Genomic DNA, 144179 nt, shown 5'->3' with positions numbered 1-144179 from the left:
AAAGCGGGTAGTGTCCAACACACACTAGTATGGTCAAGCTCATCCGAAGTAGCAGTGTGGGGCTCACAATGAAGGAGAATGAAGGTTAGACAAAAACAGAACACAACCACCATGCCAAAAAAGGACAAGGTCAGACGTTGGTTAGGCAGTGTCTGTGGAGAGGAACTGAGTCAACATTGCAGGTCAATGACCTTGCGAGTGAATGGTCGTTGTTTCAACCCTTCGAGCCTGCACCATCATTCAATATGATCATGCAACCTCAGTACCATATTCCTGCATTCTCTCCATACCCCTTGATCCCTTTAGACAATAGTGTTACATCCAACTCCCCTTTGAATATACCCAATGAACTGGCCTCAACAACTTTCCATGAGCCATGGGGTAAATCAAGAGTTTCAGACTGAGCTAAACGAGTAGCTGAGAGAAGGATGTAATATCAGAGAGGAGATGTTTCCCTCTCTGTGCAAGGTACCAAAGCTCCTATGGTTCTGTCTGAAGGGAATTCAATCAACACTGACCATCTGATCATTCCAGCTGTTTGTGGAAACTTGTTCATAGTTGCTCTTCCAATTGTAACAGTGACTACACCAGTGGTTTCAACCCTTTCCATGCCCCCCCCCCCCAACTCACACACCACCTTAGGATGCCATAGGTGCTCTGTAGTTAGTAAGCCATTACTTAAGGTGTTATGTAAGTGAGAACCATTGCTTTCAGATATTGATGGGTTCAGGCAACATGCCATATAAATGAAAGCTCTATATCTCCATCTAATAGTTTATCAATGTAATTAATTGGATCCATGTAATTACCATCTATTGAATAAGACACGGTCGTTTGCAGATAGGCATAGATGCAATAACTACCTTCATCTGCCTGTTCACAAACAAGCACATCTCCCCGACTGGAATCTGAAGCTGGTGAGGCAAGGCATGACAATGGGCGCATTGGATCTGATTACAAAGAGTCCACATGTACCTGAGTAGTAAACAATGAGCAGACCAATGGCAATGCTGACCAGCAGAAGCAGAAGTACCAAGGCGTAGAAAACTTTATCTTGGGAAGTAGTCTGACAGCAGACACAGCTGCACTCACATCGATCTTGCGACCCACAGCGTGGATCAGACGGACTGGCTGAGACTGGCTCACCCTGCCCCCGTTCCAGTACATGGGAAGTCACCAGCCCATTCACAGAGGTCTCCCCTCCCGGAAAGCTGACCGAGGGCCTCGTTTGGTTTCGATCTGGAAAGTGAACGTTGCAGTATCAGTGATCACCAATAAAGGCAGGAAAAACTTCTGTAGAAAAATTGCCTATTAATTGAGTTGCTTTCCAATAAGAATTGTTTTAAAATGAGACTTTTGTAGGAATATTGAACATTACAGTACAGAACAAGCCCCTCAGCCCATAATGCTGTGCAAACCTATGTAAACCTATTCCACAACAACCTACCCCTTGTCAACCACACACCCATAACTATTTTTCTTACATCTATGTGCCCATACAAGTGTCTTTTAAATGTCTCTATTGCACCAGCCTCCACCACCACTCCTGACAATGCATTCCAGGCATGCACCACTGTTTGTAAAAAGCTTACCTCTGACATCTCGCCTAAACTTTCCCCCCATTCACTTTAAACAGATGTCATCTGGTACTTACTGTCATCACCCTGGGAAAAAGGAGCTGACTGTCTACCCTATGCTTCTCCTAATCTTGTATATTACGTTTCCTAATAATAAATGAAATCCCAACTTGTATTTATACAATTCTTTAACAGTGTGCATATATCAGAATCAAGTTTATTATCGTGAACACGTGTCATGAAATTTGTTCATCAAGAGGACGTTGAGCATTGGACATCAGAGGAAGGAAGTCATGGTCAGTGATGTCACTAGATGCAGGTAGGGGCAGACTTGGTATTTACCCCGCATCTCCTGTTTTCCACACATCTGCCCTGGTCTCTTCTGCCTCTCGACACAAGGACAAGATCCCCTTTGACCTCACCTACCACCCCCCAGCTTCCACATCCAACATATTATTCTCCATGATTTCTGCCACCAACAACGTGATCCCACCATCAGACACATCTTCCCCTCTCCACCTTCTAGTCGGGACTGCTCCCTCCAGAATTCCCTCGTCCACTCATCCCTTCCCACTAAAATACCCCCTTGCAACCTAACCCTATGACCACCGGAAATGCCACACTTGTGCCCACTCCTCATGTCTCACCACCATTCAGGACCCCAAAGAGTCCTCCCAAGTGAAGCCACGCTCAACTTGTGAATCTGCAGGGCTCATCTACTGCACACAGATGTACCCCCCCCCACCACCTCCCCGTGGTACATTCTACATCAGAGAGCAGAGAGACTGGACGCAGACTGGGAGATCATTTAATTCAAAGCCTTAACTACCTCCACTGCAAAAATGGCCGACCATTTTAATCCATGCTGACATGTCTGCCAATGGTCTCATGTCCCGTCAAACTGAGATGAGTCACAAACTGGAGGAACAACTCCTAATATTTCATCTGGGCAACTTTCTAACCGGCATCAACATTAATTTTTCCAATTTCCATTAGGCCCCTCTCCTGTCTATCTCTCTTTCTCTGCTCCAGCTTCCCTCTCCCTTCAGGGAGTTACCCCCTAACCCAATCACCCTCAGCTATTTTCTCTTCTGCCCACTCACCCATATCCACCCATGACCTCTAGCCTCCCTACCCTCTTATTCATACCTTGAAGAAGGTCTCAGGCCCAAAACTTTGGTGAGAACCCTTTGTTTTTGAGAGATCCTGCAGGGCCTGTTGAGTTTCTCCAGCACTTTTGTGCTTTGCAATAGTCCTATACGGCAGCTTCAAACCGGCACCCCACCATTTATAGATACACCCGGTGCTGTTCCCAGCACTCTCTTCTGCATTCCTATTGAACCAAGATCTGATCCTCTGGCTTGATAGCAAAGGTAGAGTGAGGAATATGCTGGGCTGTAGGATTATACAGATCAATATCTCTTCAGCTGTTGATGGTCTGCTGTGCCCCATGCATGTTCAGTTTGAACTGCTAGATCTGTTCTGAATCCATTCCATTTCCCACGCTTGTAGAGTCACACAAGATCGTTGGAGACTGAACTTTGACTCCATAAGAATACGTGGTCGCCTCCTCTGCCGCAGGTACATCAGCAGACTCAGTATCAGGACCGCGTCCTCGAGAGCTTGGTGTGTGATCGTTCCGCCAAGCTGTCCTTGGTGAAGGATTTGGAATTGCTCCATCAGAGTACACTCTGGGCCCATGTAATTTTTTTTGTGCTTCTGCCAAGTGCTGTGAAACATGGAGGATTGCTGAGGAAGGATGGTAGGTGGTAACAGGAGGACCTGATGTTTGACCTGATGTCATGAGACTTGGTGAGGTCTGAAATCAATGTTCAGGCCAACTCCTCCAACATAGTTAAGATTGTTCTGTGTGAGTGACAATGTATACCGAAGGATTTATAAGGCTGTTACTTGTCTTGACTGTGGGATGATTCTCCTAAGTTAGACACCAGTCCTCAGGTGTTTGGGCTCTCTGCCAAGTTCACAGGGCTGGAATTGTTTTTGTCATGCCTAAATTCAGAGCCCACATCAACATTGGGTGATCTGTCTTGCTTTATTCCTTCTCTATTTAAGTGCAGTAGTACTGGTAAAGCCATGTGACTTATTGGGCAGTTTTCAGAGGGCACTAAAGAATCAACCACACAGGGTGCATCTGGAGTCACAAGTCGTTGGACATCATCCCTAACATGGTTTGGTCGGTCAATTACTTTCCTGAAGGACACAGTAAACCAGGTGGTGTTTTATGACAATTTACTAGGACCAGGCCGGTAATTACTTTCCCCAAATTCTAGATGCTTAACTGAATTTAAATTCCACATTTGCTGCACTGAAACTTGAACTTGGGTTAATAGGAAATAATTTTTAAATTACTATTTTATCACTACTGTAAACTCCATGTTATCCAGAATTCCACCAACTGGCAGTCTCAAGCAACCGGTTTAAAAAAAGAGGAAAACAAATAAAATTTAAAATAACAGGGAAAAAATACTCAAGTTTAAAATGTTCTCTGAAGTAACACATGAACCTTTGGTGAAGACGGGAGAGAATATTCAGCCAGCGGAGCACCTTGGTCGGGCTTTGCTTGTAGCAGCTGTTTTGAATAAAGTTGTGTGAAGGAACAATGGTGTCGCCCAGGATGAAGGGCTGGTTGATGCCGCTCGCCGTTGTGGTGACTCTCTTAAAGTGTCTCCTGATCTCTGCTCAGTAAGAGTCACCCTGTCAGAGGTCAGGGGGTTTGGAGGGGGGGGGGGGGGGGCAGTGGTTAATTATCTATAATGTTATTGTTCATCTTTCGGGCGACTCTGTAGAGGGGTAGGAACCTGCAGATGCAGCAAAGGTTAAATATTTTTAAAGAATGTGACTGGAAATAAAATAAAATGCTTTAAGGCACACATGTCAAACTCTGGCCCGTGATATAATTATATTTGGCCCGCAAGATCATTTCAAAAATGTATTAGAGGTGGCCCGCCCTGCAGCGAGAGCCGATGCTGTTTTTTGGTCATGTCACCCCCACCATCCTCCCCCTTCATTGCACATCCTTCCCCATTGTAAAACGAGAAATTGTAACACAAGAAGTCTGTCGATGTCATCAGCCGGCAAGCCAGTTGGAAGGCTCCCCGCACAACCAGTCACTTCTCCCACCTGTCGAGCGGTGCGGCGGATGGGCGAGCGCCTGTGATTTCCTGTCGGCGCGACGGGCATGGCAGGCTGCGCACGGCCCCCGGGCAGCGCGAGCCCCGTGCGACTGGCACCGGTCAGCCCTTCCACAGCGCGAGCGCACTTCTTCCGGTCGCCACGGCCTTCAGCCCTTGCACCCGCGCGGACCCCAGGGACGGCTGGTTCGGCCCTGCACGTGAAAAGAGATGGTGGCTGTCCGCAAAGGCTGATCGGCAGTGCGCTGGGCCTGAGTGGGTGGGTAAGCAGGAGTGGCAGAGGGTGTAGGTGAGGAATAATGGGCAGGGGAAGTTATGGTGGTGCGAGGAGCAGTTAGAGGGAGGGATGAGTAGAAGGAGGTGTGGATAGGGAAGAGGTAAAAGGGGAGGGGCAGGGCGAGTAGGGGAGGGGTGATTAGAGGGTGAGAGACGGGTAGAGGGAGGAACAGGTTGAGGGGAGAGGCAGTAGAGGGGCGTGTATAGGATGGGGTGGGTAGAGACAGAGCGAGTGGAGTGAGGGGTGAGTAGAGGTTGGGTAAAGGACTGGTCAGGTAGAGGGATGGTGGGTCGAGGGTGAATTGAGGCCTAGAGCCTGAGGAGTGAGCAGGAAATGCTGAGTCCTGATGCAGGCCAAAATGGACACAGCCTGTGAATGCTGACTACATCTCCACAGGGACCAAATAGGTTTCCCTCAGGTCAAGCAAAGGGTGAACTTGAGCTCCCTACTCCTGACCTGTCACATTATCCTCCTAAAGTTATATCCTAAAGTTTAACATTACATATGTTGAAAGAAGAGAAAACATGCAGATGTTGTTGAAAATTTTCAATAAATATTTAGTTCGGCCCTCGACTTAGTCCAAGTTTTTAATTTTGGCCCTCCGTGAATTTGAGTTTGACACCCCTGCTTTAAGGTTTCAATATTCACGCAAATGAAGTTTGTCCAGCTAAGAACAAGGTAGCAGTTTTGCCCTTTTAAATTATTATTCTTAATGCAGATATATTAGGTATTGTAAGAGCAAGTCTCAAATAACTGGAAAATACTATCCACCATCTACCAATCCCTAGAGGTACTGGATACCACGGGTTTTACTGTATATTATTACTAGATGATATATTGATTAGACCATACTTGGAATACTATGCATAATTCTGCTTCCCCCCCCCCCTCCCCCCGCCCTTACAGGAAGGATACGGAGGGTTTAGAAAGGGTACAAAAGAATTTTATCTTGATGTTGCCGAGTATGGAGAACTTGGGCTGTTTTCTCTGAAACTCAAGAGGCTGAGGGGAGACCCAACAGAGAATTAGAAAATCATGATACAGTGAACAATCATAAATCTTTTCCTGAGGGCAAAAGCATCACAAACTAGATGACATGCTGTTACGGTGAGATGCGAGATGTAGATAACCTACACAGAGAAGGCTGGGAGTGTGGAAAGGGCTTCCAGGAGTGGTGATGGAAGCAGATACAACAGATATCTACATAGACAACTTAATATGGTGGATGAAGGGATGTCTATCAGGTGGAAGAGTTAGGACTAGAGATAGAATTAGGAGCAGAGTTTTAGTTTGATTTGGACATCATGTTCAGCACAGACACCCTTTATTTAGATATACTTCTCAATCTTCTCAGATCTTTCACCTCCAATCTATTCAGTGCCGGCCGTTGCTATACAGAAGGTGTTTCATTTACCATCTTCACCTAAAATAGTTACAAGTCCTTTCTGTTCCTCTCAATCTAAATCCATTCCCACTCTTTGCAACCACCTGTTCAGGTTACAACTCTACAATGGATCTTAATCGTTGACTTAAATCCTTTCTGCGTGACTTTAACAGGTCTGTAAGGCCACAGAATGTCAATGCAGCAGTTACCTAAGTAAGACTGAGTCACCTCTAGGTTGGAGCTGGTGCAGTGTAAATCACTGATGGATTCCACAGCTCGGAGTTCAATTTCGTGCAGGTCACCGTTGCTCTGCATCGAGGATCGAAACAAACTGGAAGGTGCCACTTTCAAACTCTGTGTTAAAACAGTAGCAAAACACCAGAGAGGAATTAGAATACTGTGAAAGCGGATTAAACAGCAGAACACCTTTCCAGGCTAATACCTTATATGAATGAGGACAATGAAGGGCGAGAGGCAGCCGTATGTAACCACAGATAAAGCAGCTCACTTAGTCACTTAGCCTGCGTTCTCAAACCCTACTTACTGCATTGTCTAAGGATGTGCTCATTCGCTGTCGATAGCAGCCACAGCCAGGCTCGTGGATAAATGGCAGAGAAGTGGCAATTTAAATATAATGTTGGAAAGTGTACAGTTGTGCAGTTTGGTAGAAGAAAAATAAACAGGCAGACTATATTTTAAATGGGGAGAAAATTGAAAATACCAAGATGCAAAGGGACCTGGGAGTTCTCGTGCAGGATAGCCTGAAGATAAACTTGCAGGTTGAGATGGTGGTGAAGAAGGCCAATGCAATGCTGGCATTCATTTCAAGAGCAGGGATGTGATGTTAAGGCTTTTATAAGGCACTGGTGAGACCACATTTGGAGTATTGTGAGCATTTTGGGCTCCCTCATTTCAAAAAGTGTGTGCTGATGTGGGAGAAGGTTCAAGACAGGTCTTGGCCCATATTCGTTGCAATTGAGGAGAATGAGGGGGGTAGCTCATTTAAACATTTTGAATGTTGAAAGGCATGGACAGAGTAGATATAGAAAGGTTGCTTCCCATGGTGGGAGAGTCTGGAACAAGATGGCACAGAGGCAGTTGTGGAGGTCAGGTCATTGGGTGTATTTAAGGCAGAGATTGATAGGTTCTTGATTAGCCAGGGGATCAAAGGTGATGGGGAGAAGGCCGGGCAGTGGGGCTGAGTGGGGAAAATGGATTGGCTCATGATTAAATGGCGGGACAGACTTGATGGGCTGAATAGCCTATTTCTGCTCCTATGTCTTCAAGTCTAAATCTCTCCCTTATGCCAAACAAAGTTAGCTGTTTCTTTTTCCCTATGTGAAGAGACTTAAGTTGCTTTCCAACACTGGAGGAGACTCCAGTCAAAGATTTATCATGAAGTGTGGGGTTAAGCACAAGCTTTTTCCACCTCTCCTCTCTCAGCCATCACTGCTATAGATTATACAGTGCCAAATACAAAACGGCGACCACCAAGGCCAGATCCTTCTTGCCGCTCTGGCACCTTAACATTTACCACTACACACCTGAGTGTCGTGCATGGTTTTGGTCTCCAAATCAGAGGAAGGACATTCCTGCTGTTGAGGGGTAAAGGTTCACCAGACTGATTTCTGGGATGGCAGGTCTGCAGGATGAAGAAAGGCTGATGGACTAAGATTACGCTCATTGGAGTTTAGAAGAGTGACAGGGGATTGCATAGAGTCGTACAAAATTCTGACACTACTAGACAGGTTAGAGCAGTGGTTCTCAACCTTTTTCTTTCCACTCACGTCCCACTTTAAGTAATCCCTGTGCCATCGGTTCTCTGTGATTAGCAAGGGATTGCTGAAGGTGGGATGTGGGTAGAAATAAAAAGTTTGAAAACCACTGTTTTAATCGTACCTCATTGACTCTTTATGGCCCATTTCCTTTGGAGTTATGAAACCGTGCACAATGACAATTTTTTATCAAGCAAGATATTTCACTAACAATTGGGTCTTGAGCAGTGATTCTCAATCTTCCCTTCCCACCCACATCCACCTTAAGCAATCCCTGATTAATCACAGAGCACTGATGGCACAGGGATTACTTAAAGTGGGACGTGAGTGGAAAGAAAAAGGTTGAGAACCACTGATTTAAATGCAAGATGAACGTTCCCAATATTGAAGAAGTCGAGAACAAAGGGTCACTCTCAAATGAAAAAAGAAATGAGATGAGGAGAAACTTCTTTGCGCAGAGAGTTATGAACTTGTGAAATTCCCTATCACAGAACATTGTTGAGGCCAGTTTGTTGAGTATATTCAAAAGAAAGTTGTGTCTGCCGCTGATGGAAAGAGGCATTGAGGGGTAAAGAACGAAAGCAGGAATAGGGTGCTGAAGTCGCATGATCAGCCATGCTTATATTGAACGGATCCAAGGACTGATCGTCCTACTCCTGCTCCGATGTTCTTTGGGTTTCTATTCTAGAATTCATACAGCCATGTAAAGAGCACAATTTGCAGACAATAATATTGCAATGAAAAGGGAAAAAATCAATCAATTATTACCAAGGGCAGGATTATAGCACTATTGTGGGAGCCAATGGCTGCAGGGAAGAGCCTCCCTTTTAAAACTTTCACCCTCTTTAGCCCTTCTGCCTGGTAGGAGGAAGAAGAGTGTGTGTCCAGGGTGTGATAGGTCCTTCATTAGGTTGGCTGCCTTTTCTAGGCAGCAGGAGATGTTGACGGGTTCTACATGGAAGATTTATGGAATATGATCAGTGTGAAATAACACCGAGCCAAAGCTCTGTGTCACACTAACACAAATTTAAAGTGCCTCCTTAAAGAGAGACTTGGACAGAAAGGATCAGGGAGGGAATTCTAGATGGTTGATGGCCCTGTCATCACTGAGAGAAGAAATTAAATTCAAAGATTTTGCGATGTCACAAAAGGAGTGCAGAGACTTTGTAGGTTTGTAGAACCAAAAGAAATTATAGAAATAAGGAGTGATGATTTAAAAAGAGGAATGGAAATTCTAAATGGAGGTGCTTTTGAAATTAACTGAAATAGTTGTGATATTACCACCACAAAGCAAGTATGAACTTTCATTAGCCATTCCTTAATGGCTTACTTTGATGTTATATCAGATTTTAATGGGCTGTCTGCACTCTCCCAGTTTTAAACACTGGAATAATAATCAAAAGAGCACTGGAAATGGTGCCAAATAGATAAGTGGCTAGATTGTATTCAACTGGCTCAGACCCCACACTCGCACCATACTCTGTTCCCTGCAGTCACACCAGCTTGCTGCAGCTCCACACACACAATGGTCTGTGAGCAGCGACAAGACCTCAGCTGGTGAATTCTGAGACCCCCACCTCTGGAGTGCACTGATGGCCTTCAAAGGCCTTGGTACTATAAATCTGATGATCAGAAACATTTAAACACTTTTTATTAATATTTAAATTGCATGGGTTTTTTTTTAAAGTACACATTTCTATGATAAATTATTTTGAAGTTATACAATGGCACAAAAGAGAGCTATTACCTCACATTTCTAGTTTCATCTTTCACAGATGTACCTGTGGAGTTTGTTTTTAATATCCATTTCCTCCAGGAAGTTGGTTGGTTTGGGGGGGTGGGGGGGTCCATGGGAAATTCAGAGGGGCTTTGATTGACAGGAAAGAGAATGGGTTACAGGGGTTTATCGAACTGTGAAGGGCAAGGATAAAGTGAGTATTCACAGTCTTTTTTTTTTCCCCAGGGTAGACAATTTTAGAACCAGAGGGCACAAGGTGAGATGGGAGAGATTTAAGAGAGGACCTTTTTCACCCAGACATGTTCCATTATCTGGAACAAGCTGCCAGAGGAAGGTATAGAAAGAATTACAAAGTTCAAAGACATTTCTGCAAATATAATGGATATGAAGGGTTGGAACTAGCCTCGAGTGCCAACTTGGTCAGCATGAACAAACTGGGCCAAAGGCCTGTTCTGTGCTGCATAGTTCTGACTGTATAAATGGAATTGCTCTGAGAACCCACATAGTGTCTTGGAAATATAGCATTGACCTAACACCACCACTTGATCTAAATCCTGGAATACTTAGCTTTGTACGAATCCCTTCTCCAGAAGGACTGCGGTCATTTAGGAAGATATCTCATCTTAAGGCCAATTAAGAATGGGTAGTAAATTTGGGCTCTGTTGGCGATGCCCAAAATCCCCCAAAATTGAATGAAATATTATTGTCAGTTTAAATGCCAAACATTGAAAACATTTGCTAAATTATTACTGAGCCAAAGAATACAACAGCAGAGAAGCAGGCCCTTTGGCCCATCTGCTCCATCGACCTGCACCATTGCCCTCCTATCCATGTATCTGTCCAACTTTCTCTGAAATATTGGAATTGAACCCACCTTCCCTGGCAGTTCGTTCCAAACTCGCCACCCTCTCTTCATGTGACAAAGCTCCCCATCACCCCGTAAACATTTCACCTTTAACCCATGTCTTCTAGTTCTTTCATCACCTAAATACTCTGGTCAATATTCTGCGTTGTAATTAATTCCCAATTCCCCTCCCCGATCTCTTCCAACCCAGGTTTGGGCACAATTACTGAGCGGTCTCATCTGCTTCTGGGTTGTACAAGCTGCTGAACAAGGGTGATTAGCATGTGAGAGGTAGCACTGGTAATGTTATGCCCAGACTCAAGGTAAAAAGAACCTGATTCCATGCTGCATATGACACTCTGGGAACATTACTGATGTTCACACCTCAGCACAAATTGGATCATTGTACCAACTTAGTGGCACCCAAGAGATTTCAGATTTATTGTCAGAGTACACACAACCCTGAGAAGCTTTTACCTGCAGCTGAGGTAGAATTACCACTTATTGGTTGTGCAAAGAAATGAGCACAACATACATATATAAACAAATAAAGAAATGTAAACAAACTGACTGTGCAATTCAGAGAGCGAGAGAGAAAAATAAATCAACAAAGTGCAGAAGTAAGAGTCCTGAACCTGGTGATGCGAACTGTGTAGCACCCATACCTCTTTCCTAATGGTAGCACCAAGAACATTGGCGCAACAGTTAGCACACCGCTAGCAACCAGGACCGTGGTTCGAATCCCACGCTGCCTGCAAGGAGTTTGTCCGTTCTCCCCATGTCTGAGTGGGTTTTTTCCCATGTCTGAGTGGGTTTTCCCCAGGGGCTCCAGTTTCCTCCCACCCTTCAAAATGTACCGGGGGGTTGTAGGTTAATTGGATAGCAAAGGCCTGTTACCATGCTGTATGTTTATATTTAACAGAATGTATGCTGGGTGATGCGGATCCTCGATGATCCCGCAATACCCTTAGTAGCAAAGCTACCACAGGATTCACCTACCCAAAGCAGATTTTCTGACAAAAAAAAATTTTCCATTGAGTACTAACGATTCTCAAACTTTGTTGAGAATGTGGAGTCCTTGATGCTCAGCACAGACTCTGGATTAAGAACCTACTTTCATGCTGCAGGTGACTCTATGGGAGAATCTCAGGCTGCCTATTAAGTAGATTTTTCACCTTGTTTTAGAACCATGGATCACTGCAACACAGAAATAGGCCCCTTGGCCATTCTACTCTTTGCTGAACTATTTTTCCGCCTAATCCCACCGACTTGCACACTGTATACATCTCTTCTGTCCATGTTACCCGTCCAAATTTGTCTTAAATGTCAAAATTGAGCCTGAATTTACCAATTCAGCTGGTAGCCCCAACACCAACAACCTTGTGCTCAACATCAGCAAAACCAAGGATATTACTGCAGACTTCAGGAGGAATTCGGGGGAACACGGCCCAGTCCTCATTGAGGGCTCAGTATTGGAGAGGGTCAAGAACTTCAAATTCCTGGGTGTCAACATCTCCGAAGATCTGTCTCGGAGCCTCCACGTCAATTCCATCACAAAGAAGGCTCGCCAGTGGCTGTACTTTGAGGTGTTTGAGGAGATTTGGTATCTCACTGAAAACTCTCTGGCTGGTTGCATCACTGTCTGGTATGGAGGCGCCAACTCTCAGGACTAAAATAAACTGCAGAGGGTTGTTTACTCGGCCTGCAACATCACAGGCACCAGACTTCAGTCCATCGAGGGCATCTACATGAGGTGGTGTGTTAAAAAAGCAGCTTCTATCCTCAAGGACCCCCACCACCCAGGCCATGCCCTCTTCACTCTGCTATCGGGGAAAAGGTAGAGGAACCTAAAGACAAGCACTCACCGGCACAAGGACAGCTTCTTCCCTGCTCCCATCAGATTCCTGAATGATCAATAAACCAAAGACACTGGCTTACTTTTCATGCACTGTTATTTTTTTTTATAGTAATGTCATAAGATGGTTATAATACGAACGTTTGCACTATGAAGCTGTCGCAAAACACCAAATTCAACACCTGTTCATGACAGTAAATTCTGAGAATCTATACATCTTTGGCAACATTGGCATTTATTGACCATCCCCAATCATTTAAAAATCAATCACATTGATGGGTCCGGAATATTACCTGGCCAGACATCTGACATCTGTCCTCCCCTGAAAGACATTAGTAAACCAGATAGGCTTGAATTAAAATCTGATAATTACTGCACATGTATTCGTTTCTCTGTGTGTTATATTCGGCACAGTTAAATCTGGTTACCAATAATGAAACAAGCCTTTTAATTTCATTTTAATTGTTGAATTTAAATAAACAATGGATTACAATTAAACCAGAACATCTACAGAAGCTGGGGATGTGTGCAACACACAGATGTGCTGGAAGAAGTTGTCTTTGAAGGGAGTTCTGCAAGTCTCTTCACTGCACCTCCCCCCCTCCCCCCCCCATACCACCCCCCCCCCCCCCCGTGTTATCCTCACTGCTCTCAAGTTCTACAAAGGGGGTCCAGGTCTGAAATGTTGTTTGCCCTTTACTTTTCATGGATGCTGCATGACCTGCTGAGTTTCTCCAGCTCACTGGTGCGTGGTGGGATTAAAACACATGTTTCAATCAATATTCTTCTGGTCATCCATCCCATTACAGAAACGATAATGGAGGTTTTGGAAAGAATACAGAAGGCTGTTTTAAAAACACACCCAAGTGCTGGAGGAACTCAGCCGGTCTTTTCAGTATCCATAGGAGACAAAGATACATTGCCAACGTTTCGGGGCTGGGCCCTTCTTCAAGGAATAAGCAGAATGAGCCAGAAGCAGGAAATCTCCGAATTCAGGCAGTGCTGGTTGGGAGAGGAATCCAGAGCAACAGAAGATGGCAATTGGATACGATAAGGGATGTGGTTAACCATTACGCCAACTGTGCCACTCTCAAGTTCATAAGATTCTGAAGGCCCAATTAGAGAAGACGGAATCTCTCTCCCTCCCCACCCCCCATCGCCGGGTAAGACTAGAGGACATGCATTTCAGGTGAAGGGGATAAAGTTTAATGTGTCAGGCAGGGTTTTCACTCAGAGAGTAGAGGGTGGCTGGAATGGATTGCCCAGGGTAGTGGTGAAAACAGATAGAATAGTAGCATTGAAGAGACTTCTAGATAGACACAGGAACATGAGGGAGAATAAGAAATAAGATGGATGTGGATCATGTGCAAACCACAGTTTTAGTTTAATTTGACACCATGATGGGTGTAAACATCATGGGCTGCAAGGTCTATTCCTATAGAATTCTGGTAGCTAGTCCATTCATAGTCTTGACACTATCCTGGATAAAGGTGACATTTTTCCTTGTGAACATAATGGTTTGCATTAAACATATTAGCCTTTGATTTCAGGTTCTTTAATTGACTGAATTTAAAAGCTTCGTGGGATTAGAATCAATGTCCCCAGACCTTAGGGTTACTCCTCCCTTATTTAATTTGCTGCAGTAAACTCTCACTGGGCGGAGATCAACTGCATTTGCTTGTACACGAGGGGCATGGCGGCAATGGGAAAGAGGCCAACCAAAGGAAGGTCTGTGTGTTGGCTGCAATGTTCAACTGCAGGATTTGAGACCGTACATTGCAGAATGATCCTAACATAAAAGTATCAACAAACGAGAAGTTAGGCTCCAGGCTGGGGTTCCAGGATTTGCAGTAGGAGGAGCTGATTGAATAACGTGGCTTTATTCTTTGAGAGAGAAGGCAATTGGGGTAACATCAGATAGCTCCTCAAGCTTATTAATAGGTTGAACAGAGTAGTTTGCCTGTTACTGGGTTTAGATTTTCCTTTTTTTTATATATATCAATTCAATGTAATCTGTTTGATTAAAAGATGGAGTACCTTGGATGAAATGGTATGATTTAAGGGCAATATATCTTTTTGACTTTTAACATATACCCGTCTGTATTTTTGGATGTGAAATTTTAATGTTAATAAAATTATTGAAAAAGAAAGAAAAAAGAACATTAGTTTGGATATAATGCATCAACATTGGAGACCAAACACAAAATATTTCCCACTAAATTCAACAGGAAAGTCAGAGAGTGGTAAGAATGAGAACAAGTGGTCACGATTGGTCTGGAAGAGAATGGTGGGGTGAGGTGAGGTGAAGGGCTGGGTATAGCAAATAAAATGGTAGAGTGATGAACAGAAGTCAGAAACCCAGCAAGGACTGTGCAAGATTTTTCTCTTTGAATCTATCCAATAGGAGTTTTCTCATGGTTTACCCAGGGAACACTCTCCTCATTTTTAAAGGTTAACGTGGATGGGCTTTTCCTCTAATTGTAACCAACATGACGGCAAGTGAGGAAATTGGAAATAAATGTGAAAACCAGATAAGGGAATAAACAGTCAAAAACTGCTCACACAATACATTTAAAGAGGCAAAATATTCCTGGCTCTTTCCAGAAACTTTGACAATGAGCCCAATGATAAAAATCCAGGTCAAAGAGTTTCTTTCATCAAATATTAAAGAACCATACAAGCATACTAAAAGATTGACCTACAGTACTTGTCCATCACCAGTACTTATTCACGGCGAGATTAACAACAGAGTTATTATCCTTGGCTTTGAAGTTTTTACAGGATGGATTACCCCACAGGACTTGCTACAACAGGAACAAATTACCAAATTTTGGAATTGCTTTATTCAATTTTCTCCTTTAACTTTTTCCTCCCTTCAGCCCATCCAGTCCGTGCTGAACTATTTATGTCACCTGGTTCGATTGACCTGCATACCCTTCCCAGCAGGGAAAAGTTCAGTCAGTTCAAATAGCAGGGCTGGACACAGGCAGAATGCAGAAATAATCTTTATTGAAAACACACGGAAGGGCACCCCATCGCCCCCCCCCCCACCGTACCTCGTCAAGTGGGCACGGCTCAAATGCTATCGACAACAGTACAGAACAGCCCCAGTCCCTATACAGTGCACACCTTACCAGCAACTCCTCCTGCACTGACCACAGCAGGATTTGTCTCAGGGCCGAAGAGCAAGAGCTACTGCGCGTGGTGGACTTTATAATACAGTAAGATGGAGGGTCCGGCCCAGGTAATCACTAGGTGATTAAAGGGCCCAGTGGTCAGGTGTTGCACTCGCGGGTGGGCAGGGTCCAACCTCGATTGCAGCTGATGCGACTTCTGACAAGGTTCCAGATGGAGAGGACACGTGACCCTCCACAATCCACACTGCACTAACTAAATTTTTCTTAAGTGTTAAAATTAAACCTACAGTTAACTTTCTACTATGAATTTGTATTTTGCGACATGCTAAATAAAGGGAAAAATCTAGAACAGGAACTATACTGGTCTGTAGCAACCATGATACCAAATTAAAGCAATTCCGTTTGCCCGTGTCTCCCTCTTTTCCCAACCTGTTTACAAGACTTTAAATGTTGCTTTATCTGCTTCCGCCACCTTCCCTGACAGCACATTTCAGGCACTTGTGTAAAAAAAAACTTGGTTTGTAAATCTCCTTAAACTACTGCACCCCCAAATCTTAAACCCCTGCTCTTGAGTACTGACATTTTCACCCTGGGAAAAGTGCCTGAATATCTACTGTACTTGGATATTAGAAGCACAAGCATGTGCTGCCCCAATTACACCCACTTCACTCACAACCCTGTACGTTTTGAAGAACGAGTGGAAACTGGAGCACCCAGGGAACACCCACACAGAAACAGGAAGAGCGTACAAACTCCTCACAGACAGCACAGGATTCGAATCCCAGTTGCTGGCGCTGTAACAGCGTTGCTCTAACTGCTATGCTAGCCATGCCTTTTACAATTTTATATTTGGCAGGTTACCCCTCAGCCTCCAATACTCCAGAGAAAATAAGTTGGTCCAACATCTCTTTAAAGCTTTCACACTCTAATTCAGGACATTAGGGTGGCATGGTTGGTGTAGCAGTCAGGACAAAACCTTTACAGTGCCAGCGATCGGGACCGGGGTTCAAATCACGTACTGTCAGTAAGGAGTTTATACGTTCTCCCCGTGCTTGCTTGGATTTTCCCCAGGGGCTCCAATTTCCTCCCACTGCTCAAAAATGTTCCAGGAATGGGTGTAAATTGGGCGGCACAGACCGAAATGGCCCATTACCATGCTGTATGTCTATAAATTTAAAATTTAAATTTCATATCATAGTGGTCTCAGCATTGCTCTTTGTGAAACATCACTGGCCACAGAATTCTATACCCCCACACTCTCCTCTACTATTACATTATGACCAAGCCAGTTTTGGATCCAATTTACCAACTCACTGTGCTTCCCAATTGGCTTAATCTTCTGGACCAGTCAGCCATTAAGGGCCTTGTAAAATGCTTTACTAAAGTAGACAACAACTAATGCCTCACCATAATCACTGACACTTTCTCAAAAAAAAACACAATTTGTGAGACAGGACCTTCCATACAAAATCCTGCTAACTAACCCTAACAGGTCCAAACCTAAGTAAAATCTGAAGATTCTTCTCCAATAATTTCCCAAACAATTATGCAAAGGTCACCAGCTATACTTCCCATGTGTATCCCCATTGTCCATCTTAAACAGAGGAACAATATAGGTTATTCTCCAGCCTTCTGCTACCTCCTTGCTTGTGGCTAAAAGTATTATTCAAAGTAGTTGATATTGACCACCTCGGGATTGATGGGATTATCCAAGGGGTCAAAAAATGCCAGTGGGTTAATAAGCACCAGGAAAGGGGAAGGGGGGAGGGGTCAACTGAACATTTGGGTCAAAAAAATTATAAAGGACAAGGTTCCAGCTTCTGCCAGGAGTCTGAGGTCTCTGCTCCGGCTGGGGCACCCCACCCTTCTGGGCCCCTAAATTTAAGCCACTGCTGATGGAAGCAGCATAAAGCATTTGCTACATCTATCCTCAACTGGCCTACTTTATACAGTGGTGATAAAATGAAAGATTTTCTAATTAAAAAAAAGTTAAGACATTTAGCACAATTAGCCTACACCCCTGGTACATTTCAAATGGTGGGTGGAAAGTGGAGCCTCTGGGGGAAAACCCACAGACACAGAGAGAACATACAAACTCCTTATAGACAATGCAGGATTCGAACAGTCCCCATTGCTGGCGCTGTAAAGCATTGCGCTAACCGCTATGTCATCCATGCCACTGTTACAAAACAGAATTTCACATGTCAAAGTTAATTAACAACCAAAATAGAATCCCATTAAACCTGATTCTTGGAGACACAAGAGATTCCAGATGTTGGAACCTAGAGCAAAAATAAAAACTGCTGGAAGAACTCAGTGGGTCCATCCACCCACCTGCTGACCCAACCACCTTTTTAAACACTGCATCTCTTTAACACTACCCAAATTCCCTCTGCTTTCTCAATCCTTGAGCAGGGTTTTGATCCGAAATGTTGATCTTTCAATTCCTTCCATAGATGCTCTCTGGCCCACTGCATTCTTCCAGCAGTTCGTTTTAAACATTTAGGATACTTGACAATCTATACTTTAAACAAGTGCAGCTGTGAAACAATATCTGTTTGATGTGAGGGCTGCATTATCAATATAAAATAAAGCAGGCTTATTGTTCCATAGTGAAAAACTTAAAACATAAAATTATAAATCACCAAAAATGTTTCATTTCCCCCTCCCCCCAGAGTTTTTAAGTTTGTTCAGCGTTCACCATTCTAATTTCACTTCAATTTCATGTAGCAGACCATTGGGATATTTTACAGAAAGAATAGTCTGTGTACATAAGCCTTTAGTCATTCACTGATTTAAGATTACAACGAAGAAACAGTGCACCAGGCAGGGAATTACTGACACCAACTTCTGAGCTTTCACAATAAACTGGTTATTTGTATACCTCAACAGTGCTGCCAATAGCATATGACAAAGTAACACCCCCATTATAACTAGGCCTTTATCCAGCAAATTCCATTTTTTAAACTCAAACTTACTTACCTTTAGATTAAAAATGCCAGTATTAAAATAAATATCATAATTCCTTTTGCATTCCCTTTTAACTCACGTACAGTGCGGTTCTGCAGCGACAATAGAATTGAAGAAACAGCCCATCGGATGAAACTTGTTCAAAATCTCGGTGCTCAAAGGATATTTTTATTCCTATGGCAATGCCCAGCTGTCAGCACTCAGATATTCTCTTGCTAAATAAATTCTTTTCTAAAATAGGAATGGTCCAAGGGCAGCTTTCGTTAAAAATAGTTCTTAGTTTATGTTCAAGGCAGCAAACAACAGTGCAGCTGTGAGGAGAGCAGGATCAGGTCACGGGGAACAGCTGCCACAGGTCTGCCGACATTCACCAAACAGCTGATCGGTGAACACATACTGGATGTATCAGGACTCAGAGTTAATAATGATATAAAGTGAAGACTGTAGCGGACCAAGCGGGTGCAGTGCGGCAATGCAAACTGTCGCCAGCGCGGTTCTGCAGGCGTGCGGAACCATAATGCAAACGTCTGCCTACTCACCAGGACCGCACGCAAGAGATGCCAAGTGCTGAGGAATGGTACGTTGAGCCGTTGAGTCTCCTGCCAGGAGTTACTAGTCTGGTGTGTGCTTTTGTATTATTTCAGTAGTTCTACCGTAGTAGCCGCTACAAGACCATAATTGTAGGTGAAATTACATCACAAGTGTCCAGGAAAAGCAAGGCTGTTGGGAGTATTTGGGGTTCTTTTATTGTCACGTACACAAAAAATACAAATTTTGTTTTTGTTTGCCCTGTAAAACACTTAGAATTGCCACTTGTCCAGCACTCCCTCAGAGATTTGGAGCATCAGTGGATCCTGCCACCTCATCAGGTATTGGCACCTCCTTCTGTTCCAACAGTACACCTGAGCACCAGGCCAGGTCGCCTTCCACAAAGTTGTGCCATCCAAAGGCTACTCCCCCTTCCCTTCCTCACATTCCAACCTATTTTTCCTAACACCCACGTGCCTATCAAAGATTTTTAAAAGTTCCCATTGTGTCAAGGCATTGCAGGCACTTACCACTCTGTGTAAAACAAACTTGCCCCTGACTTCTCCCCAGAACTTTCACTCCAACCAACTTCTAATAGATATCTTCTGGTATTGGCCATTGCTGCTCTTGTATACCTCCCTCCTTTGATCAATTGATTCGTATCTTATTCCCATCTTAGATAACCTGCTTTTGTTGTGCAGTGGCAAATGGAACTGAACAATAATTCTTTTGATCTTATAATAGAGGGAGCATCACTGAAAACGATGTTCCCTGTCAGAGCAAATGATGGTGGGAACATGGCCAATTAAAGTACACTGCAATAAAAATAGCATGTTTTATGTAACATTTACCCTGTTGAGTTTATGCCAAGGAGTCAGAATTGGAAGGAGAGAGATTGAGAAATCATGAGTAAGGTTTGTGGAGAAGGAGCAACTAATAAGGGCAGCACAGTTGACGTAGCAGTTAGTGCAACACTGTTTCAGTGCCAGCGACCGGGGCTCAAGTCTGCTGCTGTCTGGGAGGAGTTTGTACGTCCTCCCTGTGTCTGTGTGGGTTTCCTCCAACCCTCCTAAAAAAAAATAAACAGGGTTTGTAGGTACATGGATGTATTTGGATGGCACAGGCTTGTGGGCCAGAAGGGACTGTTAACCATGCTGCATTTCTAAATTTCTAAACCAAAATTATCTAAAGTTAAAGGAACTTGAGCAAAAAGGCTCAGGTGAGTGGGGAAAAAAAAGCCTCATTTACTCCATGCTGTCAATACATTTTGTACACCTCTTTTTCTGAACCATTTTTCCAATAACCCTTGAAAACCAAGGCCCCCTAACTTTCATTGTAACAGGAAACATACCATCTCTGTACCCTTAAAATTCACCTTTGAATGCCCTCCAGTTTCCTTCCCTTAAAATGACTTATCCCAGTCCACACCTTCCAAATCCAGACTCATCTCCTCAAAATTACCTTTGCTCCAATCAAAAATCTCAATCATGGGTCCAGACCAGGGTTACAGGAAAAAAATGAAACAAATTAGGACGTTATTCCCTGGAGAATGAGGGGAGATTTGATAGAGGGATACAAAATGATGACAGGGTAAATGTTTCAGGAAATAGAGCTGATACTATAGGGTTTTCCTGCTTGGTGATAGTTGGTTTTTGAGTTGGAATAGAAAGTTGTTTTCCCCAACTCTGAAAACTTTGATAGGTTGGCTGCTTGAAAATATTTTTGAAACGCGAACTGTCACATTCAAAAGATACAGCAGAAGTTCTAAAATCCAGCCTGCTCGGGGGATTGGGTCGGTCCGGAATCTCGGGAAGCTCTTTCGAAATTCAAATTTAAGGAGGAATAAAGAAGCGATGAACAGGCTTATTCATTATTAAATACAGCATGCTTCGTTTATCAAAATGAGCACTTTTAAAGAAAAACCCAACAAGTGTCGTCGCTTGTTGCTCCTGTACATCTGTGGCACTTACGTGAACAGAAGCCCGGTAAATTTTAAAAAGTTTTGAGTTTTCAAAAAAATTCAGTTTCTCGGGTCGTCCGGATTTCTGGCATTTTTAGACTTCTACTGTATTTTCCCTTCTAAAATAGTTTGCTTGGACCACATTTGTGACGTTTGCAGTTCACTTGACAGAAAATATTACATACATTTTGCCCAATGGTCAATGATCAGTTTACTTTGTCAAAGTAATTTATTTCTATTTAAGGACACCCAGTGATGGAAGTTTTGAATTATAGTTTGCCATTAATCAGAAATACCTTTTGGTTTAAATGGCTATTAAAAACATTTTTGCTAGACCGTTTGGCTTTTAAATTTTAAAGCTCCCAGGGAAAACCCACGCCGACACGGGGAGAATGTACAATCTCTTTACAGACAGCGCGGGATTCGAACCCAGGTCCCAGTCACGGATGGTGTAACCTCATTACTCTAACCATGCCATCCTTTAAATACAAAAAGACATTGGTTTGGTCAAATATTTTGCTTTATTGTAAACAGTTCACGACTTTAAAAGCAGTAAAATGAAAGCAGGATAAGGAGTTAAGAGCAAATACAAATGTGGGGTAGACAGCCAAGTGTCCTGAAAGTTAATGATCGACTCCTTTCAGAGTCAAAATCCTCCTCCTGATCACCACCAGGCTTACTTTCTATGCATCTGCCAAAGGGTGGCAGCCTCAAGTTCCTGGACATCCATTTATTCTGCGGCCATTACATGGAGGCAATGGTGAAGGGCATTCCTACTCATCTGCTTTCTAAGTTGCAGAGATTCAGTAACATTATCAAGAACTTTATGAAACTTCTGCAGGTGTGCTGTGGAAATGGTACGGACTGGTTGGATCATTTCATGGTTTGGAAACTCAAATGCCCAGGAACGCGGAAGGCTGCAGAAAATGGCAGAGATGGAGGTCCATCATGGGTGCTGACCTCCTACCCACTGTAGACATCTGCACGAGGAGCCAATGTCAAAGACCCCCGTTGCCCTGGCCATGCACACCTCACTGCTCCCTTCAGGCAGAAGGTACAATACCCTTAATTCACGCATCTCTTGGCTTGAGAATTTTTTTAAACCCCCCCCCCCCCCAACAGCTATCAGGGTCTTGAAAGACTCCAAAGATCTGCACTACTGACAACATTTTTTGCACTGATTACTTTCTCTCTTCATATATTTTTGCTCTTCATTGCAGTTAGTTATAAATTTTGTGTGTTGGCACAACTAAGCTGCAAGACCTTAACTGCATCTGTATTCTTATGTATGTGACATTTATTAATTCCAAACCTGTAGTGTGGAGGGTCACGTGACCTTTCCAGCAGGAATCTGATCTGAAGCCACATCTGTCAATCAAGCTCAAGACCACCCATGCTGAGCGCTGACCTTGTAATTGGCCTCTTCAAAAGTCCCCACATGTCGCCACTGACTGCTAATCACCTGGGCCGGCCCCACTGACCAGTAGGGGGATGTAAAGCTCAACATGTGGAGCAGCTGGGTCTCTTCTCCCTGAGGAATGAGCCCGTGCTCCACTTCAGGTCACGAGGCAGAGCCGACACCAGAGAATCGATATCAAGGCGTGTGCCAGTAACGGGTTGGGGCTTTTGTGGTGCACACTCATGAATGATTATTGTAGTGTGCTTCTTCATTAACCTTAATGCCATTCCTGCACCGAGTCGAGGGAGGTGGGTACTGCTGTGGTGTCTTCTTCTGCATTATATATATCTAGCAGTTTAGTTATTGCTTATTAGTTGCTTCTGAAGCAACTTTTGTATGTACTCTGTGTGAGTGTGTGTGATTCCCTGTGGCAAATTTCTCCATGGCAGATAGACTTTTGTTTCAACTGTTCTGTGACCTTGTAAATTGTGCTAATACTCAAAATAAATCTATTCTAGAATAGGAATCATGTCAAGATGAATAAAATGAAAAATCTTCCTCCTTAGGGTTTAATTTCCTCCAGATCTCTACTAGATTCATATCTTTCATTAATGTCATTAACTGTTTAGCCATTTTTGTTTTAACTATTGATTTTGGAGATTTATCTAACCATGGATCTAAACAATTAAAATCGCCCCCTACCAACATTTTATCATATGCTTGACTTGGGTTATCTACCATAAACTGCTCATCATCTATGTTAGAGGAGCATAAACATTCTTAAAGTCCAAGATTCAGAAATTTTTTTTTAGAATTAACAATCAAACGCCTACCAGCTGCTTCAAAACTGAATCCAATTTAAAAGATAGCTTCTTAGGAATTAAAATAACAACACCTCTTCCTTTAGAATTAAAAGAAGATGCTATAACTGGTCCAACTCAATCTCTCTTTAATTTCTGGTGTTCCTTTTCAGTCAAATGTGTCTCTCGTGAAAAAGCAGTTTCAACTTTCTCCTAATTGGGTTATTAAGCCCATTAACATTAAAAGGAGCAAAATTTGAATTAGCCATATACTTTTTAAAAATCATATATATCCCACTTAAGTGGCGAAGCACCTCCCCATGGCTCTATTAAAAACAAATTTAAGGATCTCAAAAAAAAAGAACCCCATAAAAGAAAAAAGAAAACCCTGAAAACATACCACAATAGTATAATCCTATCACCCCTGTCAATAGTACAGGAGTGACAAATGCCACAAAGTGGCCAATGACTTCAGAAGGTTCAGCAGTCGAACCAATTCCCCCCTGAACGGAACAGTCAAAAATAAAACAATCAATTCAAGAACGATATATTTCTTCCAAGTCTCGAATAACTTGATCATCATCAGTTCCGGTATCAATCAACTGTTGAGTTTCCATCTCTTGCTTCCCATTCTTCTTTCAAAACCAAACAAGCTGTTGAGGGAACCTTTCTCGACCTCACCCCTGCTTATTATCAGGTAAAGAATTAGCAAATGTAAGGGCTGCAGCCTCATCGTTAAAGAACTGAGTTTGAAAATCCCCATTAAAAAAACTAAGCACAGCAGGACAACAAAAAGCAAACTTACAACCTTTCTTCCACAGAACAGCTTTAGCTGAATTAAATTCTTCATGATGTTTAATTACAGCTCGACTCAAATCAGCATAGAAAATTGCTCTATTATTATTAACAAAGGGCCTGATTACTTCTTGCATTCTGTACAGCATGTCTTAGAATCAGTTCTCTATCCTGGTAGCACAGACATAGAATCAAAACAGAACGTGGAGCTTGACCAGGAAGTGGTCTGTGTCCAAACTCATTGCTTCCTGGACCCTTTTAACTTGTTCCTTACATAACAAAACCACGAATACTAAAACAACCAATTACTTTCACAATATTTAATAAGCTCATCCAGATACAGTGAACATATTACAAAGGCACATATACAAAATTCCTTCTATTTTTAAAAAAGCTTGACGTTTTTTTAAAAATTGGTTGCCAGTGAGTTTGCACAAACATGTGAATTGTCTTAGCAGAGCCCGCAAGCTGGTATAAACCCCATGCTCAGACTGCCATGAATTTTAAATGCTATCTACCCCTATCAATCTACTAGAAGGAAGGGAACCAGATCAGTTGTGATTTTATTTTCTGACATTTGGCTGTTGGCAAATCAGGTACAAGGCTCACATACACTGCAAACATGCCAAACCAATCCACCTACAGAGAAAATTAAAATATAAAAAAGCTTAAAACTGTCACCTCCACACATTAATTTGTTTGGGCCGATGCGGAGTTGTATTCCTCTCTCAATGAATGTCAATGAAAATAAATCCGTAAATGTCAGACTGATTAAAACCAACAACGTGAAATAAATGTTACATACCGGTTGAGGTAAAGAGGATTTTGTTTTATTTTTAAGCTGTGCATTTCCAAACTGGCAATAGGAGAAAAGAGGATTCCTAACTGATAGCCCCAAATGCAAAATGGAAAGCCAGTTATGATATATCAATCCCTCATCTTGAGCACATAACAAATATTCTTTGTAGAATTAACCAGAATTTTTTCAACTGGCTCTTGGGTCAATTGATTTTGAGAATCATTATCTTTGTAGATCAGGCACCTTGATAAAAATAAAGTTTAGGACAATGCACAAATGCCAACAGCATTATTGCTTGTGTAGCTTTTTTTTAAAAAAAAATGTCGATAGATCAAGGCATCAGCAAGCAGATGGGCTGGTTGAATGATTAAATTACTCAGAGGCCCTATTTCAAAAATGTGGGCACGTGTTCACACTCAGCACTATTCTCTCAGGCCTCACCTGCCCAAAGGAAGAATACCCACTGAACTCTGCCCAGGTAAAACATCTGACTGGCCAAAAGAGGAGAATCGTCTCATCATGGAACAATACAGGTGAAACACAATGACCTGGTCAGAAGCTGGGACAGAATCCGAATGACATTATAAAAGTGATGAAGATTTATAAACACAAAATTAAAGACAAATATCCTTTATAAAGCACCCATTGTTTTATCACTTGGCTAGAATCAGTTAAAAAAATCAAATCCCCTCTCTAATCCTTTAATATTTCAGTTACAAGTCAATTGTAGATCTATGACTTAAAATTGAAGTACCACACTCAAAAAAAATATTGCTTAAACATAAAATGAAGCAAAAAAACCCCCAGAAATTTAGCAAAGAAGACGTCAGAAGTCCCTTAAAGGCATAAGTGTCCTAGATGTAAAGTCTTTACGGTGCACAATTTAAATACAAAGGTCATGGCAAATAAAAGACCAAAAATAAGTTTGGAACAGATTTTAAATTTACAGAAAAACAATTTCATTCCTTAACCAAACACATCTAAGATTTTGATCATCAGATCTACTGTACATCAAACTTTTTGCAAGCCCAACATCTGTCTCAGCTGGATGACACTTTTCTTATCTTGTATTTAAAAAGTACAGACCTGCTGCTACAAAATGTAGGTAGAAAAAATAGAAAAGTCTACCTACTTTTATTTTTAGGATTTTTGTTTTTATGCAAAATTAAATTAGTTTGAAATATTTAATCAATTTCCCTATTAATACATTTTGAATGATATGAATAAAGTTACAAGTCACATTGCAAGGCAAAGGGTCAACTGGAGAAAAAATATACTTTTACCAGTGGCTGTATCAATCTACAGTAACAATTTTTGACAATCAATTCTACACATTATATGTTAACTTTTTACACAATTTAAAATGCTGATTCAGTGAAACAACAGTTAAATAAAAAACAAATACGGCAACAAGAGTTGAGCGTGCATTGCAGTGTTAAAAAGCCCCATGATTCCTTACACAATTCAGAAAACCCTGTTGAACGTATTTTATAATCACAGTGTCACAATAAGAGGTGCAACATGATGATGGCTTTGGTTTCTTAAAGTATATCAGCTCTTTTATCCCGGACTTTGTTTCTTGCCTTTGTCCTTGCTTTGAATACAGCAGAGTTGTATTGATGCTGTTCCAGGAAAGAAGAAAATCAGTTTTTTTTAAAATTTAACAAATATAAAAATATCTGATACCCATGATCTGGAAAGGTCATGTCATGCTTACAGCCTTTAACTATGCTCACCCGAATATAATAACAGGATAAGGTTACAATATACCCTGCAACTAATTGAACAGCAAATGCCTTTCAAAACCAGTGAGCCTTCCGAGGATCAATTTCATGCAAGAATGACAAATATTGCTCAGCTGGTCTGTACATCCTTTAAGACCATAGGAGCATATTCAGCCCATCGAGTCTGCCTGGTATTTAACCACCTGATCCATTTCCCCACTCAACTCAACCCCACCCTTCTGCCTGGCCTTCTCCCCATAACCTTTGATGACCTGGCTAACTAGAAGGGCCTAATGGCCTGTTTCCGTGCTGTAATTGTTATGTTATTATGTTATGTTATCAAGAACCTATCAACCAGTCCTGGCCTCCACAATCACCTGTGGCCACAAATTCACCACCCCCTGGGAGAAGAAATTTCTCTGCATCTGTTCTAAGCGGACATCCTTTAATTAGGGCAGCACGGTTGGCGTAGCGGTTAGCACAATGCCTTTTACAGTGCCAGTAATCGGGACTGGAGTTCAAATCCCTCGCTGTCTGTAAGGAGTTTGCATGTTCTCCCCGTGTCTGTGCGGGTTTTTTCTGGAGGCTCCAGTTTCCTCCCACCATTCAAAACGTACCATGGGTATAGGTTAATGGGGTGTAAATTGAGCAGAATGGGCTGAAATGGCTTGTTACTGTGTTGTATGTCAAAATTAAAATTAAAAAATTCTGGTTGGGCCCTCTTGTACCATGGGGAAACAACCTTTCTACATTCACTCTGTCTAGGCCTTACAGCATTTGAAATATTTTAATAAGATTTCCTAAATTCCAAAGAATACAGGCCAAGAGCTGTCGTATGTTCCTGATGATAACCTTTGATTCCCAGAATCTTGACCAACACTGCATTATCAAACAAACTACAGAATTGGAGCTCAAAATTTTAAACAAAAATTCCTGGAAATACTCTTTGACCTTTCACGTTGACTGCTACTTCTTCTTCTGGTACTCTTTGGTCTGCTAACCGCATCCACTTTTCTTATTTCAATGTACAAAGTGAACTAGATTCAACTAGTATGCAAATTTTTTTTTATAACATAAACACCAAGTCTAGACACTCTATATTTTGTTTGATCTTGGAAGGTAAATCAGTATGTTATCAACAAAAAGGACAAAATAAAAACAAGTATTTACAGATGAATTCACAATCATCTTCAAGTTCAGGGATGACCAATTTAATTTAAAAAAAAAGGCTTCAGAATATGCAAGAAGAGAAGGAAAGCAAAATAGACCATATCCAGGAAGTGCCCCACTTACACCCACACCTCCTCCTTCACCACCATTCAGGGCCCCAAACTGTCCTTCCAAGGGAAGCAACACTTCACTTGTGTATTTGCGGACGTCATCTATTGCATCCTGTGCTCCTGTTGTGGCCTTCTTCTACATCTGTTATGTGTGAGGAAATGTGGTTTCCCTGTCTGTCTGGAATGTGTGGTCACGTGTCCTCCCCCCCCGCCTCCCCCCCCACGTCTAGAACTTATTCAAAAGTCACATCACCTGTCAATCAAGTTGTGCCAATTAGAGCACACCTTGCCATTGGCTAATTCAAATCACTCAGTGTCACTAATGACTAGACTCCAACTAGGACTCTATTTAATACCAGGACGTGGCACATTTCAGTCTCAATACTTCAATGGTGACAGCCCCAGACACCATGCCATGACTGTGGCAACAAATTCCACAGATTTGGAAGGGTCGCAAGTAAGGTGTGCACTACACTGAAGCTGAGCCATAGTTTAAATTGCTATAGATTGATTCTTGCAATAGAGCCACACCTCCCGAAGATCAGGGGTCTGAGAGCATATGTACACCCCTGTGGGTACCGCTTGTACCAGAGCCAGGGGTCAAGGAAGGGTGGGTGCATCTCGGTTACAGTACTCATCATTTGTGTGAATTATAAATGGTGTACTGTGTAACATTTTCCCATGCTCTTCTACAAATTGTTGTGCATTAATAAAAGCTGCATGTGATTGCAGAACCTGGTGTCCAGACTAGTCTCTGTGAACCCACCGAATCTGATACTTTCTCAACACAACATCAGAAAGACTGGACGCACACTGGGAGATTGCTACACGAAGCACCTTTGCTCTGCCCACATCAGAATAGATTGTCCATGAAAAAGTCACAAAATTCATTGTTTTGCAGCAGTGTCCCATTGCAAACATTTATATAAACAATCTTACAAAAATTAAAATAGGGCACAAAAAGTCAAAGTCATTGATCATTCAGGAATCTGATGGTCTTATATGTGGAGGAACACGTGGCCTCCTTGTCTGGAACATTGTGGATTACAGAGGGTCATGTGGCTTCCCTGTCAGAGACTATTCAGAAATCGGATCACTTGCCAATCGAGGTTGGACTCCGGCCATCCATCAGTGCACACCTTACCATTGGCTCACTTAAATGACCATCATTGGCCAGACGCCCAGCTCAGAACATTATAAAACATCAATGCAGCCACATTTCTCTCTCTGCCTCTTGGTCCAAGTCCCAGACATCATTCCACATCAGGTCTCTCCTGTGGACATTGCTAGGAGTCACAGGTAAGGTGTGTACTACACGGAGTTGAACTGTGGTTCTCCAATATTTCAATGCCTGAAGGGAGCCACACCCTCGTTGGTACAGGGAATCGGGAGTGTATTTGAAAGCCCGGTGAAGTGTATACATGTGCAGGAGAGTGTGATAGGGTAAGCAGTCAGCAGTATCAGAGTTCCATGTGCCTGAGTGCCTGCTTGCTCCATTCTAGTTTTTGTCTTTTACTGTGCAGAAGATAGGTGGCCACTGGTAACGGAGTCCAACCTGGTTCCAGTGTGAATATCTATAGAGTTACTAGTAGTTGAGTAATTAAGATTGTTTGACATCTTCCCCTGTTCGTCTCCCTTGAGTTCGTCATTTAATAACGTTATCTTTGACTCTAACAATTGTGTCTAGACTCGTCTCTCTGTGAACCCACTGAACCTAATAATTTTCCAATTACAACAGATGGCAGCAGGGAAGAAACTGTCCCTGTGCCACCACTGAATGCTTGTCTTCAGGCTCCTGTACATTCTTCCTGATGGAAACAGAGTGAAGAGGACATGTCCTGTGTAATTGGGAGACCTTGTGGATAGAGGCAGTTTTCTTAAGATACCACCTCTTGTCGATGTCCTCTATGGAGTGGTCTTGTGCCCGCAATGTTGCAGGCCAAGTTAACAACTCTTAGGAGTTCTTTTTCTTATCCTCAACATCAGCACTCCCGAACCAGACAGTGATGCAACCAGTAGAATGCACTCCACTGTATATCCGTAGAAGTTTTCAGGAGTCTTCGGTAACGTACTGAATCTCCTCAAACACAAAGTAGAGCCACTGGTGAGCCTCCTTCATGATTGCATCGACATGGAGGTTCCAGGACAGATCCCAGAGGTGTTGACACCCAGGAATTTGAAGTTCCTGACCCTTTCCACTGCTGACCCTTCAATGAGGACTGATCTGTTTTCTCCTAATTTCCTCCTGGAGTCCACAATCATCTCCTTGGTTTTGCTAACACTGAGTGCTTGGTTGTTGGTGTGACACCACTCAAAGAGCAGATCCATCTCCCTCCTGTACGCTTCCTCATTGCCATTTGTGATTCCACTGACAACCATGGTATCATCGGCAAATTTGTACATTGTCACTACAGTCATGGATGTGTAGAGTAGAGCAGTGGGCTAAGCATGCATTCTTGAAGTGCACCTGTGTAGATAGTCAATGAGGAGGAGAAGTTGTTTCCAATTTATACTCAGTGGTCTTAATTTTAAATTTGGACATAGAAATGGAAGAAACAACACCTAATATTCCATCAGGGCACTCTCCAGTCAGATGGGATTAACATCAACTTCTCCAGTTTCTGCTAGACCACTCCCCATTCTCCCGGTCTTCCCTATTCCAGTCTCCTTTACTCCAGCTCTCCACTTCCTTCCCTCTCCATTCACATAGCCATTTCCCCTTCATCTGTTTGCTATTGTGCCCTCCCTCCCTTATCCAACTATTACTTCTTGCCCATGAGCCTGTGCTCTTCCCAACCATTTTTTTTTGGTTTATTCAGGCTTCTGCCCACATGTTGGTCATATCTTGAAGGGCTTAGGCCTGAACAGTATTTTTTTAAGGAACCACTAACAAAAGGTTGAAGAACAGAGAAAGCTATTTTAGAATTTGTCAGTCACAGAATTTGAAGCAAATGTCAAGTAACATCATTCAAATTTCCAACACAGAACTCAAGATCACATGTCTCTAGAATACATGAGCAGTAAAATGTGACTTTCACACCGCCCCCCCCCCCCACCCCATCTTTGTGCACAGATGAAGAGGGAGAAAGAGGAAAACAATTGTGAAAACACCATAAACATTTCAAGTAATTTACTTAAATATATAGCACATTTCACATCAATATTTACTTGGAATTCTGCTTACCTTTTCAAATCTTGAAATTTTATTAGCCTTGATTGTAGCAGCATCCATCACTAGAGGAGGGCCCAGTTCAAAGATATCTCGCAGTAATTCATTGTGCTGCAGAAACAACACAGGTTACTAAAGCTGAATTCTGAGCCAATACCAAAATCCATTTCAAAATGGCAACTTTATCTTGGCATATAGATCACACATGGTAGGAAAAAAGGTGGAATTTGGCAGTAATTGCAGATGCTGGAAAGAGTTGAACTGCATAGAAAAAGACCTGTTCGCCCACCATCATGCCAAGCTACACTTATTTCACTAGCCTGTGTTAACTCCATCTCTCTCCAAGCCTTCTTCATTCACATACCTAGCCAGATGTCTCTTAAATGTTGTTATCATTTCTGCCACCTCTGGCAGCTTTTTTCAGATATCAACTGTGTATGAAATATTTACCAAGTTCCCTTGAAACCAATGCCCTCTAGTTTTAGATGCACCTAACAGGCTATCTACCCCATGTCTCTAAATTTTATATACTATCTTGTGACCTTCTCCTCCACCCCCACCCACACCACCCCCCCCACCCCCACCCACACCACCCCCCCCCCCCCACCCACCCCTGCAGCATAACCAATCTCTCCTTGACACTCAAGCCCTCCAATCTGGGAGAGAGAAAAAAAAATCTAGAAAATCTTGTAAATACCAAAAGGCTAGGCAACACCAGAAAGAGCAAAACAAAGCTCACAATTCAGATTGATAAACTTTCATTAGAGCTAGGAAATTCAAAAATCTAAATATGCTTTAAATTGGAGAGAATGGGTGGGAAGATAGAGTGTATTAGATAACCCTTCTACATAGTGGTTGAAAGTTGGGTTCTATCTGCCTTTTGAGTGCTGTGTGAACATATTGAAGGCAGATTGGAGGGTCTAAACTTACCTGGCTTCAATCCACCAAGGTAGGTAGTATCAGAGTTGGAGTGCATTGATGCGGAACCAGTCTAAAACAGGCGGCATGTGTTGCTGGGCAGAAATGGCAAGGGAGATGACTTTCGGACGTTGGGTTCAGAAAAGGTTCAGTTATAGGTGCACAGTGAGTAGAGCAAGGGACAATTAGGCACATAGTGCGAATGTCGTTGGGTCTGGAGACAGGGCTTACAATCACACATAGCTTTTTATTAACACAATTTGGTGAACATCGTAGCTAAATGTTAATGGGAATAAACCACAATTTATCAAGAAGTGTGGGGAAACTTATAAATTGAGCACCTTTTATTCCCGTAACATTTTCCCATGCTCCTTTATAAATTGTGTGCATATTTTATTCCCATTAGCATTTCCCCACGTCCTTCTATAATTGTTGTATGTTGTGTGATTGCAAACCCTTGTGTCCAGACCCACCGAATCTGACTCTTTCCTCAACATATCACACTAGGTGTCGACTCTGGTGAGCTACATGTCCCGCCTCTTTTGCTTCAAGAAGCTGGCTTGCTGTGTAAAAGGATTCACCTACCCAGCTTTTCTTTTGTTTTTGTGACAGATCATGTATAAGGCAATAACATGGCTTTTCAGTGTAAAAAGGGCTTAAGACAGTGGAGACCAGGAGAAACTGAATGAAATGTGGGTGAAAGCTTGCTGCCAACAGGTCTGTCTGGAGATACAAATGTAAAGAAACTAAAACTATGAGAGACAAAACACCAAAGTAGTCAGGATCTGTGGAGAGAAAATAGGTTGGTGATCTTGAATCTGAACTAGCCAGTGATGACAAACTGAAAAGGCTGATAGAATTTAACTGTTCTCAAAGAATGTTATGCTCTTATTATCCAGCAAGAGAAGATACTGGCACTTAGGCTCACACTGGACATCACTAGAAGAGCAGAATATGCCAAAGACAAGAATGGGAGTAGGAAAGTAACAATTCAATTGGAAACTCAAGATCAGCCATGCAGATTGAAAGGAGGCATTCTGCAAAGTGCTCAGTCCAATGCAAGGCCAACCACATAATCAAAGGTGAATGTCTAATAGATTTGTATCACTTTCTCACCCTGAAGAGCATTTGGCTCCCTGCTGAGGGCGCGGGGTGGGGGGGGGGTGGGGGTGGGTAAAGTACTGGTGCTACATTTCATGTCGTTACATAGGAAGGAGTCACAGATTGAACTGATGAGTCATGAATTTACTGGTACATCTCCACAAACAAGACAGGAATATTCTCTGATCTCAAAAAGAAAATCATAATTGGGAGGTCTTTCACAATTTCACATTATTCTGTCCTTGGTACGACACACATCATTCCACACCCTGACAAAAGGGATTGTCCAACAGTTGCTTCTTATTCTTGGATTGATTGCGAAAGAGCAAGATAAAATGATAAATTGGTAGGAGAGATGTGGTCCAAAACACACGTCATGGATTTAGCCCGGTCTTTGCCAAGTTAGATGGTCTTGGCCAGTGCTTCACATCAACATCTTTAATATCTAAATGTCTTCAGGAATGTTGGCTGGCAGGATGTCAGAAGTAGAGTGCTTCCTCTTGCTGGAAACTGCACGTTCCAATAGATGCTGCCCAATGAAGAGTTGTTTCAAACAAATTACAGTAAAACTCTGATTATCCAAAATCAGATTCTCTGAAATCCTTTTATCCAAAAAATGTTTTAAATCTCAGATAAATGCGGATATCCGAAACAAATCAGAAATCCTCATTTATCCAAAAATTTTCAGAGCCAAAAATGACCTCATAGGTTGAAAAAAATTCACTCAACACAAAATTAGAACAATGATTGTCCTCATTTCCAGGCAACTCCCTTTCCTTTTCTTCTTTACCTTCCCCTATGGACTTTCCTCTCCAACTCTCCCTCTCAAACGGCATGTCACTGTCTCCAAGCAAGTGGTCGGAAGAATCCCTTGTCCTGGTGTCAAGGACAGCAGGCTCCCAGCAGCAGTGGGGAGGTGTCGGTGAACGGCAGCAGCTAGCATTTTTTTGGTAAGAATTAAACATTATTTTAATGCTTAAAAAGCCTTCCCTTGTTGTTTGTTGGTGTTTAAACATTGTTACAAGTGATTTGCTGTTGCTACTGGGCTATTTTTAAAAAAGGTCCAGTTCTCCAAAAAATGTTTATCTGACGTAGGCCCGGTCCTGACCATTTCGGATAATCAGACTTGTATTGTACTTTAACCAAATTATTTGCACTGATGTTTGATGTTTTTACCTGCAGGTGGTGTCTGACACCAGATCCAAGAATGTCTTTGAAGGCATCGTAGGCCCTTCTTCTGACCCAGCCATCAATATAAAGGCACTCAATCCCAAACTTAACTACTTCCTCTGGACATTCTTCATCCTGCAAAATTAGAGAAACTGATCATTTGTAAAGTAACTTTGCTTCATTATGAAGCTCAATTCATTTTGAAATAAACCTGCATTTGAGGATGTGGACATTGCTGGCAATGCATTGTTCATTATCAACTGCCCTTGAAATGACAATGAGCAGTTTCGACTTGACCACATTGAGGAATGTTACATGTTGGCCAGACTGGGTAAAAATGGTTAATTTCTTTTCTTAGACAATTTGATGGGGACTGCTTCAAGAATCCTGTATTATTTAGTGGTCAACATTACTACTGACAGGTGTTTTTTTTTAAATTCCATGATATTAATTATGAGGCCAAAGTTGTTTTTTATGCATCAGAGACCCAGGAAGGTCTATGCCCAAGATGGCAGCCCAAAGCATGAGGGTTGAAGGTTCCAGAGGAAGCAGTCTGGCAGAGGACCCAACAGTGGATCAGCACAGGGTCATGGCTGAGGACCTCACACCAGGTTGAGGACTCCTGAAGACTGGCTCACAAGAGCAAGTAATCAATAGAAACATCAATAGAGCAATACAATCCCTCAGCCCTCGATGTTGTGCCTGCCTATCATAACTCTCTATTTTTCTTTCATCCATGTACCTAAGAGTCTCTTAAATGTCCCTAATGTTTCAGCCTTCTCCACTATTCCTGGCAAGGCATTCCAGACACCCACAACTCTGTAAAAGACTTACCCCTGATACCTCCCCTAAGCTTTCCTTCCTTAACTTTGTACACATGTCCTCTGTTGTTTCTACTCCTGTCCTGGGAAACAGTTGCCGGCTGTCAGGTCTAGGCGAGCAGGGCACTAGATACGCACTAGGCAATGATATTTTGCCAACTGTATCATGGTTTTGGAAGCAGGGGCAGAGGGCAATTTGGATTCCTGGAGCTGGGTTCACCACTGGAAAGGGTGAAAGGCCATGCAGCCTAGGAGGCTGCAGTATCAGAGGAGGTGGCAGGATCCACAATGTCTTTTGTTCATTTCTCTTCTCGACATGGGCACTGGAGTGGTGGTACCTTTTCGTGTGCCTTTACAGGGTAAAGAAAAGTCAACACATTTTGTGTTCATGACAATAAAGGAACCTTGAAACTCTAATTCAATTCAAATTTCACGCATTGGCATCTGAACATGGGTCTTGGCATCATTTGATCATATCTCTAGATTACTGGACTGGTCATTTAACTGCTATGCCACCACCACACCAAATCAACATCCTTCAACCTCCCACATAAATACTGTGTTCATAAAGGTCAAAAATAAGTATCCTGTGGCAATTGACTCATTTACCAGCACACCAAACATTTCCCTCCATCTTTGTGACAGACATCAAGTCTATGTTGAATACTCTTCATTTGTCAGGAGGAATACTCCCCAACACTCGAACTTACCAACGTCAAAGGCAAAGTAGCCTGCATATGACGCGAGTGCACTCCACGGAACTATGGTTGGAGTGTGCTCCATCTACAAATAAACTTCAAATTACCCAACTCGACTGGTCTGACACGATCTCCAAAAATGGTGCCTCTACCAGCTTGGAAAAAGGTTGAAAGCACATCAGAAATTCAACACCTGCATATTTTCAAGGTTCTGATTTAAATATACAGCATTTCCTTTATTCTAACTGTAAAATCTTGGCCCAAAGGCATGGGAGAACTTTAACAAGATGGGACCGTGACATTTAAAGAAGAGAGTTTTTATTCATTTATTTAAAGGAAAATCAGAAATAGGTAATAAATGCTTTTGTAATTGATGTTTAAACACCAAAACAAATTGAGCACTAACTTCCTTCAGGGGACTTTAAAGTTGGATTATCCCCGAATGAAAAATCAGCACCTTGAAAAATTCCACTTTTTTTTATTTCAAGTTTTTTAATTTTTTTTATTTTTCACACTATAAACCACATTGATCAAGATACATACATTTTCCTTTTCAAATATATAGTGTCCTTTTCTCCCCCCCCACTCCCTCTTCCCATCCCACCCTCCCTACCTCCCCTCCCATTCATTTAAAGTTCAGAATCTAAGATACATTAAACCCGTCCAACAATGTTGTCACTCAATAAAAATAAACAAGAAATTCCACTGAGTCAATTCTTTTCATTCCCTTCTCCTTCTGTCATTTTAGGTGGTAGATGTCCTCCAGTAGGTTTTCTCTATTGTGTTTCATGTATGGCTCCCATATTTGTTCAAATATTGTAATATTATTTCTTAAATTATGTAATTTTTTCTAATGGAATACATTTATTCATTTCTATATACCATTGTTGTATTCTCAAGTTATCTTCTAATTTCCAGGCTGACAAAATACATTTTTTTGCTACAGCTAGGGCTATCCTAACAAATCCTTTTTTGTGCACCATCCAAATCGTCCAAATTCTTTGTTTTTTATGTTACTTAGGAGAAAGATCTCTGGGTTTTTTGGTATATTGGTTTTTGTAATTTTATTTAATATCTGGTTTAGATCTTCCCAAAATTTTTTCACTTTCTCACATGTCCAGATTGCATGAATTGTTGTTCCCATTTCCTTTTTACAGCAAAAACATCTGTCAGATACTGTTGGGTCCCATTTATTTAACTTTTGAGGTGTAATATATAGCCTGTGTATCCAGTTATATTGTATCATACGTAACCTCGTATTTATTGTATTTCTCATAGTTCCTGAGCATAACTTCTCCCATGTTTCCTTCTTTATCTTTATGTTTAGATCTTGTTCCCATTTTTGTTTAGTTTTACCATTTGTTTCCTCATTCTCCTTTTCTTGTAGTTTAATATACATGTTTGTTACAAATTTTTTGATTATCATTGTGTCTGTAATCACATATTCAAAATTACTTCCTTCTGGTAACCTCAGACTGCTTCCCAATTTGTCCTTCAAGTAGGATTTCAGTTGGTAGTATGCCAACACTGTATCATGAGTTACATTATATTTATCCATCATTTGTTCAAAGGATAATAATTTATTTCCTGAAAAGCAATTTTCTATTCTTTTGATCCTTTTTTCTCCCATTCTCTAAAGGAAAGGTTATCTATTGTAAAAGGGATTAGCTGATTTTGCGTCAGTATTAGTTTTGGTAGTTGGTAATTTGTTTTATTCCTTTCTACATGAATCTTCTTCCAAATATTGAGCAGATGATGTAATACTGGAGAATTCCTACTTTGTACCAATTTTTCATCCCATTTATATAATATGTTCGGGTATCTTCTCCCCTATTTTATCTAGTTCTAATCTAGTCCAATCTGGTTTTTCCCTTGTTTGATAAAAATCTGATAGGTATCTTAATTGTGTGGCTCTATAATAATTTTTAAAGTGTGGCAGTTGTAAGCCTCCTTGTTTATACCATTCTGTTAATTTATCTAGTGCTATCATCGGTATCCCCCCTTTCCATAAATATTTCCTTATTATTTTCTTTAACTCCTTGAAGAATTTCTCCGTCAAGTGTATTGGCAATGCCTGAAATAGGTATTGTATCCTTGGGAAAATGATCATTTTAATACAGTTTATCCTTCCTATTAGTGTTAGTGGTAAGTCTTTCCAATGCTCTAAGTCGTTCTGTAATTTTTTCATTAGTGGATTGTCATGATAATGAATATGTATGAGATGAACCGGAAGTCAAGTGGTATGAGAGAGATAAGAACACAAGCAGGAGAACAAAGGAAACTGGAGAATAAAAGCCACTGAGAAGTTTACATGAAAAAACTTGTGTTTAATGTTTTATTAACTTCACATTTCGGGCCACAAATGTTACATTGGTGACGAGGACGGGAAAACTTGAAGAAAATTAAAGACTAAACAAGATTACAGAGGATTACAGACAACTTCAAGGTGATAAGAATTTTCTCTGTGACTCAGTACTTTTGGGGCTGGAATATTTCCTCATGACTGGTGCAAACGGTGACTTTCTAACACATAGTGGAATTGCTCATTTTGACCCAACGGGTGATGCAAGCACTGTAAGTGTGAAGTGGAAGGCATGGCTGGAAGAATTTGAATCCTACGCCGACAGTTCTGGCCTATTTTTAGATACCGGTACAGTTGAACAAAAAGCACAGAGAAGGGCGTTACTTCTTTTCACTGCTGGACCTGCAGTTCGGGAAACATTTAAGACACTTTTGAATACTGGAAGAAAGGATGAGTACCAGAAAGCGGTAGATACATTAAATGCACACTATGTAGTAGTGACACCGAATGCTACATTTCAACGCCATTTGTTTCAGAGAACGAGACAAGAAGATGGCCAGACAATTGCTCAGTACGTGACGAGACTACGCCAGCTAGCGGTTGGATGCAATTACATGCCAGCTGATTTGGACAACCAATTATTGGATCAAGTCGTACAGCACTGCAGATCAGATAAACTCAGAAGATGTCGACTGGAAAGAGGGAGTGAGTTGGAACTCACTGATGCTTTAGCCATTGCTGCTGCATTAGAGGCTGTTGAAGGGCAATTTCATACCATGACCCTGAAAGACAACTCAAGCCAGCAAATTAAGAGGCTCTCACATCGCCATAACCAGCCAAGATATACGTCGACACAGGACGTGGAGTGTTATCGATGTGGAAACCGAGGTCACTTTGGAAAAGACCCATATTGCCCGGCCAAAGGCAAAGTTTGCAGAAAGTGTGGAGGTAAGGACCACTTTGCAAAGAAGTGCAAAAGCAAGTCCAATGCAGACCAGAAGAGGAAGAGTACAACTTCCAAAGGCAAAGCCTGGGGGAAAGGAAAGTATCCTGGAAAGAAAGATACCATTCGCCAGATAGACGGTGACGATGATGATACCCAGGAGGAACAGAGTTGTTACCAATTTACGTTGAATGAAGTACATCATGAGAAGGTCCCAGTGATCATTGGTGAAGTGACAGTTCAGGTCATTGTAGACTCAGGCAGTGACAGTAATGTGATTGATCGACATTTATGGGAAAAGTTGAAAAGGAAAAAGATCATCTGTACCTCAAAGAAGTGTTCCAAGAAACTGTATCCATACACAGCAACCAAGCCATTGCAGACCATTGGATGTTTTACTGCAACTGTTGAAGCTGGAGATAAGTACACCGAAGCAGAATTTATGGTCATAGAAGAGAGGGGAGAACCATTGCTGAGTAGAAGCACAGCGCAAGACCTGGCAATACTTCATATTGGAGCTTGTGTCAATTCAGTCATACGAGGATATGAAGCAAGAATTCCCCGCAGTCTTCCAAGGAGTAGGAAAGCTGAAAGGTCGACAATTGAAGCTAGCAGTAGATGAAACGGTCAAACCCAATGCACAACCAATGCGCCGAACTCCGTTTGGACTTGGTGGGAAAGTCGAAGCCAAAATTAAAGAATTGATCGAACCAGACATTATTGAACCGGTGGAACATTCGACACAATGGGTCAGTCCCGTAGTGATTGTGCCCAAACCAAAGGGTGACATAAGACCATGTGTTGACTTGAGAATGGCCAATGAAGCTATAATTAAAGAACGACACGCTATACCAACAGTGGAGGAAATACTTCAAGAACTAACTACCAGCAAGGTATTCTCAAAAATTGATCTGAAATGGGGCTATCATCAATTAGAGCTGGATCCAGGTTCCTGAGATGTAACAACATTTGTGACTCACTGTGGATTGTATCGTTACAAGAGACTATCATTTGGAATTAATGCAGCTTCGGAGATCTACCAGTATGAAATCCATCGAGTGATTCAAGGTATTCCTGGAGTTGCCAACATTTCTGACGACATCATAGTCCATGCACCAACGAAGGAAGAGCATGACAAACGGTTGAGGCGTGTACTATCGAGACTACAGGAGGCAGGCCTTACCGTGAATGGAAACAAGTGCCAGTTCGGTGTGTCAGAAATGGACTTCATGGGACACAGACTTACAAGGAAAGGACTAAACCCTGCAGAGGCCAAGGTGAAAGCTATTGCAGAGGCACGTGCACCTCAGAACGCAACAGAGGTGAGGAGTTTCCTGGGATTGGTCAATTTTTGTGCAAAGTTCATTCCTAATTTCGCTACAGTGGCAGAACCACTAAGGAAACTAACCAGGAAAGGTGTACCATTTCATTTTGGATCTGAGCAGAAGAAAGCGTTCACAGCACTGAAGCAAAGCCTGACAGATGCAAAAACTCTTGGATATTACGATCCGGCGGCATCAACCAAAGTCATAGCGGATGCCAGCCCAGTTGGTTTAGGAGCCGTGTTGGTCCAGATGCATGATGGAGGACCAAGAATCATTGCCTATGCCAGCAGATCGTTATCAGATGTGGAAAGAAGATACTCTCAGACAGAGAAAGAAGCACTCGGACTTGTATGGGCCTGTGAGAGGTTCCATGCATATTTATACGGCATTGAATTTGAACTCACAGATCATAAGCCATTAGAGGTGATCTATGCACCTAGATCCAAACCATGTGCCAGAATAGAGAGATGGGTACTCAGACTACAACCCTACAAATATAAAGTAATCCACATTGCAGGGAAAGCAAACATTGCAGATCCGCTGTCCAGATTGGTGAAGGATGGTGGTCCACAATCCAAGTCAGAATTGGGAACAGAAACAGAGAGCTTTGTACGCTTCGTAGCTATTCAGTCGACACCGAAAGCTGTGACTACGAAGGAGGTCGAGAGAGAATCCGAACGTGATCCAGAACTCATGGAAGTAAGAGAATGCATACAGAATGGACAATGGGACAAGTGTACTCACAAGGCTTACATTCCCATTAGAGACGAACTTTGTTGCATCGGACAGTGTGTATTGAGAGGTTGCAGATTGGAGATACCGCAAAGATTGAGACCGAAGATCGTATCCTTAGCGCATGAAGGACACCTAGGCATTGTTGGTACCAAGCAAAACCTCAGGACCAAGGTATGGTGGCCAGGTTGTGATAAAGATGCAGAGAAATTTGTTAAAACTTGTCACGGATGTCAAATCACAAGTAGGAGTAATCCGCCAGAACCGATCCGGAGTACGCAACTTCCGACAGGACCATGGATCGACATAGCTGTTGATTTTCTTGGACCTTTACCGACGGGTGAATCAATTATGGTAGTGATAGATTACTACAGCAGATACTATGAGTACGTGGTGTTGAAGTCCACAACCACTGAAAAAACAATACAAGCGTTAGCAGAGATATTCGCAAGATATGGATTACCTGTTACATTATACTCTGACAATGGTCCACAATTCATTTCAGAGACATTTGCGGAATACATGAGGACCACAGGTATCCATCATCATAAAGTAACTCCGAAATGGCCGCAAGCCAATGGAGAAGTAGAGAGACAAAATCAGTCCATTGAAAAACGATTGAGGATTGCACACGCTGAAGGACAAAATTGGCGAGAAGCATTGCTATCTTATGTGGCTGTCTATCGAGCAACGCCTCATGCAACCAATGGAAAAAGTCCTGCAGAAGCATTTTTTGGGAGAAAAATCCGCAGAAAAATGCCAGAAATAAAGGAAATCCGAGACGACCAGGAGGGACCACGATGCAGAAAAGAAAGGTGCAGCAAAGCTGTACACAGATTCAAAACGTGGAGCCAAGTACTCAGATATCATGCCAGGAGATAATGTTCTAGTGAGGCATGAAACTGGTGGTAAGCTTGACACACCTTATTACCATCAACCCTATACTGTCGTATCCAGAAGTGGCAATATGGTGACAGTCAAGTCTCCGACTGGAGTCCTGTATAAGAGAAATGTATCAGGTGTAAAAAGGTACCAGTCCAGAGATACATCGAGCGAAGGGGTTGAAAGGCCAATACGAGATGCTGAAACTGAGAGACCTGATGATGTTCCAGAGGCAGTTACCAGCACTCCTGATGAAGTGACTAGAGCGCCACAAACACCCGAAGCCGTGGCGAGCAGTATTTCCGACGCTGAGAGTGAACAACCGAGAAGCGACGACAGTATCGCAGGCAGGCCGAAACGAAACCGGAAAGCGCCCAAACGATACGAAGACTTTGTGCCATAATTTTAATAAGAACTCTGGGACAGTATTTAATCTTATATCATAAAGTGCATGTATGAATGCTGTAGGAAGTAAATTTTATGTAGTTGAGTTATAGTCTTACCATTAGTTACGATGTTTGTATGTTTCCAAGGGATATTGGTAAGTGAAGGTAAAGTTTATTTCTGATTAAAGGAGGGATGTCATGATAATGAATATGTCACGTGGTATGAGAGAGATAAGAACACAAGCAGGAGAACAAAGGAAACTGGAGAATAAAAGCCACTGAGAAGTTTACATGAAAAAACTTGTGTTTAATGTTTTATTAACTTCACATTTCGGGCCACAAATGTGACATGGATAATAATTGAGTTTATATAGATGGCTGAGGTTTTTATTTATTTGTATACCTAGGTATCACATTGCTTGCATTTGCCATCTGAATGGTGATTCTTTCTTAAATTTTGAGAAATCCGCATTATTCATTGGCATTGCTTCATTTTTATTTGCGTTAATCTTGTATCCCGACACTTCTCCATATTCCTTCAATTTCTTATGTAATTCTTTTATTGATATTTTTGGTTCTGTTAAGTATACTATAACGTCATCTGCAAATAAACTGATTTTATGTTCCTTGTCTTTTATTTTTATCCCTTTTATTTTATTTTCTGTTCTTATCAGTTCTGCTAGTGGTTCTATGGCTAACGCGAACAATAAGGGCGATAGTGGGCATCCCTGCCTTGTTGATCTGCTTAAGTTAAATTGTTTTGATATATATCCATTTACTGTCACTTTCACCAATGACCCCTTATATAATGCTTTAATCCAATTAATATATTTCTCTGGTAAACTGAATTTTTGTAGTACTTTGAATAAATAATTCCATTCTACTCTGTCAAAGGCCTTCTCTGCGTCTAAAGCAACTGCTTCTGTTGGAGCTTTATTTCCTTCTACTGCATGAATTAAGTTAATAAATTTACAAATATTGTCTGTTGTTCGTCTTTTTTTAATAAATCCAGTTTGGTCTAGATTTACTACTTTTGGTACATAGTCGGCTAATCTGTTTGCTAACAGTTTAGTTATTATCTTATAATCTGTGTTAAGTAAAGATATTGGTCTATATGACGCTGGTGCGAGTGGATCTTTCCCTGTCTTTGGTATAACTGTAATTATTGCTGTTTTGCATGAATCTGGTAAGCTTTGTGTTTTATCAATCTGGTTGATTACTTCCAGGAGGGGAGGAATTAATAAATCTTTGAATGTTTTATAGAATTCTATTGGGAATCCATCCTCTCCTGGTGTTTTATTATTCGGTTGTTTTTTTATTATCTCTTGTATTTCTACTATTTCAAATGGTTCTGTTAATTTATTTTGTTCCTCTATTTGTAATTTTGGTAGTTCAATTTTAGTTAAAAATTCATCTATTTTGTCTTCTTTCCCTTCGTTTTCAGTTTGGTATAATTGTTCGTAGAATTCTCTGAAGTTTTCATTAATCTCTGTTGGATTATACATGATTTGTTTGTCTTTTTTCCTTGATGCCAATACCATTCTCTTAGTTTGTTCTGTCTTAAGCTGCCATGCTAGAATTTTGTGCATTTTTTCCCCTAGTTCATAATATTTCTGTTTTGTCTTCATTATGTTCTTCTCCACCTTATATGTTTGTAGTGTTTCATATTTTATTTTTTTATCTGCCAATTCTCTTCTTTTAGTTGTGTCTTCCTTCATTGTTAATTCTTTTTCTATATTTGCTATTTCCCTTTCCAACTGCTCTGTTTCCTGATTGTAGTCCTTCTTCATCTTGGTTACATAACTTATTATTTGCCCTCTGATGAACGCTTTCATTGCGTCCCATAGTATAAACTTATCTTTCACTGATTCCTATTTATTTCAAAGTACATTTTAATTTGTCTTTCAATTAATTCTCTAAAATCCTGCCCTTTAAGTAGCATGGAGTTTAATCTCCATCTATACATTCTTGGAGGGATGTCCTCTAGCTCTATTGTCAATATCAGGGGTGAGTTGTCCGATAATATTCTAGCTTTATATTCTGTTTTTCTTACTCTATCTTGCATACAAGCTGATAACAGGAATAGGTCTATTCTTGAGTATGTTTTATGTCTACCCGAATAATATGAATATTCCTTTTCCTTTGGGTGTTGTTTCCTCCATATATCCAAAAGTTGCATTTCTTGCATCGATTTAATTATAAATTTGGTTACTTTGTTCTTTCTGTTAATTTTTTTCCCAGTTTTATCCATGTTTGAATCCAAATTAAGGTTGAAATCCCCTCCTATTAGTATGTTCCCTTGCGTGTCTGCTAACTTCAAAAAAATATCTTGCATAAATTTTTGATCTTCTTCATTAGGTGAATGTACATTGAGTAAATTCCAAAACTCCGAATATATCTGACATTTTATCATTACATCTCTCCCTGCTGGATCTATTATTTCCTCTTCTATTTTAATTGGTACATTTTTACTGATTAATATAGCTACTCCTCTAGCTTTTGAATTATATGACGCTGCTGTTACATCTCCTATCCAATCTAATTTCTTGTGCTCCATTTCAGTTAAATGTGTTTCTTGCATGAATGCTATATCAATTTTTTCTTTTTTCAGTAAATTTAGCAGTTTCTTCCTTTTGATTTGGTTATGTATTCCGTTAATATTTAAAGTCATATAGTTCAACATAGCCATTTCATACTTTGTTTATCTTTCCTTTCCATTTCCTCATCATCACCTTTCCTTCTTATCCATTTCAGCTTTCTTGTTTTGAACACTTTATAAGACAACATTTCTAAAACATCAAACATTTCCCTTATTCTCCTATCTAAAATTTTTTAACCCCACTATCCCCTCCCCTTCCTGAGTTGCCCTTTATCCCTTGTCGGGCAACCACATCTCCCCTCTCCATTTGGATTTGCGAATTCACTCGCAAGCGTCAACTGATTTCGCAGTGACCGTAACTCCTCCCCACCCAGCCCCCCCAGAAAAGATTTTAATTTTCATATATAACAAAGGTCACTCTCTTAATTCCCTCCTTACTTCCTCTCTTCCCTTTCTTTCCCTTATTAATTCTTATCTATACTCTATATATTTTCCTTTAAATACGGATACACTCATGTACACACATATATACATACATACACACACAACCATATATACACACATACATATAGTTCGTGGTCATTTTTGCTCTTGTTACATGTCTTCATCTCTCTGTCTATTTTGTAGTTGTTCTGCAAATTTTCGTGCTTCCTCCGGATCCAAGAATAGTCTGTTTTGCTGCCCTGGAATAACTATTTTAAGTATCGCTGGGTACTTTAGCGTAAATTTATATCCTTTTTTCCATAGGATCGCTTTTGCTGTATTAAACTCCTTTCTCTTCTTCAGGAGTTCAAAACTTATGTCTGGATAGAAAAAAATTTTTTGACCTTTGTATTCCAGTGGATTTTTGTCTTCTCTTATTTTCTTCATTGCTTTCTCCAATATATTTTCTCTTGTTGTATATCTTTGGAATTTTACTAAAATGGATCTTGGTTTTTGTTGTGGCTGTGGTTTAGGGGCTAATGTTCTATGTGCCCTTTCTATTTCCATTTCTTCCTGTAATTCTGGTCTTCCTTGGACCCTGTGGATCCAATCTTTTATAAATTCTCTCATATTCCTGCCTTCTTCATCTTCCTTAAGGCCCACTATCTTTATATTATTTCTTCTATTATAATTTTCCATTATATCTATCTTCTGAGCTAACAGCTCTTGTGTCTCTAACTTTATTAGATTCGTCTAATTTCTTTTTTAAGTCCTCTACTTCCATTTCTACGGCTGTTTCTCGTTCTTCCACCTTGTCCACTCTTTTTCCTATATCTGACATGACCATCTCTAATCTATTCATTTTTTCTTCTGTACTTTTAATTCTTCTTTTTATTTCACTAAATTCTTGTGATTGCTATTCTTTTACTGATTCCATATATTCTTTAAAATAAAATATATCCAGTCTTGCCCTTCCCTCCTACTTCCATTTCTCTATGTTCTTCTTCTTCTTCCTCTGGGTTGGTCATCTGTTGTTTTCCTTGATTTCTTTTTACTCTCTTTCTTGTTCTCATTGTTTTCTATGTTCTCTTCTTGTTGTTGTGTTGTAGCTGTAATTCTCAGCTGTGGAGATCGACTCCTCAGCTGGTCCCCCCTCCTGTCAGTGTTTTTTGTCTTGCGCATCGCGCATGCGCAACTCCTCGCACATGCGCGGTTGCGCACTTTTGCTTGGCTCCGCGAGCCATTTTTGTAGTCCCGAGCTCGGGACTTCGACTGACCTGAGGGAGCGGGCTTCTCTCTCCGCGGCGGGCCTCCTCAGACAGGTAAGGCCTTCACCTTCTTCCGATGTCTTTTCTTCTTCTCTTCTTCCCGTTGCTTTCGACTTTTCTTTCTTCGCTGCTATTTTCTTCCCACCTTTACTTTCACTTTATTTTAATTTTTGTGTTTGTGCCTTTGTGTTTTCTGTATTTTTTTTTAAACTTTTCCGGAGAGGGCTGGAGTTCCCCGACCGGCCACTACTCCATCACGTGACTCCTTATTTCAAGCTCTTCACGGAACATAGAACAGTGCAGCACAATACAGACCCTTTAGTCCACAATGTTGTGCTGAACTATACAAACCTACCCCACAATCAATCTAATCCTTCTCTCCCTCAGAGTTCATCCCCCCTCCCATTTTTCTTACATCCATATGCCAGCTCATCAGTTTTTCCCAAATTAATTGTTCTTATCACACTGGTAAATATTTCACATTTAAGAAATGAACAAGTCTGAGCTGGGCACTTCACATGACAATGTAACCAAAGAGTAAAAAAAAACTTTACTTTGAAGCAAATAGTAAACAGTAATAAAGTAATTTTTAAATTGGCAGCACTGCTGGACCTATTGTAAACGTTGCACTGCGGCTGGTGCGGACCTGGGAGAGTGGGGAGTACAACACTGCTCCACAGGGTCCAACTGCCCAGTACTAATGTTAAACGACTCCGCACAGGCTTTAAAAGGCCTGTTAAGGCAGCTGACAGCATTTTTCATCAAAATCCTGCTTCTGTGCACAAGATAGCGACCACAAGGGATTGCAGCTGACTGACATGGCAACATAATTAGAGAGAACACCGCCAACCGCCACCACACCACCCCTCCCCAAAAAAAACCTTGAGAACCATAGGAGACGACCCTACAGAACAGTGACCATGGCAGCAGACCAGCAGGGGATCAGCAGGCTGTGGGTTGCTGGCGGCTGGCCCATGGGAACCAGGTATCTGATCCCGGATTCAAGAGGGTGCTGAGGGCAAGAAGGGCTCCCAAAGGAACTCCGTCACCGAAGGCTTCCAGATCGTGTTAGAGGTTTGGACCTGGAGCTCGGGATGCCAGTGATTTGAACTGGAAGCTGTGCAGCTACAGAGGCTGCAGGTGACTCCATGGACACTCAGGGGCTCTCTTTTGCTTCTCTTACTGCAAGGGGTGCTAGGCAATACTAATGGTGACTTTGTCTACCTTAAGGCAGGTAAAAGAAAATGTGTAATATTTCATTTTCTATAATGACAAATGAATTTTGAAACTCTTGAAACACAGGAACATATCATAGCATCATAGATGTCACTCTACTACAAATCTATTAATAGATGGGAACATATGGTGAAGGTCACTATTTGCTCAGTCATGAGCATTTCCAATGGTAACTCCAATAAAACTACCTCGATGGAATGCAAGACATCTCGGAAAATGGAACGCTGCTTTCGCCGATCAACTTTGGCCCTGTATTTATTACAGTCAGTTGCCAAAGCCTTCAACTTTTCACAAAGCTGGCCAGTGTCTTCATAGAAATAGTCCTTACAAATAAAAAGGAAGATATAATCAGATAACAGAATTAATACAAAACTAAAAAGCAAACCACCAGTCCAATGTAAAGCAAGGCAAGCTTTGTGAAAAGTTTGTTCAATTTTGTAGGTTTTTTTTGTCTTTTTACAGTGTAATGGAACTCAGCACTCTTTGGATTCAAGGACAAACTCAACATTATTCATACATATCCTAACATTTATCCCAGAAGAAACAGGACCTCCATCCTACATCACCAGCTGGATTAACATTGTTGATGCAACAGATACTGCAATTAAAACTTTTTCCCCCCCTTCAGTTATCTGTATAAGACTATGATGTCAAGTGCACAAAGACCATGGAATCTTGCACTCAGCACTAGATCACACATTCTTAAGGCAAGAAATTATTTTTATTTCCATAAATACTGCAATATAATTTAAAATTTTGCACACATCTGGAAATACTATCCAGGCCCCACTTCAGCAGTTCCTGTTGACAGCAAATGCTCAATTACATGATTAAATGCACTGGTGTCACCAAGCATGAATCGATCTACTGTGGTAACAGTAAAAGACTGGTTGTATTTTTATTTACTTAAAGTTAAGGACAGGAAATAAACTAAAGAAAATGCAGTATATAAGCAGAATTATCCAACAATCAAAATCTTTAACACAAATACCACACTTCTATTCCGACAAGAAGTAGATTTGGTACCTAATGAGAAAGCAGTCAAAAACCAACAAACCTTGCAATATTTAACTAAAACACAAATGTCTGCAGACACACTGTGGTTGAAGGAAGAACACATTATTGGAGGTCAAAAAGTGTACTTCATTTTGAAAAGATACATAACTAAAGTGTTCGGCTTGAGCCCTTCATCAAGGTGTATGGTGGGAGCAGAGCACAGTCCAATAGGCAGGAGGCAATAAGTGGATAAAGGAGGGAGGGCACACCGGCAAACAAGGGGATCACTTTGTAAATGGACAGGGAAGGAAGGGGAAGGAGAGCTGGAGAAAAGTAGACAGACGAATGGAGGAGAGAGGAAGACTAGAGAGAAGGCTAGCAGAAACAGAAGTTGATGTCAATGCCAGCCAGTTGGAGGGCACCCAGATGAAAAATTAGGTGTTGCTCCTCCATTTTATGGATGGTCTTGATTTGACAGTACAAGGCCATGGACCGACACAGGAGTGGGACACAATTGAAAGGGTTGACCACTGAAAAATCCCGGTCACTGATGCAAATGGACCAAAGGCGCTCATCGAAGCCATCTCCAAGCCTGCGTCAAGTCTCTCCAATATAGAGAAGGCCACAGCACTGGATACAGTAGATGACTCCCATAGATACTCAAGTGTTATTTCACTTGGAAAGACTGTTTATGGCCCTGAGTGATGGTGAGGGAGGAGACGTGGGTGCACTTCCTGCGGCCGCAGTGGAAGGTGCCAAGGAAGCAATTAATAGACGATGGAGTCACAGAAAGCGTAGTCCCTACAGAAGACAGAGAGGAGAGGGGAGGGAGATGTGTCTGGTGTGCAAACATGTAGGTGGCAGAAATTATGGAGTGCAATATGTTGGATGTGGAGTCTGGTAGGATGATTCGTGAAGTTGTATTATCCCACATGTACATTAAACTTTTGATACAGAAAATCTAACAAGCTTGAGACATTTTTTTCTCAGAAGGGACAGAACACAAAAGGCTTACTTGATCACTCTTGCGTGCCAATTCAAACAGAAGTGCTATCACTTCTCCGGCTGCTATTCGCAAACTTACATTGTCACTACAAAGGAGACCAGGTAATTTGGACATGTGACTGGAAAATATGAATACATTAATAGCATGAAAAATCAGTAGTACAGTTAAAATAAGCTTCATTTCAATAAACATGATTTTCACTATGGAACGTAAGCAGCAGAAACTACAGTGGTCAATGACAGATATATTGGAAATATAATCGGCTGACTTTCCTTCCTTCCACTGCAGAAATTGCACGCGGCTGGCCTTCCTTCCTTCCACTGCAGAAATTGCTCGCGGCTGGCCTTCCTTCCTTCCACTGCAGAAATTGCTCGCGGCTGGCCTTCCTTCCTTACACTGCAGAAGTTGCTCGCGCTGGCCTTCCTTCCTTCCACTGCAGAAGTTGTGCGCGGCTGGCCTTCCTGCCTTCCTTCCTTCCACTCCAGAAGTTGAGCGAGGCTGGCATTCCTTCCTTCCACTGCAGAAATTGCGCGTGGCTGGCTTTCCTTCCTTCCTTCCACTGCAGAAATTGCTCGCGGCTGGCCTTCCTTCCTTCCACTGCAGAAATTGCACGCGACTTTCCTTCCTTCCACTGCAGAAATTGCTCGCGGCTGGCTTTCCTTCCTTCCACTGCAGAAATTGCTCGCGGCTGGCTTTCCATCCTTCCACTGCAGAAATTGCGCGCGGCTGGCTTTCCATCCTTCCACTGCAGAAATTGCGCGCGGCTGGCCTTCCTTCCTTCCACTGCAGAAATTGCGCGCGGCTGGCATTCCTTCCTTCCACTGCAGAAATTGCGCGCGGCTGGCTTTCCTTCCTTCCACTGCAGAAATTGCTCGCGGCTGCCTTTCCTTCCTTCCACTGCAGAAATTGCTCGCGGCTGGCTTTCCTTCCTTCCACTGCAGAAATTGCTCGCGGCTGGCTTTCCTTCCTTCCACTGCAGAAATTGCTCGCGGCTGGCTTTCCGTCCATCCACTGCAGAAATTGCTCGCGGCTGGCTTTCCTTCCTTCCACTGCAGAAATTGCTCGCGGCTGGCTTTCCTTCCTTCCACTGCAGAAATTGCACGCGACTTTCCTTCCTTCCACTGCAGAAATTGCTCGCGGCTGGCTTTCCTTCCTTCCACTGCAGAAATTGCACGCGACTTTCCTTCCTTCCACTGCAGAAATTGCACGCGACTTTCCTTCCTTCCACTGCAGAAATTGCACGCGACTTTCCTTCCTTCCACTGCAGAAATTGCACGCGGCTGGCTTTCATTCCTTCCACTGCAGAAATTGCACGCGACTTTCCTTCCTTCCACTGCAGAAATTGCACGCGACTTTCCTTCCTTCCACTGCAGAAATTGCACGCGACTTTCCTTCCTTCCACTGCAGAAATTGCACGCGACTTTCCTTCCTTCCACTGCAGAAATTGCTCGCGTCTGGCTTTCCTTCCTTCCACTGCAGAAATTGCACGCGGCTGGCTTTCCTTCCTTCCACTACAGAAATTGCTCGCTACTTTCCTTCTTTCCACTGCAGAAATTGCACGCGACTTTCCTTCTTTCCACTGCAGAAATTGCACGCGACTTTCCTTCCTTCCATGCAGAAATTGCTCGCGGCTGGCTTTCCTTCCTTCCACTGCAGAAATTGCACGCGACTTTCCTTCCTTCCACTGCAGAAATTGCACGCGACTTTCCTTCCTTCCACTGCTGAAATTGCACGCGACTTTCCTTCCTTCCACTGCAGAAATTGCACGCGACTTTCCTTCCTTCCACTGCAGAAATTGCACGCGACTTTCCTTCCTTCCACTGCAGAAATTGCACGCGACTTTCCTTCCTTCCACTGCAGAAATTGCACGCGGCTGGCTTTCCTTCCTTCCACTGCAGAAATTGCACGCGGCTGGCTTTCCTTCCTTCCACTGCAGAAATTGCACGCGGCTGGCTTTCCTTCCTTCCACTGCAGAAATTGCACGCGACTTTCCTTCCTTCCACTGCAGAAATTGCACGCGGCTGGCTTTCCTTCCTTCCACTGCAGAAATTGCACGCGTCTTTCCTTCCTTCCACTGCAGAAATTGCACGCGTCTTTCCTTCCTTCCACTGCAGAAATTGCACGCGACTTTCCTTCCTTCCACTGCAGAAATTGCACGCGACTTTCCTTCCTTCCACGGCAGAAATTGCACGCGGCTGGCTTTCATTCCTTCCACGGCAGAAATTGCACGCGACTTTCCTTCCTTCCACTGCAGAAATTGCACGTGACTTTCCTTCCTTCCACTGCAGAAATTGCACGTGACTTTCCTTCCTTCCACTGCAGAAATTGCACGCGACTTTCCTTCCTTCCACTGCAGAAATTGCACGCGGCTGGCTTTCCTTCCTTGCACTGCAGAAATTGCACGCGTCTTTCCTTCCTTCCACTGCAGAAATTGCACGCGTCTTTCCTTCCTTCCACTGCAGAAATTGCACGCGTCTTTCCTTCCTTCCACTGCAGAAATTGCACGCGGCTGGCTTTCCTTCCTTGCACTGCAGAAATTGCACGCGTCTTTCCTTCCTTCCACTGCAGAAATTGCACGCGTCTTTCCTTCCTTCCACTGCAGAAATTGCACGCGTCTTTCCTTCCTTCCACTGCAGAAATTGCACGCGACTTTCCTTCCTTCCACTGCAGAAATTGCACGTGACTTTCCTTCCTTCCACTGCAGAAATTGCACGCGACTTTCCTTCCTTCCATTGCAGAAATTGCACGCGGCTGGCTTTCCTTCCTTGCACTGCAGAAATTGCACGCGTCTTTCCTTCCTTCCACTGCAGAAATTGCACGCGTCTTTCCTTCCTTCCACTGCAGAAATTGCACGCGTCTTTCCTTCCTTCCACTGCAGAAATTGCACGCGTCTTTCCTTCCTTCCACTGCAGAAATTGCACGCGACTTTCCTTCCTTCCACTGCAGAAATTGCACGCGGCTGGCTTTCCTTCCTTCCACTGCAGAAATTGCACGCGACTTTCCTTCCTTCCACTGCAGAAATTGCGCGCGTCTGGCTTTCCTTCCTTCCACTGCAGAAATTGCACGCGGCTGGCTTTCCTTCCTTCCACTTCAGAAATTGCGCGCGGCTGGCTTTCCTTCCTTCCACTTCAGAAATTGCACGCGGCTGGCTTTCCTTCCTTCCACTTCAGAAATTGCGCGCGGCTGGCTTTCCTTCCTTCCACTGCTGAAATTGCTCGCGGCTGGCTTTCCTTCCTTCCACTTCAGAAATTGCACGTGGCTGGCTTTCCTTCCTTCCACTGCAGAAATTGCACGCGGCTGGCATTCCTTCCTTCCACTGCAGAAATTGCACGTGGCTGGCTTTCCTTCCTTCCACTGCAGAAATTGCACGTGGCTGGCTTTCCTTCCTTCCACTGCAGAAATTGCACGCGGCTGGCTTTCCTTCCTTCCACTTCAGAAATTGCACGTGGCTGGCTTTCCTTCCTTCCACTTCAGAAATTGCACGTGGCTGGCTTTCCTTCCTTCCACTGCAGAAATTGCACGCGGCTGGCTTTCCTTCCTTCCACTTCAGAAATTGCGCGCGGCTGGCTTTCCTTCCTTCCACTTCAGAAATTGCACGCGGCTGGCTTTCCTTCCTTCCACTTCAGAAATTGCGCGCGGCTGGCTTTCCTTCCTTCCACTGCAGAAATTGCTCGCGGCTGGCTTTCCTTCCTTCCACTTCAGAAATTGCACGTGGCTGGCTTTCCTTCCTTCCACTGCAGAAATTGCACGCGGCTGGCTTTCCTTCCTTCCACTGCAGAAATTGCACGCGGCTGGCTTTCCTTCCTTCCTCTGCAGAAATAGCATGCGACTTTCCTTCCTTCCAATGCAGAAATGCACACATGCAAGGTTAGTTTATTCTTACTCTAATCAGCAAGCTACTGGATGCAAAAAAACTGGTGTTTTTAAGGACAAACAATTTAAAACTCTCCTTAAGCCATAGGATGTCATCTCTTCCCTCCAGCACACACTCAAAATAGCCTTCACAGATGTAATTACTACAAATTACATTTCATCCTCAAGGCTCTCACGTTGCCACATAAAAACACACATGATGGTGCACTACAGGTAATGGTCATATCTAATTACATTCATACTTACATTTCCAAAAACCTCTGAATTTTGGAGGGAGGACAGATAGTAACCAGCAAGGACCAGGACAACAGAGCACTGCAGTGAAGGACATGAATTTGAGAATTGTGGGAGGGTACTGTTCCATCCCCCTTTATATATGAAGCACTAAAGACACTCTCCAAACATGCCAGGCAAGCTGCAAGATCCTGATAGAGGAAGAATAATTAGAAGCAAACAATCAATTTAATGAAATCTACTTACAACATTTCCGTAAATACACAAACATAAAGTACTCTGGAGTAGGAATAAGTACTTCCAAATTTTCATATAGAGCTTTGCTATTCTTTCCTCATCCCAATTACATCTAAACTGATGTATAACATTTATTATTTTGAATCATCTTTTTTTTTTCAAACTTTATTGAAAAGATAGAAAAAACATAACATACAGTTTAATACTAATCAAAAAATGATTTTACAAAGATATATATAAAAAATAAAACAAATCAAAAAATAATTTTAATTTTTTTTAAACCCACCCCACCCTCCCACCCCTTCAGCCAGCTCCCTTAAGGGGAGTAAAAAACATAGATTATACATATTTAAAAAATATTATAAATGTTAATAACATTTCAAAGTATATCTAAATGCATATATTTCAAATACGGATACCACTTACTAACAAAAGAATAATAATTATCATGTAAATTATAGGATTATAGGTAATTTTTTCCATGACAATACATACTTTCAATTCATTATGTCAGCGTAATATATTAATCTCAGTATCATCTTTTCAAGTACTCACAACATATTTAGGCGCTACTGATAACACCAAACGTACAAAAGCAATTTGAATTTTATCCAATCCCATTCCCCTTAATGAATACAAATTACCCAACAAAAAAAAAAAAATCGGTGCATCTAATGGTAATATAAAATTATACAATTTTTCCAAAACTATTTAAATTCCTTGCCAAAATGATTGAACTTTAACACAAGTCCAAACAGCATGTAAAAAAAGTTCCAATACATGAACCACATCTAAAACAAGAATCCGAATTACTAAATCCATAGTTGTTTTTTTTAGCTTTTCCAGGGTAAAATATAATTGATGTAAAAAATTATAATTAACCATTCCATATCTTACATTAGTCAATTTAATTACATTATCCTGACATAGTCGCCCAATCATCTTCAGGAAAAAAACTAAATCACTCTCCCATTTGAGTTTAGATTTCTCCCAATCTGGTTTATCCATACTATCTTGTAACAAATTATACATAACTGAAATATAACCCTTTTTCGGTATAGAGGAAATCAAAGATTCAAATCTCGACAAAGTAGGTAAAGTCATCTCTCTACCATAATTATCTTTTATCAAAGCTCTAAGTTGATAAAACACAAACAAGGATTTACAGGTATATGAAATCTTTCTCTCAAATGTTTAAAAGAAATTGTCCTTCTTCAAAACAATCTTATATTGTCTTTATACCTTTAGAGTCCCAAATCTTTAAATGATTATTAAACGTTGAAAAATAAGCTGATTATCATACAATGGAGTTTGAATTGATAGTTTATCTTTCAACCCCAACACCCTATTTTTTTTCAAATCAAAATCTTTAACAAATGTTTCAGTATCGGCATATCATATTCCTGCAATAAAATCAAATTCCAACAAAATATAAATTCATATATCTCAACCCTAGGAATACATGCCATCTCCACTTTAGCCCAGCAAGGAGGCTGATCTAAATCCATCATTCTACTAACAAATTTCAACTGGGCTGCTTCAGAACAATTTTGAAAAAGTGGTAACTGTAGTCCGCCCCATGCATACTTCCATGCAAGTCCATGCAATGCCACTCGAGCTAATTTACCTTTCCATAAGAACTCACGCAATGCTTTATTCAAATCTTGAAAAAAAACCCTTTGGAAGTAAACAAGGTATTGGCTGAAATAAATATTGAATTCGAGGAAAAATATTCATTTTAATTCAATTAACCTGACCAATCAAAGTTAATGGAAGATCTTTCCACTTAATCAAATCTGCTTTAATACATCTTAATATAGGTACATAATTTAATTGATATAATTGATCATTAGTATCCACAAACACACCTAAATATTTAATTTTACTTTTAATTACAATTAATTTTGTAATTGTTTTAAATTCAGAATTATCTCCTACTCCAACAGGTAAAATTTCACTTTTATCCTAATTAACTTTATATCCCGATAATTCTCCAAATTTCAACAAACACTCTTGCAATTGTTTCAACGATCGTTCCGGTTCTGTCAAATATATCAACATATCATCCGCAAATAAATTAATTTTATATTCTTCATTCTTAACCCTCATTCCTCCAATTTCTTAATTTTGTCTAATAACCTGAGCTAACGGTTCAATAGCCAACGCAAATAAGGCTGGTGACAATGGGCAGCCCTGCCTAGTTGAACAAGTCAATTTAAATGGTAAAGAAATCTGTCCATTTGTCACCACCCTAGCAATCGGGTTCGTATATAAAGCCTTAACCCAACCAATAAAAAAAGTGCAGAATTTAAATTTCTCTAACACTTTAAATAAAAAAATCCCACTCAACCCCATCAAAAGCTTTTTCTGCATTTAGGTTGCTTGGTTAGGTTGCTTTCGATATGCATTGACCAAGGTAATTAATCAAAATATATTGTCTGATGCATTTCTATTCTTAATAAAACCTATTTGATCAATATGTACCAATTTGGGTAAGTATTTAGCAAGTCTATTAGCTAATACTTTTGCTATAATTTTATAATCTACATTTAATAAAGAAATAGGTCTATGAAGACACTTTAAATTGATCTCTATCTTTTTTTGGAATGACAGTTATAAAAACACTTGAACATGATTCTGGTAACTTCTGATCTTCAGTAACTTGATTCAACACTTCTCCAAATACATTAGATAAATCATCATTTAAAAAGTTTATAAAATTCCACAGGGAATCCATCATCCCCTCGGGACTTTCCATTAGGCATTTCCTGAATAGCTTCCTTAATTTCAAAATCCTGAACATCTTTCCCATCTAGAACCAGTAACTTTAATTTAGATAAGTAAGAATCAATAGAACCATTATCCTGTTTCCCCTCATAAGTATGTAATTTTAGATAAAATGAATAAAACTGGTCATTAATTTCCTGAGGTTTATGTAATTTTTGAATTCTTCTTAACAGCATTAATAGTCCGAGATGGCTGTTCAGCTTTCAATTGCCAAGCAAGTACCTTATGAGCTCTTTCCCCCAACTCATTATAATGTTATTTAGATCGATTGATTAAGCACTCAAACTGATAAGTTTGTAAAGTATTATAACGTAATTTCAATTTCGCTAATGTGGCCTTTTTTTATCTTCTGTTACATCTTTCTGAAAATCTTTCTCTAACTCAGCAATCTGATTTTCTAACTTTAAACTTTCTGCCATATATTGTTTCTTAACTTTCATAGAATAACTAATAATCTGCCCCCTCAAATAAGCTTTTAAAGCATCCCATATTACAAAATGACTATCCACAGAATTAACATTCTCAGTCAAAAATAAAGAGATATGCTCTTTAACAAAAGTAATAAACTCTGGTTTTTTTTCAATAACATTGCGTTAAATCTCCATCTATAGAACGGACGTACTACCTCCGAACTTTCACAAGGAAAAAGTAATAATGAATGATCTAACTCTACTTTATATTCAGCTCGTAATACTCTACCTTGTAAATGTGCTGATACCAAAAATAAATCAATTCTAGAAAACAAATCATGTCATGAAATGTAAAAAGAAAAATCTTTCTTTGTAGGATTAAATTTTCTCCAACTATCCACCAAATTTAAATCTTTCATTAATGCATTAATTTGTTTTGCCATCTTTTGATTTTCTTATATTCTTTGGATTTCTGTCCAATAAGGGGTCCAGAACACAATTAAAAGTAACCACCAACTAAAATATTTTCATTAGCTTGAGTTAACAGTAAAAAAGCATCTGAAATAAACCACTCATCATCTATATTAAGGGCATAAAGATTCAGCAAAGTCCAAGATTCAACAAAAATTTTAGTTCACTCTTAAAACTCTGCTAGCATACCCCTCTGAAGATTCCAATTCAAATGGTGAGTTTTTATGAATCAAAATCGCTACTCCTCTTGTCTTAGAATTAAAAGAAGAAAAAACATGACCAACCCAATCTCTTTTCAATTTCAAATGTTCTTTTTCAGTCAGATGTGTTTCTTGTAAAACAGCGATGTCAATTTTCTTTTATATATATATATATATATATATATATACTCTCTCTTAATTGGATTATTTAATCCCTGAACATTAAAAGTTGAAAAATTTAATTTAGACATCTTTTTAACTACTAATACATTTACACTCTATAAAATAACGCTCCCCTTCATACTTCAAAAAAAATAAAAGTCCTCTCCTCAAAAAAGAAACAATAAAACAAAAAAAACCACCCAAAGGTAGTAATACCCTAAAAATCTGGGTGTGGTGAACCCACTAGCGGCAGATGACTATCAAAGTTTTCAGTGTCATCCACCCAACCCCCCGCCCCAGCCAGGTACATATTTATTAATTAATTAAACACAATCAGGTATAGTCCATATATTCAACCCAATGATTCCAAACCCAACGACTGCTCAGAGTCTTCAATATCAAGAAGACTTTGTATCAACTTTCTTTCCATTCTTTCCATACCCATTTCCATTTACTCTCCTCTTAGGAGACAACGGAGAACGCCCATTTCTTCAGTTATGGCATAAAAAAAACACTTATTTTGAACCATTAATGGAGACTGACTGCTGTGCTTTCTGTACCGCCATACACAAAATCATTTCTCTTAGTATTTTAAACAATGAACCAATACTGCCTTGGTGTTTGTCCTGGAAGTGGTTTTCTTCTCAAATTTCTATGAGCCTGATCCAATTCCAAGCCTTCAGGAAAAAGCTCTTTACCCAAAACCTCTGGGATCCAATGCTTAAAAATTTTTTTATAGGATCATAACCTTCAATGTCTTCTGGAAGACCAACTATTTTCACATTATTCCTATGGCTTTGATCTTCCAACAAATCAATCTTCTTCAATAAGTCTCTTTGAATCCCCCAATCTACAAAAGAACCTTCCACTTTTTCCATTTTTTCCTCTATTACGTTCCACCTAGTTTTGACACTCAGAAAAAGCTGTTTCAACTTTCTTAAAAATATCTTGCACAGTATCAACTGATTTTATACATCTATTAATATGACTCTTAACTAGTCATTTCCTGTTTCATAGTTGACATTTCATCAAAGTCTTCATTTTTATTTTCATCTCCATAAAGCCTTGGTTCATCTGAATTGATGTTTGTTTTGACATATTGTCCATTTGACAAGCAATCCCTTCCAAAACAGTGAACACTGAATCCATTCCAGATTTCACCACCACTTTTTGAGGTCTACCTTCTTTAACTACAGGCTCCTCCTCCTGGGCAAATTCCAATAAGGTAAGTTCCTCTTCTTCCTCAGTCCTTTGGCTGAATGGCTGCGGGTCTGAACACCCGACGCCGGCACCCCGACCTCTTCGGGACTCCGGCGTTCGGGCTCCCCCACAGCCCACTTTATCCAGCAACTCTCGGGCCCGGGATGCCCTACGCAAGCCAGGCAAAGCCGCCGACGCGCAGGAACGTCCTCCAACGCTACACTGCGCATCCCCGGGCTGCCCAGCAAAGTCACGGGTGCGTGGGTCCCCTTGTCGGTCGTGCCACCCGCGTGCACGACTTCATGTGAATGTGGGTCGGCAATGGCTGAACTCACCAAAGTGTCAGCGCCATCTTGTGGAGGCAGGATTGGCGCCGAAGTCAGACTTGAACGGGCTGGAGTCCTCTTGAGGCTTGGAGGCTCCCAACGACGACTCCATGGATTCAGCTATGCAGGTAGGCCTCAGTTCTAACACACTTTTGTATGGTAATTTTTTCTGAAGTTGAGTTTTAGATTTTTTTTTACATTAGTTGCTATAATAAATCATTGTTATTTAAACTGTAAATATTATTTTTAAACACTTTTATGCTTTTTAAAACTGGGTATTTAGTAATCCAGCTGGGGTAAGGTGGAATACACATCTTACTTCTACGCCATCTTGCCACGCCCCCCTTTTGAATCATCTTTTACAGCCTTACATATACTCAACATTTAATATGGTGTTAAAAGTCTATAAATAATACACAATGATTGGCAGTAGTTTTGAGAAATTCTATTACAAAAATATAATTATGAATTCTTTATAAGGTTGGTCTCTGGAAACATGACGAATCCACAAATTAGCAATGTGTGATGAAATTTAGTACAATGGAACAGTGCACTTCAGTGGTGAAACTTGATCCCAGCAGTCCCGAAATACATTGATATGGAAATAACAGAAATAGTCTCCTGGCAGTGTGACATTAACTAGATGTCTTGCGTAAGGGAACGCAATGTTCTTAGATATCTAATTCAAGCCAAATGCAGATTAAACTGATCAGGGATAGCCTGAAAAACATACCCCACAAGACCAAAAGGCATTTAGTCTATCCGTCAAACTTGGTTATGTGGGAGTCTTTAAGCATCATGTGCTTGTAGGTCAGAGGGCCTGTTACTGTGTTGCACCTCAAAATTAAAAACTAAACCTAACATTGAAGATATCATTCAAATTGCTATTTTTCAGTATGATTACATTAACATTTTCATTTTTGTAATAATTTATCATTTTAATATATTTAACAATCATACCAAACGTCAAGAATCCCTCCCTTCCACTCTATACAAGTCCTGTTAAACAGAAAGAACGAAGAAAAAAAATCCATTGTCAGTGTGATCAGTAAAATGAGGAGACGTGAGAATACCAGTGTTAAAATCTTTAGAGGTCTACTGGCTGGCCAGTAGCAATCATAACCCTATAATTGGTGCCAATGAGATACCTATGCTTTAAATAAGGCTGCAAAATTTTTAGGTGTTATATCCCTTCCTGAGTGTATGTGACTTTTTCAAGTGAGATGCAGCTATTCATCTCTGAAGACAACCTATCCATGAGTAGATGGGAGTCAGACTTCCATGAAACTGCTATATACTTCTTGGCCACACAAAAGGCAATTTCTGTGAATTTAATATCAGAATTAGTGATCTACCAACCGCGGTAAAGTTCCCCAGAAGACAAACTCTTGGTCTACTGGGAAGGTGACCCTGCGATCTTAGTTAGGGTGTCACAGATATTAGGCCAGAAGGGCCTCACCTTCGTACAAAGCCAGGTAAAATGTAAAAAGAAACTGACCTCTACACTATATCCAAAAAAAAATCTCTGATAATTCAGGCTTATATTGGTGTAATTTCTGTGGAGTGAGGTACAATTGATGGAGAAAACTGTAACAGACAAATCTATACCTGGCATTGATAGTAGCCAACAAACTTCCCTGACACAAATTCTGACCAGTGTTCGTCAATTGTGTCCAAGTCTGACTCCCATCTCACCTTAGATTTATGCAAACCTGGCTTTGGGCTCTTGCTCACCAATAAAAAATATATTCTAGGAAAAAAGTGCAAATTTCCTTCATGGAGACGTTTCTCCTTTTCAACAAGTTCCAATAGTCATTTCAGGACCTAAGGAAGGATACATTAACATTTTCATGCATTTATCATTACATTTCCTGAACGTTGCATGCCTGAATTTTCATATCCAAGTTCTCCAAATTATTTATAGATTGCTGTAGTTCTGATCAGCAAATTCCTAAACCTAGGCTTCAACACACCACTGTGTAAATGAATCCCGGATTTATCACTCCCAGTCCCCGATCAGTGCAGATTGGCAAGAACATCTCCTCGGCAATCTCCATCAGCTTTGCTTTGCTCCCTGCTCTACTAACTTTGGACCTGACCAGGTGGCTTGGTACAATTACACCATTTACAAATTTGCTAGCGACACTATGGTGGTGGGCTGTATAAAATGGAGCAATGAGTCACCATACTTGGATGAATGGTGTACTAACAACAACCTTGGACTGAATGTCCCCAAAACCTTGGAGATGATTGTAGACTTTAGGAAGGGAAAACCAGAGATATGCAATCCACTTTCATGGTGGGGGAGATTAGATTTGGAGAGGGTGAGCACATTTAAATTCCTCGGAGGCCTTTCCTGGACCCAACATGCTAATGTCATTGAGAAGAAACCACATCAGCACCTCTACTTCATTCAACAGAAGTTAGTGGAGGTTCAGTATAACATCGTAAATGTTGGCAAACTTCTACAGATGTGCAAGTGTGCTGTCTGGCTGCATCATGGCCTTGAATGGGGGCATCAATACCTCTGAGCAGAGTGCCCTGCAAAAGGTATTGGACACAGCCCAATACAAAACTCTCCCCGCCACTGAGAAAATCGACATGGAATGTTATCCTCAGAGAGCAGCAGCAAGGATCCAGACCACCCAGGACATGCTCTGTTCTCGCTAATTGCATGAGGAAAGAGGTGAGGGTGCCACAGCATTCGTGTCACCAGGTTCAGGAAGTGTTGCTACCCCTCCACCAGACTTCAAAACAATCAGAATTCTCGTAAGGACTCTTATTTGTACATATTACTGTTCTTTTTTCTTCCATATTGGAGTTTGTTTAATTTCTTTCTTTGTTTACATTTTTCTCTTTTTCTTGCGATCATTGTAGTTACCACTCAGTCAAAATTTTGCCTGGCCTGCAAAGAAAAAGAATCTCAGGATCGTGATGTACTCTGACAACAAATTTGAACTTTGAAAGTTCATATCTGAAAATCCGGTATTTTCTCCTTTTGCTTTAATCTGTAATTGGCGTAACAGTTGATTCTCTCTTCCATTCAAAGACAAAAAGACCATGCAAATTAATTCAATGGGAAATTGTTTTTGAATTCTATTATGCACCTTAGTTCAATGTACTGACACAGATTCACATCAGTTATGCAGGAACCTTTTGAAGTTCATTGTGGCACACAATGAGTGGACCATAGCACCAGAGATACAAATTTAATCCTGATTTGTTCTTCCTGTGACAATATGGGTCTCCTCCAAGTGCTTTAGTTTTCTTCCACGCCCCAAAGACACGATAAAGCAGTGGTTCTCAACCACCTTCTTTTCACTCACATACTTTGAATATTCCCTGTGCCACATGTGTTGTGTTTAGCAAGGGATTGCTTAAGGTGGGATGTGAGTGGAAAGAGGTTGAGAATCACTGCTCTTGACCCAATTGTTCAAGTATTTTGCTTGAGGAAAGTTGTCATTGGCCCATTTCCTTTGGAGTTATGAAACCGTGCACATAACGAGTCAATGAGGGACAATTAAAACAGTGGGTTTCAAACCTTTTTCTTTCCACCCACACCCCCACCTTAAGCAATCCCTTACTAATCACAGAGCACCTATGGCATAGGGAATACTTAAAGTGGCATGTAAATGGAAAGAAAAAGGCTGAGAACTACTGTGATAAAGCCTAGTATGTAGGTACATGGAAGAATTTGGGGGAGCTGGAGAATGAGATTAAAAATGGGATTAATTTAGGATTAGTGTCAATGGATCCGTGCAAGGCTGAAGGGCCCATTTTTAAAAAGGCAAGAAATCGTAAAATATTTTTATCATGTCAATTGATTTAATAAAAACTGAAAACACCAATAACCACAAAAGTTAAAAACTGAAAAAAATATATCCACAAACTCAATTCACCTTTTCTTGATAGCAACTATAATTTGATTTACATATTATACCATTAACAATTAGTTAAATAAGCCTCTTATCTCATTAGGGGCACATCCTATTCACATTCCCAAATGTGTCCAGTTGGGCTAAAGGGGCCATTTCTGGGCAATAAACTACAACTCTAAATACACCAGGCAACCAAGGTGCTGCAAATTCTCTACCATCTCGCATCACCCAGGACAAAAAAAAGACCTGGTCAATTAGTACCCTCACCACACTCCACCATTCATTCGGTCACTTGTGCACCTTGACTGTAATGTGTCTGCTGCAGTCACTTGGCTGCAGTCACTGACAGCATCTGCGATCCCACGACCTCTCCCACAGAGAACAGGGACAACATATCTGGGGACACCACAGTGTGCAGGATAGTACAGCTAAAGATTAAATTAAGAAAACCTGAGCCAAATATTTAAGCATGGGCAGATTGGAGAGCAATGCCATCTTCATATTACCAAGTCGCAGATCTGGCAATATTGTGCATGCACACCTAATGATGTTGAGAACATAGAAGACAAGAGACCGGGTCTTTGGCCCACAGCTTCATGATGCTCCAATTAAACAAGTTACATATCTCTCTATTCCCTTCATACTCATATTTTAAAACAAAAAAGACAGCCACTAGCCTCCAAATGACCGTCACAGTAAATTTTGCAAATATATCCACAAAATGCAAGACATGCTGTACCATCTTCTGTCGGAAGAAGTTGTCATTAATAAAAGCACAAAGTTATGCTCCATTTTAAGACTCACCTCTGCTTCATCGGCAGCAATGTAACAGCATGTTCCCAGAGCATCGGCACACTAAACAGAAGCCACAAGATGCATTGAGATACTCAAATTATTACCAATCAGGAACGATGACATTTACAAGTATGAAGATTTACCCATTAATTATTTTTCAAAATTAGCTGGGTGCTCTGTAATCTATTATTAGGTAGTGCACTTGAAAAAGATCCACCAGAATATTTTTTTCCCCCCATGGATGTCAATGTTTTGACAAGGTTTGCAGCTTTGGGTAAATATGCAACTTCGTCAATGAAAATTCTATTGCTTTACAACAACAGAATTTTTCATAATCAATTCAATGACACTGCAAACTATTAATTGCTATTCATCAATTTGTATCGACACTGGTCTCCTGGGAAAGAACAAGATTAAGACAAATAGTACAGAATATTTGGTTCCATTTGTATGAGCTCCAATAATTTTTGGATGTGGGGAATGAATCAGATGCATTGTTTCCATCCATCTAAGATTTGAGAGGAACTTGTGCTAATGGGATAAGTTAAATTCTTGAAACAAACAAAACAATCCTTCCTTTACACAGTCTGAGTGTTAATAAATGTTGAGTTGTTGCTGGTAAGAGTAAGGAGATTGTCAGGGAAGACATGAAGATACCTTCTCCTGAAGGAATATCTAGGTCCAGAATCTCAATCTCAGAAACAAAAGGTTGGCAATCAGGATGCAAATGTAGAAAAATATCTTCAGGATAGCAAATCATTAGGCTTCATTTGCCAAGAGTATTGTGGAGGTTCAATCACTGAGTATATTCTGGACAGCGATGAATAGATTTTCTTTTAGATTTTAAGGGAATCAAAGGATAGTCCAGGAATGTGAAAGAGGTAAAAGATTAGCCATGCTACTGAATGGCAAATTGGTACAAAGAGATGAATGGTCTACACCTGCTTCTTTTTCTGATGCTCCAAAAAAACTCAGTAGCAACAGATGCAAAAGAATGACAAGTTTCATTACCTTGGTCGTCTTGTTAATCATTCTCAAGATCAAATAAAGTCTTTATGCCCTTGGCACAATGAAATATTTATCAGCAATAACTGGTACTGTTAAACAACACACCTTAAACAATATGATTGTGGAAAATAATATAGATAACAATATGACCGGGAAGAATAAGATAGAATAACAATTTTTCACGGATGTCCATTAAACTTGATCCACATGAGCATCATGTTGAGGAACAGTTTTGTTAAGTCAGCAGTTTTAGATATTTAAGATTTATGCATCTTTGTTGCAACTGCAGTGATCTATTTGAGCATTTTTATGCACTCCATTGATTATTGAGCTGTATACCAGCTTGATCAATGATCATATACTTTGAAAATAATTAACTGCAGATACTTCAATCCTGGAATTTAAGAAAAAAAGCTGCACTCAGCCTGCAGTTTAACTGCTTTAGTTTGTATATTGATTGAGCATAGGACTGGCCATTGACCATATCAGATGGCCGGAACTGATAGATTTAATTGACGCACATATCCACAACAACAAAAAAAGTATTGACACCCAACTCCCAGGAACTAAAAAAAAATCTTGAGATAGACAAATAAAACAAAAGTTTTAGTTCTAAATGTCTAATCTCGTCTACTAACAGAGAGAGGCTGCAACCATGCCCCAAATCTCTGAAAGGAATCTTTGAATATCGAGAAAACTGACTCATGGAGCACATCCTAAATTTTAAAGGGAATTCATCAAAAGAAGTCTAAGTGGGAAACTTTGTGCCTACAATATGTTGAAAATAGTGGGCAATATATCCAAAGTATGCAGAAACTTTGATTTCCTGAAGGTGCTTTATTTCCACAGTATCAATTTAATACTTGAATTCCTACAAACTTTTTTTTTTAAAAACTCCCAACAAGTGTTAGGTTGTTCCAATAACATTTTGACCCAATGCAATTCATTTAACCCTTGCAAATGCATCGCACAAAAAAATAAATTACTTACACTGTGTCTGGCAGTCAGACTAGCTGATTTGTCAGTAATGATATTAATCAAAATAGATTTTAGAGTTTTGAAAACATCTTCAGCCTCTTGGCACGATCCCAGCTGAATACACAGTAAGGTTGTGACGGCAGCTGCAAGAGCTTGTTCTTCACCTTTACCTATTAAGAAAATAAAAAATTTGTTGCTAGTTATCAGATTACCATTTCTTTTCCATTGCACATTTGCCCAAACATTATCATTTGCGTGGCAATTCACTGTTACAGCACCAACGACCGGGTTCAAATCACACACTGTCTGTAAGGTGTCTGTTCGTTCTCCTCGTGTCTGCATACCAGGGGCTGTAGGCCAATAGGGTGTACTTAAGCAGCACAGGCTCATGGGCCAAAAGGGCCTGCTACCGTGCTTAATGTCAAAATAAATAAGACCCATCCTCCAGCAGTTCATTTTTTTTTCCTTTCTATGGCTTTGCACAAGCACAATGGTGGTGGTGCAATTAGCACCATTAGCTCACAGCTAAAGCCATTCAAATTTGGCACTGCTATGTGCAGCTTGAACATTCTCCCATATTCACTGTGTCAACCTGTTCCCAACGGCCCAAAGTTGTGCTGCTTCATTAAATGGCTGTTATGAAAAACTTCTGAGAAAAAGGTAAGTGGGGGAAAAAAAGGTTGGTGGATACATGAGTGAATAACTTGCAGGGCCACAGGGAAGGTGGGACTAATAGCATTGCTCCATTGAAACTAGCACACAATCTTGTCACAATAAACATGCACAAAAACCATTCATTCATTGCCAGCAAGCTGCAACCTTTAATATTAATAAAGCCTTTAGCCCAAAATATTACCTACATTTTCGTTCTCCACAAATCCAATCTAACTTGCTGAACATCTCCATCATTTCATAGCTAATTTAAGTTCCTTGGAACAAAATTTCAACCTGGTGAAGGTGAAACTTTGGAATATAATCCAGTCTGATCCATGCAAATAAGGGACAACCAACATACCTCTTGGCTGTAGACACTTTACTCTCATACTTCAGACTACAAAGACATACTTACCTTTTTTCAAGCAACGTTCCAAGCTATCAGTGAGGCTGACACTCCTTTCCACCAAAAAGGCAGATAGGATTTTGGAAGAAAATGCCAGCTTGAGGCTTTCAAGAGCCTTCTGTCTGGCTTTGGCACTAAAAAAATAAAAGGGTTCCAATTTCAGATTTATACGAGTACATACATCACATACTTCCGAGATTCCTTTTTCCTGCAGGCACTGCAGAATTACGACTAATTGGTAGTGCAAAAAATAAACTATACACAGCACAAAGAACTGTAAACAGATAATGAATGTAAACAAATTGACTGCAATACAAAGAAAACGAAAAGAAACTCAATAAAGTCCACGAGCACTTAAATGAATTTCTGAGTTTGTTGTTAAGTCGGAGGGTGGAGGGGTAGCAGCAGCTGTTCCTGAACCTGGAGGTGTGAATCTTGTGGCACCTAGCCCTCTTTCCAGACAGCAGCAGCGACAACAGAATATGTGCTGGGTGATGAGGGTCTTTGATGTGTGACAAAGTATATAGAGGTCTTTGGGAGATAAATTGGGAAAGGTTTGTTGGAGCAAACCCTTTAAAACATAGAATTTTTGCAGGAGCTTTTGCAAGATGCTCAGACTCATGATGGACTGTTGCAAAAGGCTATAAATGTAACAACAGGCAATAGCAGCTTTGTCTGGAAAACAGAACGTACTGTCTAGAAGGTCCTATGATCTTTGCAGGCAGAGAGGAGAAAAAAAAGGCTTTGCTCTCAGAAAGGAGGGAGTGAGAGAGAGACACAGACATCAGTTCCAGGGTTCCAGAGAGACAAGCTGGCAAGCTTTGGAAGACGGCCTGATCAAAGGAGAGGACTGGCTGTCCAATGTTTCCCTTGGAATAGGAGAAACAGAAAGGAACTCTGTGGTGACCTGAAACAAGAAAAACTCTCTCTCTAAAGACTAAAAAGAACCCTCCTGGGTAGTAACCATTTACCTGTTAAGCACCAAAGCCTGGTAAACTTTATTAATGTTAACTTCTGTGCACAGTACAAGAATTGCCTGCAACCAGTGAGATTGGACTGTAAACCAAAGAACTTTGCTGAACTTACACATGCGCTGTTTCATGTTCAAAGATAATTAAAAGCAACTTTTGTTTAAGTAACCTTTTGTCGTGGTACATATCTATTGCTGCTGGGTCCTGGGGTCCCCTGAACTCATAACAGGTGATTGCTGCTGCTCTCCAACAGCAACGTTCCCTATAGATGTACTCAATGGGGAGGATTTTGCCTGGGCTGCATCCACTACCTTTTGGAGGGCTTTACGCTCAGGGATATTAGTGATTCCATACCAGATCATGATACAGCTGGTCAACACACTTTCCACTTACACCTCTATAGAAATTTACCAGGGTTTCTGGTGTCATACCAAATCTCCGTAAACTCCTGAGGAAGTAGAGGTGCTGACGTGCTTTCTTCATGATGCCATTGGCATGTTGGGTTCACGAAAAGATCCTCCGAGATGGTGACTCCCAAGAACTTAAATTTGCTACTCTCTCAACCTCTGATCCCCCAATGATCACTGGATTGTACACCTCTGGCTTTCCTTTCCTGAAAGCAACAATCAGCTTCTTAATTTTGGTGACATTGAGTGCAAGGTTGTTGATGGTGCACCATTCAGTCAAATTTTCAATCTCCATCCTGTACGCTGACTCATCCCCTTCCTTTATACAACCCACCACCGAGGTATCACCAGCAAATTTGTAGATGGTGCTACTGTCATACCAAGCCTCACAGTTGTAGCTGTAGACGCATCAACATAATAATTGTAAGTCTATCTAACCCCAAATACAAATTACACATTGTGAACTTACTCACCTTTTGTCCATTGTATTATCAATGCATTGCTTCAGCTTCTCCTCAGCTTTCTCTTGGACCACCTGCTCGTCAATGGTTTCATTCCCTTTGGAAAAATAAAGCAAGTGTGGACATTTACCACTATTCCCTCACCCATCTGGATATTCCTCGGAAGAATGCAGAAACAACCCAAAAGCAAAATATTTTATAGAAAATGGTGCCGAAGCCAGTGGTTTTCAAACTGCCCACCTAAACTTACATCCCACCTTAAGTAATCCCTAAGCCATGGGTCCTCAGTAATTAGTAAGGATTGCTTAAGGTGGTATGTGGGTGGAAAGAAAAAGGTTTGAAAACCACTATTTTAATTGTACCTCATTGACTCGTTATGTGCACGGTTTCATAACTCCAAAGGAAATGGGCCAATGACATTTTTTCTCAAGCAAAATATTTCAGTAACAATTAGGTCTAGAGCGTGGTTCTCAACCTTCCCTTTCCACTCACATACCACCTTAAGCAATCCCTTACTAATCACAGGACACTGACAAGATGGTAATAACAAGTGGTGTCCAATTTTACTTTGCGACGGTGAAATTGTGCTTCAGCCTGTTGTAATCACAGTTCAGGTTCGGCTATCCAGAAAGATTGCAGCTTTACAGCAACTGCTGCAGAGTCCATGTATGTCCAAAAATACATTTTTGGACTTGTCAGGGTCACCAATTGTGGCCACTGGAATTGCAGTGGACACCACGAAATAGCCATACAAGGCGTTTCTAGAGTGAATCAAACAGATTCACGCAAACTTTTAAAAGCCAGAATCACACGCTCAACATGCGCTGATGTCATCATGCACTGATGTCACATGGCCAGTTCAATGCCTCTGGGAGTTGTAGTGCCGCCATAGCGCCACTACAGCACTACCGATTAGTGGTAATTCTGCCGCGCCCTCAGGAAAAAAGGAAACTCAGGGTTGTACGGGATGTCATGATTGTACTCTGACAATAAATCAGAATCAAGGAGCACAATAGCTTTGCTTTAATTTGGATTATATGTTCAGTGTCTTTCAGTAGCATAAACCTCACAACTAAATCAGAAAACTAGGAATGAATTCTTTTTTCTTATGGGAGAGCAAATTAACACGGAGAAAGCAAACCAAGGTCAAGCAGAACTGTGGCGAGAAGCTCAGAGGATTATACCAACGGTGAATGGCTCGTTTCCACAACGGACAGTTTATGCATTTCTGTCCATTGTGATGTGTCCACTAATAGTGTTCAAAAGTTTTGCTTCAAGAAGAGAACGCTCAATCATAAATCTTGGAAGTGGTTGTTCTATGAATGGGCAATATGACTTTTAAAAAATTAATTTATAAAGTGAGAAAGGAAAGAAGTCCACGACATCCTGTTATAGCTATGTAGTTAGTGCCAACCATTTGTTACAAAACACATTTCCCAGAAAGGAATAAAATAATCTGCTTGCAATGAAATCCACAAAGAAAATTATGGGTCAATCTGTAATGACTGAAGAAATGAGGAGAGAAGGATGTCCCAAATTTTTTTCCCATGAGTGGTTGTTGGAATCATTTGTTGGAGAAGTTAATAGACAGATGTGCAAGATGTTTGATGCACTATGGAAAGATCTAGTCATAGGATTTTTTTTCTCTCTGGATTGAATTGGTATCTACCCGATTTTCAGAGGATAGAGTTGGGTGGGAAGCCCTCTCCTATCTCGGAATTATGCACAAATACCTTTGTTTGCTTTTTACCTTATCTTTTCTGTGGAGAGAATAGTGAGATAATTTCTGGTCTGATGGCCTGTTTGTCCTGGATACACACATTAAAAATTATTCATGCAGTCACAATCATGTTTATTTTTCCCCCAATCATGTAACATTAACACTGTGCCAAATTTCTAACCGTGTGACACTGGAACTAGGCAATACAGATCATTCATACCTTCTTCAGGAACACTAGCATTCTCACTGGTACTGCTGCAATGGCTGAGTACTTCACTGGTAAGATCATCATCACTGACCAGAGTCTCCCCTTTACCTCCATTCCGTCCTCCTGCAAAGAACAGTAAAATGAATAATGGCCTAACAATGCTGGATGGAGTTCCAAACCTTTGCTTTCTGCATCACCACAAACGCTACTTGTGGAATTATAATTGATCACTTTGCAATTCATTACAAATTGAAAATCTTCCAAGCATTTGAGACTATCACATACAAAATGCTGTTATATTGTTTTCCCCCTTTTTAATACCATTTAGAATACAAGGTTCATCATTCAATGCTAAACAATAAAGAAACATTGTTATAGTTATGGCATTTGAGGAACTAGTGAACAGATTTAAAAAGCAGAACCAAAATGAGAGTCATCGCTGGATTACTACCTGAGTCATGTGCAAATTGGCACAGGACCCAGAAGATTAGAGAGTAGCTCAAGGATTGGTGTGGGAGAAGTTGTTTCCAATTCATGGGAAATTGCCATCAGTATTGGGGAAGGAAGAAACTGTTCAAAAGGGACAGGCTCCAGCTGAACCATGATGGGACCTGGATTGTGGCGAATCGCACAACTTGGGACTCTGGACAGGGCTTGAAACAAAATAGTAGAGGGGGAGTGGGAGGGGTTCAAAGGACTGGAGAGGGATGAAATAAGAGTGTGGGAAAAAAAATTTAATAGAGGGGATAAAAATCAAGTGCAAGAGGCAAAGATTACTGGATTTTGTAAGTACAATGGGTACAAGGGCACTTCATCTGAAAGCCCCTAGCATTCAAAACAAAGTTAGTACAAGGGGGTATGATTTAGTGGTCATTAAAGAAACATAGTTTCCAGGTGGAAAGTATTGGGAATTAAATATCCAAGGATATCAGGTAATAAGGAAGGACAGACAGGAAGATAAGGGAGGTGGGGTAAATTTAAGGAAATCAGGGCAATAGAGAGAGATAATACAAGATCTAAAGAGCAAAATGTTGAGTCCATTTGGATAGAGATTAGGAACAGTAAAGGGGGAAAAAAAATCATGAGTGGGAATTGTCTATTGGCCACCCAATAATATTACAGTGTCACAGGCAATAAACCAAGAAATAGAGGAGGCATGTAAGGATGAAACAGTAGTTATTGTGAGGGACTTTAACCTGCACATAGACTGGGTGAACCTTGATAAGGACTTCACAGAAAGTATATGTGATAGCTTTAATGAACAGTATGTTACTGAATCTGCAAGGGAATAGTTCTGTGCAATGAGACATAAAAAATTTGCGCTCTTGTAGTTGGGGAACGTCTTGGAAAGAGTGATCACAGTATGACTGAGTTTATCATACATATGGAGGGTACAATATTCAGTCTAAAACAAGTGTGTTATGCCTAAACAAGAAAAACTACAAAGGGATGAGGGAGGAGTTGGCTAGGGTAGACAGGGAACACAGGCCATATGGAGGGATAGTTAAGGGACAGATGAAGACTTTCAAAAAAAATTTTTTTTTTTTAAACTGTGCTCAACAGAAGTATATTCCAGTTAAAAGCAAGAACAGTAAGGGTGGGGGAAGCCAGCTTGGATAACTAAGGAAGGCATCAAACTAAAACCTTGTGTTCAAAGTGGCCAAAGATTGTTTCATCATAATATGGCATAATTAGACCTCAACAACTTCTGATTTCTGTGCCCATGGATAACACTTCCTTCTATTAACAAATAGAGGTTCATCCTGAAAATTATGTAGAGGCACGTGATGGTGGAGAAAGAACACCAGAAAACAATATTTTGATGCCACAGGTTAGAACACTGATTATTCCATTTTGGAACAAGCACTCTATTACGAGGTTAATTGTTAAGAGCACTAGACCAGTCGAATTAATTTCACAAAACTTACCTGTAAACATTGTGTACAAAAAAAATACATTCTTTGACTATTTTGCAGTTACAGAAGATTCCAACTGAACACACATTCGCTCATGTAATAAGAAACCAAGTCTGTTCTTTTATTTGAAAAAGCTCTGACTTGATGATCAAAATCATTAACATGCATTCCAAAAGCAAACTGAACTGAAATTAAAATGAATGGTCTCAATAAATTTGAGAAAAGCGAAATTGGTGCAAATGGTACACAAATGTTTAAATATAACTTTGGACTCTGAGCAATCTATATTATATACTGAATAGGGAAGGAGCAGGAAAGGAAAATAAACTTTTTGAATAAGAAAAAACTAAAAGTGTAAAAAATTAAAAACAAATTAGCATATGGTCAAGCATATGTGGAGATAGTGCGCAAGAAAATTGTCATATGGAAGATGCTTTTGACAATAAACAATCAGGATTACATGTAGCCAGTCATATAATAAAAAATTTAATTACATTACTTCATTTGAAAGTGCAACCACAAAGCTCGTTTGGAAGAATTCGTCAAAAGTTGGGGTATGGAAATGAATACTTCGACAAGTGTTTCAACAACTAATACAGATAAATGCAAGTACAATTACAACATTCAAAAAGCATTGGACAAACATATGAAGCAAGGGTCTAAAGATATGGGCCAAATGCTGGCAAGTGGAACTGGCCAAAAATACAAACTTATTGGCATAGAGAAGTTGGGCTGAAGGGCCTGTTCAATCTACAGGATCCTCCAATGACTTCTGCGATTCTGGCATGGAGCATCCTAGCAGGATGGGATTCAACAGGGACGTGGGAAACAAAATCTAGAGTTAAGGTCTGAATTTAGGAGAGAGCAGAGTTGAATAGTATAAAACAGAACCATGAAAACTGGATTTGGACTCAAACAACATCACGTTGGGGTGGGGAAGACAGGGTTTAGAAGTGAAGGCAAGAGTTGAGAGTCAGCAAATCCCTGTAAGGGCAAGAAGCAAAGATGGAATGATCAGTAAACCTTGGTTAACAAATGAAATACTATTTTGTCAGGAAAAAGGAATCACGTGTCTGATACAGAAAATTGTTTTCAGTCTTTCAAAGTTCAGAGGATTTAGGAAAGATCAAAGCTGATATGAGGGTACATAAAGAGGATATAAAATTGCCCATACCTACATAATTAATTCTAAAACATTTTATAATTATACAAGAGGATAGCTAGGGACAGAATAGGCAACAAAAATAGTCTGTGTGGAGCCAGGGAACGTGCATGATATTATGAATGAATACTTTGGAATCAGTATTCACTCGGAAGAATGGGGAGGACTGAGAACTAGCTGAAACATGAAAATCAGGAAAGTGTTAGAAATATTAAGATGGATAAATCTCCAGGATGTGATGAAACCTTGAAAAAGGGCTGAGGCCTAAAGCATTGGCAATGTATGTCTCCTAGAGCCACTAAAAAAAACTGGCTGAGTTCCTCCTGCATTTCGGAGTTCTTATCATAATCACAGCATCTGCAGACTTCTGTGTTTCACCCTGGAAGTTAGAGATTGGAATGGCTCTGTCAGAGGTTTCAATAAGCATTACTTAAGTATTGGCCTTATTTGAATCTGTCTAAATAATGCTCCCTTATTTCCCCCCCCACCTCTCCCACCCAGAGTATATTACTAAAGTTATTGGAGGAGAGGCATTTGTGATAGCTGCTTAGATATCCAAGCAGTTTCATCACCATTATGGTCATTCTCGGTCTTCTTTGACTTGACCAGTCTGGGTAAAATGTGAATGATTTTTTTTTAAATTGGAAAACTATGAAGATTAATAAATTGTTTTATTGTTTAACTGGCTGCCTCTTTTTAAAGGCTATTTCCATTACTGATGACAGTATGTTGCAAACTCAATTAACCTAAAAGAAATCGAATTAAAGTGACCATCCATTTAAACAGCACGGGGCACATTTTTGTTCTCACCTAATTTATGCCGACATATTTGCACACAGCTGTAATTGGGGTGACCACTGTGAGCAGCCAGATCTTAATTTGACTATATCCTAGAATGATATCAAATACAACCGAGTAACAAATCTCAACATTTTAGCCTGTTTGGAGAACTTCACTGATCAGCAACTCAACACAGCAGACCAATGAAAATCAGTGAGGTTCCATATTGCAATGTGTTATTTCAATTCAAGGGAACAGGAACACAGCATTCTTCCAAACCTGCAAAACAGTGAAAGCAGCAAGTGATTATGCATCATGAACATTACAACCAGGCTATGTACCTTCCAATTGAGCAGCTTTGGCTGAAACCTTCAGCTGTAGTAGTTCACGTCTTAAAAAACCTGTCAAGAAACAAGTTGGAAGAAAGTTAATAAAGGCTCTTTTTTTAAAAAATAACACGACTCTTCATCTGGTCATTTATTGTATTTACTGTTTCTGATATTATAATGCATCAAATCAGCTGTGACAACATTGAAGTTTAAAATGAATTAGATGCCCATGGAAGATTTTGGACTTTGCTGTGAATGTGGACCATTTGAAGAAGTAATCTTCTTTCTACTCAATCAACATTCATCTCATATATTTACTCATCCTTGGTATAATTTAGAGTTTAAGACACAAATTTAACCATACTTGCTGGCTAAGTTGTTCAGGTTTTGTTGCTTCTTTTAAAAAATCCTAGAGTTTTACCCAATATCAATCCTACACAGATCATCTGCTCATTCATGCTTGTTCTGCCAGTAGGATCTTGCCAGATATTCGATCTACATTTTAAATGTGATGTTGAAAGATGAAAGGGCACATTCCTGCCCTGACCCTCCACCCCCACCTCCTTGAAGGAAACATCCCTGCCCCTCTCCCTCACAGCTCCAAAGGTCACATTCCTGTCCTTACCCCCTCCCTCCCAGCCTTGGACACAGCAGCCCTGACCACCCCCCACCTTTACCTCCCGCCCTGACCACCCCCCACCTTTACCTCCCGCCCTGACTACCCCCCACCTTTACCTCCCGCCCTGACCTCCCCCCTCCCAGCTCTGACGGTCACATCCCAGCCCTGACCTCCCATGAAGGCCACATCCCAGCCCTGACCTCCTCCTCCCCCAGTTCTGAAGGCCACATCCCAGCCCTGACCTCCCATGAAGGTCACATCCCAGCCCTGACCTCCCATGAAGGTCACATCCCAGCCCTGACCTCCCATGAAGGTCACATCCCAGCCCTGACCTCCCATGAAGGTCACATCCCAGCCCTGACCTCCCATGAAGGTCACATCCCAGCCCTGACCTCCCATGAAGGTCACATCCCAGCCCCGACCTCCCATGAAGGTCACATCCCAGCCCTGACCTCCCATGAAGGCCACATCCCAGCCCTGACCTCCTCCTCCCCCAGTTCTGAAGGCCACATCCCAGCCCTGACCTCCCATGAAGGTCACATCCCAGCCCTGACCTCCCATGAAGGTCACATCCCAGCCCTGACCTCCCATGAAGGTCACATCCCAGCCCTGACCTCCCATGAAGGTCACATCCCAGCCCTGACCTCCCATGAAGGTCACATCCCAGCCCTGACCTCCCATGAAGGTCACATCCCAGCCCCGACCTCCCATGAAGGTCACATGCCAGCCCTGACCTCCCATGAAGGTCACATGCCAGCCCTGACCTCCCATGAAGGTCACATGCCAGCCCTGACCTCCCATGAAGGTCACATCCCAGCCCTGACCTCCCATGAAGGTCACATGCCAGCCCTGACCTCCCATGAAGGTCACATTCCAGCCCTGACCTCCCATGAAGGTCACATGCCAGCCCTGACCTCCCATGAAGGTCACATCCCAGCCCTGACCTCCCATGAAGGTCACATGCCAGCCCTGACCTCCCATGAAGGTCACATGCCAGCCCTGACCTCCCATGAAGGTCACATCCCAGCCCTGACCTCCCATGAAGGTCACATGCCAGCCCTGACCTCCCATGAAGGTCACATTCCAGCCCTGACCTCCCATGAAGGTCACATGCCAGCCCTGACCTCCCATGAAGGTCACATCCCAGCCCTGACCTCCCATGAAGGTCACATCCCAGCCTTGTCCCCAGCTGATACTAGTACCACTTCCTACCTCACACACACGATTGTTTTTTCCCCCTCTCTGCATTGCAGTTTACACGTGCACAGTGGGTAGTTTTTCTTGCACTACCAGTTAGTGGTAATTCTGCCTGCCACGCAGCAATAGGAACTTCAGGGTTGTATGTGATACCGTGCATGCGCTCGGACACTAAATCTGATCCCACTCCCAAACGGGTGGGCACTGCACCCTAACCGGCCTCCGTGTTCATCTGCAAACCGGCAGCAGCAAAGCCCTTTGACGCAAGTGGCCAGGCCGGAGGCCAGCCTCTCTCACCCTTGTTGTGGCCAGGCCGGCCCCGGGCCTTCGGCATCCCTGCTGCGGGCGGCTGGCACTCCGGCTCGACCCTTTCCCACGCGGAGCCCGGTATCAGCCGGCAGACGGCAGCCTCTGCGACCTGGCGCTGCACTTCACGCAGTTAATATCTGTTACCCACGAATGGCTGGGCTGATTTCCGAAAGGCGTCCGGTTGCTGCTGATTTTCGGGGCACAATGACAGGACAACCCGGCGCCAACTTCCACCATCTTTCCTCCATCACCCACGATGCGCCTTGGCCGGCGCCGCACAGTCTGATGGGAGTTGGAGGACAGCAGGCCATCGAGCCCGGCAGCGTCAGGGGAGGAAAACGACTGAACTGCATCTCCCGACAGGCGCAGCGTCTATTGCGCAGGAGCAGACACACGATCCCGGATGACGCCGTGGGAGGAGGTCCCGCGAGCAGCAGCACCACGTGGTTTCTTCGCGCCGAGAAAGGTGCCCTGGGTCGCTGCGTGCCGCTTCAAAGTCTGCTGCTTCCCGCCGGCGATCACGTGAATACATCTGTACCAACTCAGCTCTGGATATAGTCAGATCCCTTTTAAGGCAAATAATGCTTAATTGGGGTTTTGAGACATACTTCAATATCTGACCCTGTATCACACTGACCATTAATATTCATTGACCTCACCTTGAAAAGGGAATCATTCTAGAAAGCTGACTTTCTCCAATTATGTTCCTATAACAAGTGCTGGAAATGGTCACATGCCCTCCATCTCTTCAATGATCCATTTCTTCATACTGAAGGTCTCAAAGGTTTCTTTCTGGACAAGAGGTTGGACCAGTTACCTTCCTCCGCCTGGTAGAACTTGTCCGCGCTCTTAATAACTTATCCTTTGACTCATCCCCACTTCCTTCAAATCGATGAGGAACAGCATGGGTCCCAGCTACACCTGCCTGCTTGTGGGTTTTGTGGAGCAATCCATGCTGCAAGCCTACACAAGCAAGACCCCTCCCCCACCCTCCAACTCTTCCTCCAATATATCGATGACTACATCGGGGCTGCCTCAAACACCCGCAATGAGTTTGCTGACTTCATTCACTTTGCTGCCATCTTCCACCCCGATCTCAAACACACCTGGTCCATCTCCGACAACGCTCTCCACTTCCTGGGCCTCTCTGTCTTCATCTCACCAACATATTTTACAAACCCTCCAACTCCCACAACCACTTTGACTACACTTCCTCACACCCCGCCCCCGCAAAGATTCTATTCCTTTCTCGCAATTTCTCCATCTCTGCCACATCAGTTCCCAAGATGAGGTCTTCCAGTCCAGATCATCTGAAATGCCTGCCTTTTTCCACAAACATGGCTTCTCCTCCACCACCATCAACTCACCCCTCACCTGCATCTCCTCCATTTCCCGCTCATCTGCCCTGATCCCTTCTGTCCCTAGACATAAAAAAAACACAGGATTCCCCTTGTCCTCATCTACCACCCCACCAGTCTCCACATCCAACACATTATCCTCCCTAATTTACGGCACTTACAATAGAATTCCACATCTTCCCCTCTCCTCCTCTCTCTGCCTTCTGTCGGGGCCGCTCCTTCCGTGACTCCCTCATGTACTCATCCCTCCCCACAACTCTCCTTCTGCCACCTTCCCCTATGACCGCAGGAAGTGCCCACACCTCCTTCCTCACCACAGTCCGCTAAACAGACCTTTCCAGTGAAGCAACACTTCACATGCATCTGTGGGAGTTATCTTCTGCATCCAGAGCTCCCTTTGTGGCCCTCTGAACATCAGAGAGACTGAAGTCACTTCACTAACCACATCCCTGTCTGCAACAGTGACAGGGATCTCCCAGTGGCCAACCATTTCAATTCTCCATCCCACTTTCACACTCACATGTCTGTCCATGGCCTCATGTACTATCCCACCAGGACCACCGGTAAATTGGAGAAACAGCACCTGATTTTCCCTCTGGGCACTCTCCAGCCGGATGGTATTAACATAGACTTCTCTGGTTTCTGCTAACCTGCTTTCCTTTCCCCCTCCCTTCCCTTCCTCCAGTCAGCTCTCCACCCCCTTCCCTCTCTATTCACTGAATCATCCCTTCTCCCCCTGCTTGCTGCTGTGCCCTCTCTCCACCTGTTACCTCCTGCCTTTGGGACCATGCTCCTGTCCCCACACCTCTTCCCTCCCCCTTTTAGTTCAGGCACCTGCCAACAATTTTCCATAACTTAATGAAGGGCTCAAACCTGAAACGTCGGTTATGTATCTTCATCTTTGCTATATAAAAGGGCAGTTTGACCTGAGTTTCTCCAGAGTTGTGTTTTTACTTCAACCACGGTGTCTGCAGACCTTCATGTTTTACTGCTGGAAATATTCATCTGACTACATTTTGGAGAGTTTAGTGACCCCTTCATTAGATATTAGCCTGTAGTTATGGAATGCTGGGTCTTGGATAAGTCGCTTTGATCCACTGAATCTGCATTGACATCAAACATCTATTTATACTAAACCTTTATTAATGGGAGTACGATGAAGTGACCATCACATCCTGCCAAGGAGGGCAAGGCTCAAATGTGTGAACAAGCTTGAAGACAGATTCTGACCCGCAGCCATGAATTAAACCAACAAAAGTGCTCTCATGCTGCCCTTCCTTTGTACTCATTGATCTAACTCTGTACTCTGTCATTGTGCTCTTCTACTTAGCCTGTTAGACTGCTCACTGTAACAGGTATAATGTGACAATATGCTTAAACTTGGTGAGCTGAAGGGCCGGTTTCTGAGCCATGTGTTGATAATCAATCCCATTGTATTATCCCCAGATTCTACCATTTCACCAAAACAATGGGGCAATTTACAATGTCCAATTAACCCATCAATCTGTATGAATTTGGGATGTGGGAGCAAAGCAGACCACCCAGAGGAAATGTGAGTTTTCACAAAGAGATCTAGCAAACTCCACACAGATGTTACAGGTTATATTATGTATTGTATTTTACATAAATATGTTTTTAAAAAAGATTGTGGGGGGTTTAGTGTAGGTCGTTTCACAAACAGATACTTACACCATATCTCATTTAAAATGCAAGAGCTTTGCTGAAGCTAGATGTTCAGGCACCAGTTATGGAACTGCTTTGGAAGGAACTTCAAAAGCTGGTGCAAATGGATAATGTCCATGCTCCATGCAAAGAGTTCTGGCTTTTACAAGCAGAGAGAGAGTGAGATAGAGAGAGAGAGAGAGAGAGAGAGAGAGAGAGAGAGATGGCAACTTGTTGAAGACCCCATTTTGAAGAATAGTTGTGAGTTCTAAGTTCAGCTTCTTGAAAACCCTTGTAGTCCTTACAAGAGGAAATGGCTGGCTAGTGTTCCTCCTGAAATAAGGGAAACAAGAGGAACTCTGTGGCGACCTGGAAGAAGAGGTTATCATTTGCAAAACCCATGATGGGGCAAGTTTCTTTGGCAAGACACTGAAGTGACTGATTGGAGGAAATTGGTTTGTGTGTGTGTCCAACGAGCAACAGATAGCTCTCTGAAACCAACAAGAACCTTCCTGAGTGGTAACCACTTACCTTTTAGCATCAGAGCCTGGTGAAAATTCATAAATGTTAAATTCTATGCACAGTATAAGAATTGCTTGATACTGGTGAACTTGGAGGAGTGAGAAGTGAGATTGGACAGTGAAACAGAGAACTTTCCTGAATATATACACATTACACACATGTTCGCTTAGAATTAGAAGGGGGTTAAGTTAGGTTAAGTAAGTCAATAGAGATAAGTTAAATAATATATAATAATAATAATAATAACAATTACAGCACGGAAACAGGCCATTAGGCCCTTCTAGTCCGCACCGAACCAAACACCCCTTTCTAATCCCACCTCCCTGCACAATGCCCATAACCCTCCATCTTCCTCTCATCCATATACCTGTCCAACCTTTTCTTAAATAATACAATTGACTCCGCCGCCACTATTTCTCCCGGAAGATCATTCCACACAGCTACCACTCTCTGAGTAAAGAAGTTCCCCCTCATGTTACCTCTAAACCTCTGCCCCTTAATTCTTAACTCATGTCCTCTTGTTTTAATCTTTCCTCCTCTTAACGGAAATAGTCTATCCACATCCACTCTGTCTATCCCTTTCATAATCTTAAATACTTCTATCAAATCCCCTCTCAACCTTCTACGCTCCAAAGAATAAAGACCCAATCTGTCCAATCTCTCCCCATACTCCAGATGCTTAAACCCAGGCAACATTCTGGTAAACCTTCTCTGCACTCTCTCCACTCTGTTTATATCCTTCCTATAATTAGGCGACCAGAACTGCACACAGAACTCCAAATTAGGCCGCACCAACGTCTTATACAATCTCAACATCACCTCCCAACTCCTATATTCCATGCAATGATTGATAAAGGCCAGCATACTAAAAGCCTTCTTCACCACCCTATTCACGTGAGTTTCTACCTTCAGGGAACGATGTACCGTCACTCCTAAATCTTTCTGCTCTTCTGTATTCCTCAATGCTCTCCCATTTACCACATATGTCCTATTCTGATTCTTCTTACCAAAATGAAGCACCTCACACTTATCAGCATTAAATTCCATCTGCCATTTTTCAGCCCACTTTTCTAAGCAGCCCAAATCCCTCTGCAATCCTAGAAAACCTTCTTCATTATCCACTATTCCACCTATCTTAGTATCGTCTGCATATTTACTAATCCAATTCACCACCCCATCATCAAAGTTTGATTCTATTTTCATGTTTAAAAATAATTAAAAGCACCTATCTTAGTATCGTCTGCATATTTACTAATCCAATTCACCACCCCATCATCAAAGTTTGATTCTATTTTCATGTTTAAAAATAATTAAAAGCAACGTTTGTTTAAGTAGCCATTTGTCTTGATGAACTTTTATTGCTGCTGGGGTTCTCTGGGCTTGTAACACAGACAACACTAAAGGTCAGGAATGAACCCAGGTTGCTGGAGCTCTCCCTCTGTGCTGGCCCATGGTTAACATATAAATCTTGTAAAATGTAGGTGAATGATCTACTGGATTGATATTGGAATTTAAAGGATCTGGCTATGCTGATGGATCATAGAAATTTGGATTGTATTTATTGGAACACAAAATTATTTGGTCCAAGAGAAATTATAATGATAGTGAGTTTGTAAAAGCCCAGAAATCCTGGAGGAATTCAGCAGGACTCAGCGTCCTTAAGAGGTAAAGTTATATAACCGACATTTCTGGATATACCTTGAAGCAGAGCTCAGGGCCAAAATATTGGTTATATTGTTCATATATTAGTTAGCAACTATGGATGCTGCGAGACCTGCTAGGTTCTTCCAGCTTTTTTTGTGTTTCTCCTACAATCATGGACTTTCGTGTTTAACTCTGATAGCGAATTTGTGGTCTTATACATTCTTAGTTGATGCAGCTCACAAAAATAATTAAAGAGGGTTTGTAAATAATAAAACCGTAGTATGGTGCTGTTACAGGACCTGGACTAAGAAACCAGAGTTGAAATTTCACCCATGTCTGTGAAATGTCATTTCCAAGTGTTACAATTTTCAACCGCATAACCATCTTCTTCACAGAGGGTACTGACTATTGTTAGGTCTGCTTTGTTCATGAATGAGTGAGACAAACACCAGGCTGAGTCGAAATCAGGGTTCTTTGTTCTTTATTACCGGATTGTAACACTTGCGACTAAACATTTTAGTCGGAGAATGCATTCTGCCGTTATCAGCAAAATGGTGATTTTTTATACCCTTGGATACATGCTTAGAACATCATCATATCATTACTTGTCCAATGACTAAAACTGTTGCTATCCTTTTCCTGCTAGCTTCCTGCCTCTCAATCCATCAATGTCTCTCTTATCTTGTAAGTACAAGGATGCATTCTGTTACTCCTTAGTACTGGGTGACTCCTTCTCCGGTCCCATCTCATGATGTTTTACCTAACAGGAGTACAAGGACACCTCCCCTTCTTGTTACTGCCCTGTACAGGGTAACTCCCTACACATTCCCATCTCATGATGTTTTACCTTACACTATATGAAACAAGCTGCCAGAGGATGCATATAAAACAGTGTGTGTAACAGAAGAGAGTTGTATAGAGCCTTGGTGAGACCTCAAATGAAGTGTTGGCTACAGTTTTGGACTCTCTACCCTAGAAATAATCCCTGCATGGAAGAAGTGCAGTGAAGATTCATAGAATGGTTTCAGGGATGGTAGTTTCCTGCATGAGGAAAGAATGTGGACTATGACTGTATCCTCTGGAGTTTAGAAGAATGAGAGGAAATCTCATCCAAATGCACACAATTCTTAAAGAGATTGATAAAATAGATCAGGGAAGATGTTTCCTCTGTCTTAAGGGTCCAGGGACAGGGAACCAGTTTCAGAGGAGAAATAATTCTTTTTCTCTCTGAAATTGGTGAAATTCTATGTCTCTATGCCTCAGTCCTTGTTTTTATTTCAAACACTTGGTTATACTTCTGGAGTAAAAACACAAAATGCTGGAGAAGCTCAGCAGGTCAATCAATGTCCTTTATGTAGCAAAGGGAAAGATACAGAACCGAAGTTTCGGGCTTGAGCCCTTCATCAAAGTATGAGAAAATGCTGGCAAGCGTCTGAGCAAAAGGGTGGAGGGGATGGCAAAGGTAGGAGATAATGGGTGGAGAAAGGAGGGTGGGGACAGCAGCAATGAGAGGGAAGGGGGTATGGTAGGTCTGGGTGGGTGAAAGAACTGGAAGGTCAGGAAAGGGGGAGGGGAAAGAAAAGGCAAGCAGGTTTAATGGAAAGCAGTAAAGTCATAGAGCTTGAGAACAGAAGTGATTACAGATGGGGGGGGGGAGCAGTGAGAGAGAAACCCACAGAACTCCCTTTGCAGAGCATCGGAGAACCATCCCTCGAAGAGCTTTCACAGAGTGTGCAGCTGAGAGGCTTATCTCGAGGATTTTATTATATAAACTATATATTTTATAGTTTTTGGTTAGTAGAGTAAATCAAAACAACAAAGATAAGACTATATCTCATCTGGAAGAGAGTACATCTAATCACATTTTTAAAAATCTTCATCAAATGAAAATAAGACATAAAAGGACACCATGTATCTTCAAATTTCACTGATGAATCAAATACATATCTAACTTTTTTTTCCTAAACTTAAACAGGACATAATATGAGAAAACCATTGAAACAATGTAGAGGAGGCCACAACCTGTTGCTCAGATATAGAAAAACTCCTTATCTCTGGGTCAATAACCCCAAAAAGAGCAGTTATTGGGTTGGGTTGTGGCTCCACCTGGAGTATAAAGAGATATTAAAAATTTCTTTCCAGTAGTTTTCTAAGGATGAACAAGACCAAAGCATATTTGTCAATGTAGTAATTTCAGATTTGCATCTGTCACAAGCTGGGTTAATATTAGAAAAAATACTAGCCAATTTATCTTTGGGCATGTGAACACGATTCACCACTTTGAATTGAATTAATGAATGTCAGGCACATATTGACGAGGTATTTACCAGTTTAAAAATCTTGTCTCATAGGTCCACAGATAGGGGTCTTGCAAGTTTCAATTCCCAAGCCTTTTTAATCTTATCATGAAGTACTGGCCATAATTTTCATAATCTATCATGTATAATTCCAATTAACTCTTTCTGAGGATTCAATTGAAAAATATTATCAACTAAATCTGGCAGATATACAAATTGAAAATCCAGTCTTTATTCCTGAAGTTGTACGTGGTTCTGCCTCCTATCAGGTTCACCTTCAGAAACAGATCACCTTTCCAATATAAAAGACCTACCATTTTATTTCTCCATTTAGGATATTTGTTCCCCATTATCCATGCTAAATTCAAAAGTCATGATTATGTGGAAAGATATGGGTGTTTGCTTGCAACTTCTGTCAAGCTCTCTTTTATTTACTACCTATCATTACCATGGAATGCATACAGGCTGTCCCAAGGTTACGTGCGTCCAATTTACGGACAACTCGTACTTACGAATGGACTACTCCCGGCTTCTGGAGCATTGGCTCGAGTAAGGAGCATGACGTCTGCCATTTTAAGTTGAATCATGTTGCCGTTCACACTGTGTTGAGTGTGCCTACTTCAAGAACTTGACTCCAGTAGTTTTATATGCATAGAAAGGTAAAATGTATACTATATACTAAGACAAGCATTTGACCAACTGACGCTAAATAAGGAGCGTATGTACCTGTTCCGACTTACCTACAAATCCGACTTAAATACAGACTGAGGAACGGATCTTGTTCGTAATCCGGGGACTGTCTGTAATTGCAGTGGATATTTACTAAAGTTTTTGCTATTTAGATTCTCACTTTTTAAGGTATCTTCCTCCTCGTCCTCTTTCCTGTTTTGTATATTGCCTAAGAGGGCAAGGAGGCAACCTGGACTCTGTTTCATCTTGAGTGAGCTCTTAAGACAACACGTGGATGAAGGGTTTAAAGTTGATGTAAATAGCACCATGAGGCCATGAGGCTGCATGTCTCCATTACAGATCTGCATACAGTGTGTCTCCTGCTCTGTGTCAGCCCCTGATGGCAGCCAAGTCTAATCAAACAGTAAGGCGTTGCTAGTTGCCTTGAACCACGTTCACTATCATTACAGACTCCTCTTAGCGCACTAAGTATGAGCAGCAATAATGGGATCAGATAATCAGAGTATGGAGGAATCAAAGCTTCTCAACTGTATCCCACCATTTTATGTTGCATTGGATTAAGACATCAAACACTTTTAACATTTGTTCAAGCATTGCTGCAGCGCCGTGCAAGTAATTTGAATTACAGAAAGTAACACAGTAATGCATCAAAGATTGCAGAATACAAGTTGCCCCAAAGGAATAAAAACTGTCTGCATCAGAAAAGTAAATCAATAAATAAACTCAAAAGATTCATTTTGCTACCAAGCAATAGGACAAATTACACTAGTCTTAACAAGTGCCTTCATTGATATCTTTGTCAGGTTGTTCACGTGGGCCCCATAAGAGGCTCCGTGCAGAACTAATTTTAGTGGTTTGTGAGATCAGCTAATTAGGCTCCACAGGAGTTCACCGAGGATATCCTTTGGCAGCCATTTTTAATCTCTTTGGAAGTTCAGGGATCCTGTTAAGAGTTACCTGTGCCAACAATTAACTTCCTTTAATGAAAGGCGTCAGGTACTTGGGAGTGAATTGCAACATGGACTGATTTTAGGGTGAGGTTTGTAGTAAATCTCAGGTGGGAACACACAATTCCGCCAATCTTTTTCTGCAAAAAGTTTGATAATTTGTAGGATTCTGATTAGAACAACTTTATTGATAGCTTTTACTTTGTCAAAATTCAAACTTTGAAAAAGAGAAGGCCATGACCACGAATGTTTAATAATTTCCCGCTGTAGCAAGCGCTGATGTTGGTTTTCAGATTGCACTCAACTCTAAATTTACCACATTTACAGCATTCCATAAAGGACCACTAACCCCACTTCTTCTATCCCTCTTCCATCAAAGAGTTCTGCAGATGTGTGGTTTCAATGAGGCCATTTTCCATTATGACAAATATCTACAAATTACTATTGGTGCTGAAATATTTCGAGCAACCTGTCGACACAGATAAAAATGTAGGCATTTGAGGGTTTTAAATGTGAATTATTATCTTTAGGATTTAAAAATAGGGAGGACCTCCCCTCCCCTCCCACAGAATTATCTAAAAGAATGATTTATCTTGGCAATGGGATCCTGTCCAACCCCTGTAGCAGTGGCACGTGAACCTTGCTTTCATGTTTTGCACATCTTTTAAATGCAAGCTCCCACGTGCTGTTAATGTAGAGCCAGAGGATGAAAGAACCGAGATAATTTCAAAGCTTCTGGGGTCGAGATGCAGATAGGCCCGTGATTCCGGGTCTTGTCGCACACATCGTCCGTGGCCACCACACATAACTCTGCTGCACAACATGGCAGCTGTCGTGGTATTTAGAACGTACTTTCCAAGCTTCTCGTCGATGTAGTCCTTCAGTGCCTCACAGAGTTTCTAATAGCAAAACACAAAACAACATCAGAAATGTTTAGCCACTGATTTTTAACATCTTCAAGTTTCCAGAAAAAGTTGTAATTTTTCAAGCAGGTTCAGAAGAATTTAGCCATGGAGTTACATCTTGATTTGTCCTCAAGTGATGAGCAGATCACAATTGATAACCTGAGCTTGATTTCAAACATTGTGGATAAAAGAAAGACTGCTGATCAATGAATGCTCTAATGTGCTGGAGAAACTCAGCAGGTCACCAGTATCCATAGGAATCCCAAAGTTTGGGGCCTCGTATCTGTTAGGAGGTCAGAGGCTACGTGGGCTTAGTGGAACTCGTGATTGAATATCCATCACTTTCCTGATGATCGAGAATAACTAATGGGACAGTAATTAGATGTGTTGGCTATGTGCAACTTTGTGTGGACAGGGCACACCTGGGCAATTTTCAGATTGTTCGATATGGCAAAAGTTTTCAGTACTGTTGCCTTAGTGTCGGCAGTGACCATGGCCTCTGGTGTATTAATGCCTTGGGCCATTTTTTAATATCACATAGAGCAGTGGTTTTCAAACTTTTTCTTTCCACTCACATACCACCTTAAGCCATCCCTATGCCATAGATTGGAGGGTTATGAATGGGGAGCGGGTAGGTGGGACTAGAGGGGCCGAGATGGTCTGCTTCCGTACTGCGATTGTTATATGGTTTGAAAACCACTGTTTTGATTGTGCCTAATTGACTTGAGATGAGCACAGTTTCGTAACACTAAAAGAAATGGACCAAAGGCATTGGATTTGATGGCTGGAACTGGCTTCTACTGTGTTGTAAATAAGTCTCAAGCGACTGGCAAATTCATTTATTCTGCATCTACCAATCCCCATAGGTGCCGAATACTGGGGATTTTACTGTATTCAAGTCATGATCACAAAACTTCATGCTGTAGTTAAATAGTGAAACATTCTTGTGCTCCACTGTTTCAAAATAGCTGCATTATTTGTTTGAAATACTCACCATGGTGTGCGCAATCTCCATATCTCCCCAGAGAACCACTCCAGAGGTCCCCATAGCTGCACTCTCTCCAATGGTGTGTATCAAGTCTGCCTGGGAGAAGAAAAACATCGGTACTAATTCGACATCATATCTTGTTTCAATCGTCACATCAAAGCCTTTGTCTAACATGGTGCAGTGCAGAAACAGGCCCTGTGGCTCACCAAACCCATCATTAGTTACCCATCAATACTATTCCCATTTCCCAGCACTTGGTCCATGGCCTTCTACTCATTGCCAGTTCAAGAACTCATCTAGATATTCCATGAATGTTTAGAGAGTACCTGCTTCCAACACCCACTCAGACAGTTTGTTCTGGATTTTAACCATCTATATCTCTGGTTCTTTGCAGAGTAACTTACATATAAAATCAAAAGCCAGCAAAATGGAGGACTCCAATGCTTATTAATGACTTTGAAACACACACAGCACGTTTATGTGCTTGTTTGGCTCCAGATTTCAGATTTATTATACCTAACCCAAAAGTTCAGCAGGCTTCCTGGACTGATTCACTTACAATCGTTAGTCCCTGTGATAGTACAGACCTATCACCAATGTATATAGTTACAGTATCTAGAGTGTAATGACTGTGCTTACAGCGATTGGCTGAGAGCTTAGCCATGCCTACTGTCTGGGCCTTAAAGGGTTGTGTCCCGAGCCAGGTCGGATCATTCCGGACTGGTCGGCCACCTGTGAAGAGCTCCTGTCTTTTGCTAATAAAATCCTTAGTTTGGATCAACAAGTCTTTGGTTCTTTCGACGGGCTCGACAGTCTCATCCCCGTCTTTCAGTTTTGCCCTCCATGGCACACCTGTCAGTGGGCTTTGACACCTTGGCCTCTGTCAATGGAAAAGGAGGCCTGCTCCTGTACGGGAGATGGAACTGTATGCTTCCCATAATCCATAGACAAATCCCGAAGGGAGTGAAGAGGAGCATATTGTGGAGGATCAGTTCAGGAATGTTCCTCAGGAGCTTCTCCAATGGAAAATGTACCTCATCGTATTAGAGCTCATATATGCCACTCCATTATGCTGACTATTCTGTCTTGGGTTACCTTTTACATTTAGGCACAGTCTTTTGCCCATACTCAAGACCTTCTCTACCAGCCTGTGGGAATTCCTGGCTAATGAACAATCAAATAAAGAGGGAGTGCTTGGAAAGAGCTTTCCATCCATTACGCAGTATCTTTGACCCACTACCATCAAGAAGGAGGTGCAGGACTGCAAGGCTGGGAAATAGCTCCTTCCTGAGGATGATGAACAGTATCCTGTAACCAAGTAAATCACCCCAAAACATTTATGCATATTTCTTTTAAATTTTATCTTTATTATTTTGTGGTGTGTGTGTGTGTGTGTGTGTGTGTACCATGATCAGGAGAATGTCACTCAGTAAATAACTTGAGAGGCTGAGACTGCGTCACTGATCTACAGGCTTTTATTCCAAAGGACGGGGACTTCATCCTGTCTCGGGACCCAGGTTTTCTGGGTGTTAGAGGCTTTATATAAAGTCAAAGAGGGAGGGGCCACAGAACAGGGCGGAACCAGGTATTCAGGAATAGAACAGTTCACCACAGAGAAACACTCTTTTGTCGAGTTTTATACGTAGTCAGATGATAATAAACTTGAATCTCAAGTCTATTTGTCAGAAGGACATAAAAGCCCAAAAGAAAGTATTTAAGGAGCACATCTCCCAAACTAGAAACTGATCAAGTAGCTTCTGCTCCACCTGTGACAGGCACAGTACGTTCCATATCAGTCATTTCAGAACTCAAATGTGTGGAAGCAAGTCATTCTCATCCTTGAGGAATTACCTGAGGATATCAGAACAATCTTTTATCATTCAGGCACCTGCCTGACAAGGGATTAAACCCGAAATGTTGCTGATCTTGTACTTCCTGTAAGTGCTGCATGCCTTGAGTTTCTCCAGAATTGCAATCATATAGTGCCTGTAGATTTTCCTGTTTAAATCTTTAAGTTAGTGTTTTATTTAAATACAGTATCTGTTATTTTCAGTAGAATTTGGACCAAATTCCATCCTTTCAAGGCTCTCCTGGATAATCAGCCTAATATAACCAGCTTTTATAGAGAACTTTGCATCAATCATTCCGGTGCCCTGAAGGAGCAGTGTGAGCTGCCTCAATGGACACTAACATCTACTGTGATGAAATGCTTTGAGAAGTTGGTCATGGCCAGAAATAACGTGCAATTCACCTATTGACACAACCACTCCACAATATCGCTGACTCTCCACTCAGCTCTGGATCACCTTTTTATCTTTGGCTTGGCTTCGCGGACGAAGATTTATGGAGGGGGTAAAAAGTCCACGTCAGCTGCAGGCTCGTTTGTGGCTGACCAGTCCGATGCGGGACAGGCAGACACGGTTGCAACGGTTGCAGGGGAAAATTGGTGGGTTGGGGTTGGGTGTTGGGTTTTTCCTCCTTTGCCTTTTGTCAGTGAGGTGGGCTCTGCGGTCTTCTTCAAAGGAGGTTGCTGCCCGCCAAACTGTGAGGCGCCAAGATGCACGGTTTGAGGCGTTATCAGCCCACTGGCGGTGGTCAATGTGGCAGGCACCAAGAGATTTCTTTAGGCAGTCCTTGTACCTTTTCTCTGGTGCACCTCTGTCACGGTGGCCAGTGGAGAGCTCGCCATATAACACGATCTTGGGAAGGCGATGGTCCTCCATTCTGGAGACGTGACCCATCCAGCGCAGCTAGATCTTCAGCAGCGTGGACTCGATGCTGTCGACCTCTGCCATCTCGAGCACCTCGACGCTAGGGATGAAAGCGCTCCAATGGATGTTGAGGATGGAGCGGAGACAACGCTGGTGGAAGCGTTCTAGGAGCCGTAGGTGGTGCCGGTAGAGGACCCATGATTCGGAGCCGAACAGGAGTGTGGGTATGACAACGGCTCTGTATACGCTTATCTTTGTGAGGTTTTTCAGTTGGTTGTTTTTCCAGACTCTTTTGTGTAGTCTTCCAAAGGCGCTGTCTGTTGTCTATCTCATTGTCGATCCTTGCATCTGATGAAATGGTGCAGCCGAGATAGGTAAACTGGTTGACCGTTTTGAGTTTTGTGTGCCCGATGGAGATGTGGGGGGGCTGGTAGTCATGTAATTACACCACTAGGTCACCAGGGGTCATCCCGGTGACCTTGTATATAAAGCAGTCCAGAGCTACAGTCTAGCCTTCCAGGTTTGTCTTGCAATTGTTATTCCCCCCCCCCCCCCCCAACCCCGGCCTCCTTCCCTTGTTTGTTAGTTCATGTCCAAAATTTTTCGTGGCTTCCATTGCCTTCTGGACCTCCTCAGTAGTGGTATAGGGGTGGGGGAGTGCAGTCTGCCTTTCGGCCTTTCTTGGTGGAGGTGTGGGAGTGGGAAGTACTGGTTGGTCATGTGGCCATGTGGGCTGGGGATCCTCTTGTATGGGATTAGGTCCTGCCATCAAGTCTAGGGTGGTGATATTTTGTGGGGCGGGCATACCCAGGGTCCTGATTTCCAGGGTGGGTGTTATAGTCCTCTGGGGTGACTCGATGGACGACTGTTCTAGTGACTGCTGCTGCACGTCTTGTTGATCCGTAGACATCTGTGTTTCCTCCACGTTGTTCACACATCTGGCTGGCGCAAGATCCCTGGTGGCCACCGAGTCTTCTCTTCCAATTCTTTCTTGGTGCTTTCTAAAGTTTCTGCAATAGTCTCTGCCTCATCTAGCCCCACCATTCCTTTCTCCAGCAATCAATATCTCGACTCAGTGGACTGTATGCCCGCAACAATTCTGTCCCTAATAAGGTGCTCCGCATACTCCTGAACTGATACTGCTTTAAAGTTGCAGCCTCTTGCCAGGTCTTTCAGAGTGAGTATAAAGTCTCTGGCAGACTCTCCTACTTGTTGTGACCTGGTCATGAGCCTGTACCAGGATTGGAGTTCGCTATGCCCCTGACTGTAATGCCTCTGTAATGTGCTCATTGCCTCTTGGTAGGACCTGACATCCTGTATAAGGGAGTAAGGGTGGTTTCCCAGCTGGGCTAACAGCAGCATTAATATCTCTTTATCTGATGCCTCAGCACCCTCCACGTAATTCAGAAAGCATCTCTCCCAGCTGCTGAAGTGCGTGCCAGCTCCGGGATTTCTGGGGTCGAGCTCCAGTCTGTCTGGTCGCAGCACATGGCAAGCCGCAGTCTCTGGTCCCTTAGGTGTAGCAAGGGTGGACCCTAGGGTACTGGGAGCTGCTGCTGGGGGAGTGATGGTACTGGTGTCTGCTTTCCCTGGCTCTGGAGTGGTTGGGAATTCTGCACATACGTGGCGATTGGGAGCATGACTTGTGGAGATCCTTCCACCCGCACTTGTAGTGGCCCCTTTCCAATCGGACCGGGGTTTAGGGTCAGCGGCACCTGTACCAGCGAACCCATGGCAGGCAGGGCTCTTGGCCGTTTCTTACCTGCCCTATCATACTTCTGTGGTCTTCCCTGCATTCCACCACGATTCCAGTATAGCGGTTCCTCGCCGACTCTGTCCTCGGAAGCATGTGCGTGCTAGTCGTTCCCAGATTCCATTCCTCAGGAAGAGTCTCCAGGTGGTCGGGAATGCGCGTTGGAGCAGAAGCAGCTTCCATCCTAGTAGCTATCATATTAGTTTATTAAATTGTACTGACAATAACCACAACAGCAGTGCGAGTATAAGACAGCTTTAATAAACTAATATGTACACTAAGAGGGCTTGTCTCTCTGCAAGACAAACCTGGAAGGCTAGACTGTAGCTCTGGACTGCTTTATATACAAGGTCACCTGGATGACCCCTGGTGACCTAGTGATGTAATTACATATCACCACACACCTCGAAAACAGCAACTCATACAAACGGCTGCTCTTCATTGACTGCAGCTCAGCCTGCAACACCATTATTCCCTCAGTGCTGGTCTACAAGCACCAAACCATAGATCTCTGCACTCCCCTCTGCAACTGGATCTTTGACTTCCTCAATAGAAAACCAATCAGAACGAATTGGAAACACCGTCTCCTCACTGACTATCAATGCAGGTGCACTTAAATAAAATATTCAAAAAAGAAACACAGGTATACCTCAAGGACACATGTTTAGCCCTCTGGTCTACTCATTATACACCCATGACTGTATGGCCAGGCACAATTCCAATGCTATCTACAAATTTGCTGATGACACCATGGTGGTCGGCAGAATCACAAACGGCATTGAGGAAGCTTTCAGGAGGGAGATAGACCAGCTTGTTGAGTGGTGGCATGCCAACAACCTTGCACTCAATGTTAGCAAAACCAAGGAGATGATTGTAAATTTCAGGAGGAAGTCAGGAGAACTCGATCCAGTCCTCAATGAAGATTCAGTAGTGGTGAGGGTCAAGAACTTCAAATTCCTGGGTGTCAACATCTCCGAGGATCTGTCCTGGAGCCTTCATGTTGATGCAATCACAACGAAGGCTCGCCAGTGGCTATACTTTTTGATGTGTCAAAGGAGATTCGGTATGTCACTGAAGATTCTTGTAAACTTCTACAGGTGTACCTTTTGGAGCATTCTGGTTGAGTACATCACTGCCTGGTAGGGGCCAATGCTCAGGACAAGAAAAGACTCAAGAGGGTTGTTAACTCAGACTTCACTCCATGGAGGACATCTACAAGAAAGCAGCCTCTAACCTCAAGGAACCCCACCATCCAGGACATGCCATTTTCACTCTGCTACTATTGGGGAAAAAGGTACAGGAGCCTAAAGACGAGCACTCAATGGCAGCTTCTTCCCTGCTGCCATCAGATTCCTGAATGATCAATGAACCAAAGACACCACCTTACTTTCACTTTTTGTGCACTATTTTTTAAAATGTTGTAAGGTGGTTTATACCAATGTTTGGATTGTGAGACTGTCGCAAAATAACACATTTCATGACTTGTTCATGAGAATAAATTCTGATTCAAAATCAGTACTACCAAGCTTCTTTCTGCAGATGAATGAAGAGTATCCTATAACTGAGTAAATCAGTTCAAACTAAATTATTTTAAATTATATCTCTTGCTCCTGATCGTGAGAATATTACAAGGTATTGTGCCTCTGTGTGTATGCACTGTAGTCCAGAGAATTGCCGTTTCATGCGGTCGTACACGCATAGTTCAATGATAAAAAACGAATTTGAATTTGAAATGTTCAAATCTTTTTACTGGATGCCATTTCACTTACTTTGGAATTATTTATCTTGCTTGCTTACCTCAGTAAGGAAATCAAGTGATTTTTCATAAACATATCTGGCATATGCCAAAACTGGCAGGGATTCGATGACTTCATTAAGGGCAGAAACACGAAGGGCCTCCTTAATCTTGTAGTGAACAAACTTTTGAGCATTAATTGTGGACTTCAACTTCTCGCTGATATAGATGCTGGGATACAGGACTCGTGATACTTTCCACAGCCATGACAGCTGGTTATTTCTAGGGATATCTTTTGAATTACAGTGTCCTGTGTAATTGGTTGTTGCATTCTCTTTCAAGTAATTGTAGCAGTCTGGAAATTTATAGAAGCCCCACAACCCCTCGGGTCTCAATTTCTTTCCTAGTTTTAGGGTCGCACTCATGAAATTCTTTGCTGCATCTTCAAATTCCTCTTTGGCTAACCAGTTAACTTTCTTTTCAGGTAAATGGGGATATTTGCTTCTAACTAATTCTTTAGATTTTTTTTTGTAGATAGTCATCGACCCCCAGTTACGGTCCCAAAGTGGTCGCCACTCTTCCCAATCAATCACAGCAAGACCGTGGAAGTCTGCCGCCAGTAAACTGTGAATGTCTTCTGCAGCCTTCTTGAGGTGTTTGTTCAGACTGGCAATCTGGACAAGACCATCGTACACTGGCAACGAATCCTTTGTATAGAATGGGTAACGTCCCAATTTTGACTTATAGAATATAGTGATATTTTTCCCTATAAAACTCCCATTTGCATTTTCAACAATATCAAAAACACTCAGCTCCAAATCAACGTTAAACTTAGTTTTACAGGCCGCAGATGGTGTGTTCCAGACCACAATAAATGGTTTATCCTGGATTAATGGTGTGGCTGCTGCTGGCCAGAGAGTTTCTCCCCATACAATGGCCAAATGGGGGGAGAGGAAAAATAAAGTGCCCACAAGCAGTGCGAGACTCGACACAAGGGTCATGATCCTTTCTCCAGCAGCTGGTGCACTCTTCCTGGTTCATTCATTCTGTAAGATAGGAATCAAAGTACATCTATTGGAAACAGAAGAAGTTTCACTCCAAGTAATAACACGCTCGAGATTAATCTGAAAACACACACCTCCAGATTCAAGGACAGTTTCTTCCCTTCTATTATCATATTCTTGAATAGATAAGGTGATGCCTCACATTGTTCAACTGTATTTTTCGCTTTAATACAAAACCCTGAATTTTTGTTTGATGTGACTCGATACTCTGCACTTACAGTATCTGTATAATATACACACACAGGTGGGTTTTTTTTAAATTCTTGCACAACTTGCTGTGCTATGTAGAGGTTGACTTGCCTGGATAGCACACAAAATAAAGTTTTCGCTCTACCTCAGTACCACGTGGTAATAAGCAATTCAATAGAACATAAGAACATTGGAAACAGAGTGGGCAAAGCTGGTCCCTGAGTCTACTCGGTTGTTCAGTGAAATTGTGAGTGATATTCTGTCCCGATTTGACTTTCCTGTCAGATCCCATATCCCTTTCACTTTGATTTTTGAATATACTCAACAAATAAATGTCTGCATCATTTTGAGGTAGAGAATCCAAAAGTATTTGCACACTTTTGAGTGAAGCTATTTCTCTTCATCCATCATAGTGGTCCAATATCTTTACCTGAATCTATGATTCCATAATTCATAACTCACTGGCCAGAGGAAATGCTTTTTAGTACCTACTCATTCAATTGTTCTTAAAATCAGATGGTTCTCTCCAAACCTTAGCATTCTATTCAGTTCCTCTGCATGAGACATTCTCCTTCCATTCCACCCCCCACCTCTCTTCTCTCTCTCCCCCTCCTATAAGGCAGGAGATACAGGCGTTTGAAAACATGCAGCACTAGATTCAAGGTCAGATTCTTCCAAGCTCTTATTAGACTATTGAATGGATCTTTCATTAGTGAAATGATGCTGCACCTAATACTATTTGAACGAACTTTATCTCTGTAACTCTACACTCTCGAGTTGTGTTTTATTTTCCACGACCTGTTATACTTAAGGAGAGGTTGACTTGCCTGGATACAATGCAGATTAACTTTTTTCACGGTCTCTTGGTATCTATGGCAATAAATAATTCAATTCAATGCACCCCAGGAGTCAGAAGGTCTGTATTGTAACACCTCCCATTAACTAAAGTAAAACTCCTACTATCTGAAATTCAAGCAAACAGTACAAAAAAATCGAGGAAAATAAATTTTAAAAATTAAAAATAAATAAAAATTTAAATTCAATTTGTGAAAGTAAATGTTCTCTGAAGTAACACGTGAATCTCTGGTGAAGATGGGAGTGAATATTCAGCCAGCGGAGCGCCTTGGTCGGCCTTTGCTTGTAGCAGCTGTTTAAATAAAGTTTTGTTTGAATAAAATGGTGTCGCCATTGGGGTGACTCTCTAGAAGTGTCTTCTTTCCCTGCTTAGTAAGAGTCTTCATCTTTATTAGTAATATTATTATATTAATATTAATCTATTACTCTGGGAAGGGTGGGTTAATTCTGATGGCAGCATGGTTAGCGTAGCGATTAGCACAACTGTTACAGCACCAGTGACCGGGGTTTGAATTTAAATTTAATTTTGTAAGCTATGGGAATTATCTGATGAAAGTGAACTTTACAAAATTAAGGACTACAATACTGATTCTTTTTTTTCAAATGGCTTTACATTTAGTCTTTAAACTGTTTATCCTTAATGCTGGTATATTAGTTAGTCATTGCAAGAATGAGTCTCAAGCAACCAAAAAACATGCTTATCCAGCATGTACCAATCCTCGTAAGATGCTGGATACCAAGGGTTTTACTGTACATGAATCCCTGAGCATTGAGACTAAAACTTCACAACACATGACAGATATTACACACTGAACCCCAGAGCATTCACTAAAAGATGTTCACACTCTTATAATCCAATCCTCTTACGATAAAGGCTGAAATACTATTTGCCTTCCCACTTGCTTGTTGAACCTGCATGGTACACTGCATCAGTTCTCAGAGAACCTTCTGTGCACCACTCTTGCTAGTTTGGCACCATTTGAAAGATATTGTTTGCTATATACAAAATATGTAGCCACACAAAAATGTTCTAACATATTTATTTAATACTTGAAAGAATTTTTGAGGCATTAATATATGCAATAATTGAAAAAGATACTGTATTCTGGGAAATACATTCATTTTTATACAATTAACTCTTCCTCCTAACATTATAGGCAATGTTAAATCCTCTTCAACTTTTTTTAAGTAATGGCAAATAATTCCATTTATATAAATTTTGTAACTTATTATCTGTATGAGCTCCTAAATATTTTTACCCCCCTTTGTTGGCCACTTAAATTGAGTATTTCTTTGGCAAATAGTATAATCACCCCTTGTGAGAAGAATAATTTCACTCTTACCCCAATTTATTTAATAACCTGAAACTGTACCATACTCTTCTAATTTTAAATGTAGCTTTTGTAATTAATTTGCTAGTTCTGTCAGATATATCGGCACATCATCCGCAAATAAGCTAATCTTATGTTCCTCTTGATTAATTCTAAAACCTTTAATATCTGGATCCCTACAAATTGCCTCTGCTAAGGGCTCTATAGCTAAAACAAATAATGCTGGTGACAATGGACATCCTTGTCTACTAAATCTTGTTAATCGAAATGGAGCAGAGATTTGACCATTTGTTACCACCTTGGTTTTAGGTTCATTATACAAAGCTCTTATCCAATTTATAAAAATTTGTCCTTTTCCAAATTTTTCTAATTCTTTAAATTTAAAAATTCCATTCTAATCTATAAAACATCTTTTCTGCATCTAGTTTTACTGCTACACTTAGTTACACTTTGTTACACTCTTTTTTGTGCCAAATGAATTGTACTTAATAATCTTGTTATATTATCAGCTGACTATCTCTTTTTCACAAAACCCGCTTGATCTATATTTATAAATCTAGGTAAATATTTTGTCAATCCATTTGCAAGAACTTTAGCAATTATCTTATAATCTGAATTTAATAAAGATATGAGTCTATAAGATTATGGCTTTAATGGATCTCCATCTTTTTTGGGTAACACGGTAATTATTGCAATAGAGAATGATTCAGGGAGAGAATGGGTTTGCAACACCTGATTCAAAAACATCCATAAACAAAGGTATCGCTAAATCTTTTAACTCTTTATAAAATGCAGGTGGAAATCCATCTTCTCCGTTAGTTTTATTACTTAATAAAGAACTTGGTGCTTCCTCCACTTCTCTGAAAGTAAGAGGAGCATTTAACTTTTTCTTTTCTTTTATTATTTTTAATTCTTTTTTTCTTCTTTTTATTTTTAAAAAAATTTCAATCAACATGGAGTTACAAAACAAAAAATCAAAGAAACATTACAGATACATACAATAAAATACCAAAACCAAACTAATTTGACAAACAAAGAAGGAAGAATCAACACAGATGGGGAGCATTTAACTCTGCTTGTTCAGTTAAATCTAATGTTGGTAATGCTATATGTGACAAAAAGTCTTCTATTTTATTAGCATCTCCCTATCTCCCTAACTTGCATAAAATCATTTAAAAGTTTCATTAATTTTGAAGTCTATAATTAACAGAATTTATCTGTTTCCACTGAGTTAATCATTCTTGAAATCTGTTCTACCTTCAACTGCAAGAAAGTGCCTTATGGCCCCTTTCGCCTAACTCAATAATATTTCTGTTTCATTCTTGTTCTCATTTTTTCAGTTCCATAGGTTTGTATTGTGTTATATTCCAATTTATTATTAATAAGCTTCTATTTCTCTTCAGAATATCTTTGTTGGAGATCTTTTTCCAAATTAGTTATCTAATTTTCCAATTGTTCTACCGGTCTTATATATTAGAACATTGTTTATGGAAAGGTAAAATGTCCAGAGTGTCTACAGAAAAATTAATGTGGAAATATGAAATGGCAGGTTTACAGCTCCCTAACTTTAAAAATTCCAAAACAACAGCCCAAATGAAATTTCTTACCTCTTTCTTTGAAGAGGGGGGGAAAATCTGCTTTGGTAAAAATAGAATTAGATAAAATAGGAGGGAGAAAAGCAAATGATTTTATATATAAAGGGGATGCAAAATTAATGACTGCTGAAAGAGAAATTCCTCTATAGAAACATTTGATTAAAATTTGGCACAATACAAATACAGAAATTGGAATAAAGAGTAATTTATTTCTTAAAACTCCTTTAACTCAAAACAGACTCATACCTTGTACATTAGATAATCAAATTTTTGAAATTTGGTCTCATACAGGAATCAAATACATTGAAGACTGTTATGAACAAGGGCAATTGATGTCATTTGAACAACTTAAGAATAAATATGGTATTGTGGCGATTAGGCAGGCGAACCAGCCCCGTTTGTCACGTACGCAGCGGGCAGCCGGCCAAAATGGCGTCGTTGGGGGCTTCCTCTTGACCTCAGCATTGGGCTCAGAAGCCCGCACTTGGGGACCCATGTGACACCCCGGTGACATCAGGCCCCCCCCCCCATGCGATTCTCAGCCAGGTCCGGTCTGGAAGTATAAGACCAGCCAGGCAGCCTGCAATAAATCAGTTTTTGCTCACTGAACTCAACCCGTCTGGTTGTGTGATCCTTCAGTTAGTAGTGTAGCCGCCGGTACAGTATTCTTAATAAAATGATATTTTGTCATTTTCAAATTAGAGCATATTTAAGTGATAAGCTGGGTCCAACAATGTATTTACCAAAGTATAGCGATATAGAGAAAGGGAAATACAAAGAAATATCTTTTGGCAATTCATCATTTTTTTCAAGTGGGGACCCCTAAACCAGAGATTCATAATCTAGACTAAGATGGGAGTCAGATTAGATGTGATAATAGATGAGAAGAATTGGGCTGATTTATGTCGAGACTGTGTGTCTAATGCAATAAATGTAAGATACAGACTTGTACAATACACTCTTTTACATCAACTATACCTCACACCACAAAAATTAAATAAATTGAAATCAGATTTATCAGATCAGTGTTTTAGATGTAGTGAAATGGTGGGAACTTTTTTTTACATTCAATATGATCTTGCTGGAATTAGGAAAATTTTTAGAACAAATTACAGGTGTCCAATTTCCACAAAATCCAGAAGAATTATTTTTATTAGGTAACATTATAGGGATAAGACCTCGATTGAAATTAACTAAATACCAGATAGAATTTATTAAAATTGCATTAGCAGTGGCCAGAAAAATATATTGCAGTTGCTTTGAAATCTGATTCACGCCCGAGTTTGGAACGGGGAAATGCACAGCTGTGTTCCCCTCGAGAAAATTACATATAATTTAAGGAAAGAATAGGATATATTTTTACAAATTTGGCACCTGTACCTACAAAAGATAGGATTAAATTTCAAATTTTTTTTAGATTTCCAAATGTTCTTCTGAGCCTCGAAGACCTACGTGGAACCCCATTAACGATGAAATAAATATGAATTTTAGACCAGATGGGATTTGACACCTTTAGCAGCCCATTCTCATTCTCATTTTTATTCCTTTCTTTCTTCTATTCTGACTCTTAACTGTGTACTTTCTTTTCTTTATCTTTTCTTGGGATGGTAAGGGAGGTGGGGGAGGGGGTTGCTGGGATATTATTATCATGTATTTGATACTCGATATATTATTACATCTGTATTTTGAAATATATTTGAATAAACACTAAAGGCTAAAAACTTTAAATAAAATATTCAAAAAATACGTAGCCACACATATTCCCACATTGTCTCTGATGTTCCACTCCTGCTAATTTGAATAATTCATATTTTTTCCCCCTTTGCAGACATTGCATTCCCTCCTCATATTTCACTTTCCCCTAAATATTCTTAGTTTCCCCTTAAAAATCCAGTTAGTTATCCATTGGTTCCTCTCTATATCTACCCAGCTCAGTATACTCTCAAAAATCTGTTTAATTAAACAAGATTTTATTTCCATAAAACCATGTTGATCTGGATAATCATATTAAGATGTTCTAAGTGTTCAATTCAGATTAGTAATGGAGCTTGATTTTCCTGACACGTTAAGCGGCTGTATTTTTTCATGTTCTCTTTCCTTTCCTTGCTTAATTGGTGGTTTTACATTTGCTGACTTCCAGTCTACCGAGACTAAGTCCTTAAAATATTAGAGAGATTTGTTTTGACTCCTATTTCATAAGAGTGGTATATTTTATTTCTTATTGACAGACTAACAGGTCCGCACAGCCAAGAAAGTACATTTGAAATAATTAATCACATTGCAAAATGCTCCAGGTATGGAGCCTTTTAGTATATTGCAACATCTTCTACAAATGATTCACGGGTCACAAGGGCTAACAGTTTATCTTCAACAGCAGCAAATGCAGAAACAATGTGAAATTGCTATTGGAGTTCAGACAAATGAGGCACTTAGAGTGGAAATGTTAACAAACAAAATCTTCAAGATTGCAATTCAGTAAATGTTGCAATTTTAGAAGTATATTTGTATTGTTTTTGACAAAATGTCACGTTCAATTTATCATTATATTCCTTTTGCGAAAAAGATCTCAGTTTTAAAAATACTTCATTACAAAAGATAAGTAACCTACTCACCACTGGTGTATCTGTGTCCCTTACAGTAGAAGAACCAGAGAAAACTAGCTGGTGAATTTACTTTTTTGAACCTCACATCCTGAAATGCTTTGCAGCCAACGGTTAAACATGGTGAATGGTTTGTAGATAAGCCCAACAGTTTTTGGTGCTCTGTTGACCATTAAAACACATTTGGTGTTTAAGATAATTTAGCAGTATCGTGATCAATTGGGGTATTTTAAGAACATTTCCTGACCATAGACTTCCCCATTTGACAGTTCTGAAATGTTGTTGAAATTATTGACCAATATTTTGATGACTCAAATTCTGCAATTTATCCAATCAACCTTTGTTTAACTTTACTTCCTGAAAAACCCTTGAAATATGTTACAACCTCTGTGTTAAAAGCACTGTTCTCTTTGGCAAAGTTAATCACACTTGCAAATAAAATGTTGCGAGCGGTGATGAAGTCAACAAAATGGACTTTCTGTCCACAAAATATATACAATGACTGTTGTTTTAAGGGAAAGTTTTGTACCCCATAATAGACTCCTCCATGCTATTAACTTTTGAATAGAAAAGCTTCGATTGATAGAGTAAATTTCCTCAACAATCCTTCCCCGCGCTCTCTTGTTCTTGTCTCACCCAACCTCAATGTCTGAATACGTGAATAAAACTGACAAGCTTTATGGTTAATCTTATGGAGACTAGATTTAATTAATGATTTATTTACTAACAATAATTTCCCCAGTTACTTTAGCAGGATTTAAAAGTGCCAAAGGATTCATGATCTAGAACACTGTCCAGTGACTATTCCCTGGAGAATGATGGGTGGTGATACAAAATTGTGAGCATAGACAGGATAAATGCAAGCAAGCTTTTTCCACTAAGGAATATTATCTGCCAAGTGAAGAGCAAATAACCTAACAAAGAAATAGAACCATCAAATACTACAGCCAGAAAAAAGGCCATTCGGCCCTTCTAGTCTGTGCCGCAAACATCATAACGCTAGTCCCATTGACATGTACCCATTCCATAGCCCTCCAGACCTCTCCCATCCATGTATCTATTCAGTTTATTTTTAAAACTTAAGAGCGAACCTGCATTTACATTCCCCCTAAACCTTTCCCCTTCTATGCTCTCATAATTTTGTTAACCTGTATCAAATCTCCCCTCATTCTTCTACACTCCAATGAATAAAGTTCTAACCTGCTTTATCTTTCCCTGTAACTCAACTCCTGAAAGCGCGGCCACGTCCTAGTAAATCTTCTCCGCACTCTTTCAATCTTACTGATATCCTTCTTGTAGTTTGGCGACCAGAACTGCACACAATACTCCAAATCTGGCCTCACCAATGTCTTGTACAACCTCACCATAGCATCCCAACTCCTGTACTCAATACTTTGATTTATGAAGGCCAAGATGCCAAAAGCTTTCACCCTATCTACCTATGACGTCACTTTTAGGAAATAATGTATCTGCATTCCCAGATCCCTTTGCTCCTCCACACTCCTCAGTGCCCTACTATTTACTGTATACATCCTACCTTGGTTAGTCCTTCCAAAGTACATCTCACACTTGCCTGCATTAAATTCCATCTGTCATTTCCTGTCCCATTTTTCCAGTTGGTCCAGATCCCTCTGCGAGCTTTGAAAGCTTTCCTCACTGTCCACATTGCCTCCAATCTTAGTGCTGATTCAATTTACTACATTATCATTCAGATCATTGATCTAGACAGCAAACAACAATAGTTCCAGCACCGATCCCTGAGGCCCCACTAATCACAGGCCTCCAATCTGAGAAGCAACCATCACTACTGCTCTCTGTCTTCTCCCATTCAGCTGATTAATTGATTGGCATTTTAAAATAGCACTATGTTTCCCAGGTCCAACATATAAACATTCATATTAGAAGCAGTAGACTCTAAAGTCTGCTCCACTACAATTATTAGCTCATCTGATTTCCATCCCAACTTCACATTTCACCCCACCCACCAGTGTAATTACTCCCTTGCTTAAGAACTATCTGTCTACCATTGCCTTAAAAATATTTTCTTCCATGGATTGAGAGGAAAATCATTTGTTTCATCTCTGTCCTCCATCCTGACCCAGTGATCCCTAGTTCCACATTTTTCCATAAGCCACGTTCACTTTATCAACCAAATCTCCTCTCCAGTGCAACCTTGGCCAGCATGGCCAACCTTTCCAAAGAAATAACTGAATTGTGGCAGGTATTCGTTTAAAAGTGGGTTGGAACCGGAGCAGCAGGTCAGCAAGGAGAGGGATTGAGAAAGCAGGGATTAGGCTTTGTAAGTCGGAGAGGACAGAACAGTTCCAGTTGCGTGGGGGATTATGGGTAGGGAAGACGGCCATTGCTCTGCCACATTTTGAGCGGTAGAGAGTGGCCCTGAAGGCCTAAGCAGCCCGGTGAGGCTGTCACAATCCACACATTGGTCGCCCCTGCCCTGATGGCTCCCTCCTGCTGCCCTGACAGCTCCTGCTGACCACCCTTGCCTTGGGGGGGGAGTCATGGAGGGAGAGGAGTGAGTAGGGAGATGGGTCGTGGGTTGACAGCATCATCAGCCTGCCCCTAATCAGCAGCTTGCAGCAGCTGTACATTCAAGTGAGGTGGTGGAGCGCAGCGCTCCGCCGATTATCCTTCCCCGAGAGGGTTTGCAGGTAGCGCCTTGGAGCCAGCTACGGTGCATTCAAGAAGTTAAGTCTCCTGACGTAAGGGCGGAGAATCTCCACCTTTACAGTCAGGCTTTTTCCTTGCTTCTGTCTCCTTTCCTCCAACACTGCATTCACAGAGCTGCCCCTTCCCCTTTTCTCTCCATTTCCAATGATCACCACTTGTCTGTTGGCCTGTGCTCCCCCTCATCCTTTCTTTCTTCCTCCCCTGGTTTTTTTATTCAGGCACCTGACTGCATTTTGCTCATAGCTTGAAGAAGGGCTCAGGCCCGAAACATTAGTTATACATATTTACCTCTTATGGACGTTGCGAGACCTGACATTTTTAAGTCAGAATCATTGCGTCTGCAGACTTTTGTGTTTCATTCCTTCAGGCAGATTGTGGACAGCGTTGTCATCGTGGGTGGCTTTCATTTCCTCAAGATTGACTGAGACTCCCTTACTGTAAGAGACTTTGTTAGCTGCAGTTAAGTGGGTTTCTTGAAACAGTCTGTCGTTAGTCCAAACAGGGAAAGCTGCATGGTAGACTTTGTATTAGGAAATGAGATTAGCCAGCTGATTGGGGATTCAGTAGGAGAGCATTGTTGGAACAGTGATCCCACCTTAAGTTTTATGATAATTATGAATAAACTTGAAACTCAGGGGCAAGTAATAAACTGGGGAAGGCAAATTACAACATTAGGCTAACGTGGAGGAGAGTTGATTCCTTGGGGGGGCGGGGGGAGGCAGAAAAGAACAGCAGGGACTAAGAATGGTGAAAGGAACTACGAAAGGTCCTTGGTGAGTAGGATTAAAGAACTGCCCGAAGGAAAGGAACTGCTCACACTAACCATCCGAGGTTCTCATATAGGCAAAACAATATTTATTTGTACAGATGAAATACGTCTCCTGCATATGTATTGTTTGTCTGTATGTGTGTTAAGACTGCTTGCGTGTTTTGCATCGACCGGAAAACACTGTTTTGTCGGGTTGTACTTGTACAATCAGCTGACAATAAACTTGACTTGATATCCTAAGGCATTTCACGCATAGATTAAAAACAAGAGGGTAGCTAGGGTGAGGACAGAACCACTCAAGCACAACTGAGTGAGATGAGTGTGGCTGAAATGATTAAAATGTATAAGACCCCAGGGCTTGATAAGATCTATCTCAGTTTATTGAGAGTGGCAAGAAAGGAGATTGCTGGAACCTTGACTGAGATATTTGTATCCTTTTTAACTACAGGCAAGATCCCAAAGAAATGGATTGTGGCAATGTGGTTTTTGTTGTTTAAGAAGGGCAATGGAGTAATTGTGACACGCTGTGTAAACTCTGTACACACCAGTGGTCACATCTTGATGGCTCCATGTGTGACTGATTATCTTCTGCTGGCTCCATGTGTCCAACTGACCCGGGAGGAGACGGCTCGAGTCGACCTACAGGTCGGTGATTGACACCTGGCCAACTGGGGCCAGCCTCCCAGGTTGCCTACCTGCAGGTCTCAAGCACACCAGAGAATACTCTTATCTGGCATCTACCAATCCCCATAGGTCCTGGATATCAGGGGTTTTACTGTGTATTAGATGTGGAGGCTGGAGGGGTGGTAGGTGAGGACAAGGGGAATCCTGTTTTTGTTGGTGTCTAGGGGCAGAGGGGGCCAGGGCAGATGTGCGGGAAATGCAGGAGATGCGGGTAAAGGCTGAGTTGGTGGTACCTGTATAGAAAACACGTTTTTTGATGAAGGAAGACCTCTTTTTGGGAACAGATGTGAGGGAGACAGAGGAATTGGGACAAAAGAATCGAATCCTTGCAGGGGACTGGGTGTGAAGAAGTACAGTCAAGGTCGTTGTGGGAGTTGATAGACATGTAAAAGATGCCTGTCAAGAGTTTGTCTCCCAAGATGGAAAGAGAGAGATCAAGAAAGGGGATAGTGTCGCTGGAGATGGACCAAGTGAATTTGAGGTCAGGGTGTAAGTTAGCAGGAAAGTGTTTGACCTGCTGAGTTCCTCTGGTATTGTGTTATTAATTCAATCTCTACATCTGCAGACTTTCATGTTTTACTTCACCACATTATTGGTCTAAGGGTACTGTACCTAAATGCACGGAGCATTGGGAAAAGTAAATGACCCAGCTGCAGAATGAAAGATGACATTGTGGCCTTCACTGAGACATGGCTTAAAGATGGATGGTGATTGGGTGCTGAATGTCCAAGGTACAGTGGATAAGAAAGATAGGCAGGTAGGTAGAGGGGATGATGTGGCCCTGATAGTGAGCAATGATATTAAATCTCTAGATAGAAGGGACATAGGGTCAGAAATGGTAGAATCCTTATGGGTTAAGAAATGGCAAGGATAAAAGGAACCTATTGGCAGTTATATACAGGCCCCCAAAAAGGGGCCAGGAAGTGGACTACGAGCTACAGCTGGAGACACAAAAAGCATGTCATAAGGAGAATGTCAAAATAATTATGGGGCATTTTAACATGAAAGGGGATTGGGAAAGTCAGGAAGGTGCTGGGCCTCAGGAGATAGAGAGATTTTAGAATGCCTACAGGATGGCATTTGGAACAGCTTGCCGATAAGCCCAACAGGGATCAAATGTTTTGGACTGGGTGATGTCTAATGAGGTGATCAGGGAATTAAAGGTAATGGAACCCTGAGGAAGTGGTGGTCATAGTAGAGTTCAGTTTCAAATTTGAAAAGGATGTGTCGATATTTCAGTGGAACAAAGGGAATTACAGTGGAATGAAGAGGAACTGGCCCAAGTTGACTGGAAAAGTAAGTTAGATGGAGGGAAGGCAGAGCAGAATTGGATGATATTTCTACAAGAAATAAAATAACCGCAGGATAGATTTATTCCAAGAATAAGGAGAATTGTGAATGGAAAAATGGCACTATGTGGCTAACATAATAGAAGGGAAAGGGAGGGCATATAAGGAAGCAAAACATGTGGAAAAACAGAAGATTGGGAAACTTTTAAAAACTTAAAAGTCATTAGGAAAGAAAAGATGAATTATGAAAGGAAGTTGGCAAATAACTTAAAAGGATACTGTTTTTTTTAAATATATAAAGAGTAAAAGATTGTAAGTAATTTTTTCTAATGGAATACACTTGTTCATTTCTATGCAACCATTGTTGTATTTTTAAGGTTGCCTCCATTTTCCAAGTTGTCATTATGCCTTTTTTTTTCCTGCTCCTGCAAGCTCAATCATAATAAATCATTTTTGAATCCTGTCTAATTTTTAGGCCTCACAGGAAGATTTCTGGATCTTTTGCTATCTTATTATTTTGTAAATCTATTTAATATTAAGTTTAAATCCTCCCAAAATGTTTTCACTTTTGCACATGTCCAAATGGCATGTAATACTGTTCCAATTTCTTGTTTACAATGAAACATCTGACCGACATTGTTGGATTCCATTCTGTTAACTTCTGTGGTATCACGTATAATCTATGTGTCCAATTATATTGCATCATACGAAATCGAGTATTTATTACTCCTGTGCAGAGTTCCTCCCATGTTTTGTTCTTTATTCGTATTTTTAAATCTTTTTCCCGACCTTGTTTAGGTTTCTACATTGCTTCATCATTTTCTTGGTATTGCTATTTTCTGTACATATTTGTGATAAACTTTTTTTACTATTCCAGTGGCTGTAATTAAGTATTCGTAGCCGCTACTCTCAGGTCATCTTAAGCTTGTTCCCAAGTTTTCTTTTAAAAATACATCAATGGTACATAGAAATTAACAAGTGTATTCCATTAGAAAAAAATTACCTACAATCTAAAAGACAAATATACTTTATCTGAACAAATTTGGAAACCATACATCGCGTATACTAGAAACCACCGATTTCAGACCTCCAGCTCTTAAAATGATAAGCTACAATTTCTAGGATAGCACAATTTCTTTTTCTCTTTTCTATTCTTTTATTGTTTATTTTTCTTTGTTTTATTTTTGATTGTTATAGGGGGTTGGGAAGGTGGGGAGAAAAGGAGAAAATGTCACTGTTTATGTTTTAATGATGAATGTTTGTACATATTGTTATTGAAGTGGTTCACAGTGAAGTATTAAATAAAAAATTCTATTAAAAAAAGAGACACGGGTAGATATAGGACTGATTGTAAAAGATGCTGGAGAAATTATGATGGGTATCAAAGAGATGGCAGAGGAACTAAATGAGCACTTTGTGTCAGTCTTCACTGAGGAAGACAACAGCAATATACCCGATAGTCAGAGGTCTCAGGGAATAGAATTAAGTGCAGTCAGGATTACTAGAGAGACAGTGTTTAGTAAAATGAATGGACTAAAGGTAGATAAGTCTCCTGGTTCAGATGATCTGAAGGAGTTGGCTTTAAAGATTGTGGAGGCATTGAAAATGATATTCCAGAAATTAATAGACTCTGGCATGGTTCCAGAGGATTGGAAGGTTGCAAATGTAGTTCCGCTGTTTATGAAAGGAGGGAGATCGAAAAAAGGAAATCACAGGCTTATTAGTCTGACATTGGTAGTTGGAAAGTTATTGGAGTCGATCCTCAAGGATGAGGTTATGAACTACCTCAAGGTGCTTGACATGATCGGTCCAAGCCAGCACGGGTTCATGAAGGGAAGATCTTGCCTGACCAACCTATTGGAATTTTTTGAGGAAATCTTGAGTAGGATGGACAAGAGAGAGGCTGTGGATGCTGTGCATTTAGATTTTTAAAAAGGCCCTCGATAAGGTGCCACATAAGAGGCTGTTTAATAAGATGACACCCCATGCAGTGACAGGAAGGATATTAGATTGGGTGGAGTATTGGCTGATAGGCAGGAAGCAAAGGGTGGGAATAAAGGGATCCTGTTCTGATTGGTTGCCGGTTCCTTTGTGGTGTTCCACAGGGGTTGCTGTGGGGGCCACTTGTATATTGATGAGATTATGGAGTGAATGATTTTGTGGTGAAGTCTGCAGATGGCACCAAGATAGGTGGTGGAGTAGGAAATGTTGAAGGGACTGAAAGGTTGCAGAGAGACTGGGACAGCATGGAAGGGTGGGCAGAGAAATGGCAGATGAGATACAGTGTTGAGAAATGAACAGTTGTACATTATGGAAGAGGAAATAAACAGAGCAGATTATTATTTAAATGGGGAGAAAATTCAAAATTCGAAGTGGAAAAGGACAGGGGGAGATGTTGGCATTTGTTTCAAGAGGAATAGCGTATAAGAGTCAAGAGGTGTTGATGAGGCTCTATGAGGCACTGGTGGATTTGGAGCCCCAACTGTGTGCAGTTTTGGGCCCCTTACCTTAGAAAGGATGTAATAATTTTGGAGAGAATACAGAGAAGATTACAAGGATGATTCTTGGAATTGCAAGGGCTAACATAAGAGGAATACTTAGCAGTTTTTGGACTATATTTATTGGAGTATAGAAGAATGAAAGGTGATTTCATGAAAACATTATGAATGCTGAAAGGATGGGACAGAGTAGATGTGAATAAGATGTTTCCCGTGGTGGGGAATCTAGGACAAGAGGGTACAGTCTTAGAATTAGAAGGTACCCATTTAAAACAGAGATCAGGAGAAATTTCTTTACCCAGAGGGTCGTGGATTTATGGAATTTGTTGCCATACAGCTGTGGAGGCCCAATCACTGGGGGAGATTGATAGGTATCTAATTAGTCAGGGTAACAAGGGATTATGGGGAAAAGGCCAGAACTTGGAACTAGATGTGAGAACAGTTTAGCTCAGGGTGGATTTGTGGAGCAGACTCGATGGCCCACTTCTGTTCCTTTTTCTTGTGATCTTGTGACATGACATCCCAGTGATTGGGAAACTGACTCAAATTCACTCACCAAAATGTAATTCAATGTTCAAATGATTTAGTGCAAGAATGAAAGTCAACAAATTATAGCAAAACAATGCTTTATTCAGAAGTATTGGTACAAATAAATCAATGAAACCAACCAGGCCAAGAAACTTGGTGTTTGAAGGCGTCCTTGATCAAACATTTTGCTCATAGAAGGTAAATGTTTGCTCATTATTTGCGTCATGTTATACCAGACCAATCCAAAATTTGTCAGACTACATTATCTCATAACCTGCTTCTTTTCCTGCTTTAAATGTTAATCCATTTTTACTTCAAATCAGTTACATTTTTAAAAACCATTCCCTGTGATGTCATGCTTGAGTTAAATATGTTTTCCCCAATTTATATTTTCACTCTTTGTAACATTTGTAATCAATCATGTATCCTGCAAGCAGAGGAAACGGGCTCTCTGTTCAGTCTATTGAAATTGTGTCAATATTTACAAAAACACCTCTTCACTCTTGGAAAAATATCTGTTTCAAATATCTCCTCTTAGTTTTTCATTGCTTGCATTAATTCTTCATTGTGTTTTCCGTAGCTTCAATGTGTTTTTAAATATAGATGAAGAATATATTGAAATAGCTTTGTCTGACGTTTTCTGCTAACCTGCTTTTGACTTTTTAATGTCATTTTCAGTTCTTTTTTCTGTTTGTCCAATCTGTCATTTTGGATGGTCAGATTTTGTTTTGACCAGGTCTGAAAGTATCTCTATATTCAAACAAACTTGATCCATCAACAAATCCTTCCTATTCACAAATCCATGAAACATTCTGTGACATTCATGTGCAAAACTTTTTATCTGTCGTTGGCATTTATTTATATATCACGTTATTTGCAAGAACCTTACTGTCTGAAAATTTATCAATTGTTTTAACTCTTTTTTTATTGAAATATTTATTCTATTAAATTTAACAATTACATCTTGTTTTTAAAGAAAAGCTAAAAACAAAAAGAGAATTAGCATAGCTAATATAAATCTGGTGAAAGGAGAAAATCCTCAAAATATGCACACAGCAGATTAGGTGGCAACTGTGGAGAGAGAAAAACAGAGTGCCTACAGATATGGGATATTTATGTGTTTGAACCCGTTGACAGTTGTTTGCTGCCTGCTTCTTCATCTGTACCATGATGTTGGAGTCTCCATACAGTCGCCCTGTGGAGCAGCAACGGAAACAATTCTAGGACGTACACTACAAAGCTGTGTCAAATACAGGAGGACCATCTCATCAAAACTGATCATGGAAACCGGTCTAAGCCTCAGATAAAGGAGGCTCCATAATTCAAAACAAAGTTTTAAAAGTCACCTGGAACAGCTTCCTTGACAAAACCTTCTGTGTCTGACCTACTGAGTCCTTCTTGGCCTCGGCACCCAACTGGTTTTGTATAATTATCTGACTAATCCTCTCATTGGCTGCATTCCAGTATCATGTTATAGCAACTGAATCGCAGCACGAAATGAAGAATGAGAAAATGATCAGACGTAGTCGAGTCGAAGTTCAGTAAAAATCGTTTAGTCAAACAGTCACACACAGCTTTTTAAAACCCCCACGCGTTCCCAATGATGTCATCACAATGTGACATCACGACGGCTCTCGGAACCCCCCCGAGCCGGTTTGATTAAGCCTCTGGTGAGCCGCTGCAATGTCACATTTAGCCTATTTAAGGATGATAAAAACTGCCCTTCTTTGACTTCATTCGAAAGTTCATAATTCATCCAGGTTACTTTGAGTTATCCTCATTTTATTTCAGAATCAGTTTTTTTCCCAAGTAAATAAGATTTACTTAATATTCCCGGAAACTTTAACACACAATGCATCTAGTCATCAAACCTCAGGAATCAGGCATGATTTTACATCCCTGATAATTGTAACACAAGTTGCAACAAGAAGAGGTCCTTCAAGAAAATAATTGGCAGGAAACTTGAATGTAAAAAGCAAAAGGAAAGTACCTTGAATGCCTTAAACCCACAATTTTTTCACACAATTTACTTCAAGCAATGAAAGTAGAGTACATTATTGGTCAGAAAAACAGTTGGGAGTTAATAGTCAGTTTCTCATGTATTCAGCTCTGTTCTCCAGCTAAAACCAAAATGTCAGTTCAAATGCAATCTAATTCTCTACTCACTTTATACCTAAGACTGTGTAGCTAAGTATGACAATAACATCATCCACAAATTTGCCGACGATACCACAGTAGTGGGTTGGATAAAGGAAGGGGATGAGTCAACAAACAGGACGGAGATGGAAAACTTGGCTGAATGGTGCACCAACAACAACCTCGCACTCAATAAGGAGCTGATTGTTGACTTCAGGAAAGGAAAGCCAGAGGTGTGTGATCCAGTGATCTTTGGGGGATCAGAGGTGGAGAGGGTGAGCAAATTTAGGTTCTTGGGAGGAGTTACTATCTTGGAGGATCTTTCCTGAACCCAACACACCAAAGGCATCATAAGGAAACCACGTCAGCACCTCTACTTCCTCGGGAGTTTGCAGAGGTTTGGTATGTCACCAGAAACCCTGGCAAATTTCTAGAGGTGTGGTGGAAAGGGTGCTGACCAGATGCGTCATGGTCTGGTATGTGGACATCAATATCCCTGAGCGTAAAGCCCTCCAAAAGGTAGTAGCCACAGCCCACGACATCACAGGCAAAACCCTCCCTCCTATTGAGTACATCTACATGGAATGCTGCTGTCGGAGAGCACCAGCAATCATCAAGGATCCACACCATTCAGCACATGTTCTCGCTGCTGCCATCAGGAAAGAGGTGTAGGTGCCAGAAGACTCGCATCACCAGGTTCAAGAACAGCTGCTACCCCTCCACCATCAGAACCCTCAAGGACAAAATCAATCAGGAACTCACTTAAGGACTCTTATTTGTGCACTTTATTGATTTTCTTTGCCCTACTGTATTGCATAGTCAGTTTGTTTACATTTGTTATCTGTTAACAATTTTTTTTTGTTTACATCTTTATGCTGTGTACAGTTTTTTAGCATGACCAATTAGCAGTAATTTTCCTGCACCTGCAGGAAAAAGGAATCTCAGGGTTGTACGTGATGTCAGGTATGTACTCTGACCATAAATTTGAAATCCAATGAGACCTCTCATTCTAAGAATCTCACTTTTACCTTGGTGACATTTCTCTGCAGCATTCCCGAGAAACAACTTTGCAACAATTCAACTAACTATCAATGTTCTGGGTCTGAAATACGAATTTCAACAGCTTCTCACTTATTGAAACCACCTTCAACCAGATGTTAATATGGTTCTTTTAAAATATTTTCCAATGTTGGCATTGGATTTACTAATTTGGCACCAGTTGGTTCAAAAAAGCATACTTTTCCAAGCATTTGGGATAGATTTGATCAAGTTATATGTTTCTTCATCCAGAAGACAGGAAGGCCTTTAACACAACGGTACGGGGTTTCTGACTTGCTTTGTATGGTTTTCTCTTTCTCCTCAAAAGATTGAGATGAATAAGAAAACTGAGATAACTTTGCTGCAGTTTCAGAAGCACGAGGCAAGGGTGGTGGGGTGGGAGGCATAATCTCCGAATCTGTGGGTGGTGAGGAAAGAGCTAAAGGAGAATGCAACTGGGGCATTTGTGAAATGGGGAGAATGGGTGAGGGAGAGGATGAGTTGTAAAGATGAGTGTGTCCCTGTAACTGTGAAGTAATTAGGGGCGCAGTTGTTGGTTGTGCGCCCAGTAGTGACGGTGGGAGTGGAGGTGGAAGAGGGATAGCAGCACCCTCATCTAACTGGGAAGTAGTTGAGGAACAGGACTCATTAGATTGAAGCTGTCCAGGCTGCGCAGAGGATGCAATAAGAGATGATGGAAAAGCCACCGATGTATAAGTGAAGGGATGAGATGGTGAAGGAAGATTCAGCCGATGTTTCTGACCAGGTGCAAAAGCAGGTGGAGCAGGCAGTTGTGGAGCAGGGGGTGCCACTTGTGTTAATGGACATGGTGAGAAAGAATAAGGGGGTAATAACGCATGAGACTTAAATGGTGGTGAAATTGATGGAGGAGACAGCTTTTCAAGGAATTCCATGTTCATGAATGTTGTCATGGACCCTGCACTCTGCACTGGTTCAGTTAGAACATAGCCCAAGTGGGAATAAAAATCTTGCTTATCATGAGTGGAGAGGTAGAGAGTTTTAAACCCTTGGTGCTTAGCATAAGCTTCAGTAGCTTCCATTAATTTTCTGCCATAACCCTTGCCCCGTAATTCCTTAGCAACAACGACTGTCTCCACAAACAAGCCACTAGATTTCCCAACGACACGTGAGAGCTTGCTATGCCCCACCAAATGGCTCCTCTTTTCATTGTTTGTGTTTCCAACATTCTTCAGAATCTTTTTCAACACAAGACAAACTGGGAAACTATCAGAGGATTTCTGAAGTGAATGCATCCGTGAAGCTTTGCTCCTCTTCCATTCTTCATTAATGAGATCTGCACAGGCCTCCACAAGTTCTGGACAGTAGTGCAGAGGAACTGCTCTCAACTCTTCAGTTATGATCTTCTCACACTAACAGCGATAAAATGTTAGAATTCAATTAAGCATCTATACACATACTGACAAAACAAAGCCCACCTTTGTGTAAAGAGTCTCCCTGGATGCACTCTCTTCTCCCATTGGGCAGAAGGTTCAAGGGTGTGAAATCGCACACCAACAGGCTCAAAGTTTTTTTGTCTGCAGCCATCAGGCTCCTAAATGAACCCCACCACAATAGGACTCTCATGCTGCTGATTGGTAGCAATTGATCTTTTTTCTTCACTGTACTCTTTACTCTAATTGTTTTTGTTCTTTTATTTTACATGGGTGTATGCATGTTAGAATTAACCAATTAGGCTGCTCCCAGACAAACCCTTCCCACTGTACTAGGTACAATGTGACAATTAAACGGAAATTGCATTCAGACAGTTTTGCATTCTGTAAAAACTAGAAGCCTAATGTACAAATCTTTTATTTGACAAATTTTTTTTTGATATTCCGTTAAGATTTCTCATTACACACAATGATTCCTATCATTGCATCAGTCTTTCTCTTCAACTCGCCACATGGAAGATTTTAGTTTAATTTAGGCATGTTATTCCATTGAGACAGTGGTTGGGGAGTCACAGACTGTACAATGCAAGAAAGTTTGACTCTGATATTCAAAGCACTCTGACATTAAATGATAAATTAAGATTTAATCTAAGATAAGAGATGAAATATGAATAAAGTGAATAGAAATTTTTAAAACCATAGCGACAAGACATAAACCAAGTCACTAAAAGGTTCCACGTGGAATGCAGCACAAAGTAGGCAATTAGCTGTGAACATTAAATTATTTAAAATTCTAAAATACCTGAAGAACATAGCGGTAAATTTAAAAGAAATATAATGGATCATTGAGAGGAAGCGAAAGTTAAAGCCAAGGGTGAGTGAAAATAGACGTGTGCAATGGTTGTGTGCAACAATGAATGGAAGCAAGGACTGAAGCTGGATATCGAATCGGACCTTCGGCTGGGACCAAAGGCAATGGAAAGGAATTAAAATGAGGGGAATGAATACTGAATGGCATTGGGTCAGATGGGCAAATTAGTAAGTGAAGTGAAAGGGCATGTTTGAGTCCAGGATCCTTGGACAGATTATAGAGGATGTAAAACAAAAAGTATCAAAAACAGATAATGAAAATGAATGGAAGGATTAAAAATCAATGGTTGTCAAAGAATAGAAGTGCAAGATTAGAGAGAAGCAAAGAAAACCACCCAAGAGGATGAGACAAAACTTATATGCACACATAAAATCCAAATAGCAGATAAAATGGTGGCTGGTTGAGCTGCAATATAGAATAAAATGGTCCTTGAAGCTTCAGAAGCAGCATCAAAATTTGTTGAAAATACAGACTGTGAGAATAGGGAAAAGCTCCACAAAATGTAAAGGCAGCTTGCAATGCATTGAAGGAAGTGAATGCCACTGCAAATTCCAACATCTGGCTTGTGTGAAGATTACAGCAGAGGTCCTGTACAAATATGAATGCAGATTGTACAACTGGTACTTGCACAGCAGCTTTGATTCAGTAGAACAGAGGAATTTTGGCAGGCAAAATATGAAATATGAAAGCTAATCATGTCATAACAAGTGACCTATCACAGGGTTATGTTTTAACTCAGGTGAGCTCAAAAGACAAATAAAGGAAAGAAATTCTGGTGCTAAATGTCTACGGAACTGAGGTGCCAGATTCCCACTGAGTCTAGCCCATTTAGCATGGCTGTAATGTGATGTAATACGATGGAGGGTGTCCTCAGTGAGTTTGTCTCCACAAGGACTGTGTGAAAGGCAATTCCTCCTTCCATTATGGATGGATTACTGTCACAGTAAGCTAATGCAGATGAGGCCAAGTACATTTATCCCTTGCACTGGTTTATTTGTTAATGGTCATAGAATGTGTTTGACAGCTATTTCTTTCAGAATGCAAATTATGTCTGGTGCCACCAAAGGGTTCTTGGTGATAGACATTGAAGTCCCTCTCCCAGCCTACACTCCGTCCCCTTATTACTTTCAGTGCTTCTTCCTAGTATAGTTCAACAAGAGGGAACACTGGTTCATTATCTGTTGGTGATGCTAGATGATAATTTTAGAAAACTTTGTAACTTCAGTTGCTTTAGAAATGGATGTTTCAGACCTCTGAAGAAATCAATTTATGGAATTCTTTGTAACCCGGGGAACTACATGTTCACTTCCAGACCTACACTTGCAGGTCTGCGTGTACAATAAATCACAAGGCAGTCTGGGGATTGAATGAACCACCAACTTTTTCTTCAGTTCAAAACCACTACCAAATCAGGCAGATTCATTCACTCAGCTTGCCAATAAAGAGTTGGTATAATTTATCATTTGGAAATGGAAAGGATGCTGAAAAGGGGAGTGGAGAATGAAATAAATCGAGCCCATAAAAGATGAGTAATGTATTCATTCCATGAAAAGCAGAAAGCCATCAATAGTCATAAATCACAGAGTTGTACGGCACTAAAATGTAATATTTGGTTGGGCCATCTGCACTAATCCAGTTTGGCTGCGTTAGGTCTGCAGCCTTCTAACCTGTGCCTATTTAATTGCCTTTCTAAATGCCTCTTAAATATAGTGATTGTATTCGCCCTCTTCACCTCTTCTGGCAGAGTTTCAAATGTCAACCACTCTCTGTGCAAAAATCTTTCTCCTCAAATCCTTTATTAAAGCTCCTTATGTCTCACCTTCAATCCATGCCCTCTTGGTTTTGATCCCCTTAACATGGGATAAAGACTCTTTTAATCCTGGCAATGTCCTGGTGATTCTGCAGCACATCCTTCCTAATAATATGGTGACCAGAACTGCACAACATATTTCAAATTCAGTTTAACCGGTAAAGTTACAGCATTATGACCTTTTTTTATTTTCTCTGCCAACTTATGAAGAAAAGCATACCATATGTCTACTTTTCCGATATTACCTGCCTGTGTTACCAAAAAGGCCATTGAGACTGTTTCATAGCATGAACAATTCTTATGTGATTAATTAAATTAAAACTGCCAATTGCTCACACATCATCAATGAGACCTGTGACCATTGCTATTTTATCTTCTTTCTAAAAATTGACTCCTTACATACACCTTCATTCAGAAAATCTAGGCTTTTGGTCCTGGCAACATTTTAGATCTTTATCAAATTTTACATGTTCACCAATAAGTTCTACTGCAAACCTTGTTACAGTAGTCTCTCGTGTCAAGACTAACAGCCTCCACAAGGTTGCATATGAATTACTGATCACTTTCTACATATTATTTATAAGAATTTAGACAGAATGAGGGGACAGTTCCTCACTCAGATGGTGGTGGCCAATGGAACAAGCTACCAGACAAAGTGGTACAGCTGGGTTCATGAGACCATAAGCCATAGGAGCAGAAATACGCTATTCAGCTCATCAAGACTGCTCTGCCATTTAATCATGAGCTGATCCATTTCCCCCACTAAGCCCCACTACCTAGCCTTCTGCCCATAACCTTTGATGCCCTGGCTAATAAAGAACCTATCAATCTCTATCTTAAATATACCCAATGACCTGGCCTCCACAACCACCTGTGGCAACAAATTCCACAGATTTACCACCCACTGGCTGAATAAATTCCTACGCATCTCTGTTCTAAGCAGACGTGCTTCAATCCTGAAGTTGTGCCCTCTTATCTTAGACTCTCCCACCATGGGAAACAACCTTTCTACATCTACTCTGAACACACCTTTCAACATTCAAAATGTTTCAATGAGATTTCCCCTCCCCCCCCCTCATTCTCCAAAATTGTAATGAATACAGGCCAAGTGCTGTCAAATGCTCCTCGTATGATAACCCTTTCATTCCTGGAATCATCCTAGTAAATGTCCTTTGAAGCCCCTCCAACATCAGCACATCTTTTCTTAAATGAGGGAGCCCAAAACTCCTCACATTACCCCAAGTGAGGTCTCACCTTTAAAAAACACTTAGAAAAGTACTTGGATGGGAACGGGTTGGAGGAATATAGACCTAATGGAGGCATGATGGACTAAAGCAGGAAGGGCATGTTGTTCAGCTGGACCTGTGGGCCTGTCTCCATTTTGGAAGACTCCATGTGATAGAAGTGACTGATTTGTACACATGTAATGTTGTAGAGATATTACAACATTTGAAACTGAATTATGAGAGCAACTCAGCAGAAATGGAAAAGTAAACCACATCTATATTCCATGGATATTACAGGCAAAAGCACAACATTTATTGAACCTCTTGGGCAGATCAGGATTGGAGAGGAAGCCAAGAAAACAACCCAACTAGAATTCTCATCGATAATCAGTTGTAGATGCAAATATATTTCAATGTGTCCAGGAAGGAAATTGCCAAAATGGGTCATTACTTGCATTTATTTTCTTAAAACTTCCTATTTTAGAGTGCCTCAACTTTTAAAAAAAGATAAGCCAAACTATGTGTCAGGTACCACAAAATTGGTTATTTTATCTCTTGGCAAATTTTGACTTTGGAAGTGGCAAGATGTCAGAGTGATTCAAAATGTTACTCAAGGAGTAACTTGGAGGAAATCCACAGAAAAGTTACAAATCAACAGGAATGCTTAAACAAGCTAACGGATTTAGCCAAATCCAAACAGCAGGAAATGACTAACCTCCTTGTGACATTTCTGCAAACACCATTCATCATTACTTCTCTTTTAAATGAAAACAACCAGTGATTGTTAAAATAAAATCATGCAAAAGTGCTTTTTATTTGGACACTATTTAGCCTCAAATTTTGAAATATAAAATCACTATCAGAAAGTTGTGCATCGTCTATTACAGGGCAGAGTTGTAAATATTATAGAAAAACACAAAAAACTGCAGAAGCTGGAATCTTGAGCCAAACAATGAGCTACTGGATGAACTCAGTGGGACAGGAAGCGTCCATGGGTTGAAATGGTCAGTCAGTGATTTGGGTCGGGATCTTTTATCAAGAACAGAGTAATAAGGACGTGATATATGAAGAAAGGGGAAAGAAGCTGGGGAAGGGGAAGGAGGCGATTGGGTATTGGACAGCTGGTGTGAGAGGTATAGGGAGAGGCCACTGGGAAGGGGGGAGTTAGGGAGAAAAGTACAGGATCTTGACCCGAAACATTGACTAACCATTTCTACCCACTGATAGTGCTTGACCCGCTAAGTTCCTTCTACAGCTCGTTGTTGGTTATAAACATTATATTTGTAGTGCAACCACTTTACTTCGACAGTTGGTTGCACAGGTGCCAATTAAGCTTTTCACTCTTGATACATTTATACACCCCATTAGGAAAAGATTGGATTGATTGAGCCTGTGCCAGAGCAGTTCCAGCTGCGTAGGGGATTATGGGCAAGGAAGACAGCCATTTCTCCTGAATTAAGCCAGCCGCCGCCTGCTTCTCTCCCACCTGGTGCTAGGGGCTGATAGTCATCTTTCTATGGGATCGGGCACGATGGGGACGGGCGGGCGGCGGGGGGGGGATCTCTCTCTGAAAACAGAGAATTTATTACGGAAAATTAATATTAATGATGTTGGATATCATCAACCGAAAAAAGTGCTGGTTTTTGGAATTCCAGATAAAAGGCTAGGAACCTGTATTACAAAATTGAAGCTCTAATTCATTGTTATCTACATCATCTTACGAGAGATATTTTCTAGGAAAAATAAACTTTCCTGTACCATATGTAAAACATACATATATGATGATACATACAAATACACCATGGGACAGGTGGGTGGCTAGTTTATGAAATTAACAGAACTAAATGCAAGAACATGAACCCAACATCACATTACACTCTTGAAACTTCATAGAGTCATAGAGTATGGAACGGTCCCTTTGTGCCAACTCATCCATGTCAACCAGTATTGGCATTCTGAGCTAGGTCCATTTTTCTGCATTTGGTCCTTATCCTTCTCAGCCCTTCCTATCCATATCCGTGTCCAAATGCCTTCTGAATGTTGTAATCATATCTACCTCTATAGCTTCCTCTGGCAGTATATTCCAAAGCCCAATGCTTTTTGTCTCTGCCCTCATTTTCAACACAAAATAATGAAATAATGTTATCATGAAGTGCAATTTGATACATAAAGTGTAAATTTCATTTCCTATTATATTAACTCAGCTATGAATGAAATGGACTTCATTGCACAGCTAAAAGCATGAAACAAACAGTTGGAATCGTTACAGTGCAGCCCATTGAGTTTTGTTAGTTTTTTTGTGGAACAACCAGCAGGTCTCATCCTCCAGGAGAAAATTCCAAAGAGAATCGGCGAGGCATTTGAAAGAGATTAATTTGCAAGGAAAAGGGGAAATAGCAAGGTAATGATACAGAAGAAATTTGAGCTCAACAAGCCAAATCCTTCATGTCTGTTATTTATGATTTTATGGCATTATGATTACTGCATCTGAAACTTCTAAACATGCAGCACCAACTTCTTTTTAAAATACTCCAACTACTCTGAGATTAAAAATAAGCATGCCTGCGAGCACACCCTGCAAATGCACAGTTCAAAATGTAAAAACCGTGCAACATTTCATTCCTACCTATTGATATTAAAAGCCTGTGCAGGGAACCTCCTGAATCATTGCAATGTGGCGACCAAATTCAATAGCCTTGCTGTGTGCAAAATTGATGGTCATATTTTGCTATATTGCCATAATGAATAGCTTTCAGAACCAATGCTGTGAAGTGATGCAAAATGTCCTAAGGTTAAAAAAGGCATTTTAGAAGTATTGATCACTAAAAAAAAAGGAGGGCTTTGGCACAGACAAGGAGATTAGGTCAGTGTAGGTTAGCTGTGATCATATTGAATGGTAGTCCTGAGGGGCCTGGGGCAAAATTTCCACCATGACTTCCTTGTTCTTCAGTGTTCTTTTTTTTAAACTTTATTTAAGATTTTATAACATGAATAAAATATAAGATTACATTAAAAAAAATTAAAAATAACATAATGAAATTACAATACAGCATCAGTAATCTAAATAAACTATACCCCCCCAATAATTATTACACAACATTAATAACCCAACTCAAATTAGTCCAACCCCCCCTTCCCCCAAAATAAAGAGTGAAGAATTAATAAAGTTAGTAATATATGTAAGAAAAAAACCCACTTACAAAAAAAAACAAAAACATAACAGATTAAAATACTAACAAAAAGAAAAGTAATTAATACTAAGATATCACACTTAAAAACATATTTAAATCAAACTTAAATGAATATATTTAACAAATGGAGTCAAGATAAAACATAACAAATAAAAATACTAACAAAAAGAAAAGTTATCAATACTAAGATATCAAAAAAACAAATAAAAATACTAATAAAAAAAAATTATCCAATCTAAAATATCACACTTAAGAAATGTATTTAACTCAAACTTAATATAAAAAATTAGTAAAATTAGTAATATTATCTATCAAAAATTCTTAAACAATAATCAATTCTTAAAAAAGAATTGTAGCATGAAAAAAAGATGAAAAAAAAACTTTCTCTATAGAAATAAACCTTCACCAAATATCAACTAACTTCACATCTATCATCATATTAGTCACATAAACTACCATCTTAAAACAAAATTCAAACCTCATTAAGCATTGTACAATTCAATTTTAGTACTCTTCCACCATTTTTCCCTTTTACTCTTGAATACTTATCCAACAAAAGCTCCAATACCACATTTAAATATCCCCAATCATTACGTTAAAATTCACATATCCAAATAATAAAAACACATCTACAACAAAAACTATATCTTCAACCAATGGAGCATAAACCACAAACAAAATTCAAGCCTCATTAAGAATTATACAATTCAATTTATAACTTTCACCATTATTCCCTTCGTTCTATAACTAAAATAATAAAATAATCTACACCAGAATTACCACTCCTTTCACCTTGAAGTTAAAGAAAGAATAAAAAGCTTATCCATCCCATTCACATTTAAATTTCAAATATTCCTTATCTACTAAATAAACTTTACAAAAAAAAACCACATCAACTTTTAATTTTTTAAACAATCAAATACTTTCAGTGTTCAATCAGTAACTGCCATTGAATTTGCCACTAATTCTACATTTTCTTTTGTCTGTTACACAAACTCCATCTGGAAATATATTACTGATTTTGAGAAATCGTTGACAGTCTGGGAATGAATTCAAGCACTTTTAGCCAATTAAAGCTTTATGATTTTATGATGTTAAAGGATTAGCTTGGGCAATACACACTCACCGTTGCACACCTTGTTCAGATGTCTCACCATTTGGCAATTGTTTCAAGGCATTGCAGTAAAATAAATCTATCAGATGTAAAGAGTTGATTTGTTTGTGGTTAGAAAAAATCCTTCTTCTCAGCAAGTTCCTTGTGATCAAGGATAGCTTACTTCACTCTAGATTTGTGGGTTCTCCAGTGATTGATGAGACCAATATGGGGCATGAAATGCTTGATGGGACAGGTGGATTGATAGTTTATGAAGTTTTCCAGAACTAAATACTGGCCATGCAAGAGGAATGATATATGAACCCAACTTCACATTACACTCTTGAAACTTCGTAGAGTCATGGAGTATGGCACGGTCCCTTTGGGCCAACTCATCCATGCCAACTAGAATTGCATTCTGAGCTATATCCTTCTCAGCCCTTCCTATCCATATATGTGTCCAAATATCTTCTACAGCTTCCTCTGACAGCACATTCCAGATTAGACTAATGAAAACCAGGTTACTACCACACTGTCACAAATTGAAATTGTGTTCCACCTGTGACTCAGTACGATTAGCTGCTTTCATCTGGTTCAGATACAGAACATAAACCACTGTCAATATTCTGCTTCAAAAAATTATCAGAAAACTTTTGGTTTTAGCTTCCTGTTAGCAGTTGCATTTATGATTAAGGTCATTTAATTGATCAGCTCAGTCAGCAAACTGAACAAGAAAAACAGGGGAATGATAACACAGTGGGAAATGAAGGAGAACGAGCAAAACTCAATCATTAACACCAAGAGTTGCCTCATCTCAACTCCCACTGGTTAGTCCCATGTTCTAGGGATATCTAATCGTTTTTCACTTCAACTGCCTTTTTGTTCTTTGTTCAAATCTGATGGAGTTTGCATGTAACAGGTAAGTGGAATAATTTGAATTTCCAACCTTGTTCTTTGGGTTTGACCCAATTAGGGATTAGTATCCATAATATGGAAAATTTTTGAAAAGGAAATGACAAAACCTGTGCACAGCTAGTTTCAGACAGTAATGTGAGAGAAAATATGGATCTGCACATGGTACAAAAGGGCATGGAATATATGTCAGGAAAGGTATTTCCTGTCAGTTCTCCTTAACTTCCTCTATTCTGCTGTGGAAGCTCTCATGGAGTAATGATGATCATTTCAGAGATTCAACTTGATTTCTTCTGTTATTTCTCTCATCTATTTTCATAAGTAGGATGTGTTTAAAGGTTTCCACTTAGATTGAGGAAGATAAATACAAGACATCATCATTTAATCTGAAAGGGGAAAGGTGTAGGAGGAACATTAGGGGCAAATTCTTCACTCAGAGAGCAGTGGGAGTGTGGAATGAGCTGCCATCTGATGTGATAAATACAGGCTCGATCTTAAGTTTTAAGAATAAATCGGACAGATACATGGATGGGAAAAGTCTGGAGGGTTATGGAATTGGAGCGAACAATGGGACTAGTGGAATGTATAGTACAGACTAGAAGGGCTGAATGGTCTGTTTCTTGTGCTGTGGCATTCCATGGTTCTAAGGTAGAAGAAACCAATTAGAGGACTCATTCCTGGTCTCCACCTCATGATCAAAAATGTGCAGCAAACTAAATTTATAGTCACTGTGAAACAAGGGCACAGAATCCATTAAATATTTACTTGTTATCTGCTTAAGGACTTTTGGAAATTTGCTTCACCCGGTCAAAGAACTTTCCCCTCATTCAATAACAAATAGCTCTTGTGCTATCCCAATTTGCAAGTGGAAACAGAAAGTGCTTATCAACAGCTGTGAAAGGAGAATTTTTGGAGTAAAATTTCACATACTGGTAATTTATAAAAACATTAACATCAAGAAATTGCTTTTAATGTAGCAAGACATGCCAAGGTGCTTCATATGAGTACCATCAGACAATTAAACAACCAAAGCTTGATCAAAAGGTGTGGCTTTTGAGGAAGGGAAAGAAAGTGTGGCAACAAGGTTTAACATTAAAGATTTAAATTTTGAAGGAGTTAACTCTGCACAAAGATTATTTTTTCGGTTTGACCATACTTGGATCATGGATTTACCTCGATATTTCCCGAACCTAACTCTGCACATCTGCTGACAGCCCCTGTGGGAGGGCTGGCCCAAGTCTTCAACATACCCTCGATGGGCAGTTCTCTGACATCAACCAATGAGAGGCATGCCTGCAACAGGGCAAGATATTAACCAGTAAAAATTCTGTTGGGCACGAGAACACCACATGCAAGATTATGTTGTATATCAACCTTTCTCCTCAATCTTTCTTTCAAATATGCTAGTACGAGGTACACCCAGCTATTCTTCATGCAGGAAGTATCAAGTGTTAGGTCTGCTTTGTTCATGAATGAGTGAGACAAACACCAGGCTGAGTCGAAATCAGGGTTCTTTGTTCTTTATTACCGGATTGTAACACTTGCGACCAACCATGTTAGTCGGAGAATGCATTCTGCCGTTATCAGCAAAATGGTGATTTTTTATACCCTTGGATATGTGCTTAGAACATCATCATATCATTACTTGTCCAATGACTAAAACTGTTGCTATCCTTTCCCTGCTAGCTTCCTGCCTCTCAATCCATCAATGTCTCTCTTATCTTGTAAGTACAAGGATGCATTCACATCTTGTTACAGCCCTGTACATTCCCATCTCATGATGTTTTACCTAACAGGAGTACAAGGACACCTCCCCTTCTTGTTACAGCCTTGTACAGGGTAACTCCCTACACATTCCCATCTCATGATGTTTTACCTTACACAAGGGAGCATTAAGTTATAAACTATTATGGCTACTTGACAAAAGCAAAAATCTCCTGATAGTAATGGGCTCAGACTCCACACTTCCTAGCCAAAGAACCACGGGAACCTATTTTTGTCATTTTATTGGAGATTATGCTTTGTAATATTTGCCCCTTAGTGCTTTTATCACTAATCAATCCCAAGCACTAACCAATTTCCTTTCAGAATCTCTTGAGGACTGGTGGGGGGGGGGGGACCGTGACAAGATGGCGTAGAAGAAAGATTTCTCTTTGTGTGTTCCATCTCTCCCCAGTTGGATCATTAAATACCCAGTTTTTTCATAGTCTAAAAGTGGTTAAAAATAAGATTTAGTTCTTTAAACAACAGTGCTTTATGATGGCATCCAATGTGAAAATATTTAACCCTCAGCCTCAGAAAAAGCTACCTTATAAAAGTGCAGAAGAATTGAGGCCTACCTGCATAGCTGAATCCACGGAGTCGTCACTGGGAGTCTCCAAGCCTTAGAGGACTCCAGCCCGTTTGAGTCTGACTCCGGCGCCAATCCTGCATCCGCAAGATGGCGCTGGCACATTGGTGAACTCGGCTGTTGCCAACCCGCGTTCACGTGAAGTCATGCGCGCAGGCGGCACGGCCGATAGGGGGACCCGCGAACCCACGACCTCGCTGGGCAGCCCAGTGGCGCGCAGTGTCGTGTCGGAGAACGCTTCTGCACGTCCGACGGCTTTGCCTGGCCTGTGTGTGGCATCGCGGGTCTGAGAGCTGCTGGAGAAAGTTGGGGCTGTGGGGGATCCCGAACGCCGGTGTCCCGAAGAGGTCGGGGTGCCGGCATCGGGTGTCCAGATCCGCAGCCGTTCAGTCAAAGGACCTACGATGACTGAGGAAGAAGAGGAATTACCTTATTGGAATTCGTCCAGGAGGAGGAGCTTGCAGTTAAAAAAGGTGGATCACAAAAAAGTGGAAGTGGAATCTGGACTGGATTCAGTGTTTTCGTTTTTGAAGGGATTGCTTGTCAAATGCACAATATGTCAAAACAAATATCAACTCAAATGAATCAAGGATTTATGGAGATGAAAATAAAAATGAATACTTTGTGTGATAAAATGTTAACTGTGAAACAGGCAATGACTGTAGTTAAAAGTGATATTAATAAATGTATAAAATCAGTTGATACTGTGCAAGATAATTTTAAGAAAATTGAAACAGCTTTCTCTTGAGTGTCAAACTCAGGTAGAACGTAATAGAGAAAAAATGGAATAAGTGGAAGGTTCTTTTGTAGACTGGGTGATTCAGAAAAGAGATTTAATGAAGATTGATTCGTTGGAAAATCAAAGTCGAAGGAATAATGTGAAAATAGTTGGTCTCCCAGAGGATATGGAAGGTGCTGACCCTATAAATTTTTTTAAGCACTGGATCCCAGAGGTGCTGGGTAAAGAGCTTTTCCCTGAAGGTTTGGAATTGGATGGGGCTCACAGAGCTCTGAGAAGAAGACCACTTCCAGGACAAACACAGAGAGCAGTTTTGATTCGTTGTTTAAAACATCAAGATTGAGAAATGATTTTACACATGGCAGTGCAGAACGCACGGCAGAATCAATCTCCATTAACGGTTCAATATAATAGGGTGTTTTTTTAATGCTGATTTGAATCAAGAGGTTATTAGAAGATGACGAGAATTTAATACGGCTAAAGATGTTTTGTGGCGAAAAGGCTACAAGTTTGCTTTTCGTTATCCTGCAATTTTGAAGGTTTTCTATGGAAATTTTCAATCTCAATTCTTTGAGAATGATCAGGATGCTTTGGTTTTTGCTAATTCTTTGCCAGAATTGCGAAGAAATGGGTCTTCTCCTCTGTTATCTCCTAAGAGGAGAGTAAATGGAAATGGACATGGGAATGGAAAGTATGGAAAGAATGGAAAGTATGGAAAGAAAGAAGAAATGACACAAAGTCTTCTTGATGTCGAAGATCCAGAGCAGTCGTTGGGCTTGGAATCATTGGGCTGAATATATGGATTATATTCGATTGTGTTTGATTAAATAATAAATATGTATCTGGCTGGAGGGGTGGGTGGATGACACTGAAAACTTCGATAGTCATCTGCCACTAGTGGGTTCACCACACGATTTTTAGGGCATTACTACCTTAGGGTGGTTTTTAAAAAAAATTTTTGAGGGGGTTTTTCTTTTTTGGAAGAATTATAGAGGGGAGTTAGTTAAAAAAGATGTCTCAATTGAATTTTGCAACTTTTAATGCGCAGGGGTTAAGTAATCCAATTAAGAGAAAGAGAATATTGGCTTATATTAAAAAAATGAAAATTGATATTGCTTTTTTACAAGAAACACATTTGACTGAGAAAGAACATTGGAAATTGAAAAGAGATTGGGTTGGTGGTCATGTTTTTTCATCTTTTAATTCTAAGGCAAGAGGAGTAGCGATTTGATTCATAAAAACTTACCATTTGAATTGGAATCTTCAGAGGGGTATGCTAGCAGAGTATTAAGAATGAACTGTAAAATTTTTGCTGAATCGTGGACTTTGTTGAATCTTTATGCCCCTAATTTAGAAGATGAGCAGTTTATTTCAGAAGCTTTTTTATTAACTCAAACTAATGAAAATGTTTTAGTTGGTGGTGATTTTAACTGTGTTCTCGACCCTTTATTGGACAGAAATCCAAAAAGTATGAGGAAATCAAAGATGGCAACACAAATTAATGCATTAAAAAATATTTAAATTTGGTGGATATTTGGAGAAAAGTTAATCCTACAGAGAAAGATTTATCTTTTTATTCTTCGAGACATGTTTCGATTTCTCGAATTGATTTATTTTTGGTATCAGCACATTTACAAGGCAGAGTATTACGAGCTGAATATAAAATTAGAGTTATATCAGATTACTTTTTTTCTTGTGAAAGTTCGGTGTACGTCCTTCGTTTAGATGGACGTTTAAAGCAATGTTATTGAAGAAACCAGTTTGTAATTCTGTGGATAGTCATTTTGTAATATGGGATGCTTTAAAAGCTTATTTGAGAGGGCAGATCATTAGTTATTCTACGAAAGTTAAGAAACAATATATGGCAGAAAGTTTAGAGTTAGAAAATAAGCTTGCTGAGTTAGAGAAGGATTTTCAGAAAGGTGTAACAGAAGATAAAAAATGTTGCATTAGAGAGGTTGAAATTACGTTATAATACTTTACAAACTTATCAGTTTGAGCGCTTAATTAATTGATCAAAACAATGTTATTATGAGTTGGGGAAAAGAGCTCATAAGGTACTTGCTTGGCAATTGAAAGCTGAACAGACATCTCGGACTATTAATTCTGTTAAGAAGAATTCAATAATAACATAAGCCTCAAGAAATTAATGACCAGTTTTATTCATTTTATCAAAATTTATATAAATCTGAGGGGAAACAGGATAATGGCTTTATTGATTCTTACTTATCTAAATTAAAGTTACCGGTATTAGATGGAAATGATGTTCAGGAACTGGAATCTCCATTTACGGATTTTGAAATTAAGGAAGCTATTCAGGAAATGCCTAATGGAAAGTCCCCAGGGGACGATGGATTCCCTGTGGAATTTTATAAACTTTTTTATGATTATTTTTCTAATGAATTTGAAGTGTTGAATCAAGTTATTGAAGATCAGAAGTTACCAGAATCATGTTCAAGTGCTTTAATAACTGTCATTCCAAAAAAAGATAGAGATCCATTAAAAGTCTCTTCATATAGACCTATCTCTATATTAAATGTAGATTATAACATTATAGCGAAAGTATTAGCTAATAAACTTGCTAAATATTTGCCTAAATTGGTACACATTGATCAAACAGGTCTTATTAAGAATAGAAATGCATCAGATAATATACTTCGATTAATTACTTTGGTCAACACATATCGAAAGCAACCTAACCATCCTATGGTGGTTGCATTAGATGCAGAAAATGCTTTTGATAGGGTTGAGTGGGATTTTTTATTTAAAGTGTTAGAGAAATTTAAATTTGGCCCTTTTTTATTGGTTGGGTTAAGGCTTTATATATGAACCCGATTACTTTTCTTTGGCTTGGCTTCGCGGACGAAGATTTATGGAGGGGTAATGTCCACGTCAGCTGCAGGCTCGATTGTGGCTGACAAGTCCGATGCGGGACAGGCAGACACGGTTGCAGCGGTTGCAAGGGAAAATTGGTTGGTTGGGGTTGGGTGTTCGGTTTTTTCTCCTTTGTCTTTTGTCAGTGAGGTGGGCTCTGCGGTCTTCTTCAAAGGAGGTTGCTGCCCGCCGAACTGTGAGGCGCCAAGATGCACAGTTTGAGGCGATATCAGCCCACTGGCGGTGGACCCGATTACTAGGGTGGTGACAAATGGACAGATTTCTTTACCATTTAAATTGACTCGTTCAACTCGACATGGCTGCCCATTGTCATCAGCCCCATTTGCATTGGTTATTGAACCATTAGCTCAGGTTATTAGACAAAATTAGAGGGATGAAGGTTAAGAATGAAGAATATAAAATTAATTTGTTTGTGGGTGATGTGCTGGTATATTTGACGGAATCGGAATGGTCGTTGAAACAATTGCAAGAGTGTTTGTTGAAATTTGGAGAATTATCGGGATATAAAGTTAATTGGAATAAAAGTTAAATTTTACCAGTTGGAGTGTGAGATTATTTTGAATTTAAAACAATTACAAAATTAAGGGGGACAAGTAAAATTAAATATTTAGGTGTATTTATGGATACAAATTATCAATCATTATATCAATTAATTTATGTACTTATATTAAGATGGATTAAAGCAGATTTGATTAAGTGGAAAGATCTTCCATTAACTTTGATTGGTCGGGTTAATTGTACAAAATGAATATTTTTCCTCGCATTTAATATTTAATTCAGTCACTACCTTGTTTACTTTCGAAAGGGCTTTTTTCAAGATTTGAATAAAGCAGTGTGAGAGTTTTTATGGAAAGGTAAACTAGCTCGAATGGCGTTGCATAGACTTACATGGAAGTAAGTACATGGAAGTACATTGGGCGGACTACAACTACTACATTTTCAAAATTATTATGAAGCGGCCCAGTTGAAGTTTATTAGTAGATTGATGGATTTAGATCAGCCTCCTAGCTAGGCTAAAGTGGAAATGGCATGTATTCCTAGGGTTGAAATACATGAATTTATATTTCGTTGGAATTTGATTTTGTTACAGCAATATGATATGCCAATATTGAAGCATTTATTAAAGATTTGGTTAAAAAAATAGGGTGTTAGGGTCGAAAGATAAATTATCTATTTTAACTGTATTGTACAACAATTAGCTTATTCCCTTCTCAATGTTTAATAATCATTTAAAGATTTGGGATTCTAAAGGTATAAAGACAATACAAGATTGTTTTGTAGAGGGGCAATTTATTTCTTTTAATCAGTTGAGAGAAAGATTTGATATACCTATAAATTCTTTGTTTGCGTATTATCAACTTAGGGCTTTAATAAAAAATAATTATGGTACAGAGGTGACTTTACCTACTTTGTCGAGATTTGAATCTTTGATTTCCTCTATACCGAAAAAGGGTTATATTTCAGTTATGTATAATTTGTTATAAGATAGTACGGATAAACCAGATTGGGAGAAATCTAAACTCAAATGGGAGAGTGATTTAGTATTTATTTTTCCTGAAGATAATTGGGCGAATATGTGTCAAGACAATGTAATTAAATTGACTAATGTGCGATATGGAATGGTTAATTATAATTTTTTACATCAATTATATTTGACCCTGGAAAAGTATGGGTTTAGTAATTCGGATTCTTGTTTTAGATGTGGTTCATGTATTGGAACTTTTTTTACATGCTGTATGGAATTGTGTTAAAGTTCAATCATTTTGGCAAGGAATTAAAAGTAGTTTTGGAGAAATTATATAATTTTATACTACCATTAGATCCAACAATTTTCTTGTTGGGAAATTTATATTTGTTAAGGGGAATGAGATTGGATAAAATTCAAATTGCTTTTGTATGTTTGGTGTTATCAATAGCACGTAAATGTGTTGCTAGTACCTGGAAAGATGATACTGAGATTAATATAGCACGTTGGTATAATGAATTGAAAGTATGTGTTGTTATGGAAAATATTACTTATAATTTTCATGATAATTATTCTTCTTGTGTTAGTAAGTGGTGTCCATATTTGAAATATATGAATTTAGATATACTTTGAAATGTTAACATTTACAGTATTTTTTTAATTTCTATAATCTATATTTTTTTTTGCTCCCCTTAAGGGAGCTGGCTGTAGGGGTGGGATGGGTTTTAATGAAAAAAATTTCTTTGACTATTTCTATATTGTATGTTATGTTTTTGTTATCTTTTAAATAAAGTTTGCAACAAAAAAGAAAGAATCTCTTGAGGACCCATAAATATTCTGGACATTTAAAGTTATACAAAGTTAATTCCTCTAAAATTTAAATCTTTAGTACCAAACCTTATTACCACTCTTTCTTTCCCTTCCTTAAAAGCCATGCCTTTGATCAAGCCTTTGGCTACATAGCTAAATGTGTTTATAGTGTTCTCTAATTTTTTTTTAAATTTAGATATACAGTACGATTACAGACCCTTTTGGCACACGAGCCTGTGAAGCCCAATTACACTCAATTGACCTAGACCCCCAGTATGTTTTGAATGGTGGGAGGAAACTAAAGTCCCCGGGGAAAACCCAAATCAGACACAGGGAGAATGTACAAACTCCTTACGGACAGCGTGGGATTCGAATTCGGGTTGCTGGTGCTGGAACTGCGCGGCACTAACGTGTCACCCTAATTGTCTGATAGAACTTCTGATAGCATCTTGGCATATTTTGCTAGGTTAAAAGCAATTTCTTGACATTAATGTATATAAATTATGTGAATTTTTACTCCAAAAAGTCCCTTTTCACAGCTGTTGATAATCAGCTTCTGTTTTCACTTGCAAGAGCTGTTTGTTATTGAATGAGGGGAAAGTCCTCTGACCAGGTGAAACAAATTGCAGTCCTTAAGCAGATAACAAATGTTATAGTAATGGATTCTGTGCACTTGTTTCACAGTGTATAGACATACACACAGACTATAAATTTAGTGTTGCTGAACATTTTTGATCATTAGATGGCAAGTTCATGACCTAAATCTTTGGATCCACCTTGATTGTACATACCTTAATGAACTGAAACATTTTTGATCTGAATTCAACAAATTATTCCACGTGAAGTGCCATTTGTGGAGACCTTCCAAATTTCTACCATCTTTTTTTCTGTATCCTAACAGCTCTCATAAAGCCTGGTTCTAATTATACAGCACCTAATAGCCTGAATATGCCTGGAATTGTCTTATCTTGGAAGCTAAGCAGGCACAGGACTAGTCAGTACTTGGAGGGGAGACCGCCGAGGAACTCCATGTGTTGTAGGTTTCTGTGAGGGGCGCTGGACAAAGTGGAGACTCTCTGTCTGCCTGATGGTATACAAAAGTTAAAGAATTTCAAGCATGTTCAATTCTAAAGGTAGAATTATGTGACATTAATGGAACCTTTAATTTTATTCTTCGATCCACACTGATAAATTTACAAAGTTATCTTTATCATTCCCCTCTGTTCCTCTTAACTTCCTCTATTCTGCAAGAGAGGCTCTGCTGGAGTAATAATGACCATTTCAGATTAAACTGGATTTCTTCTGCTATTTGCAACATCCATCGTGACAAGAAGGATGTTCTGAAAGAAGGAATGAAAGTAGAAGAAAGAAATCAGTTAGAGGACTCATTCCTGGTCTCTGTATCGTGATCATTACTGAAAGGTCCTAGGTGTTGAAATTGTTTGAAGAAAGGTTGTGTTTGACTCAGTCTTCTTGGATGTGTGGCTGCACAAGTTTTTGACTGGGGATCATTTTTGTTCAAGCCAGAAAGAATATCAAAGTTCTCATCTATTATTTTTAAGTCTTTAATAGATTAATTTTAATAAAAAACAATAAATGCCTCAGAACATTACTTCCAGATTTCTTTAGGCATAAAGCACTGGCCCATGAGCCAAATGACACCTAATTGACCTGCAATGCCCGTGTGCTCTTAACTTCATAAAGAATTACAAATGGGAAAAGCAAAAGAAAATTAGGCTTTTTAAAAATCTCAGCATGTCTCAGTTAACTCAACACAATCACATAAAAGCCCAGAAAAAATTATTTGAAAAAAACCAAGCTGCATAAAGAACCACTGTAAAACTAGAATTCAAAACAAGACTTGTAAAGGTTCCATTAATGTCACATTTAGAATGTAACATACATGAAAATTTTTAACTTTGTCCACTGTAAGGAAGACAGAGAGTCACCACTTTGTCCAGCGCCCCTCACAGAAATGAGGCCTTAGCGAGGAACGAACTTGCAACCCCTGATTTACAAGACCAGTTAGTAGGAGAGGACTGTATGAGCATTAGTTTTTAAAAAGTTAGGGTAAAAAAAACTAGGACTGGTCCACAAATCAGAGTTCAGCAGCACAGAAATTGCCTCTTTGGCCCAACTTGTATATAGAGTTCCACAACAAATTGACAGGGTGGTGAAGGTACATGATATGCTTGCCTTCATTGTTCAGGACAATGATTACAGGAGAAAGGACATCATATTACAACTGTATAACATGTTGGCAGGACCATATGTTGTACTGTGTGCTGTTCTGGTCATCCAAAGATAGGAAATATCATTAAGCTGGAAAGGATACAGAAAAGATGCACAAGAACGTTACTGGGATTCGTAGGTGTAAGTGAGGCTGGATAGACTGGAGTTTAAGGGGTTACGGGAGTGGCCAATATGGAGGTTTCATAACCGTAAGGGGACTTCTCCAGAGTAGGAGAATCTAAAATTAGCAGGCTTAGATTTAATGAGGCACTTTTTTTCTCTACAGAGGATGAAGGTTGTATCCAGCTGGGTACAATTGTTGTGTAGAAAATACTTTTACTATACTTTGTGAAGTGTCTGAAGAGATTTGGTAAGTCACTGGAGACAGGTGTATGGTGCAGAACATTTTGCCTGGTTGCATCACTGCCAATGGTGCGGAGGTGCCAACTCTCAGGACAAGAATAAACTCTTCTTTCTTTGGCTTGGCTTGGCGGACGAAGATTTACGGAGGGGGTAAATGTCCACGTCAGCTGCAGGCTCGTTTGTGGCTGACAAGTCCGATGCGGGACAGGCAGACACGGTTGCAGGGGAAAATTGGTGGGTTGGGGTTGGGTGTTGTTAACTCGGCCTGCAACACCACAGGCACCAGATTTCACTCCATCGAGGACATTTACATGAGGGGGTGTCTTTAAAAGACAGCTTCTATACTCAAAGACCCCCCACCACCCCCACCACCCAGGCCATGCCCGCTTCCCTCTGCTACCATCGGGGAAAAGGTACAGGAGCATAAAGACGAGCACTCAGTGGCACAAGGACAGCTTCTTCCCCGCTGCCATCTGATTCCTGAGTGATGAATGAACCAGACGCTGCCTGACTTTTCACGCACTACTTTGATTTATTGTTGTAAGGTGGTTTATGTGAATATCTGCAGCAAAACACCGAATTGCGTGACTTGTTCGCGACAGGAAGCGGTGAGGCTCTAAGACAGTGCAGCCTGCAGGCCTGGTCCCGGCCGCACAGCTCAGGCATGGCGCTTCCACCCCCCCCCCCCCCCCCCTCTACCCCCGGGCCATCGGCCCGACACCCTTCCTGAGCCCAGACTCACAGATGCCGGCAATGAGCGACAGCGTTGCCGGGGGAGGGGGGGACCGTCTGCCCTCGAGACAGGCTGCAAGCCTCCCGGGGATCCCTTCACCCCAACTCCGGGCCCGGCATGCAGTCAGCTCTGCCCCCATCCACCCTCCCACACAGCCCCGGAGGGAAGGCCGCCTCGTATTACCGCTCATATTCCAGCATGCTGACTTCGTTACCGCTGTCCCGGCCTGGAGAAGGCCGCCGGTGGCTGGACAGCGGCAAAATGGGCCGCCTGGCACAGCGCCACACGGCGGTGGGAGGAATGGACTGAGGCCGCCCGAGACAGCGCCACACGGCGGTGGGAGGAATGGACTGAGGCCGCCCGGGACAGCGCCACGCGGTGGTGGGAAGTCGTCTGCCCCAGCACCATCAAAGGTCTGGGGGCCCACCGTAGAGTGCGCCACAGACAGCGCCACTTGCAGGTAGAAAGAGGGAGGTTAAAACCACAATGCTTTATAGAGCAAAAAGGAGGGAAGTTGGGGGGTGGTGGAGAGAAGGGAGAAACCGGACAAGTGGATGATAATGGCCTCTGGCTGGAGCACGCCCAGACAGAAAATCAGGTGTCTTGGTGGGGTGGCACGTGACAGGCATGCGAGTGTGGGAGTGGGACGCCGGACTGAAATGGCTGGCCGCTGGGAGACCCCTGTCGAAGGGGCTCAGCGATGCGATCGCCCAGTCCCTCCGAGGGAAGATTGAAGAAGGGGGCCGCCCACGCCTGCAGCAGGCTCGCTGGCGGCTGACGAGGCGTGTCCCTCTTGCCGGAGCCCCTCTGTCACGGTGGACAGTGGAGAGTTCACCATCCGGCACAATCCTGGGTGGGCGACGATCCTCCATCCAAGAGACGTGCCCTGCCCAGCAGGGTCTCTCCGCCTGTCCCAGGGCTTCAGTGTTGGTGATGGAGTCACTCCAGTGGCTGTTGAGGATGGTGGGGAGGCAGCGCTCAAGGGGTTGGAGGCGGGGAGGAGGTTTGTCAGGACAAGGGCTCTGTCTTCAGGTGCCTGCTGAATGCGCTGTTTGCCATTGTGAGAGATGAGTAAAAACTGATATAAAAATATGAAGATGAGGAAACTAGTATGGCGATATAGTAATGAATAAAGCCAGTATGAATAGGATAAGGATAGATATTAGAACATCGAGTCCACGCTGCTGAAGATCCAGCTGCGCTGGGTGGGTCACGTCTCCAGAATGGAGGACCATCGCCTTCCCAAGATCGTGTTGTATGGCGAGCTCTCCAATGGCCACCGTGACAGAGGTGCACCAAAGAAAAGGTACAAGGACTGCCTAAAGAAATCTCTTGGTGCCTGCCACATTGACCACCGCCAGTGGGCTGATATCGCCTCAAACCGTGCATCTTGGCGCCTCACAGTTTGGCGGGCAGCAACCTCCTTTGAAGAAGACCGCAGAGCCCACCTCACTGACAAAAGGCAAAGGAGGGAAAACCCAACACCCAACCCCAACCAACTAATTTTCCCCTGCAACTGCTGCAACCGTGTCTGCCTGTACCGCATCGGACTGGTCAGCCACAAACGAGCCTGCAGCTGACGTGGACATTTACCCCCTCCATAAATCTTCGTCCGCGAAGCCAAGCCAAAGAAAGAAGAAGATATTAGAATGTAGGGTAAAGTTAGTCTGAATAAGATAAGCAAGTTCACCAGCATGAATAAGATAAGGATAGATAATAGAATGTGGAAGTAGTAAAGTTAGTCTGAATAAGAATAAGGGTCTTCTAGCCCTAGATAGAATTAGCAAGTTCCGCATATGTAATTAGTAGCCCTATTAGCAAGTTCTGCATATGAAGAGGTTGTAGCCCTGAGGGTCGGGAAGGTGTGAATTAGAACAAAGGCAGGTTTGTGAATAAGGACACATGACATGATGGGACACCGACAGGATAACCCCTGGTCCTCCAAGTTCACAAGAAACAGCACGTAGGCAGACAGGATTGCCTAATGCCAAACCCATCCAGGAGGCAGAAGAATGTAAGGGGGAGGGTATTCCTATACTGAAATCAACTGTATAAAAGTTGGGTGAGCCCCAGTGTATGTGTGTATTCCCAGGGTAAGGGGAAGGCACCCAACTTTGCATTGTTGTATAATAAATGTTCTTTGTTCTCAATTTTTGTCTCGAGCAATTTCTGTGAAGGTACTTCTATTTCTAACACCATTGCCTCTCTGTGGTCAACCTCTTTATCGATCTCAACCTCCAATGTTGAGGAGGCCAAAAAGGGAAGACCGGAGGCAATAGATCTCTCCCGCCGATGCACAAATGTCGCTTCACTTGGAAGGTTTTGTTTAGGGCTCCAGACCGTGGTGAGGGAGGTGGTGCAGGTGCAGAGCAGCCGCAGGGGAAGGTGGGGTGGGAGGAGTGGGCGAGGGAGTCACGGAGGGAGCGGTCCCTGCGGACAGGGGAAGATGTTGACAGGATGTCAGGGTTTGAGTGACAAAGGTTGAGCAGCCTGGGGCTTTTTTCTCTGGAGCGTAGAAGATTGAGGGGGGGATTTGATGGAGGTGCTCAGAATTTTAAAAGGGGCGGAGAGAGTCAACGTGGATAGGCTTTTTCAATTAAGAGTGGGGGATAGTCAAACCAGAGGCCATGGTTTGAGATTGCAGGGGGAAAATTATAAGGGGAACATGAGGGGAAATTGCTTCATGCCAAGGGTGGTTGGGATGTGGAATAAGCTTCCTGCGGAGGTGGTTGAAGCAGGAACGTTATTTACATTTAAGGAAAGACTGGATAATTAAATGGAGGGGAGAGGATTGGAGGGGTATGGACCAGGTGCTGGGCAGTGGGACTAGGAGAGTGGGGATGGACTAGTAGGGCCAAACTGGCCTGTTCTGTGCTGTGTATGGTTATAGGGATGTGTCTGGTGGTGGGATCCTGTCGTAGGTGGCGGGAACTCACAGCAGACAATGTGTTGGAAGAGGGAAGTGTGCCCTCTGCATGGTGGGCGGCCAAGATAATGCCACCCAGTGGTGGACCGATTGTACTGCATGGCCCCAGCATAGTATCACTAAATATAAAGGGTTCATAATATGAATAATTTACATCAGGAGAAAAATATTCTAATATGAATGACACGACTCACAGTTAAAGAGATTGAGCTGGGGTGGATACCATATCGAGAGCAGAATGGTGCATAGATTAAAGGCCACACCTTCAGAAAGTGTTGGTGAAGACCCCACAAGAAAATCAAGATGATTCTGGACTCTTTCCAAAGAGATGGTGCAGTGGAAGTGGGCGAAACAAAAATCTGGGTGATGGAGATCAAGGCCCTTTGTTAAGCTCGATCGTGCTCCAGCTTGTACAGAAATAACTGGGAACATATTCATTCTTACAGCCTTGTAAATATCACGGCACCACCTGTAGATTCCAAAAACCCAATTCTATTTTAACAATCTAAATAGTTTGTCCCGTGTACTGTAATACACATGTTTGAAGCATACAAGAATTCAAAAGGATTTGAGAACCAATGTGGATTAGAATTTGGAAATTTATTAATCCTGAGCTTTCCTGTAGGATTAGAAATTCCCAACCACAGACGAGAAAGCATTCAAAATGTGGTTAATTATAAAATGATCATCGTGAGTAGAGTGTCATCATCAATAACATTACCAATACAGATAAATTCTGCAGTATATTCAAGGGGGAATCTATGCTCTTAATAAAAATAATTCTGACAAAAATCTATTTTTGTACAAAACTAACTAAACAAATTCCCCACTTAAAATCAATTAGCCAGGTTTGTTTTTAAACATGCCCATGCGAACACTATGCTGTATCATTGGGTCTCTTTCCGGGTGACACACCGAGACATCCAGCACACAAACTGGTCCTTCAAGCTGATCAATGCTGCCCACCAAGCTCTGATCAACACTCATTTCATTTGGAAGTACCTTCCAGGGTGCATGGCAAGATGGCATAAGGATCAGACATGCCTTCCAGTCCTCTCCTGACTCTATCTTATTGTTTTGTCTAGAAATGCCCGTTAAAATTCTTTAAAAGTTTAGATAACTTCAGTGCTGTTAATTTAACTTCTGATGGTACAATTGGTGAAAAAGAGCAAAAAAAAAACGACAACAGATCATCAAAAAACTACATTTTCCAAAAGTTCAAGTTTTGGAGCCTACCTGTAGAAAAGACACCGGGACTCAGCGTGAAATGGATCCCAGGAGAGAGGTACAGTGTTCGGATGCAGAGCTCTATGTTACATCGGTAGAGCCCCCTAAAGAGGGCGCCAAGCAGCCTTTAAAACAAAGAGTTACTCAAGTTCGCACATGCACAGAAGCATCTGACGACAATGTTATGAATGAACCGCTTGTAGTATCATCAGCTGAAGTATTACCAGCTGAAACACCGGCTGGGGAAAGGCATCTGTCAACTGTAGCGGTGGCGCTGCAAACTGCACCTCTTGAGATAGAAGAACCTATACAACTTGATGTACTGGAAGAACTTAATACATTATGGACTGGGGAAAACCCCGGCCAGCGTCCTCCAGTCACTGCTGGAGAGGCTGTGGCTGGGGTTTCCACACGCAGTCATATTACAAGGAAGGCAACCAGAATGAAGGAAGGAACAGAAGATCCTTTGGTTATGCAGAAGAAGCAGGAATCTGTTGAGCCAGAATCTCTTCCAATTGAAAAGATTCTTGTGAATCTTGAATCTAAATTATCTTATACAATGCAGGGATTATCCAAGATTATGACTGAACCTGGTACTAGGTTTAATACCCTGGTGAAAATACATTCTCAACAGATGGCTGAGTTTGGAGCTTTTAAGCTTGAAGTGAGAGATAAATTTAATTCGTGTGAAGAAGATATAGACGAAATACGGGATCAAGTTCTTGATGTGGCCAAAATGGTTGAAGACTTACAAACTCAAAATAAAAATTTGGTGAAAAAGATTGATTATTTGGAAAACCAATCCAGACGGAACAATATAAAGATTATTGGTTTGCCAGAAGGTATGGAGGGACCAGACCCAAGAAAATTTTTTACTGAATGGATTCCGCAGGTGCTGGGTCAAGAACATTTCCCGGAAGGTATAATACTGGAACGTGCTCACAGAGCTTTGCGTAGAAGACCTATTTCAGTTCAAAATCCAAGACCTGTTTTGGTTTGTTGCTTGAATTATTATGACAGAGAAATAATTTTACGAGTGGCTATTAGAAATGCACAACAGAGAAAAGCACCCTTGATGATTCAAAATAATCGAGTTTTCTTCTATGCGGATTTGAGTCAAGAGGTTATGTTCCAACGACGGGAATTCAACCCTGCTAAAGAGTTATTGCGGAAGAAAGGTTATAAGGCAACCTTTAGATATCCAGCTGTTTTGAAGGTTTTTCAAGATGGTTACCAACCAAAGTTCTTTGATTCTCCAAAGGAAGCTATAGCATTTGCTCAAGAGCTGCCAATCACTCAGTTTCAACAGAGATATAGTCCACCGCGATCTCCAAGGAGACAAGAGATGGAAGAAAAGAGCCGTGCTCCAAGAAGGAATGGTCGTAATGGTGACTCGGCAGTTGGAGCTGATTAAAAAAAGAGTTGTCCTTTTTTTTCTAATGCTTTTTTTCAAAAAAAAAAGGGATATTAAATAATGATGATGTTAGTTTAAGATGAAGTGAGAGTAGGGGGAGAGAACTGGATAGGCACTATTTTCTGAAAGTCATCTGCTACGTGTGAGTTATCTCACACCCATTTTTTTTGGGAGTTACCGCATTGTGCGGTTTAGATGGGAGGGGGTATTTTTAACCTCCTACCCGTTTTTTTTTCTTTTTTTTTGTATTATTAGATTAAAGAGTGAAGGGGTTTTTTTTTGTTTAAATAATAAAAAAGAATTTTTTTTCCTTTTTTTTCTCTTTCTTTTTTTTTCTTTTTTTTGATCGTATTAAGAGAGGGTAAGGGGGTAAGAGTTGGGGATTTTTTTCTAACTGTTGTAAGACATGTCGAAATTTAAATTTGCTTCTCTTAATGTTCAGGGTTTGAATAATCCTATAAAGCGTAAGAAAGTTCTTGCTTATTTTAAAAAATTTAAAGTAGATGTGGCCTTTTTACAGGAAACTCATTTGACAGATAAAGAACATTTGAAACTTAAGCGGGACTGGGTTGGACAAGTCTTCTATTCTTCATTTAATTCAAAGGCAAAAGGAGTTGCGGTTTTGGTACATAAGAATTTACCGTTTCAATTGCAAGATGAGGAGAAAAATGGAGGAAGACTACTTAAGTTGAATTGTATGATCTCTAATGAAGTCTGGACTTTGATTGATGTTTATGCTCCAAATGTTGAAGACACTGCTTTTATTACAGAAATATCTTTATTATTGGGACAAGCTAATTCCAATGTGATGATTGGGGGGGATTTAAATATGGTATTAGAACCGTTATTGGATAAGTATCCAAAGGTAATTAAGAAATCTAAGATGGTGATACATATGGCTAATATGATGAAAGATTTGAATTTAGTTGATATTTGGCATAGATTTAATCCTACACAGAAAGACTTTTCTTTTTATTCTTCTCGACATAATTCTTTTTCAAGACTTGATTATTTTTTAATTTCGGCACATTTACAGGATAAGGTTATATCTGTGAATTATAAGGCAAGGTTAGTCTCGGACCATTCATTGTTATTACTAGAATATCAAAGTTCTCAAGTTACACAACATACTTTAAGATGGAGATTTAATACTATGTTACTACAAAAGCCAGAATTTATTGTTTATTTGAGAAAACAAATTGAGGATTTCATTGCTAATAATGTTCACTCTGTTTCTGATCAGTTTGTTTTGTGGGACGCAATGAAAGCTTTTTTACGAGGTCAAATTATCAGTTATGCATCCAAACTGAAGAAAGAGAGAGTTAGAGAAACTGAGGATTTGGAGAAGAAAATAACAATCTGTGAAAAAGAATTTCAAAAGAAAGCTACTGAATTCCAAAAGATCCAATTAACTAATTTAAAGTTGAAGTATAATAAGTTACAGTCATATCAATTTAAATGTCTGTTGAATCATTCAAAAACTAAATTTTATGAATGGGGTGAGAAAGCTCATAAAGTATTAGCTTGGCAATTAAAAAAAGAACAGTTATCTAGGATTATACCAGCTATTAGAAATAAATCGGGTATTACTTTTAGTCAAAAAGAAATTAACGATGAATTTTGTAATTTTTACAAAAAACTTTATTTGACTGAATGTAAAAAGATAAAAGAAGATGCAATAGACTCTTTTTTGAAAAATATTAATTTACCACAGTTATCTCAAGAAGACAGACAAGAGTTAGATAAGCCTTTTACGGATAGTGAAATTGAAATGGCTATAAAAGATATGCCAAATGGAAAAGCGCCTGGTGGAGATGGTTTTTCTATTGAGTTTTACAAGACTTTTTATGTTGATATATCTTCCTTATTTAAGAATGTAATACAACAACTTTATGATACTTTTCAATTATCTGAGTCCTGTTCTAATGCTATAATTACAGTTATACCAAAAAAAGATAAAGATCCCTTACAGGTAGCTTCTTACCGTCCTATATCTTTGTTAAATGTAGACTATAAAATAGTGGCTAAAGTTATGGCTAATAGGTTGGCTCAGTATTTACCAAAGATAATACATCGTGATCAAACAGGTTTTATAAAAAATAGGTATGCTTTGGATAATATTCTATGATTAATTACTTTGATAAATAGATCTAAATCTCAGAAGAATTATCCAATGGTGGTTTCATTGGATGCAGAAAAGGCATTTGATAGAGTAGAATGGAAGTTTTTATTTAAAGTACTTGAAAAGTTTTCGTTTGGTCTCTCATTTATTGGTATGATTAGGGCTCTGTATAATGGTCCGAAAGCTAGAGTTGTTACTGATGGTTTGCTTTCAGAATCCTTTAATTTAACAAGATCTACTAGACA

At 40.8% G+C, this 144179-nt stretch overlaps 2 protein-coding genes across 8 annotated transcripts; both read right to left on the bottom strand.

Annotated features, from left to right (window-relative positions):
• Nucleotides 1-24496: 24496 nt before the first annotated feature.
• Nucleotides 24497-77963, bottom strand: LOC138763023 (interferon-related developmental regulator 2-like). 2 transcript variants are annotated; one of them, XM_069936527.1, is made up of 13 exons: nucleotides 77656-77962; nucleotides 75555-75614; nucleotides 71368-71478; nucleotides 69440-69524; nucleotides 67598-67722; nucleotides 66541-66698; nucleotides 64552-64602; nucleotides 54089-54267; nucleotides 49979-50087; nucleotides 48156-48290; nucleotides 34359-34487; nucleotides 31179-31274; nucleotides 24497-26612 (listed from the first exon to the last, which is right to left on the bottom strand). In XM_069936527.1, exons 1-13 carry the CDS (start codon nucleotides 77690-77692, stop codon nucleotides 26532-26534), a joined length of 1356 nt encoding a protein of 451 aa, XP_069792628.1. In that variant the 5' UTR covers nucleotides 77693-77962; the 3' UTR covers nucleotides 24497-26531. The 2 variants fall into 2 exon arrangements, with proteins under 2 accessions (XP_069792628.1, XP_069792629.1); XM_069936528.1 differs by lacking the exon at nucleotides 34359-34487 and having other exon boundaries at nucleotides 77656-77963.
• Nucleotides 77964-83317: 5354 nt separating this feature from the next.
• Nucleotides 83318-136544, bottom strand: LOC138763021 (hyaluronidase-1-like). Of its 6 annotated transcripts, XM_069936520.1 has the most exons (6): nucleotides 102526-102843; nucleotides 99926-99952; nucleotides 96960-97002; nucleotides 94942-95925; nucleotides 88687-88776; nucleotides 83318-87686 (listed from the first exon to the last, which is right to left on the bottom strand). In XM_069936520.1, exons 4-6 carry the CDS (start codon nucleotides 95878-95880, stop codon nucleotides 87363-87365), a joined length of 1353 nt encoding a protein of 450 aa, XP_069792621.1. In that variant the 5' UTR covers nucleotides 95881-95925; nucleotides 96960-97002; nucleotides 99926-99952; nucleotides 102526-102843; the 3' UTR covers nucleotides 83318-87362. The 6 variants fall into 6 exon arrangements, with proteins under 6 accessions (XP_069792621.1, XP_069792622.1, XP_069792620.1 ...); XM_069936521.1 differs by lacking the exons at nucleotides 96960-97002; nucleotides 99926-99952; nucleotides 102526-102843 and adding an exon at nucleotides 125832-125910; XM_069936519.1 differs by lacking the exons at nucleotides 96960-97002; nucleotides 99926-99952 and having other exon boundaries at nucleotides 102526-102842.
• Nucleotides 136545-144179: the final 7635 nt, after the last annotated feature.

Source organism: Narcine bancroftii, chromosome 5 (assembly GCF_036971445.1).
Source record: "Narcine bancroftii isolate sNarBan1 chromosome 5, sNarBan1.hap1, whole genome shotgun sequence".
NCBI classification, from domain to species: domain Eukaryota; kingdom Metazoa; phylum Chordata; class Chondrichthyes; order Torpediniformes; family Narcinidae; genus Narcine; species Narcine bancroftii.
Note: the sequence above shows the minus strand (reverse complement) of the source record. Positions and strands in the feature narration are given on the sequence as shown.

Bases quoted from the DNA above. Each gene is read 5' to 3' on its own strand.
- LOC138763023 (XM_069936527.1), bottom strand. From the start codon at position 77,692: ATGCCGAAGGCCCGGGGCCGGCCTGGCCACAACAAGG. The intron at 34,488-48,155 runs GTAGTTTTATTG...CTAATTTTGCAG, and splicing joins ATGTCTTGCATTCCATCGAG to GATGAAGAATGTCCAGAGGA. The intron at 26,613-31,178 runs GTAAGCAGAATT...TTCCTGGAACAG, and splicing joins AAATTTCAAGATTTGAAAAG to CATCAATACAACTCTGCTGT.
- LOC138763021 (XM_069936518.1), bottom strand. The intron at 125,952-126,732 runs GTTAGTGCTTGG...GCCCTGTTGCAG, and splicing joins GAGATTCTGAAAGGAAATTG to GCATGCCTCTCATTGGTTGA. The intron at 115,535-125,831 runs GTAAATCCATGA...TATCGCTGTTAG, and splicing joins TAGGTTCGGGAAATATCGAG to TGTGAGAAGATCATAACTGA.